This window comes from Arvicanthis niloticus, chromosome 16 (genome assembly GCF_011762505.2).
Source record: "Arvicanthis niloticus isolate mArvNil1 chromosome 16, mArvNil1.pat.X, whole genome shotgun sequence".
NCBI classification, from domain to species: domain Eukaryota; kingdom Metazoa; phylum Chordata; class Mammalia; order Rodentia; family Muridae; genus Arvicanthis; species Arvicanthis niloticus.
In genome coordinates this window covers 61,670,284-61,805,699 of record NC_047673.1, presented here as the reverse complement: position 1 = coordinate 61,805,699, position 135,416 = coordinate 61,670,284, and the positions used below count along the sequence as shown (strand labels likewise).

General features: G+C 46.5%; 11 protein-coding genes and 1 pseudogene across 31 annotated transcripts in view; 5 read left to right on the top strand and 7 right to left on the bottom strand.

The window, feature by feature from the left end:
• Usf1 (upstream transcription factor 1) overlaps positions 1–6,268 on the bottom strand; it is a 7,428-nt gene extending 1,160 nt beyond the window's left edge. The window contains exons 1-9 of one of the 6 annotated variants that reach the window (XM_034520343.2): positions 5,957–6,268; positions 3,120–3,280; positions 2,522–2,571; positions 2,274–2,358; positions 1,813–1,914; positions 798–993; positions 494–581; positions 302–360; positions 98–192 (exon numbers count right to left, since the gene is read on the bottom strand). In XM_034520343.2, coding sequence (XP_034376234.1) covers positions 98–192; positions 302–360; positions 494–581; positions 798–993; positions 1,813–1,911 — 537 coding nt within the window. In that variant the 5' untranslated portion in view covers positions 1,912–1,914; positions 2,274–2,358; positions 2,522–2,571; positions 3,120–3,280; positions 5,957–6,268. Of the gene's footprint in view, positions 1–97; positions 193–301; positions 361–493; positions 582–797; positions 994–1,812; positions 1,915–2,242; positions 2,359–2,521; positions 2,572–3,119; positions 3,281–5,315; positions 5,459–5,956 lie in introns of those variants that run through there. The other 5 variants (XM_034520342.2, XM_034520339.2, XM_034520338.2 and 2 more) reach the window with 5 other exon arrangements.
• A 667-nt stretch (positions 6,269–6,935) lies between these two features.
• On the bottom strand, positions 6,936–28,045 carry Arhgap30 (Rho GTPase activating protein 30). 2 transcript variants are annotated; one of them, XM_034520335.2, is made up of 12 exons: positions 27,659–28,045; positions 19,346–19,448; positions 16,272–16,416; positions 14,855–14,937; positions 14,636–14,743; positions 13,726–13,853; positions 13,081–13,255; positions 12,899–13,002; positions 12,744–12,821; positions 11,785–12,186; positions 9,760–10,037; positions 6,936–9,667 (listed from the first exon to the last, which is right to left on the bottom strand). In XM_034520335.2, the coding sequence occupies exons 1-12, from the start codon at positions 27,753–27,755 to the stop codon at positions 8,051–8,053; spliced, it is 3,318 nt and encodes a 1,105-aa protein (XP_034376226.1). In that variant the 5' UTR covers positions 27,756–28,045; the 3' UTR covers positions 6,936–8,050. The 2 variants fall into 2 exon arrangements, with proteins under 2 accessions (XP_034376226.1, XP_076770590.1); XM_076914475.1 differs by lacking the exons at positions 16,272–16,416; positions 27,659–28,045.
• Positions 28,046–28,742: 697 nt separating this feature from the next.
• On the bottom strand, positions 28,743–46,178 carry Nectin4 (nectin cell adhesion molecule 4). Of its 2 annotated transcripts, XM_034520843.2 has the most exons (9): positions 45,800–46,177; positions 36,426–36,785; positions 34,345–34,635; positions 33,258–33,378; positions 32,184–32,332; positions 31,784–31,937; positions 31,282–31,357; positions 30,792–30,866; positions 28,743–30,459 (listed from the first exon to the last, which is right to left on the bottom strand). In XM_034520843.2, exons 1-9 carry the CDS (start codon positions 45,873–45,875, stop codon positions 30,235–30,237), a joined length of 1,527 nt encoding a protein of 508 aa, XP_034376734.1. In that variant the 5' UTR covers positions 45,876–46,177; the 3' UTR covers positions 28,743–30,234. The 2 variants fall into 2 exon arrangements, with proteins under 2 accessions (XP_034376734.1, XP_034376735.1); XM_034520844.2 differs by lacking the exon at positions 30,792–30,866 and having other exon boundaries at positions 45,800–46,178.
• An 11,809-nt stretch (positions 46,179–57,987) lies between these two features.
• On the top strand, positions 57,988–60,150 carry Klhdc9 (kelch domain containing 9). The gene is made up of 4 exons (XM_034520396.2): positions 57,988–58,715; positions 58,957–59,116; positions 59,205–59,403; positions 59,869–60,150. The coding sequence occupies exons 1-4, from the start codon at positions 58,189–58,191 to the stop codon at positions 60,033–60,035; spliced, it is 1,053 nt and encodes a 350-aa protein (XP_034376287.1). The 5' UTR covers positions 57,988–58,188; the 3' UTR covers positions 60,036–60,150.
• Positions 60,151–60,896: 746 nt separating this feature from the next.
• Positions 60,897–73,348, bottom strand: Pfdn2 (prefoldin subunit 2). The gene is made up of 4 exons (XM_034520204.2): positions 73,130–73,348; positions 62,723–62,811; positions 62,511–62,634; positions 60,897–61,204 (listed from the first exon to the last, which is right to left on the bottom strand). The coding sequence occupies exons 1-4, from the start codon at positions 73,346–73,348 to the stop codon at positions 61,028–61,030; spliced, it is 609 nt and encodes a 202-aa protein (XP_034376095.2). The 3' UTR covers positions 60,897–61,027.
• On the top strand, positions 73,239–76,701 carry Nit1 (nitrilase 1). 3 transcript variants are annotated; one of them, XM_034520186.2, is made up of 7 exons: positions 73,239–73,348; positions 73,919–74,014; positions 74,432–74,689; positions 74,792–74,895; positions 75,090–75,223; positions 75,356–75,481; positions 76,142–76,701. In XM_034520186.2, coding segments are annotated over exons 1-7 (987 nt in total). In that variant the 5' UTR covers positions 73,239–73,346; the 3' UTR covers positions 76,409–76,701. The 3 variants fall into 3 exon arrangements, with proteins under 3 accessions (XP_034376077.1, XP_034376079.1, XP_034376080.1); XM_034520188.2 differs by having other exon boundaries at positions 73,253–73,380; XM_034520189.2 differs by lacking the exon at positions 73,239–73,348 and adding an exon at positions 73,454–73,724.
• On the bottom strand, positions 75,649–90,171 carry Dedd (death effector domain containing). 4 transcript variants are annotated; one of them, XM_034520190.2, is made up of 6 exons: positions 90,031–90,171; positions 88,270–88,302; positions 80,304–80,692; positions 80,018–80,125; positions 78,616–78,762; positions 75,649–78,117 (listed from the first exon to the last, which is right to left on the bottom strand). In XM_034520190.2, the coding sequence occupies exons 3-6, from the start codon at positions 80,626–80,628 to the stop codon at positions 77,741–77,743; spliced, it is 957 nt and encodes a 318-aa protein (XP_034376081.1). In that variant the 5' UTR covers positions 80,629–80,692; positions 88,270–88,302; positions 90,031–90,171; the 3' UTR covers positions 75,649–77,740. The 4 variants fall into 4 exon arrangements, with proteins under 4 accessions (XP_034376081.1, XP_076770587.1, XP_034376082.1 ...); XM_076914472.1 differs by having other exon boundaries at positions 88,270–88,321; positions 90,031–90,129; XM_034520191.2 differs by lacking the exon at positions 90,031–90,171 and adding an exon at positions 89,871–89,971.
• On the top strand, positions 90,151–116,385 carry Ufc1 (ubiquitin-fold modifier conjugating enzyme 1). Of its 4 annotated transcripts, XM_076914473.1 has the most exons (8): positions 90,404–90,470; positions 109,926–110,051; positions 112,385–112,578; positions 114,786–114,853; positions 114,997–115,060; positions 115,358–115,434; positions 115,681–115,771; positions 115,971–116,385. In XM_076914473.1, exons 3-8 carry the CDS (start codon positions 112,456–112,458, stop codon positions 116,049–116,051), a joined length of 504 nt encoding a protein of 167 aa, XP_076770588.1. In that variant the 5' UTR covers positions 90,404–90,470; positions 109,926–110,051; positions 112,385–112,455; the 3' UTR covers positions 116,052–116,385. The 4 variants fall into 4 exon arrangements, with proteins under 4 accessions (XP_034376089.1, XP_076770588.1, XP_034376090.1 ...); XM_034520198.1 differs by lacking the exons at positions 90,404–90,470; positions 109,926–110,051 and adding an exon at positions 90,151–90,275; XM_034520199.1 differs by lacking the exon at positions 109,926–110,051.
• LOC117722096 (small nucleolar RNA SNORA40) lies at positions 104,351–104,427 on the bottom strand (annotated as a pseudogene).
• Positions 116,386–116,513: 128 nt separating the features above from the next.
• On the top strand, positions 116,514–123,117 carry Usp21 (ubiquitin specific peptidase 21). The gene is made up of 13 exons (XM_076914474.1): positions 116,514–117,167; positions 118,028–118,650; positions 119,394–119,453; positions 119,620–119,740; positions 119,946–120,057; positions 120,244–120,399; positions 120,914–120,978; positions 121,245–121,348; positions 121,538–121,624; positions 121,952–122,023; positions 122,234–122,348; positions 122,435–122,549; positions 122,758–123,117. The coding sequence occupies exons 2-13, from the start codon at positions 118,051–118,053 to the stop codon at positions 122,846–122,848; spliced, it is 1,698 nt and encodes a 565-aa protein (XP_076770589.1). The 5' UTR covers positions 116,514–117,167; positions 118,028–118,050; the 3' UTR covers positions 122,849–123,117.
• A 719-nt stretch (positions 123,118–123,836) lies between these two features.
• Positions 123,837–128,047, top strand: Ppox (protoporphyrinogen oxidase). Of its 5 annotated transcripts, XM_034520174.2 has the most exons (13): positions 123,837–124,116; positions 124,284–124,378; positions 124,544–124,678; positions 124,811–124,926; positions 125,076–125,208; positions 125,502–125,646; positions 125,746–125,936; positions 126,871–126,931; positions 127,082–127,200; positions 127,280–127,390; positions 127,488–127,637; positions 127,755–127,797; positions 127,871–128,047. In XM_034520174.2, exons 2-13 carry the CDS (start codon positions 124,292–124,294, stop codon positions 128,029–128,031), a joined length of 1,452 nt encoding a protein of 483 aa, XP_034376065.1. In that variant the 5' UTR covers positions 123,837–124,116; positions 124,284–124,291; the 3' UTR covers positions 128,032–128,047. The 5 variants fall into 5 exon arrangements, with proteins under 5 accessions (XP_034376065.1, XP_034376067.1, XP_076770584.1 ...); XM_034520176.2 differs by lacking the exon at positions 127,755–127,797 and having other exon boundaries at positions 123,875–124,116; XM_076914469.1 differs by lacking the exon at positions 123,837–124,116 and having other exon boundaries at positions 124,128–124,378.
• A 95-nt stretch (positions 128,048–128,142) lies between these two features.
• Positions 128,143–134,817, bottom strand: B4galt3 (beta-1,4-galactosyltransferase 3). 2 transcript variants are annotated; one of them, XM_034520177.2, is made up of 8 exons: positions 134,672–134,817; positions 133,747–133,917; positions 133,134–133,428; positions 132,387–132,622; positions 130,907–131,097; positions 130,659–130,781; positions 129,010–129,114; positions 128,143–128,922 (listed from the first exon to the last, which is right to left on the bottom strand). In XM_034520177.2, the coding sequence occupies exons 3-8, from the start codon at positions 133,390–133,392 to the stop codon at positions 128,649–128,651; spliced, it is 1,188 nt and encodes a 395-aa protein (XP_034376068.1). In that variant the 5' UTR covers positions 133,393–133,428; positions 133,747–133,917; positions 134,672–134,817; the 3' UTR covers positions 128,143–128,648. The 2 variants fall into 2 exon arrangements, with proteins under 2 accessions (XP_034376068.1, XP_076770586.1); XM_076914471.1 differs by having other exon boundaries at positions 133,134–133,405.
• Positions 134,818–135,416: the final 599 nt, after the last annotated feature.

Below are 135,416 nucleotides of genomic sequence, written 5' to 3'. Positions count from 1 at the left end.
GAAGAGGGCTGCCATGGACGCTCTACTCCACACCACTTCTGGAAACAAAGCCTTCTGAACTCTAGCCTTCTGCCCGTTACCAGGGTCTCGCCAGGACCTGGCCAGACTTGGTGCTCTCCATGGAGCAGTCTGGGATGATTTTGGACAGCTGTACAATCCAGTTGTTGATCTTGTCCCGGCGGCGGCGCTCCACTGTAGGGCAGATTGAAGGACAGAGTGACTCACCAGCCTTCCTCTCCTCACACTACGGTTCCCAAAGCTACTTAGGCTGTTCCTGACTTCAGACCTGGGTACCACCTACCTTCGTTATGCTGAGCCCTCCGTTTCTCATCTCGAGTTGTCCTGGGAGCCTCTGACTTCCTGGTAATAGAGTCCAGGGTGGCCAGACCAAGGAAAAGAAGCAAATAAAACCAAGACTGGTGTTTAGGGTGAGGAATTACGTAAGACTTGGCAGGCACTGAAACCACTCATAGTAACAGATAAGGTCACTCACGGGGAATAAGGGTGGGTCCTGGGGGCAATTGATCGCTGGCTCCCTCCCTGCAATACTTCTTGTGGCGACATCATCACAAAGAATTGACCTATGAAGGTATGAGGTAGGTTTTATCAGAACCTGGGCTTAGGAACCTTACCTAGACCTTGGGACCCTTTTGAGAACATGCTCCCACCAGTTGGTAAAGCAGCCCAGACTCACTCTGTGTTCTGATCTTAATAATTACTAAGAGTCACATGCTAAAGCCCAGAGCCCCCAGCCACATCCCACAGCCTAGGGCTACTATCCTTATGCAATATCTCACCTGTGCTGGGCGGGGTTGCCTGCCCCAGTAGTGCCTCTGAGCCCTGGGTGGTAACAACAGCTGTTGTACTCCCAGATGTGGTACCCCCTGTCCCATCTCCCACTGCGGTGCTGGGGAAGTAAGTATAATGTGTTTCTGCAGCTGCTCCCTCTGTGTCAACGGCATCGTCACTGGTGAAAGCTCCCTGGATCACTGCCTGAGGAGGGAGATGAGAGCAGAGAGGGACTCTTTCGCCCTCAAGGTTCTATTGCTTAGCAGAAGGAAGGAGAATCACAGAAAGCCACGTGGCCAAAGATAGCTACGAATGCAACCCAACTCAAAACTAAAGTTACTTAAAATCTGAGGTGTTTTTTTTTTAAATTCAAGTGTGTATTTAAGATTTACTTTTGCCTGGCGGTGGTGGCGCACGCCTTTAATCCCAGCACTTGGGAGGCAGAGGCAGGCGGATTTCTGAGTTCGAGGCCAGCCTGGTCTACAGAGTGAGTTCCAGGACAGCCAGGGCTACACAGAGAAACCCTGTCTCGAAAAACAAAAACAACAACAACAAAAACAAAACAAAACAAAACAAAAAAACAAAACAAAACAAAAACAAAACAAAAAAAACAACAAAAAACCCAAACAAACAAAAAACAAAAAAAACAATTTACTTTTATGTGTATTTTTCCTGAATGTATGTATATGTTGTGTGTGTGTGTGTGTGTGTGTGTGATCTATGGAGGTTAAAGGAGAACATTCGATCCCCTAAAACCAGATGGCTGTGAGCCACCATGCAGTTATTAGGAACTGAACTCAGGTCTTCTGTAAGAGCAAGAAGTACTCTCCAGGTTAGGCATGACCTTTGTAGATGACTGGGTAATGTCTCAATGACAAAAGGTTGAACACATCTGGACCCGGTGCTTTGGGCTAAAGTGGCCTGAGATGCACCCCACTGTCCCAAATTCTACCCCTCCTTCCTGTTGGCTCCCCAGTTATTGCTAAAAACTCTCTAGTCCTCTCACAATCTCTCCCCCAGTACCTGGGTCATAGACTGAGTGGCAGGGTAGCCACTGATGGCACCAGAGCCCTCCGTCTGGCCATCCAGCTGCCCCTCAGACACCTGGATCACCCTGTACATCACCTAGAAGGAAGAGGAGGAGTAAGAGGGAGAAGACAAGAGTAAGTGTCCAGAACCACAGGCCCTCAGAACAGCCTCTTGTGTTTTTCTATGTAAAGTCCCAGGAGTCTTTCAGAGACAGACTCAACAACTGTCCCTTCTTCCCCACCAGACCCCCCTTTCCGGAGGCTTTTTAGCAACCCAGCTCACACCAGTCTCCAAGCTTCCAATGAGCATCCCAATAGTACAGCTTCATCTCGTTCTCCAAGCCACAGCCACCCAAACTCGTACATGCCCCTCCCTTACTCCCAACCCCAGGTGACATCTGCAGCCACCTGGCCCCCTCCCTTACCTGGCCCCCATTCTCAGTTCGGAAGACGTACTTGACGTTGGGGTCGGGGAAAGTGGCAGCTGACTGGATGCTGGCGATAGCTACACTAGTTGGGTCCTCTCCAGTAGCCACTGCACCTAAATTAAGAGGCAAAGAAAGATCTAGAAGTTAACTGCCTTCCTCCCTGCTCTACCTGCACGGCATTTAAAGGCACACAGTATGAAGGAGATGGACCAGTCATCTGAAGAAGACAGGGAGGCGAGGATGAGTTCGTAAGTCTTGATTTTCAACAACATTCACCTTCCTGAATCTGCACTGTCCCTTCTTCAGTGTCAGCTGTTTTCTGCTGCCTATTTGTGGTGAAACAGAAACAAGAAACAAATGGAAGATGTGAGAAGTCCACTGACCTAGTAACATGGCTCCCAAACTCACTGGCATCCACAACAGATGTTAGGCTAGGTTAGACCATGACAGTATTATTGCTGGATCATGGTGGCACATTCCTTTAATCTAGACAGATAGGTAGATTTCTGTGAGTTTGAGGCCAGCCTGGTCTACGTAGTGAGTTCCAGGGCAGCCAGGACTACATAGCCAGGACTGTGTAGAGACTATTATGTTTCAAAAAACAAGCAAAAATAAATAAATAAATAAATAAATAAATAAATTGCCTCCTCCTAAGCGCTGAGATTAAAGGCATGCACCAGCACCGCCCAGCATACTACCCTGATACTAATAACAGTAAATAGCACTACAGTTTTATAGACAGGGAAACTAAATTACATATCTGGTAAGTGCTGGACCTGGGAACCTGAACGCAGGTCTTCCCAAATCTAATGCTTTTAGCTATTCTGCATTCTCCCAGGCCACCCTCTCTTCCCAGACATTCCTCTTCACTTACCCCTTCATCTCTCTGTGAGGGGGCTCATTCGAGTCACTGCTCTTTTTTCAGAGGACTTCGCAGCTCCTTCCTCAAGGGCCTCAATGCTAAATCCTGGTGGAAACCATAGTTTGCAGTGAGGACAGGCAATGGAGCAGCTTTCCAGGCCTAGAACCCAGGCTCTAAAAAGACACAGCCAGGAAAACAAACCAATCATTGCACAGCGCAGTTAACTCCCCCAATTCTGATGGCAAGGGCTGGCCTGCAGTGACTGAAAAAGCAACTCTTCATGGGACATGGGGCTCGGTGGCTCACTCCTGGAATCCTAACACTCAGGGGAAAGAGACAGGAATGGTGCAAGTCTGAGACTGGACTTGGGTATAGAATGAGACTTTACAGAGAAAAAAGAACCAGGTGTGCTTGTCCATGCCTGTAATACTAATACTTAGGAAGTAGAGGCAAAAGAATTAGGAGTTTAAGGCCACCCTGGGATGCAAAGCTAGTCTCACACTAGGCTGGGCTACAAGAACTTGTCTCAAAACAAAACAAAAACTGGGAGACAGCTCGAGAAGCACTTGGAATGAAAGTCTAACAGCCAAGTCCTAAAACCTAGACAAGAAAGAGATGCAGTAGTGAGAGCATGTGTCATCACAGGACACCTGACGGAGAGCTGGAGACAGGAGAATCTCCAGGACTGGGGTGCCAACTGTAGCCTCGAAGAGTCCCTGTCTCCAACTATGTGGAAAGACAACAACTGACCCCCTAAGGCTTTCCTCTAACCAAAAGAAAGGCTGTTAAGATGGCTCAGCAAACGGTGTGGTGCCAACACCTAATCCCAGCACTTGGGAGACAGAGGCAAGTGGGTCTCTGAGTTCGAGATCAGCCTGGGCTACAGTTCTAGGTTGACCAGGACAACACAGAGAACTCAACCCCCCGCCCCCAAAAGAGGCAAAAAACAACTCGTGAAAGTTGTCTATCACAGGTGCCCAGGAGTTCCAGGACAGCCAAAGATATGGAGAGAGAGAGAGAGAGAGAGAGAGAGAGAGAGAGAGAGAGAGAGAGAGACAGACAGAGAGAGAGACAGAGAGAGAGACAGAGAGAGAGACAGAGAGAGAGAGAGAGAGACAGACACACACAGACTGAGACTGTTTTAAAATCAAATAAGAACAACAAAAAACAAATTTCAGTCCTCAAATCTAAGGGAAAAACTGAAATCTTTTTGCCATTAGGAAACCATCACTATGCATAAAACCTAGGTTTGGTTCTTGAGCACCATTCTGTCAGGGCTCTTGTTTTGGGAGTGTCCAGATTTACAGCATCTGTTACAAACACCAGTGCCCAAGTGCATGATATTCAAGGCTTCTTTATTTTATTCAGCAAGGCTTCCTGTAGAGCAACACAGTTGCTAAAAATGTTGCCATGACAACTCCAAATCAACTAAGCCTCAGGAGAAGGGGGGGAAAGAAAAATCTCCAGGCTCAGGGTTCTGAAGGAGAAAAGACAATGGGGGAGGAATGCATCTACAATGTTCCTACCGTAGGACTTTTGACAACCCGCCAGAGAACGGGAAAAACAAAGAATTGTACAGACAGATACCTCCAGACAGAAACGGCTGCATAATAAAAAGCAATAAAATAATCTCAACAAGGACAAGACTTTTTAAATGCTCTACCCTTAAGATCCTCCAAATCTTTCTTTCTTTCTTTTTTTTTTTTTTTGGTTTTTCGAGACAGGGTTTCTCTGTTTAGTCCTGGCTGTCCTGGAACTCACTCTGTAGACCAGGCTGGCCTCGAACTCAGAAACCCGCCTGCCTCTGCCTCCCAAGTGCTGGGATTAAAGGCGTGCGCCGCCACCACCGCCCGGCCCTCCAAATCTTTCTAATCCAAGGAAAATCTTAGTTTAGCGGATAATACGCCCTGGAAAGACCGTGTGCAAAGAAAACGGTAACAACGGTAACAACAACAACAACAACAAAAGGGAACTGAAAGTGAAACTGTCCGTACAAAGTAATGCAGCAAAGGGAGGCAGCGTCCGGGTTTACAGACCACCTAGGGTCTCCATCCTCACACCGGCGGAGGAAGAGCTCCTCCGAAGCTTGTGGCATGGACTGCAGGAGGAGGCAATGAAAGAGAGGGCAAGGCACGGGAGGCAACTGTATAGCCCACAGCTGTCAGCGCAACTTTTGAGGCCACCCAGCAACGGCGGTAGGCTACTTACTCAAATCTTGGTTGTACATCCGGAAGCGTTTCCTGAACATTAATAATATGTGACACGGAAATCAGCGTAGGATGTTGTGGTTTGCATGCTCAAAAGGAGAGCCCAGCAAGTACCCTCACCAAGCATAGACGCAAAGGCAGAACGAAAAAAAAAAAAAAAAAAGAGAAAAAAAAAACCAAAAAACCAGATCAAGTTCCCAAAGAATTCAGGCGCCAGGACCTTGCCTGAGAACGAGGCGTCTACCTCCAGGTCCACCAACTAGTAGTAGGCGCTTGGGGACCTCGGCACCCGCCAGGCGCGAGCCCCGCAGCCCGCGCGGTGGCCCCGCCGGCCCAGCCCCGCTCGCCCGCGCCCCAGCTACTCCGTGGAGGAGAGACGGGGAAGGACGCCGAGGACCTTCCCAGGCCTGCGGCTCGCAGCAGGACACCGCAAGCGGGTGGGACGTGCGCACTCCAGGGCAGGGAGCAAGCTCGGCCCACAAAGCAGGACAGGAGATAAAGAGCCAGGCACGGCCCCCTCCCCCAAAACAAAGGCTCGGTGCCCAGGCGTGGCCTTGCCTGAGAAACTCCAGCAAAATTAAAGGTGTCCCGCCTTGCCGATCCACCCCGACTCGGGACTCCGGCCGGCTCCAACGCACTCACCCGCCCAGGCCGCTCCAGTCGCCAATTTCCCCCGGCAGCGTTCTCCGTCTTTGGATCTAGGTCTCTCCATAGACAGCTGCTCATGCGCAGTCCCAGCCTGCGGCCATATTGGTGAGGGGCGGAAGTGTGTCCCCGACCCGCCCAGCCTACTGACAGCCCCAGAGCTGCCGCACTTCCGTTCGCTTCAAACTTGATGCCCGCCAGAGCCGACGTGGGTGTGTGAGTTGTTGCAGGCTCCGAAGAGAAACGGTATCCTTGGGGACCTCGCTAGAGTCTACTTGTTTTCGCCAGAACCAGGGGAAAAAACCGACTAAATTGTACTTCCATCTTTGTGGTAGGCGGAGCCTTTTTACTTCCAGTAAAAGGAAGTCGAGGGAGAAACCGCATTCTTAGGCGCCATCTTTCACAAGGGCAATTTGGGACGCCATCTTGGATCAGGGCATCATTTTGAAGAGTTTCCAAGTGGACTTTGGGACATTTCTGGGTGTACGTGGATTTATACTCCTTTGTATTACCTATTACCGTCAGCAATACTCCAAAGACCTCATAGTTTCCAGTTTTCCTCAAGCTGATAAATACGTGTGACAACAACAATTTTGATTACCATTTTCCTCATTCTGAAGCTATTGACCCTGATCTGACGCGTGTGTGTGTGTGTGTGTGTGTGTGTGTGTGTGTGTGTGTGTGTGAGAGAGAGAGAGAGAGAGAGAATGAATTTCTATGTAGTCCTGAACTGTCTTACACAAACCATGCCAGACTCGAATATCACACATAGATCTTCCCACCCCCAAGTGCTCAAGTGCTGGGATTAAAGATGTGCCATCACACCTAGAAACTGCCACTTCTTAACTCTGAGATCTTTGACAAGCATTTTTACTTAATTACAGCTCAATTTCTCTGTAAAATGGAAATACCAATACCAACTTCACCAAATTAAGTGGATCAAATCAATTCAAGAGCAAAGTTTTTATGCACACAAATCTAGCCCAATTCCTGGCATTAGATGAACATTATGTAAATACAGGTTTCTCTTCCCCATTAACTGACCACCATGAACCCAGTTCTACTTTCTAGCTACAGGTTTCCATAACAACTGAGGAAGAATATCTAAATAAGAGAATGAGATAGCCTGGTGGTGGTGGTGCACACCTTTAATCCCAGCACTTGGGAGGCAGAGGCAGGCGGATTTCTGAGTTCGAGGCCAGCCTGGTCTACAGAGTGAGTTCCAGAACAGCCAGGGCTACACAGAGAAACCCTGTCTCAAAAAACAAACAAAAAAAAAAAAAGAGAGAGAGAGAGAGATACATTTTGGCAACATCCAAATGTGATACCTTTCACCCCAAACTTTAATAAGAGTAAGTACATATACTATTTAAATGTAAAAAAAAAAAAAAATCAGCTTTTATTATCAAACAGCCACCATTGCTAAATGGGACCTGTAGCCCCAGCCTGTGCAGAGACAGTGCTAGAGCCAGAGTGTTGACATTCCCTGTTTCTAAAATGGGAGGAGGTTATTTTATTGGGAAAAAGAAAGACCAGAGTGATCTTACAGGACGTCTTCTGCAAAATAATTGAAGGCAGAGGATGTCATCCATTTCCTTCAGGAAACACTGAGGACTTTAAAGAGCTTCTTGGATATGTTTCTCCTACTCTGAAACTAAAGAGGGTCAGGAGATAGCCAAAGATCTGGGAACAAAACAGGGGTGAGCTATGCTATATCTGGTCCTATTTCTCCCACATCTATCCTAGGCTTCTGTGAAGAGAAGTTCACAGCCTCAGAAGAGGGCTGGAGTTTGACTGGAATTCCCCCTCTGTATTTAAATTTAAGGGAAAAAAAAAAGCTTCTACCTAACCTATGTTTTGGTTAATAATCACAACTCCATGGAAACGAGATTGCTCTATATTTCTTAAGACTCTGCTAAGACATAAGTGCTTTGTGTCTAACAAACTCAAGTAAACCCACCAAGGCAGTGCCTCCCATGGTCAAAAGAAGTAGCTGGAGGACCCAAGCCTATGGAATTAGACATCTCAGCTGCTGAGGCAAGTACTCCAGAGATTGGTGATGATTTCTTGGTCCCTCTTGTCCAGTTCTAATCATACACCTTCATCTTTCCCATGATTAGTCTGTGTTTCAAATGCATATGTCTGACGTTGCGGGGCCACAAGAGGGACAGCAAGGTGAAGCTCCCTAGGAGGCAGACTAAGCCGACTCCTGGGCTCAGACCCTTCTGTGCCTTCAGGTGGGAGTTCCAGACAGCTAAGGGGCCGGGAAGAATGGGCAGGGATCATACTACAAGGAGAGGTTCTGGAGCTGAAGCTATACTCTCCACCTCCAGTACAGGTCTGGGTCCGCCCAACTCCCTGAGCCTCTGTTCTCTGGCGTTCCCGGGCCAGAGCCACAGCAGCATCAAAAGAAAGACTACCCCCATTTCTCCAGGAAGCTCGAGAACCCCAAGCTTTTTCTCCAGGAGTCCCATCAAGCCTACCAGGCCTTGGACATGGGCTTGCAGGTGCTATATGAATCTTGCTACACATTGGACTGGGCATCTTGGCAAACTGTGGTTTGGGGGGCACTACAGGAACAGAGCGGACCTGTCGGACCTGAACTAGGGTAGAAGCCAGACGCATGCCCACACCACTAGCTGACCCACAGGGACAAGAATACAGGTCACATGTCTCAGGATTGAGCTGTCCCTCAGCCTCCATCCCCTCTGGTTCAGATGGCTGTAGTGGGGCTTGTTCTATCTCAGAGGACTGTTCATTGATTTCTTCTGTACTTTCAACCCTCAGTAACTGGACACCTGGCTCTTCAGAGAGAGCCCCCTCTTCGAAGTGGTCACCAGCGCCTCTCATGCCTTCAGTTTCTACATCTATACTTTTTTGTTCCTTGCTGACACTCCCTTCCTTCCCATCATCACCTTCTTCTGGACTTGTACTGTCTTCACTGTGTCCTTGGTCTTCTCTAGACTTATGGTCATTATTCCTCCTCGGTTCTTTGATCTCACCCTCTCTGCCTTTCTCAGCCTCATGTTTGTGAACAACTTCCAAGCTCTCCTTAGGAGCCAGGTATTCCTGGAGCACGTGCTCTGGATCCATTTCAGCTTCTACTGGGATGTCCTCTCCTTTCTCAGCTCCTTCTATTCTCCTGATCTCTCTCTCCTTCTCGTCTTTACCCTGCTCTCCTCTTGTTTTGCCCATATCCTTAGTCTCCTGTATACTTTCAACTTCTTGACCTTTGGAATTTTCTTCCTTGGCCTCTAGCTCCTCCCTACTCCCTTCTTCAAAACTACTCATCACCTTTTGGCTTCTTTCAGCCTCCCCTCCTTCCTCATCAGCTTTTCCAGCTTCAATCTCAGTCTCTGGAGTTGCTTCTGCTTCTTCCCTGTTATCTGATGTGCTTCCGGGCTCAGCCTCCTTGTCCTGCCCGGTTTCCGAGCACGCCTGTTCTTCTTCAGCCTGTGTCAGAGGTTGTTTCCCACATGCTGCTGCCTCTTCCTCCAGACTCCCTACACCTTCCCAGTTGATGGGTTTAGGTCCCAGAAGGGGACTCAGATCATCATAGGCACTCAAGAAGACTTCTTCCCCATAGTCCTCTTCTACATCAGGTGTGGAAACAGCAGAATCAAGGGAACAGCAGTTAGGAGCCAAGACGTACTGTGCATCATCCAGAGACAGATCATCTAGGGGTGGCTCCACAGAGAACTCTTCCACCTGCAGGCATAACATTGTGGCTAAGGACCAGGTAGCCCTATCCACTTTCTGGGATACACACTAGTCATATACCCAGTGTATCTCCTCCTTACCTGAGGCCCAACTCTCAGGAGTTCCTCCAGGTAGCCCATCCCAGGCTCGTCCTCCCCAAGGGAGAAAGATGCTGCTCCTGCTGCTCCTGCGGCTTCTGCCTTGGCCACCTCCCTGTCCTCCACCCCCACCCACTCAGGCTCTGAGCTGCTCAAATCCTCTAGGAAGGAGAAGGAATCTTGCACCTCCTGGGACAAGGAGTCCTCCAGGGCAGGAGTCATGTCTTCGGGGCTCAAGTCATCCAGGGGACCTGGGACTGATCTTGCCTCTGATTTCTCATCTGTTGAGAGAAAGATAGTTCCAGGAATCAAGAAGTCAAAGTCAGCCCAACCCTTTCCAATATGGTATTTCTCTCATTTACATGTTAGCGGCCAACACTCCCAGTACATAACAGATAGTCCACATGGCTCGTCCTCTCAGACCAGAATGACTAACAACTTACATAGCTCTCTCGGTTACTTCTCACGGAAGGAGCAAGCATTATGAGTTATTTGTGTATTTATTTATTTTTGAGGCAAGTGTCACTACATAGCACTTGTTGGACTGGTCTTGGCTAGGTAAACCGGATTGGCCTCAAACTGACAGAGATCAACCTATCTCTGCCTCCTAACTGTTGGGATTAAGCATATGCACCATCATGGCCAGCTCTAAGCATTGTGTTTTATATGTTTACAATGAATTTTCCTGTTTTCCCTGAAGAATAAAATATTACATGGAGGGGTTAGAGAGATGGTTCTGTTCATAAAGTGATGGTATACAAACATGAGGACCTGAGTTTGACCCCCAGAATTCATGTAAAATAAGTCTGGGTATAGTGGTGTGCTCTTGTGATCCCAGCACTAGGAGGAAGTGGGGAACAGGTGGGTTCAAGCAGTTAGTTGTCCAAACACTCTATCCTACTTGGAAACTTCCAGGCCAGTGAAATACTCTGTTGTATAAAAATGTTTAAAAAGCATGGACAGCATCTGAAGAACAACACCTAAAGTTGTCCTTTGGTCTCTCCATTCACGTGCACACAGGCATATGCGACTCTCCTCCCTATAGATACACTCAAAAAAGAAAAGAACTGTTACAGAGGATGTTATATAGCATACCCTTTGTTGGGACATGTCTCTTGTATCACAGGTTGATCTCAACCTACAGGGCTGGGGCTTGACCTCGAACTTCCCTTGTTCCCATCCCCATCTCCTAGGTGTTGGATTACAGATGTAAGCCTCCATATCAGATTTCTGTGGTGCCGGAGAGCACAGCCAGAGCTTTGTGCATCCCAGGCAAACGCTCTACCAACAGAGCACATCCTTGGCTCCCTATCCTTGTTTTTCGTGTAATAAAACAGAAGCTCAAAGCAATTTGTCCAAGGTCACACAGCTAATATGTGGTACAGAAAAAATCTCTGTGTACTTAACTGTCTCTCTTACGTCTGTACTATACAACCTCAGGTTTCTCATCAGTGACACTTTGGGATGAGGAATCGAAGCATGGGTCAGATCCCAGCTTTGCTTCATCCTACCTAACTCAGTAGTAAACTGTTTAAGATGACTTTCAGGCTCTATTGTAATAATGTGAGAATAACAATACTTATATCTTCATACTATGAAAAAAATGAAGTGAGCGAGTGCCTCTGGATGCTTATCACATGTTGGTAAGTGTTGGTTAGCTCTGTAACCCTGGCTGGCTGTCCTGGAACTCACCTGTAGACCAGGCTGGCCTCAAACTCAGAGATCTGCCTGCCTCTGCCCTCCAAGTGCTGAGACTAGAGGTGTCTTATTTACTTACGTGTCTGGCACACAATCCCTATTCTTTGAGTAAATCAGCAGACTTAGCCTACATAGATTCCCCTCTCTGTGAACTTTATATAACATGATAATATTACGGATTCCCAAACTTCAAATCTAGGCAGGTAATATCAGGCAACACAAAGTCTAAGGGCTGAGGCCTCTGACCTTCCAAGCCTACATCCTCAGCCCAGAACTTCAACCTAAATTTCTAGACCCCTTACCAGCCCTAGGCAATCTCCAAGTTCTCACCTGGGGGGCCAGGGCCAAGGCCTGGGCCTGGGCCAGGACCTAAGGCAGGGCTTGGCCTGGGTTGTAGGGCAGGGCACTCAAGGCCTCGGGTGAGCCTGACCAAGGAGATGTTAGAGATGATGTTTGGAGGAACGCTGAGGATAGAGGTTATGTGCAGAGGCAGGTTGACGTTGTAGGGGTCTGAGATGTGGACGCCAGCACAGCGCTCTGCTCGACTGCTCCCTAAGGCCCGAACAGCCGACCGCCCAGCTCGTGGAGTTCCTGGCTCAGAATCTGCACTGCCCTGGGCCTCTGCTTCTGGCTCTTGTTCACCTTCTGCTGCATCCATCGAATTATTCTCCAAGGTCTCAGTCATCAGTGAGCTTGGCTGAGAACTGCTGGACCCCACCAGCCCCTCTGGCTCTGTAGAAGAGAGAGAGGGTCAGGTAGTCATTAGCCTCAGCTTCAAGTGGTCTTGACAGCTCATGCAAGACCTCCTCGGCTCTGTTTTCTTAGATTCTATAGGCAGGATAAGTGGAAGGTACCAGACCCAGCTTCCTTTAGCCACTACTGCAACTTATTGACCCAGTCAGCAGGTCAAAGGTCACACCTACCTAATGGGTCTTCTTCCTGTCTGTAGATACAGTCACCAGGTACCACTACCACACACATGAGTGCTTGTGTTTATACCCTCCTATATACATACCCAGAGTCTCCTTCACATACAAATACTCATGAATGCACTCAGAGATCAGACAATAGGTTCATCACTGTAAAACTTGACATCTAGCTCCAAGACTGGTATATTAATAGGAACTCATTAACTTTTTTTTTTTAATTACTGGGCATAGTTGGCTACACTTGTAAACCCACAGGCCTTTGCTGCTGTTGTCACAGCACATACACATACATATACACATACACGTATACATACACATACACGTACACGTACACACATAGCCACTAAGGCCTATACTCACCATCACTGGCCCCAGCGGCAGCACTCAGTGAGTCCATGCTTTTAGCAGGCCGCAGTGTCCCCTTACTGGATTTTTCTTCTGAAAATATGGATGTACATAGCACCAGGGCCTTGCACATACTCAGAAGAGTCCTACCCCCACCATTCCAGACTTACCCCTGTCCTCAGCCCTCAGTGGAAGTTTACGTTTTGTCTCGTGTCCAGAGCGACCCAAATTGAAGATAGAGCGCCATTTCCTGACCTTCAGTGACCCCTTTCTCCTGCAGATAATGAAGATACCATCAGGAGCACAGCCTGGTGATGTGTCAAGGGAAGGAGTCCCAGGAAGGAGACCTTACTTGTGTTCTGCAATCTCAATGATAGTGTGGTAGGGTCGGATCTGTGGAGGTCCATCCCCAGCCTGCAAGACGCTAGGCAGGTGGTAGGGGAGAGACGTGGGCATGAGATCCTCCGAGCTGCCTGATGCCCGGGCTCCTGGAAGTGATTTCCATCCGCTCTCCAAATCTACACCAGCTAGGAAAACAAAAGAAATTGGCCAGTCAAAAACAGAGCCAAGAAAGGAACCTCAAGTCCCCAGTCCATCCCTACCTCACCAATTACCAAGCTAATGATAGATTCAGAGGCTTGTGGAAGTAGACCCTCTGTATCCATTTCAGACGGGCATTCTCACAACAAAGGGGACCAGGAGATCCCAAGAGGTGCTGCAGAAGCCAATCTGTATGCTACAATGACAGTAGAAAGCGCCTGCCCAGGCCCTAGCTGTATTAATATCTCTCCAGTGGTCTCTGTATATGACTATCATCAGCTACTTCTCTCTATGAGAGACACAGTCTTCCTACCCACAATATGAGAAAGCTGAATTAAATGACTTTGAGGCTCTCTACTCGATCTTAGTTAAAAGGCCACAAAACAACTAAAGCTCTCTCTAACATGATTCCCCTGGCAGAGAGTGGTGATATGTAATGGACAGAAAGGATACTAACCGGAGAGGGAATCACCCCTAAAGAGCTGGTCCACATGCGTGAGGATGAACTCCACAACAATGGACTGCACACGAACCTCCATGAACGCTGCTGTCCCATTGAAGCCCGAGGCCTCTATGTCCTTAGACCTGTAAAGATTTGGAGTTGGTCCCTCCCATGTCTCAAAACACTTTTCCTATTAAAACTCTTCCTGAAACATATATGTGTGTGTATATATATATATATATATATATATATATATATATATATATGTGACAGAATCTCATTATATTACTGTGGCCTGGGACTCTCTGTGTACACCAAGCTGGCCTTGAACTCACAAAGATCTACTTGCCTCCGTCTCCTGGGTGCTAGTGTTAAAGTCATGTTACAAAATGCCCAGCCTCTGAAATACCCCTCTCCCCTCCTTGTCCTTACCTCCAGTTCTACCTCTCAAGCCACATGTATGATTCAAGCTCAATTGTCACTTCTCCCAGGAAAGCCATCTTAGACACCCTCAAATAATATCTACTTTCCTTTCATACTCTTTGCACTGTAGCACAAAAGGCAGGCTATGAGAATTGCTATAATTAATAATGCTTTGTGCCATACTAATTATACAGGCCAGTTCTTAAATAGAGTGCAAGGATGTTTGCTCAACAAATGGTTGGCAAAGACCAACATTCTAATCCCTGAACTCCACAACACAGTGTAAGGAAACAGAGGCCTTGCTCTTAAAAACTTCACTTGGTCTCAAAGAAGGCCCAAGTCAGTGGACTTTATACTTCTTGGCTACTACTGAACTTTCCTGTCTTGATGGGTTTATGAGACACCCCAAATTCTTCTCCAGTGCACCCACACAACCACATCCATCTGGGTACATCTTGCTACAACAAGGTAAGTCTCCCAGAAGCTTCATCCACACACCCACCTCAGCAGGTTGGGGGCCCACACAATCGCCAAATTGCGAGCATGCATGTTGGTTTGGGCACTAAATGAGGCCATGTGGACCAAGTGACGCATAAGGAACTCCAGCGTCCTGCAGGAAGCAAGACAAAGATGCTGAGACTTGAAAGCAAGGCTTGGGCTGTAGAGTGAGTGAGGGGATGAGGAGGCGACTCTGGAGTACAGGGGGTGGAGCCTCACACACCTGTAGTTTTGGATAGGGAGTTCTTGAAGCACTTCTAGGATCTTGACCAAACGTTCTGGCTCTAGCTGCACAGCCACTGCCTCCTAATTGGGAACAAAGGTTGTTTGTTTGTTTTGTTTTGTTTTTATGTATTCACCATTGCTCTCTTCAGACACACCAAAAGAGGGCATCAGACTCCATTGCAGATGGTTGTGAGCCACCATGTGGTTGCTGGGAATTGAACTCAGGACCTCTGGAAGAGCAGTCAGTGCTCTTAACCACTGAGTCATCTCTCCAGCCCCGGGGGGAATAAAGGGATAAGTAGGAGACATTGACTCAGATTTGACCCCTGTGCTTCTCGGAGCTCCAAATTAAACTCTGTGCTATATTCCACAATGGTCCCACCTAGATCTTCAAGGCACCATAAAGTAGTAAAGTAAAAACACCTCTGGCTGAGTATGGTAGTGTATGCCTATGACCCCAGCACTCTAGAGGTAGATGCAGAAGCCAGAAAACAAGGGCATGGTAGAGTGCTTATCTTGCATGCCCAAGACCATTGGTTTGATCCCCAGAACCACAGAAAAAAAGCTTAGGACCTCTAGGACCACAAATGACTGCAGGATCTTTCGGATACACTTAATGGTCTCTCTTATGACTTTGAACTACTCACTGTCATCACCTTGCCTCAGCGTCTGCTTTGGTACAGCTCTGGAACTAGACTGCAGAGCTGTTTAAAGATATCTAGGGAGATGACCCGTCTAGGCTAGGCTGGACGGACTAAGCAGGATGGAGTCGTATTGTTGTGCTCAATAAAATGCAAGCCCCTTTGGCAAGTAGATAAGAGTCTGCTGTGTTGCCCAGCCTGGACTCAAAATCTATGCAATCCTTCTGCCTCAACCCCCCAAGTAGCCAGAACTTTATTTTAAAAAATAAAAAAATAAAATCCTCAAGTCAAGATACCATTTTTGCTGTATGTCTTCTCCTCCAAAGCTGTTTAACGGCTTTACAGTTGATGGAGGGACATTCCTGAAAATGTTTTTGCTATGTGAACGCTTTCTTGTTCTCTTAAGTGTGGGGAAACTCTGGTCTAGGTGCTTTCCAAGGCCTCTTGGCTCTGACAACCTGCCCTTTATCTCCCAAGTCTCACCACTGTCCTGTGTATGGTGTGAAGATGAGAAGGACTAGGAGATTGGGGAGCAGGGACCTACTTCCCAGACATGCTTTACCATCACTCACTATCACTAGTGTTGGAGCATCACACTATTAATACATATCCAGAATTCCAATGGAATTTTGCATCATCAGCTTCAACCCATAAAGGCATTTCCAAGATAGCCATTCCGCTAGGACTGTGGCTGGCATGGGGCACACTTGGGATGTCAAAATGGAAGTGGTGGCCCTTGAACCCTGTCTTCCACCCTTCTGCCTCTCAACTCACAGCAAATTTGTCATAGAGCCGGTAAGTGAGGAGAGGATCTGGTAGTTCTCTGAAATAGGCCTTGCACAAGGAGGAGACGCAGTGGATGTCCTGGAGGTAAACGTCCCGCCGCAGGTCTGGCTTCCTCTCAGCCTCAAACTCCTGCCTGGGGAGGTACAGGTGCTCAGGAGTAGTAAAGGTCAGACAGAGGATATGTAGGGAGAAGCAGGAGCTATAGAGGTCAGAGGTCAGACAGGGTCGTGGTACAACACGTGTGAAACTTGAAAGGGAGAATGTTGGAATGTACATAAACACATATGTATATACATTATATATATTAAAAACTGGCATATTTACATATATTTCCTATATATGTCAACAAATATTAGGAATTGCATATGTGGATATGTAGATTAAATCTAAGAATGGGTGTAAGTAAGTAGGTATGTGGATCTGTGCATGACCAACCAGGGATGTATGATTAGCAACAAAGGGGTATGTAGGAACCGGTAGACATGAGGGATGAATGGAAATCTGTCTTTCCTTTTCTCTTTCTTCCTTCCTTCCTTTCTTCCTCTCTCTTTCTCTCTTTCTCTCTCTCTCTCTTTCTTTCTTTCTTTCTTTCTTTCTTCCTTTTTTGAGAAAGAATCCTACTATATAACTCTGGGTGGCCTGGGACTCAATATATAAGCCAAGCTAACCTCTGACTCACAAAGATCCATCTGCCTCTGCCCCCTGACTGCTGGCATTCACGCTGTGTGCCAATATGCCTGGGTATAGTGCTTAAGACAAACATGTTAAGTCTTCATGGTTTTGATTAGATTAGCTGACAGTTGCTCAGTATGATACCCAACATACCAACAACCAAAAGAAAAAAATAGAGAAAATGATACCACAGATTCTCCTGAGAAAGGAGGGTTTCCTGAGTTCTAGGACAGTTTGAGTTACAAAGTAAGACTGAAGAATAAAAAAAAAAAAAAAAAAAAAAAAAGACAGAGATCAAGACAAGGGGCTAGGGCACTGTCTCAATTGATAAAGTGCTTACCACATAAGCATATGAATCTGAGTTCAGATTCCCAGCACCTATATAAAAAATCAGGCACGGCAACAGAAGCCTGGAAGCTCAGCACTGGGGAGACATGCTGGGGGATCCCAGGAGCTTGCAGGCAGTCTGTCTGCCAAATCAGCAAGTTTCAAGTTCAGCAAGATACCCTGTCTTTAAACAACAAAAATGATAACAATAATGTAGAGAGGCTGGAGAGACGCTCAGCGGTCAAGAGCACTGCTGCTCGCCCAGAAGACCAGGTTCCATTCCCAGTACCCACATGGTGCCTCACGGCCGTTTGTAACTCCACTTCTGGGCCTTATCTGACCTCTGTGGGTACCAGGCACACGCATGATGGATAGACATACAAGCAGGCAGAACACTCATAAAATAAAAAATACATGAGTTTAAGGGGATGGAGAGATGGCTCAGCGGTTAAGAGTACTGGCTACTCTTCCAGAGGTCCTGAGTTCAATCCCCATCAACCACATGGTGGCTCACAACCATCTGTAACGCAATCTGATGCCCTCTTCTGGAATGTGTAAAGACAGATCACTCATATGCATAAAAATAAATAAATATTAAAAATACATAAATTGAAAAATTAAAGTGAAAGCCGGGCAGTGGTGGCGCACGCCTTTAATCCCAGCACTTGGGAGGCAGAGACAGGCGGATTTTTGAGTTCAAGGCCAGCCTGGTCTACAGAGTGAGTTCCAGGACAGCCAGGGCTACACAGAGAAACCCTGTCTCAAATGACCTCTGACCTCCACACAAATATACACAACTACACCAGCATATATGTACATATAACACACACGAAAGAAGAAAGAAAAGAAACATTTATATGTCGGAGGACACTATCAATAAAATGAACCCTGGGTTCAAAATCTCCACCACCACAAAGAAGAAGAGAAGGAGGAAGAGGAAGAAGAGGAGGGGGAGGAGGAGGAGGACAACCCACAACCCACAGATGGGAGGGGAAATACTGCTCATCACACCTGATTAAAATCCAGTATTCAGAACATGTAAACAGTCTTGTCACAACTCAATGATTCAAAAAAAATCTAGGCACAAGCTTAAGATATCAGAAGAAGTACATGAAAGCTGTTCCGCCTCATCTGCAGCTGGGGAGACACATAAAGAAGTCACAATGACACATCTGTACACACCCACCATGATGACTACAACCAAAGACACAGTAACAAAAGTTGGCAGGGATGTGGAGAATTTGGAACCTTCATTCTTTGCTGGCAGGGATGTAAATGGCACAACTGTTAGGGAAACAGTTTGGTAGTTACTATTAAAAGTTCAATATGAAGTTACCATATGGCCCAGCAATTCCGCTCAGGTATACACTCATAATAACTATGTCCACAAAAACTTGCACATATTTGTAGTAGAATCATTCAGAATAACCAAAAGGTGAAAACCTGGACAGCCATCAACTGATGAATGAGTAAAAAAAAAAAAAAAAAAAATGTTATGTAGCTATGCCAGGGAATTGTATTTATCTATAGAAAGCAGTACAACACTAGTACAAGCCACAGCATGTGTGAACTTTGTGAGAACTCAGAGGGAAGAGCAGACTCAGGAACACACGTATTGTTTCAGTAGTTTATATGAGATGTTCAGGACAGACAGAAAGTCAGTTGGGGATAGGTGCAGGGGAAATGTAGAGTTTCTTTGAAGGGTGGTGACATGTTCTGGGTGTGCCATGGTGATGGCTGCAGAGTTGTGAATATACTGAAATGCCTGAGTCAGAAAATTTTAAATGGTGAATTTTATAGTATGCAAATCGTGTGTGTGTGTGTGTGTGTGTTAAAAGCAGACTGTGTATATGTGGGAATGGAGAGCGTATGTGTTGGGGGAGTGAACTTGGAGTCCCCACTTCACCTGACCAGACTTTAGATCCTCTCCATGGAATAGTACCTACCTAACATCTCTTCTTCCTTCTCCCGCTTCCCCTCACCCCTCCTTCAGCTCTCACAGCAGCTTTCCCATAGCTCCCCAGCCTTCTACCCACAGAGTCTGTCTGCGCTATCTGACTCACCGAAGCTTCTGGATGTTAGAGGAGACCCCTGAGAGGCGGTAGATTCCGTCCACCACTCCATACTCTTGCACAAACTCTGCACAGCTCCGTAGCACCTGCGGCACTGGGGACACAGAAGGCAGAGAAAAGAAAGAAAACGTTTCTAGCTTCTCAGCTAAGGAATCTGAGAAATGGAAGCATCATGAAAGAGGGTTTGCTAAGATTAAGGGCAAAGCTTAAAAACCCAACCCTCACTCGAAAGGTTCTTACAGGTGATCCTATCTTTGTATAATATTTCTATCCCTTGGTCCTGGAATGTCTGGGTACTGAGAAGGAACTCACTGCTCCTCAATATTAACCATCTCAGTTCTCTTTTTAAAACTTTTTTTTTTTCTGAGACAGGGTTTTTCTGTGTAGCCCAGGCTGTCCTGGAACTCTCTCTCTGTAGACCAGGCTTGCCTCAAACTTACAGAGATCCACCTGCCTCTGCCTCCCAGGAATGAGCTACCATTGCCTGGCTCATTTGTTTGCTTTTAAAACAGGGTCGCACAGATCTGGGGCTGGCCTTCCGAGTGATGTAGATGAGAATGACCTTGAGTTTCTGATCCTCCTGCCTCTACTTCCTGAGAATTGGGACTATAGGTGTGCACCATGGCATTCTGTTTGTTTTTCAGACTTTGACCTACCCCAGGATGACCTTGAACTTGTGACTTGGAATTCCTGATCCTACTCCTTCTGCTTCCTGAATGCTAAGTGTATAAGCATAGGCCCCGTATTTGGTGCATGTGATACTGGGGTCAGACCTAGGGTCTGTGTGCGCTAGGCAAGCCCTCTGCCAAACAAGTTACCAACGTCCCTTCGTTTGTGATTGTATACTCAGTAGTGTATCCTATTTATTATTTATGATTTAAAGAAAATGATGGGCTAGACTTGTAGAACAATAAGACCATTTTCTATAACTGTGCATTCTATTTTAACAGTTAATATATTTAACAGCTTATATATGAATTCAGACGACAAAACCATCAACATTAGTTAGCTTAAAGATAAATAATTAAGCTGGGTGTGGTGGCACATGCCTTTAATTCCAGTATTTGAGAGGCAGAGACAGGTGGATCTCTGAGTTTGAGGCCAGCCTTGTCTACAAAGCAAGTTCTAGGACAGTCAGGGCTATACAGAAAGGCCTTGTCTCAATAAAGGCAGTCATCACCACCATCATCATCACCAGCACCACCATCATCATCACCAGCACCACCACCATCATCATCACCAGCACCACCACCATCATCATCACCAGCACCACCACCATCATCACCAGCACCATCATCATCACTACCACCACCACCATCAGCAGCAGCAGCAGCACCAGCACCAGCACCACCAAACCAGTCTTATTTGACTTTTATCCTTTACAGAAACTCTGAATACACCAGGGAGACAACAAGGAAAAGCGAGGCCAGGGAGATATGGCTTTGCAGGTCATCCATTATAAAAAAGCTGGATGCAGTGACTTGAACCTAAAATCTCAGCATGCCTATAGCATATCGGGAGGCAGAGACAGAGGAGTCACCTGTATGTATGTTGGTGGCCAACTAGCCTGGAGTACACTGTGTAGTAGCAGAAACAAGAGAGACCCTCCTCACAAGATGGAAGGCAAGGACCAACTCTTGAAAGATGTCCAAATAAATAATAATTTTTGAAAAGCAAAAAGTATAGCAGGCATTTTGTATTCATCTTTCATCCTTCTGCATTTTTAGTTCTGTGTATGTATTCACGCACACAAGATTGCCCAGGAGGAGTGCTGGGAACTGAAGCCTGGTCCTCTGCAACAGTAGCGTGTTCTTAATTCCTGGGCCATCTCTCCGGCCTCGAATTCAGCTTTCACTATGGGAGGCATAGGAAGAGCAGGTCTGCAGCTTTGGAACTGAAACTTCTCATTGACAGCAGCTGTTACCCCAGAATGTTTAAAGGGGGCAGCAATCTTGTGCGGCAGGGGAGTCGAAGTAAAAGTCTAGTCCCCAAATTGCTTTTATGTAATGTTCTACCAGGCATGAAAAGATGAACACTGCTTATCCAACCGATAGGGAGGCCAGCCGGAGGCGGTTGCTGCGAGGTACTTTCTCTGGTAAGAAAGCTTGCAGTCATTCAGTTTGACATTGGAAAGTACCACGCCTGATCACATGCTCAAACGTAGGAGAAGACAAGTTGTCCTTTGCGCCCCACATGCCCTCATGTGCAGCCACACAAATACACGCAAAATAAATGAACATTTTTTAAAGTGCAAAAGAAATTATATTACCTTGTCTAACCCTGGGCCACTACTATGTTACCAGATTAATCTCCTTAAGGATAATACGTGGTATTCCTCATGTTATCTTGACATAGTATCAGCTGGGTTAGTCTCAAGAACAAGTTCTGAATCCTACTTAGAAAGCTAAGGATAGCTATGAATGCAACCCAACACAAAACTACATGGAGGTTCTCTCTGCCCTTGAAATCCTTGGCCACAGAAGCACCCAGCCGACTCCACCCAAGTAGCCATTGATTTTTTTTCTTTTCCGTTTGCTTTGTTCATCTGTTTGTTTGGGTTTTTTGTTTGTTTTGTTTTGTGTTTGTTCAGTTGGTTAGTTGGTTTTTTGTTTTTTGTTTATCTGTTCGTTTCCACACTGGGTTTCTCCGTGTAGCCCTGGCTGTCCTGGAACTCACTCTGTAGACCTTGAACTCAGAGATCCACCTGCCTCTGCCTCCCAAGTCCTGGAATTAAAGGAGTGTATCACCGCCAACACCTGGCCTCCTTGCTTATCTTAAAATAGGAAGCTGGGCGGAGGTGGTGCACGCCTTTAATCCCAGCACTTGGGAGGCAGAGGCAGGCGGATTTCTGAGTTTGAGGCCAGCCTGGTCTACAGAGTGAGTTCCAGGACAGCCAAGGCTATACAGAGAAACCCTGTCTTGAAAAACCAAAATAATAATAATAATAATAATAATAATAATAATAATAATAATAATAATAATTAATAATAAACAAAATAAAATAGGAGAACTGAGAATAAGGGATAAAATATGAGCTGCTCAGCCTGGGATATAAGACCTTCACAGACTAGGTCCTGACAAATTCCATGACTCAGCCCTAGCCCTTTCTTAGTTCATAAACAAGCCTAGGTACTATCCCTCACTGATGTGGTTTGGATCTGCTTTCTTCTCTCAAAGGTTCCTTTGCTAGATGCCTGGTTCCCGGTGTGGTGACGTCGAAATGGGGAGACAGTTCAGAAGATGGGACCTCGTGAATGATGATTGGGTCAGGGGCTCAGGCTGGCCTTCCAAGATGCTCCTATACTTTTCAAGTTCCGGGATTATAACTGTTTCAACAAGCCTCCTAGTGCTACCTCTTTGGGGTGGGGTGGGCTTTGTGTGACTGGACCAGAGAGTGGGTTGTCATAAGTAATCCCATTCTACGTTCCTGTTCTCTTCTATATACGGTCAGTTTTCTTTCCACCTCACCATACTGTGAGGGGTCCCTTGCCAGGATGCCAACATATGCTCTCTGAATCCCACAGCCACTGCAGTCATGAGCTGAATCAACCTCTTCGTAATTTCTCCATTTGAGGGGTTTTGCTGTAGGCACTTGTTTTATTCTCCAGTCTGGAAATACCTTCCCCTCCAATGGCCTGGCAAACTATTCCTGATCTCAAGCATCACCCCCACCCCCGCCCCAGCTGAGCAAAGTGGCACAAGTCTATAGTCTGAGCTCCTTGAGAGGCTGAGGCAGGAGAATCGCTTGAGGCCAGGAATTCAGGGCCAGCCTACAACATAATGAGACCACCTGAAAACAAAAAAGGAAACAAGGGCTAGGGAGGTGGCCAGGCAGTTAAGAGGGCTTGTCTGGAAATCCAGAGGGCTTGAGTTTATGTCCCCGGATCCATGTAAACAAGTTGCTAGTCCAGCTTCAGAAGATGGAGAGACGAGGATGCCCCAGAGCAATCAGGCTGGTAACATCAGCAAACTGTGGGTTTGACCGAGAGACCCTCCCGAAAGTAATATGGTGGAGAGTGGAGGAAGAGCCAAACACTAATCTCAAATCTCCACATATATGTGTACACACACATATACAAATGTAAATAAGTCAAAAATAAGTAAAAACACCACTGTGGATTCTGAACCTTTATTCCTATATATCCATAGTACAGTTCCCATAGTCCCTTGCTCATCTCAGTATTATGGTATTTTTTAAAAACTGTATTTAGTTTGTATGTGGACCCTATGCATGCAAGTACCTTCAGTGTACAGAAGAGGGTGTCAGTTTAAGATGGAACTGGTAGTTGGCAGCTACACTATGTGGGTGCTAGGAACTAAACCCAGGTCCTCTGCAAGAGCAGCAAATGCTCTTCATTGTTGAGCCATCTCTTTAGCCCAATGTACTTCCCATACTTCATTATAAGTGTATTGTATCTATACCTCCGCATAAAAGGTGCAACCTCATCAGAGAACCCTGTCTCTCACTGAGGTGAAACACCGAATGCTTGTTAGATTAAATAGTGAATGAATTCAGAATTTACATCAGAATCACTGCTGAGACTGGATAAAGGACATTGCTTTTGATGAAACACTGGGTCCTGTTCACTGGGACTCACCAGAGAAATTCCTTCACTATGTCACTGCCAGAGAAAGCTGTGTTTCTTCTAAGTCACCTGTGCTTTGTTCCCTGAAAGTAATTAAAGTCTCCTATGACTTTAATTACTAGGCAGTTCAAGGCCCACCCCTGGAAGCCGCACAGAACCATGTGCTGCACATTTCTGGCTGCGGCCCTTCTTCCTTTCCCTTCACTTCAGCTTCTTCAGGCTCAGTAATTCATGCTGTTCGGTGTGTAGGCTTCAGAAGCCACCCCAAGCTTTTTGTGGAACAAAGCATGGCAAAAAAAAAAAAAAGGGGAGAAGGATAGACCGACCATCAGCTTTCAGGGAGAAGGATAGACCGACTATCAGTTTTCAGTTTTCTTCCTGTGACCTGCTTTCAGATCCTTTCTCTTTTGCTCATAACCAGAACCTGGGTAAGCCAAGAGAAGAACTGTGCAGGGTAAAGGGCACTGAAGGAAGGAAGGAAGGCTTCGTTTTCGGGGCAGTGCCTATGCTAATGTGTACCATTTTTAGAATGAGGGACATTTGCCCCATGTCCCTAGAATGAGTGGCTCCTAAAATTTGGGGCCCTTGTCAGCTTTCCTCACCTCACTCCAGCCCCAGGCTTGTGGATTACTGTTCATACCTTCAAACCTTGTTTGCATTTCTACACGATCCTCCTGTTCCTACCTCTCTGCACTGAGATGAGGCCATCCCCAGTGTCGAAGTTACTGTTCTGCCATTGAGCGCCCAATGTTACATCAACTCTTTCAGCTACCACATTACTCTGCTGATCCATAAATAGTCTTCTGCCTGGGCCTGCTTAGTGCACACTAGTAATCCCAGCACCCAGAGCTGCATAGCAAGAGTGCATCTCAAAATAAACATATAAACATCGATAGCACACTCTCATCTACACTCCTAGTTCAATCTAAACTAGGCTTTCCTCTCCTACTCTTTTCTGTTGATTTTAAACCCCTGAAGGAGGTCTGTACAGAGATGGAAGGCCTCAAGGAGCCTGAGCCATAAAGAAAATGGACTAAGAGATAGTAGTACAGAGAGGTGGTGGAACTGCAGATATAAGTCAGAGGAATTAAGTCAGAGATATAGTCTAGAGACAAGACTGGGGGTGATGGAGTCAAAATGACTAGAAGGATGTGGGTGGAGTCAAGGAAGAAGGGCCTATATCGAATCAGAAACCTAAACAAGGTATCCAAGCTTAGGGGAAGAAAAAGATCCATTTAGGGGAAAGAGAAGAAGAGGTCTGAGGTTGAGCGAGGACGTAAAGAGAGAAAACCAGGATGATATCTCTGAGAATATCAATTCACCGGAAGCAGACGATCTCCGTGGTCTGAGCCTTCGTTCACTTACTGGGGCTTTGGCTAATGAGAGAAGCTGTTGTTAAGCAGCTTCATCCTCCAAACACTTTCTACCTCTCTGTACCAGGGATGCTGTGGTAAGGGGAGGGCTTCCATGATGCTCTAGCAGCCAAGAGTCATCTCTGGGGCCTTGGACCCATGAGGTTCTGGTGAGGGACAGAAGGTGTTCCTCTCACGCTCTGGGGTTGCCTTGTAATCAGGAGCCCGGCCACTTTTCATTGTCCCTGGATCTCTATAGAGAGAATTCCCTTCACCTGCTGGGAATGGTGGACCCGAGGATCACAGAAGTAGAGTCTGGCTGTCTGTGGGTCAACTCTGTTTCAAGACAGAGTTGGTGCTGGGAATCACAGGAAAGGAGAGAACCAGCATAAGGAGGGTGAACTGAGAACTCAGAGCTACAAGAATATCATACCCAGTTAAGTCATATGGTTCTCTGTCAAAAGTCATTATCTAGTGATGGCTAGATGGCTCGTCAATTAAGAGAACTGACTATTGTTTCAGAGGACCTGGGTTCAGTTCCCAACACCTACACAACAGCTAACAATTGTCTGTAACTCCAGTTCCAAAGAGAATCTGACATTCTCTCCTGTCCTCCATGGGCTTGTCACACGTGTGCAACAGAGACATTCGTGCAGGCAAAATATTCATACATATAAAATCAAAGTAAATAAATCTCAAAAAAAAGGATGCCTTCCATCAAGCTGGAAGACCTCAGTTCAATACCTGAGACACACAGGGTAGAAAGAGAAAACCAGCTTTGGAAAGGTGTCTTCTAACCTTCACACATGCACTGGGGTACATGCGGCCATACACTCACACAAGACAAAAAATAAATACCACCTGTGAGATGGTTCAGTGGGTAATGGAGCTTGCAATCAAACCTGATGACCTAAATTTGATCCTTGGGACCCACATGATAGGAGGAGAAAAGTGATCCCCTCAAGTTGCCCTCTGACCTCACACCTGCACTGGAACTAATGTGCCTCTCCCCAGTATATACACCAAATACTACCTAAATAAGTAGAGCAATAACTTGAAGGAGGAGAAGGGAGAGGAGGAGGGGGGGAGGAGGAGGAGGAGGAGGAGGAGGAGGAGGAGGAGGAGGAGGAGGAGGAGAAGAAGAAGAAGAAGAAGAAGAAGAAGAAGAAGAAGAAGAAGAAGAAGAAGAAGAAGAAGAAGAAGAAGAAGAAGAAGGAGTCTAGAATGGAAAGATTTCTTAGGGCCTGGACTTTCCCTTAATGGAGACTAGTAGGGATGGGGCCCTCTGTTGGAGGAGAAAAGGGGAAGAAGGTGTCTGGGGACACAAGGGCGGGGCTAAGAGCAGGAAATGAGCTGGGAACCACCACCACCCTCCCTTCACTGCAGGCACCACAACCAGAGAAGGGAACAAAGAGGAAATGACAGATTGGGGTGGAGTAGAGAGGGCAGAATCGTGCCCCTTTTTGTAAGCTGCCCAGCGTGCTGTAAACAAGCTGGGCAGTGTAGTCAGGACAGCACTGATCAATTTCAGATCAAATTAAGGCATGGTTCTGAATAGCTACTGCGTGCCCAGCACAGTGGTGAGCCCGCAGCTGTACCTGGGCCTGTTGGCTTCCAGGCACATTGTAGAGCAAGCTGGAGAAGGAACGGAGGGAGCTCCAAACAGGGTCTACACCTTTCTTTACTGCAGTTTTCACTTCCAACTTCAAACCAGGGCTGAAGCTGTCTGCTTCACTTTCCTCCATTCCCTGGAGCTTTTCCCTGAGCCCTCTACCGCCAACCAGTTTCTTCTTTGCAAGCAATTTAAAGAAGAGCGTCACTCCTCTCCGTCCCCCACCCTCCTGTGACCCAGCAAAGGTGCAGAAGGGCCAGGTTCTTGTCCCTTGGGTGCTGTTCTCCAGCTAGGATGCCTCCCTCTTCCTTTCCCAAGTTAAATGCCCAGACTCAATGGGCCCATTCCCACCTGTGTCTCCACTTATTATTCCATCAAGCATCCCTTCATCCACTCTCTCAACATACGACCTCCATTCCCCTGCCTGGCCCCGCCCCGTCCCCAGTCTCCATCCTCTCATCTGATTCATCCACCTCTCCAGATTTTCCAGATTTCATCCCCTACCCAACCCCTGACACGTTCCCTTGACGTTCCCATCCTCAGTTTCTCAGCGACCTAGTCCCTAACTATTACAGAGGAAGCCTCTCTACCTTCTCTGGGCCACACTTCCTGTGTTGCCTTTGCCTAGGTCTCATGGATGGTGATTCTGGGTCACTGTCCTTCCCTGCAAGCTGATTCTGCCCAACGGAGAAGACAAGCTTGGTGCTTGCATGGCAGTCCAGCCACCCAGCTGCCCCGTTGCAGTTGACCTTACCTTCCTGGCCCGAGTGCTGTAGATGCTCCCGTAGGTCACACCCAAACACCCTTTCCTTGGAGCTGCCCTTCTTCTTTCCTTTCTGCCGAGACTTCATGGCCAGAGTTCCTGGGACCTCTGTCCCCCAAGACCTTTGACCTACCAGTCCTCCATGGAATCCCAATCAGTAGTTGGGGTTGGCCCAGCCCCAGGGGGGCAGGGCTCCAAATTGGAGGTGGAGGGTGGCCTGGTCAAGGGACAGCCGCGCTTGCCTCTGGGGGCCCCTGGGGCCACACGGAAGTAGATATGGAAGAGGAAGCTACCAGAACCCCAGCGTGAAGCTGTGTCTCGTGGCCAAGCACAGCACTAGCCCTTCTCGTCCTGTGCAGCTCGAGGGGGGCAGGAAGCTGTGCAGCTCCTCAAACCCGCTTCCTGTTAGAGCATCTTTGCAACCACAGGCCTCGGGTGGGGGAGGTAGCTGACATTCACATCCTCATCATTGCTGGGACTTCATCCATTGGTCACAGAAGAAGGTGATGTCAGAACCCCGGGGTGGAGTAAGGGTGCCTGGGGTGTGAGCAGGTGGTTGGCATTTCTAGAGACCCAAATTCTTGGGTGGGACAGAGACCTGAGGCTTTGCCTGTGAGCACAGCAGGAAAGGACCATGCAGAACGTACACCCAGGGTGGGGGATGTCTTTGATGACCCTGTCATCTTGGTCAGGCCACATGATTTCACTGAGCCTCCGTTGCCGTACATTTGAAAATGAGGACACAGACCAGGTGACTTTTGAGTTTCAGTTTCTTTGTCTGTAGAAGAGTACACAGCCATCCACCCCACACAGCTGCGGGAAGTTTCCAGTACCATCAAATTAGAAACACTTCACAAACTAAGGCACTGGCTTCCCCAAAAGGGGTTATGTCCACACAGCCCTACCTGAAGGCTCTCAGAAATGGTTAAAATGTCTTTTGAAAGCCACTTGCTCCTTTCTTAGCTGTGCCTGGGTCCTTTCCCTGCCTGGGAGCAAAGGAGGGAATCACATAGAGACTCAGTACGTAGCACTCGTGACTTACCCAGTTCAAGGGGCAAGACAGGAATCAGACAAAAAGGTTTTATCTGTTTATTTAAAAACAGAATATCGTTTTATGTACAAATATACATATATTTACATGAAATATACATACTAAGACCCTAGATCCTTGGGGTCCATAAGTCCTGGGATGCTTGGGAATGAAATGAGAGCTTCTCCTTTAGACCAGCAGATTTCAGGCCACACAAGATTTGGATACTAAATCTCGGTATTCTGGCTGCGTAAATTTGGATAGGCTAAAGAAAAACAAACATCTAACCCAGGCCCCACACATACAAAGTGCCAGAGAGCCCCAAGTTAATGACTCAGAACCCCCTGGGGAAGGACCTGTTCTCACCCTCACCCACAACACCCCTTCCTCCTCACCTGAGCTTCCACCTTCCCTGCCCTCAACACAACTGAACCAGGAGCCCCTGACACCAAGCCCCAACTCTGTGGAAGGCACAAACCACTGTAGACACAGCTAGGACAAGATCTGAGGGGCCATGGAAGCCAAGTACCCCATCTGTAGCCTCCTATCCAATGTTTGTACCTCACACCCCAGTTTCCAGACGTCAGCAGCTGTCAGCTCCCTCCCCAGAACCTCTGTGGGTGAATGCATCCTAGGAAGAGAACTTTCCAGAACCACAGGCATTAATCCCTGCTGTGGTGTCTGCTAAACAGTTTTGTTGAATGCCTATGTGGACTGGCCTTGCTTAAACAAGCCCAGTAAAACCGATGCACATAAATCAATGAAGTTTTTCTTTGTTGTTTGTTTCTTACATTTCTTTCTCTCTTATTAAGGGAGTCTGAGCAGAACTCAGGAAGTTCCCTTGGAGTTTAATTTACAGAAGGTACGTACCACATGTAGCAGGCACACAGGCCACCAGAGGGCAGAGGGCTTCTGTAACAGTTCTGGCCTCTGGCAGACCCCTGGATGTCTGCTTCACACTTGCTCCCAAGGGGTGGGAACACAGCTCCCCCACTTTGGAGGTCAGATTCTAGCTCCAGCTATGCCCGCACACCTGGATCCTGCCAGAGTCTCCACCTCTCACTTCTAACCTCTGCATCGCTAATACTGCTCTGGGGTCTGAGGACAATCCCTGCCTCTGCAGGCAGAGGTCACACATAAGGCACACTATTCACAAACTACACCCTAGTGGTGCTCAGCCCACAGCCATAAATCCTGTGGCACACACATCATTCACTTGGACTCAACATGACAGCAGATACATAGCATGGACAGTCACCCCTTCATGCACATACAATCCATGAGTACACACACACACACACACACACACACACACACACACACACACGGAGTGACCTACACAAAATGGTGGGAGGCACTCAACCAGTGAAGCCCTCCTGATGAACAACAGAAGGATTGGAGGTAAAAGTGGAGCAGTCAGTAGGTTGGGAAGTACCTTCCTAAAGAAATGCAGGCATTTAAGGGGTTTTCCCCTAAGAGCTGAAGTTCCCCCATGGAAGCAGAAGAAGCCAGGCCTCGGGAGGGAGGCAGGCCTGGGTCAGACCAGGTGCCCTCGCCCATTGATGTAGATACCATTGCCTGTAGGTTTGGCCCTCAGGGTCCCATTTTCCTGAACAAAGTGGTTCATGGCCTGTTTGATGCCTTCATCCTGACCGTCCTCCTCCTCTGTCCGCCCAGAGCCTGGAGACAGCAGTTCAGTCTGTGTTTCAATCTCTCTCACTGTGGTTAACGTGGAGTAGCTGCGGCCTTCTGGCTCTTCACTCTGGAGACCAAGGGCAAAAGATAAGTCAGGAATCAAGATCAAACAGGCAGCGTCGGGGCTGGGTTGTGATAGGGTCAGAGGTCAGGTAAAGCACGGGTGATGGTTGTCCCAGAGGCATAGGGGTTTGGAAATCTGGGGACTGGGGAGGGCAATAACAAGTGTTATACATAATGATGGGGACACAGAGAACAAAGGCAGAGCAGAAATGGGGGTTGGGGTGGGTTCATGAGCCCAGGATGCAATGGGGGAGGGGGGGTTGTCACACCACATCTGGGGCCAGGAGAGGGGCCTGAGGAGAATGTTGGGACACTGGTGGGGCCGGGGGGCCTCACCATCACAGAGCAGCTACTGTTGTCCTTGAGACTATCAGGGTGGCCCTCCGCTCTCAGCCCTACACTCTCCTCCGGCTGCAGGAGCCCAGACATAGGGGAGGGGTTAGAAGAGAGCTCAGTCTCCTCTCCTCAGCCTCATCACCTCCCTCATCCTCTAGCAGTCTCCTCCCTGATCACATTTCCCCCACCCATAGGTCCATGTCTGACACAAGCATCCTTCACCCCTCACTCTCAAAACCCACCCTGGCATCAGCACCGGTGGTGGATTCCTAGAGCAGCCCCCAAACCAGGACTAAGAGGGCCTTGCAAGGGGAGTGCTAGCAGCCCCAGAGCATCAACCCACTCCCATCTCCCATCCCCAGCTAATATCCCAGCCTCAGCTCAGCTTCAGCTATGAGAAGGCAGCCATCCTGGTACAGAGGAGCCCAGACTCAACCAAACCTGTGTGCCCATGCCTCCCCCCCCACACACACCCAACCTTCGCACACACCTGGCTCCTCGGGTCTGAGTGGTGAGAGTGCAGCCTCCGGATGGAGTTCTCCCTGGTCAAAGTCAGCTCCTCCTCACTGGGAAAGACAACACCTCGTCAGGAATGGACAGCAGTGACTGAGTCTCCCATGGTGAATCTAGCCTGGCTGAGCCTGTGTGAGACTGCTGAAGGATATGATTGCCAAACTCCGCCCTCGGAGGTGAGCGTATGTGGCTACAGATGACAGTGTGGCTGGATAGCATGGGTGTGCTCCCCAGTGCTAAGGTGTGCGTGGTAGGTAATACCTGGGGAGTGTGCATTTGTGCTTCTCTCAGGCATGAGTCTCCTCATCCGGCTGTGCTTCACAGCCCAGACACCAGCACTTCCCCCAAAGACTCCGCCCACCTCTGATGTACAAGCTGTCCAGCTGTCACTAGGCCACACAGTCTCCTTTCTCCTCTGTGCTGGCTCACTCTCTTTGTTCTCAGCTCAGTGCTACCCACTCAGAGGAGCCAGGACTCACTATTTCTGGGTCATCTGCTGGGCTTTACGTCGATGATATCGGGACATGAGAACCACCACCACCACCAGGAGGCAGAACAGGAGAGCAGCAATCACACCCACTACGACCACCGAGGCAGACACCAGGTCCACCTGCTTTCCTGGATCCTCAGGGTCTGTTGGAGACAGGCCAGTGTCTGAGATGCATGCCCCAATCCTTCCGTAATCCACCCCAGACCCCGCTGCTACCCATGTATCGTCCTCACAGAACACATCCACAGCTATCCACTCAGCTTAATCCTCTCCAAAATCCATCATCTCCAAAGACATCCTTTCCCATCTCTCTCTGTCTTGCTTCCCATTGCCCGCCCCCAGCTCTGGACTCAGAATCCTTGTCTTTGTTCTCCAACCACTGTGCTTACCAAGAACTTCCACAGTGACCTGAGAGTCCCTCGAAGAAAATTCATTGCTGACGTGGCAGATGTACACTCCACTGTGCTCAGTAGTCAGTGGGGGAAAGCCCAGAGTGTCCCCTTTCACTTGCACCCCACTAGGCAGAGGTCCATCCAGCCTGAAGGACAGGGAAGCTGAAGGGTGCTGGCTGGGGCAGGCTAAGGCTGCCGCCACCCAACGTGCCCAGGCAGCTCTTCATCCCTCTCCCCCATGACATCACCCAAAGCCTCAGGCTGTTCCCACGGTGCCCCTCCCTACCCTAGACAGGTCTAGGCAGAGGCCCTTTCTCCCTGCCGCCCAGCCTGACCTGGGCACCCGCACACATACTTGGGGAAGATCCACACGCACGACATCCCACATGCTCTCACAGGTATCCTGTCATCCAGTACCAGGTAACAGGCATACATGCTAAGTCCACACAACAGGACCCTCCACTCCTAGCTGGGCTCAGAGGTACTGGGAACCTGTGACTGCAGGCTCCAACACCTATGATACTGCATGGTGGAGTAAACAAACCTAGTCCCAGACACAAGGCCATAGGTATCATTCATGTGTCCACATGTAAGAACATGCCTATACATACATAGGCTCATACCCGTGAATATCTTATCCCTTTCTGAAAAAAAAAAGCCAAGGATTCTTGAAGGAGCTGGTGGAAGTGGGTCTGTGTTTCTGAGGTGCTGGCAACATTACGGTTATAAGGGGTGGGGGTGTAACAGCAGTTGTAGTCAGCTTTCTTTGTGTCACATGTACTTTTAGTCCTCACAAATACATAAAAGATTAATATTTAATATAGTTATATTTCATCATTTAAAGTTAGGGCAGAAAGCCAAGAAGATACCTTCATATTCCCAATGGGTCATAACCACATACTTCCTGGAACAAACCAGTAACATCTGCTGATTATGCATATTTTTATATTGGTCTGAATCTATGTCCTGACTTATCTAGGGTTCGGACTCTGTGGTTCTTGCTCATACCGAGTTCATCCTGGCTCTGAAAAGGCAAGAATGCTAGGTCCTCCTCCAGGCACAGGCCCTTACCTTGTCCAGTTGTATTTGGGAGGGGGCTGTCCTTCACTCAAGCATTTGAGTGTGGCTCCTTCTCGGCCAACATGCCACAAGTTTTGGTCCTCAAGGCCCCTCACAGAGGCCTCCGCAAGGACTGGAGTGGGAGATGGGAAGAGGAAGAACAGGAAGACTCCTTACTCCATGATTCTTTTAAACCCATCTTCTTCCCCTGCTGGGACAGACTCCCTCTACCCTCGTTCACAGCTCCTGGCAACACTGATTCCTATCCTAGCCTGTGCCCTGAGCCCATAAGACCCCTGGGGATGGAGTTTCACACTCTGGACCTCCTGTGGTCCAGTGCTAGCACAGTGCTGCTCACAAAGCAGGGACTCAGCAGCTGCCTAACAACCCACCAGCCTGTTCATTTTCTCAGCAAGCATTTGCTGATTTCCTACTTTGTGTCAAATGATAGTGTAATTTGGGTGTGAAGTCTATCGCTGGGAACACACTATCGTTTACTGAAACCTTGTAGGATTTAAGATCTGCGAGATGCTTTCCATTTACAGATGCTAATTCTCATCAGAATCCCATAAAGTTGGTATAATTACACTCATTTGCTGGTGAAGGAAATGAAATCTAACCAGATTAAATAAGTGCTGGTATCCCAAGTCGCCTCCAAACCCTAAACTGTATATTTTGCAAACACATTCAATTGCATATTTATATTTTATACTCCCGTCTACACTGTAGAAACAAGGCAGTCTCTCCTATAAAGTTCACAGAAATGTCGGGTAGTGGTGGCGCACACCTTCCATCCCAGCACTCAGGAGGCAGAGGCAGGTAGATTTCTGAGTTTTAGGTCAGCCTGGTCTACAGAGTGAGTTCCAAGACAGCCAGGGATACAAGGAGAGACCCTCCTTCAAAAACAAAACAAACAAGGCTCTCACAAAGATCACAGTGATTTTCCCAGGACATCTATCTTGATCTCCAAGTCTTCTACCTCTGGATTAGACTTAGACTCCAGACTCAGGCTGACCTTCCCGCCATGGTGCAGGATCAGAGTATTCTAGGATTATTTTCAAAAAATAAGGATATCTTCCCCGCACGTCTCAATACTCACAGGCCACTTGGAGGTTGTGGGTGATTCTTTGGTCTTGGAGCAGGCCGGGGTGAGATACCACACAGGTCAGTGACTGCCCATTCATGCTTCGGCTGGGAACCAGGTGAAACTCTGAAGTGACAGCCGCTGAGCGGGAGTGTGTGAAAGAGCGGCTGGACTGTGTGCCTTTGACCTCTGTGTCCCAGGTCACACTGGGAGCTGGGCTGCCCTCAGCAGTGCAAGAGGCTGCCAACGTCAGCCCCTGGCCCTCTTCTAGTGGTGGACCGGGATTCAGTGAAGGCAGGGGAGGCACTGTGGAGAGGGGGAGGAGGGGAGTGTGAAAGATCTGCATTGTCATCACTGTCAACCATTCTATCAGTTTTACTCAGCTGCAAACTTCAGTCCCCCCCCCCACCTTTTTTTAAAAAGAAGATTTATTTATTTATTTATTTTAGGCTTATGAGTACACTGTTGCTGTCTTCAGACACACCAGAAGAGGGCATCAGACCCCATTACAGATGGTTGTGAGCCACCGTGTGGTTGCTGGGGATTGAACTCAGGACCTCTGGGAGAGCAGACAGTGCTCTAAACCACTGAGCCATCTCTCCAGCCCCTAGTCCTCTTTTTCTCATCTCACAAATAAATGTGTCAGATAGTGGTATAATTTCAAGTGGCTTTACATCTTTCTTCACTACTAGATTTTTTTTTCAATGTGTGTAGGTAATTTTTTTTTCTTTTCTTTTCCAAGACAGAGTTTCTCTGTGTATGTAGTCCTGGCTGTTCTGGAATCCCTCTGTAAACTAGGCTGGCCTCAAACATAGGGCATTTTCTAAAAAAAATAAAAATAATTTTAAAACTAATTAGATACTATCTATGTAATAATAACAATAATAACCACTACTAACTATGTGCCAACTATTATGTTATAACTTTACATACATTATCTCATTTAATTTTGCTAACAAACTAGTGAGGTGGGTATTATCATGCCTGTTCTTCAGGTGAGGAAACCAAAGCTCAGGGAGGTTCAGTGGTTTGTTGCTTGTCATCACTTCTTATGTGACAAAGCCTAGGGTCACAAATTTTGTTTTAAAGTATGTGTATGCCTCAAATTCTCCATCCTCCTGACTCAGCTTCTGGAACAGTGTAAGTATAGATATGTACCACTATGCCTGTGCCCAGCCTCCTCCTCCTCTTCCTTCTCCTCCTCTTCCTCCTTCTTCTTTTTCTCTTTCTTTTAAAATCAAACTTTGTTTTGTTTTATTTTTCCCTCTAAAATTTATGTTGCTAACTTCCACTTAAAGCAAAACCACTTTTATTTCTAGCTTCAAAATAGTCCAAGCATAAAATTGAAAAGACAACTTGATCACAGATTGAGGTTGACCAGCACAAGCACCCATGGTTCAAGTTAGTGGTTTGAAAAGTGATTTTGGTCTTACAGCACAATCACTGAAGGCCCAATCAAGAACTGTATCCCCTTCCCCAGTCACATATAACATCATAGCTAGGACTCATATCCACATCTGGGACTCTTGCTTTCATAGGTTTTAAAATGGCCTATGTTTGAGACCACCCTGGTTTACAGAGGGATTCCAGAACAGCCAGGGCTACATACACAAAGCTGTCTTGAAAAAGAAGAGAAAAAAAAAAAAAACAAAAAAAAACCCTACACACAGTTAAAACTACCCTGTCTCGAAGAAAGAGAGAGAGAGAGAGAGAGAGAGAGAGAGAGAGAGAGAGAGAGAGAGACTTAAGTGGAGTCTGGCAGAGGTCCTCAGCTCTTTGAAAAGCTGTGCAGAAGACAAAATAAGCCAATGCTATATGCCGCTCCAGATGGACAAAGGTACACAGAGGGAAATGTGGGCCATTGGAAGGACAAACTTCCTAATATGTGAATTTCTCTCCAGCTTTGGTGGCTTTTGGAGAGAATTTCTGGATTGGGTGGGAGGGGCTGGGTAATCCTCCCTCCCTCCTCACTCCTATAGAACCTTATCTTTTATATCTGCTTGTACTGCCTCTGTCTCAGCCATCTCTGCAGTCCCGTTTGTCTCCGTCTTCCACCCACTCAGCAATACGGATGATGCCCAGCTGGCCCCACTCACCCAGAACACGAAGCCGCATCCGTGCCTGAAAGCTGCCGGCTGGGAAGGTGCTGACTCTGCATTCGTACTCGCCCTCATCTGCTTGCACAGCATTGCGCAGGAGGACGGAGCCGTCTAGAGGGTCTCGTGGGGGCGGTGGTTGCTCCACGCGGTCCTCATAAGCAGGGCTCACATGAAGCCCGTATTTGGAGTGCAGTAGGGCCAGCTCCCGGGTGCCCTCGTTTGGGTCCACTCGAGCCCATGCCACCTGCCCCACCTGCTCATCCGGATCCCCTCTGTAGAAGCAGGGCAGTTTTGCGTCCTGGCCCAGCACCACTGTCACTATGTCCAAGGTCTCCAGCTCACCGGCGGAGTATCGGCCTGCAGGGGGCAGACAGAAGCAGTCAGGCTGAGGGGGACAATCACATCCAGAATGATATGTACAGCAAAGGCAGCCAGAACTCCTGGAGCCGTTTGTGCTTGCAAAGCGCATTCAGTTCATTACCTCATTAGAACCACACTGCATTCCCAAGAGGTAGGCGTTATTATCGCCATTTAACAGAGGAGGAAACTGAGGTCCAGAGAGGGGAAGTGACTTGCCTAAGGCCACACAAATGATTTAGGGAAGACTCACTCTTTTGCAGCCTAGGATGCTATTTGAGCAAACAGAGTGAGAAACTATGTTGGACCAGGAACGGAAGGAGCTCACAGGCTTCAAGGAAATGGAATCTGTGTACAGAACCTAGAAACCAAGGTCAAATTTCACAGGAGGTCCAACCTACCAAAGGGCTACAAGTGAATGCTTTCGGAAGGTACAGCAAAGAGTTGTGGAAAAGGTTCAGAACACTTGGTGCCTGGAATGAAGCATGTTGGGAGGGTAAGGTCCATCCTTGGGAACATTTTTCACATGACTTGAAGATGAGAGACCTGGATTCCCAGAGAGAAGGAGGTATTCCATGTGGGAGGAGTGGCATGAACTGAAGTCTGGGGCCAGGAACCAGCAAGTCACAAAGACAGAAAGAGCCCCCAGGTCAGGGGCCTGGAGAGGTGAGGTCAGGGCAGGCACAGCAAGTGTGTCATTATGTTGACACATAAAGTGAGCCAGAATCAGCGGACCAGGGAGGAAGGACTGGTGTGTTGAACTGTGAGCAGCTGTGTGGAGCATTTGAAGATTTCGAAAGTAGATGTATTCATATATAACCTTATTGGCAAATAAAGATCCATTTCCTGCCCTCATGGAACCTGAAGTTTGTTTAGGAGGAAAAAAAATACAAATGACAGACAGATTAGATAGACAGACAGACAGAAATATGTATGAAATCAACCAGTGATTATTTCTTTCTCCTCTTCCTCTTTAAGACCAAGCCTAACTATGTAGCCTGCTGGACTGGCTTCAAACATACTATTCTCCTGCCTCAGCCTGCAGAATACTTGGATTATAGAATATACCACCCACCACACATGACTTGCAATGGTGGCGTCTGACTTTGTGTTTGGTGGTTAGTGTGTTGAGGGATGTGGGAGTCATGAGGGAAGGCTTCATTCATGCGTTCATCCAGGAGACCTTTTTTAATATAATTAATTATTTATATGAGTACACTGTCGCTATCTTCAGCCACACAAGAAGGCATTGGATCTCATTAAAGAGAGATGGTTGTGAGCCACCATGTGGGTGCTGGGAATTGAACTCAGGACCTTTGGAAGAGCAGTCAGTGCTCTTAACCACTGAGCCATCTCTCCAGCCTGGCCCAGGAGACCTAAAAAGGCACTGAAGATACAGCATCAAGGTAAGCAAACACTAGGAGGTAGAGAGGCTGGCTGCTGGTTCAGGAAGCAAAGAGAAGAGGACCCAACCTAAGGTAGGGTGTGTGTGTTGAGCAGCTGTGGAAAATATAGCTGGGGTAGGGTGGGTCCAAATAGCCTAAGACCGCCCATGCCAGGAAAAGGAATTCAGATTTGGTTAAGAGGAAATGGAGAGTCACCAGAGCTTTCCAAGCCAACAAGTGCTATGAAGCAGATGACAAAGTGCAGTCTGACCAGAAAACAGGTCATGAAAGGAGACTGAGGCAGACCTATAAAGGGGGACATTTGGTCACTGACTGGAAAGAGCCGAGGAACAGGGAAGGCCGAAAGATAACTGGATGTTCGGGCTGAGTAACCGATGGAGGAGCTTGGCCTGGGAATGCCTATGGTTATGAAAAAACAAACAAAACCCAGGGCCGGGGTTGGGCCAGTGCTCTGAGACAGCAAGAGATCCTTCCCTTTATTCTTCTAATTGTTTATAGTCCCCACCTCTAGCAGGCACCCCACACCTTGTTGTCTGTCACCCTTACTCACCATGTACCCCTGCCTGGAATGCTCTCCTCCCTGAGTCTGGTCGCTCCTACTCATCGCTGTCTGGAGAACTCCTACTCATGCCTTAGGACTCTGCTTGGGCATCATCTCCTGAGGCCTCCCTCCCTTCCCCCACCTCAGGCAGCTTCAGGTGCTCTACCCCTGTGCTTTCCCAGTGCTCTGTTTCAACCCCAGTCATAGCACTTTAACCTGTACTTTAGACTCTATTTTCTTCTTCTCCTTCCCCAAGACATTGTGCTCAAAAGAGTCAAACAGGGTCATCTATCACATATTAAACACATGGTTTTTTATTTCATGCTCAGTCAGTGGTATGTGGCCTCCCTCCTGTGACATAAGAGGAACTTGATGAATGTCTAGTGACTGGATGGATGGATGGATGGATGGATGGATGGATGGAGCCATACATGGTAGCCCATACCTGTAATCCTAATACTTGGAGAGGGTCAAGCAAGAAGATCCAGTTCAAGGTCACCCTGGGCAACAGGGAGACAATGTCTCAATCCCCACCCCTCAAAAACAAAACGGATATACAAATGAATGAGCAAACTCACGAAAGAGATAAGAAGCAAAAAGAAAGTAGCATCAAGAGGACTGCCCAGTCCCTTAGTTGGACTAGGCAGGGAAAGTGTTGTCATGGCAACTCTGGGGTGGAGGCAAGAGAGCCTGGCTATCTGAGTTCACTACCAAAGAAAACATCTCAGGACTAGATGAAGGAAGAGGGGACAGAGACAGACACGCATCAAAGACTGGAGCATGGAGTAGGGCAGAGGGTTTCTGTGAGACAAATGAATGAGTCTTGTGGCTCTGATAGAAGGGAGGAGGATGCTGTTGGGAGTTGGGAGGGCCCCAGATTGGACGGGACAGACCTGTGGGGCCAGATACCTGGGCCCTGACCTGCCTAAACTGACACTGGCCCCACCCAGCCCAGCCTGGGAGTCCAGCTAACCACCTGCACCTCCCAGTACCTCCTCCTAGCACTGAAGGGAGTAAGTGTCAGACTGGGGGTGGGGATGGGATTGAGGCTGTAGAGATCACTGCTGCAAAACACTCATGTGGATTTAAGTCACAATAATGTGGGTGCAGGGCACAGGGACTCCAAGCCCTGTGCCACTAGAAGGCTCAAATTCTTCCAAAGACTGTTTCTGTAACACTGTCAGATCCAATATTTCCATCCTTAAATATTTATTTATTTATTTATTTATTTATTTATATGTGTACAGATGCTTCCCCTGCATATATGTATACCATGTGCCTGGTGCCCCTCCCTGTAGGTCAGAGAGCACCAGATGTCCTGGAACTGGAGTTACAGACAGCTATTAACTGCCATGTGGATTGGGGGAAACTGTACCCAGGTCCTCTGCAAGAACAAATGCTCTTAACTGCTGATCCATCTCTCCAGCCTGTGTATTTCTATTCTTATCCCAGCTCTGGCCCCACTCTCACCACAAACCACCCATATTCTGCCCCCTTATACCTCTTTAGGCCACAGCAAGAATTAGGTACCCATCACATGCCTGAATCTTCATCCTGAATGTCCTTAACCTGTGAATCCAAGATCCTCATCCCTAAGGTACAAGCCCCAGTTTTGCAGACCAAGAAACCCAGTGCAACAGGAAAGTTCCTTTGCAATTGCTCCTAAAAAACTCACACTGTCCTAAAGCCGCTGATAAGCGGAAGAAGCATCTCAGTCTGAGGCGCGCTCATCTTCTGAATCAAAAGATACAAATTAAGACAACTTGAGCCCAAGTATCCTTGTCCTGGGCTAAATGGACCAGAAGTCCAACTTCCAAGCCAGAGTAGGCCAGAACTGCCTCCTCCTTTCCCCCACCCAGTGCTTGCCTGGCGTCAGCATGATGATGTCACCAGACTGAAGGAGACACACTGCCTGCCTGGTGAGGTCACCTTATGGGCATGTAGTAGCCAGGCCAGGCCAAGCCCACAGACCCTTCTGTTGCATGTTGCTTGCTGAGGCTGGTGGCCTCTGGCTTCTTGGGCATTCCTCCTCCTCCTGACTCTCCCCACCCTTCCTCTCAAGGAGCACCAGGATGCTGGTCAGGAGCCTTAGTGACTCAGGAGCTACCACACAGCAGCAGGCCTAGCCACAGCCATCACTACCTTGCGCAAGGGAGAGAACAGGCCCAACTGGCCAGACAGGATCCCTGCCCTCAGCCTCCCCCACCCCTGGCCAGGTCCCCTGAGGCCTCTTTGGGGCCCTGCCCTTTGTGTACCCCGCCCACTCCCAGACAGGTCCTCCATTCCTGGCTTAGGCTAGCTGGCTACACCCTACCCTTTTCCTTGGCTCCAACTTTCCTATCTGTGTAGGGCTTGGCCTCTGAACTCAAAAGGGGAAACTGAGGCTGGCCCTTGCAGCTATTCAGTCAGCCATAGCAACATTTTGGGAAGAAGATCTTTTCTTTTGAGGGACTTCTACCCATCAGAATCTTCTGCTGGTTCATAAAAGGATAAGGATACATACATATACACACATACACATATATACACACATATACATATATACACATATACATATATATGTATAACACACAGATGGGGTCTTTGGGGTCTTTGAGGTTCATCTGTGTGTCAAAGGGAATAACTGTCTTTTGTGTCTGAATGTAGTATCTTTGGCTGAGGGTTAGGCCAGTTTTTCTAGTTCATTTGCATATGAAGCTATTTTCTTGCAAGAACTTGGGGATGTTTCACATATATATATGTTTACATCTCTCTTCAGGGAAATATACATCCTACCTTTCCTATACCCAGAGGAAAGAGCTACATGTTAGCATATAGACATATACGCATACACCATTACATGTACAGTTCGCCCTCTGAATGCATGGCACACATTCCTGTCCTGCACAACTCTGTGCACATAGTAAATATTTTGGTGTCGTTTATCTTGGCTTCTGCATGTGTAGCTCAGCCGAATTTGGTCAGCGTGTGGCTCTGGGCTTCTGCCCATTCTAATGTTGCCCCTGGCATCCCTCCCCATGTCACCCCAAGACTTCAGGACAGATTCATCTCAGGCCCAAGGTGGCCAGAGATGAGGTCACTGTCCCTCCAGGTGATGGGAAATTGCCACCAAGCTTCCCTGACAACAAAACAAAGGTTCCCTCTCTTGCTCTTTGGGTTTCTACAAAAGGACTCTCAACTTTTTTACTCCCTATGCCACACCCCAAGCCCCCCCACCCAGTACTTCTGGCCCCCCAAGCAGAGTTTCTTCTCTGGGAATCTCTGTCAGGGCTTTGCTGCTTGCCACCACCACCAGAAAAACCAGCTCTAAGCCTGGGGTAAGAGCTGCCTGGAGCTGCCTGGTGCAGGTTTGGTGGGAAGCAGGGGGGGGGGGGATTGTCTGCCTGAGGCTAGGGGGAGGGGTCCAAGTTGTCTAGGGTCTCTTTCTTTTTTGTTAACTCTTGCCTCCCTTCACTAGCCTCACCAGAGAAGATTGACGTAGGTGTGTTAGAATGAGGTAAGAAAAGACATGAGAGAGAAACATCTAGACCCCTCAATCACCCAAGATGCCATAAACAAAGAGAAGCCACTTTGTCCCTTCCCCTGCCCGTAACCTCAGCCTTAGAATTGAGGAACTCTGAAAACCAAAAACTTTCCCTTCGCCTTTACCCACCTCCCTCCCATACCCCCCACTTTTCCTAAGCCCCCAAGCTTAGCAAGAGCTTCCCAAGCGAGGCAAAGTGCCCACCCACAGATTAATGTGTGTGTGGGGGGGCACATAAGTAACCAAGGGGAAAAAAAAGAACGATGAGAGAGGCAGTCAGCTCTGCCTTAGACACAGCCCTCAGCCCAGATAAGTCCCCTAAACCCCTCGGAGCCAGAGTCTGAGCCCTGCTGAGTCACCACTGTGGGTGGGAGTCCCAGAATTCAAGTTCTCTCAAACTCCCGAGACCTAGCCTCCCCTCCGAATTCAGACCACCCCCTCCTCCACTGTGGCCAGCTCTGTCTCAAGCCACACCACAACCTCAATCTTAGCCTTCAGAACAGTTTTAGAGACCTGGGGGGAGGGGCGCAGGAACAAGGCAGCAGGTACCATGCTTGTTTCTGTTCTAGTCCAAGAGTAGAGTATGGTACCCCAAGTATCCTCCAGAAAACAGGAGCGTGGCTCACTTAGAACTTAAATGCTTAGATTCTAGAGCCTAGACTACCAGATCTAGACCCCAGAGTTTCTCTACTCTCTGTGCTCCTGACTCAGTTTCTCATTTTTCATTCCCAGACCTTCTTTGCATCAGTGATGCAAGTTTTGGAGGCTGGATTATACAGGCACTCTCTTCTTGCAGGGCTTCTCCACTCAGTGGTTAACATCCATTCACTTTCCTTGAGGACCCCTGTATCCTGAGCCCATGCTCTAGAAGATGGAGCTGTGTACCCTAAACTCCTCACTGGCATCTCTGTAGCTGGGGTCTTTCTCCCCAGTCCCATCACTACAAAAACATCAGGATACTGCCAGGGTCACTGGGGCCAAAGGTTTCCCTGGGATTCTCCTCATTCTCCTCACTTGGGCGGGGAAGCAAACCTCCCTTTCTGGCTTCTCTGGGTTTGGGTAGATCCTACAGGAAAGGGCCTGCCCACCTCTATCATCAGGAGTAGAAAAGCAGGGATGGGGCCCCTCCCTTTCTAGGAAATAAATCTCCACAGAAAGTTGATCCTAACCCTCAGAAGACAGAATTCAAAATTCATAGAAGAGCTCACTCCCAGGTCATACAGGACCAAAAGAGCTAGGGGCTAGGCTCTTATTGGGAAGAAGTTTGCAGATTCAGACCCCTCAGCCCCAGGGCAAGAGATGGAGGAGGGAGGAGGAATGGGACCTCACCCGGAAACTCATCCCATTAAGGAGAAACAAAGAGCTGTGGTGTTGGAGGCACCTCCCAAGCCTGGGCTCCCTGACAGGGGTGGGGCAGGGCCCTAGGGCTCAGAGCTCTAATGGCCCTGGAGTTGGGGGTAAGCGTCACTTTGCAATAGAGCCCAGGAAGGGTGAGTCCTTAGGAAGGGTCCGCTCAGCCATTGGAAGACTGATCAATTCTTCAAACACCACAAAGGCTCCACTTCAAGCCAGGAGCTGGACAGTCACAGAAGTCTAGCATTTCAGAGTCAAAAGGTCTGCAGAGACCATCCGGTCCTTCTTGTTCTCCCGAAGAAGAGTCTCTTAGCTGTTTAAAAACACCTAACAAATTAATAGAACAAATGGGATCAGAACTCAAAGCTGCTCCTGATTTCCAAATTTGAGAGGTGTTCAGAGACATAAAATTAGTCTAGGCTCCTAGGGCTATTAAAGACATGCCCACACAGAGGGGAGCCAGGATGGAGATGATGGGACTCTCCAACTTTCCAGGATTCCTGGGAATGGCCTTCATCTCTGTGCAGGTCATTTCAGCAGGAGCACAGTGATGTGTGATTAGTCACTAGCTTCCTGGGCAATCCGGGAGCCAGCCCTTCTCTTCCAAATAGCTTCTCTCAGATCTGGGTGAAGTCTGGGGTAATTTTCTAGCCAGGAGTTCTTTTCTTTCCCTCTCTGCTGAGCTTCTTCTATTAGAAAGAAAGCATGGAAGGGGAAGGGGAAGGCTTGGATAGTATCCCATTGTTCCAGTGCCAGCATCTAGTATCCTGGCTGGCCCCAGGACACTCTTGACTGTGCTGGGGTGTTTACACTGAGTAATCTTGCAGATCTCACCTGCCTATCTGTTTCTCTTGGTTTTCCCATCTGTAAGATGAAGGAGTTGAAGTGCTGATCTCTTTGATCCCACCCAAGTCCTGGAGACAGCAGGACTCCATTCTTCAAGTGTGGGTAGATTCTACAGCAAAGTGACTGTTAGGCTCTCCTTGGCCCAGCAGGAGGCCCCACCCTCTGGCCTTAAACAAGTGAAAAGAGCTATCTGGAAAATGGGAATTCAGAGCAGGGGTTAGGGGTAAGAGCAGGTGGCAAAGGTGGAGAGCGTATAATCCTGAGATTAGAGAGTGGACCTTCTGTTAAAAGAACAGAATGCCAGTCCAGGCATCTATGCCTTGTTTTCTTGAGCTGCTGGACAATTGACATTCCCTCGCTGCTGCTTCTTCTTGGGCTGAGGACCCTACTGTCCTCTGCAGACAGAGCCCTGTCTTTCTAAGGAGAAAGAGTTCTCCGCTACTCAGGCCCCAGAAACAGCCGATGGCATCCTATACTATGCTCCCCTGGGTACACACACACTCTCTCTGAAAAGAATACATTCCTACAATTTATATATTTTCTCTGTATATTAGACAGGCAGAAAGTATGATTTCAGGCATCCAACAGAGGAAACGGTGAGATAACGAAGTGATAAAAGCGGAGATATTCCATTTAGAAGGCCTTTTACCTTCTAACATCCCAGAACCATATAAGAAACCCATATCATTCTGCACCTGTTAGTGTGTGTGCCAGGGAAGGAGTAAGAGAAGTCTCTCGGCTTTCTTGTAGTTGTTCAACAGGCACCCCAATCTTGGTGCTCAGACTACTGTCACAAGAGAAGGAGGACACAGAGATATCCACCCACTTCTAGACATCAGGTTGCCTGCACCTGGTGAGTGGTGGGTAGGCCACAAAGCCTCCAGGAAGCCCTAGGGTGAGCAGGGTCCTTTGCTTCAGCCCACCTGCTCCGGATAGATATACATATACATGTGCATGCATGCATATATGTGTGTGTGCATATGCATGTATGTATGTACATCTCCACAGAGGCCTTGGCAAGCAAGGCTTTGACAGAGATAGTTAGGGACTGCAGACATTAAGTGGCCTGGCTTTGGGGCTCAGACAGGACCTGTGAAGGGAAAGCTACACTGGTTCTTCCTGGGGCACTGCTGACTAGTGGAGTGGTACAAAGAGATGGTCCCCTTCACCCAGAGTCCAAGGGAAGGAAGTATTTGTGTATGTGGTATGTGTATGTGTGAGTTTGTGTGCATACATGTGAGTGTGTGTATGTGTGTGTGTGTATGTATGTATGTACGTGTTGTGTGTCTGTCTCTGCCAGCTACGGCTCAGAAGCAAGAGTCCTGACGGATCAGACAAGTCCTACCTGTAAATGATGCCAGGAACAACAGCAGCAGCTGAGCTTCAGGCCCCCACATCTCGGCTCCCAGGGACAGGGGCATTGGCTGAAAGGTAGACCTGCCCAGTGATTCTGGAGTTCCACGGAGTTCTCCCTGGGAGCCGGTTCTGGAGCTGTGTAAGGCTCTGACCCAGGAGGCAGGAAGTCAGGGAGTCCCAGGCACTGACGCACCTGTCTATCCCACTTGGGTCTCCACTAGGGGACCCAGGCCCCAGTTCTACCCACCCTGCCGTGGCTACCCCCAAGAAGCCGTGATCGGGAGCCCTGAGCTCCCCCAGAGCTGCTTCCCACGCCGTGGCCAACAACGAAGGCAGAAACCTGGGAACCTGCTAAGCAGGTCAGAACAGGTGCGTCTCCGGGGGCCGGGCCTGGCACAGAGAGGAGACTCCACAGCCACCGCCCCCACGGCCTGGGCTAGCTAATGGGCGCCAGGGAGGGAGGGAAGAAGGAAAGGATCTGGGTGAGAGCAGTGGGATTTCTCCTCAACAGGGGCTTTACCTGTGAGAGTATGGAACAGTTTGTGAGGGGAAGACTCTAGTTGGGGGCAGGGGGTGCAACAAGGAAGGCTGAGTGTCTTAAAGAGAAAGGCACAAGATGTGAAAAGGAAACCAACAACGTCTTATATGCCAGCCTGGTCAGCGGTTTCCTGGGGTCCTTGACAAGTTCCTCAAACTCCTGAAGGGCTCAGCTTTGGTGCCCCAGAATCAGAGAAGAACTGAGGATGTCCCTTGGCTTGCTGGTCCCTCATCCTTCAGAAGGCCCAAGTCGGAGACTGGACTTTCCAGAGGATGATCAAGCTTAGTCTGGTGGTTTTCTAGAAGCAGGAAGGCAGAGTTCAGAGACTCCTGATAAAGGACTTCACTCCATTCTTCTGGCCGACCCTCTGCATGGGAGAGATGGAGGGGTTGACCAAGGAATTCGCTCTGTGGATTCTTGGTTTCTTCTCAGAACCTTCTCTCCACAACTTGACACCTGCCCGGAGTTTTAAAAGGAAGAGGGCTGCAGAGCAGTGGTGGCGGATTTCTGAGCTCAAGGCCAGCCTGGTCTACAGCCTGAGTTCCAAGACAGTCCCGGCTATACAGAGAAACCCTGTCTCGAAAAACAAACAATAACAAACAAACAAGCAAACAAGCAAACAAAACAAAGGGAAGAGGGCCTTTTCTCTTTCTCTATGTCATGTCCCTCCATGGACATGTCTGAACTTTGCAAGGACGATATTAATTTCACTCCATCCCTGCACTCTAGTAACACTTAGACCCATCTGATCACATAGTTCCAGTTTGACTGAATAAAAGTAACAACAAAGCAACAGCTAGAGACTCAGAAGAAGGGGAGAATCTTTACCTCCTGGAAGAGATAGGCAAGATGTCTGGCACACTGGAATTTCAAAGACAGGTAAAAGCCAGGCATGCTGGTGCAGACCTGCAGTCCCAGCACTTGGGAGGTGAAGGCATGAAGATCAAGATTTCTCCCGTAGCTTTGGCTACATAAGAGTTTTAGGCTATCCTGAGCTATATGAGGCTCTCTACCTCAAACAACAAGAACAACTATATATATATATATATATATATATATATATATATATATATTTTTTTTTTTTTTTTTTTTTTTTTTTTTTTTTTTTTTTTTGAGACAGGATTTTTGTGTAGCCTTAGCTGTCCTGGAGCTTGCTCTGTAGACCAGGCTGGCCTCAAACTCCGAACTCAGAGATCCACCTGCCTCTGTCTCCCAAGCGCTGGGATTAATGACATGTGCCACCACTCCAGTTGTGAACAAAATAATTTTTAAAACACACACAAATAAGGAGAGACAGGCAGAGAAAGAAAAGATATGTTAGGTAGGTTTCATGTCTAGAAACAGAAAGGAAGAATGAATTATCAATAAGCTGCTTCCTCAGCTCTACCTGGTCAGGTTTTTGTTTGTTTGTTTTATAGGTGGAGGCTTTGAACCAGGGCTTTGTGCATGCAAGCTCCCTGCCACTGGTCCACTTCCTCAGCACCTTCACGCGCAAATCTCACTCATCCCTCAGAACTGACCCCAAATACCACATCTCCCACGAAGCCTTCCCAGCTCCTCCCCCTGGAGGTTACTCTTTCTCTCTTCTGTTCTTCCTCAGCTTCTGCCAGTCTCTTTATTACAGCTTATATACCCGTAATTTGTGCTCCTCTTATCTCCTTAACTAAATTGTAAGCTTTAATGCCAGGGCCATTGATTGAGGCCTGATGTACGGCAGAGATTCAGTAAATGTGTTAGGTAAATGTGGGGAAGGATGACACACGTCCTCTGCGAAGCCCTTCAAAGCTGAGCTTGCTTTGTAATTGTGTCCAGTCAACCATGCCAGGGCAGTTCACAACCCCCAGTGGGAACTGAGTGCATTTTTGACGAAGGCCTTCGTTTCTGAATAAACCAGTGTCAATTTGGAAGAAGGTGGTGGGTGGAGCCAGCCGAGATCTCAAATGACCATAAATTGCCATTACTAAACCTGGGTTGTAATCTGGACTCCAACACGGCCCTTAGAGCAGACCTGTCTCTGGACCCCACGCCTCAACACTGGCCATGATAGTGACATTTTTCCCTGGCGGCTACTCCCTGCAGGTCAGAGGCAGATTCAAGGGTCAGGCTGGGTGCCAGAACTCCTTAGTTTCTGTCCACCTCCACCTTGGCAAACCCCTTCCCCTCTTCAGGACTCAGGTCCCCACCTATGCCAGGGGAACAGCCCCACCCCGATGCTGCTTTGAGATCCAGTGTGGCAGGGGTGGGGTAGGACCAGGGGGGATGGGAGGGGGAGCATCATGTGTTATAATTATAATTATCACACCTTGGATCCTATCACCGGTTCTCAGAGGAGCTCTTTCCTTCCCACGGACTCATCCCTCTAGGTACAGGAGATCACCAGAGAAACTGAGGCATAAGGGTGGGGAAGCAGCTAGATCACAGACTGAATGTCCAGTCTGCTTTGACTTTTCCGTTTACAATATACTCTTCCTCCCAAAGCACTTCCAGCCAGAACATCTCTGAGCCTGTAGATGGTGGAACCCTACATTACTCACCCCAACTTTAGGCAGAGGGAACATGGAAAGGAAACAGAACTTCTCTGAGGTGGTTATTAAGGGAGCAAACACACCCACATCTCCATGGATATGGCCAGGCCCTAGTAAAAGACCTTAAAATGGGGGCTGCAGGCGCCACTGGCCAGCGAGAATCAGGCAATGCCTCTGAGGTAGGAATCTTTCTTTCCTCATCTAACAAATATTTATCTTCAAGTCCTCTTTCTTCCCTTAATCCTGTGATGTCTCACATGGACCACAGTCCTGAGGAATATGCTCTACACTCAGGCCTTTTCTGTCCTCTTCTGGGATGAATCTGGGAAGCCATACTTCAGGTCAGGGGCTATTTGACAATAATGGTTACGGGTGCCATTCAAGACTGATGTCTGCACTCAGAGCTCAGTCTCTTCTACAGTGACTCCCCATTCTCCTCGTGCCTCACTACCTACCCTCTTCCCGCCTACGTTCCAAGCTCTAAGAATGGGAACAATTCAAACCATGATGGATAATGGCATCCTTAGCACATGCATTTGTCTGTGTGGCATCAGTGTGCATGCCTGCGAGAGCACATTCATTCAACAGACACGGAATGAAAATCACTGTGTCAGACTCAAGGGAGGTGACAGACACGTAGGACACATGATCCCTGCCCTCAAGGGCCCCTCAATCAGGAGAAGACAGGCACATAGATATCTGCAACAAATCACATCCCATTTTCACGGATTTGCTTTGTGTGTCTGTGAGTGCCACTAACATACACCGGGCTGCCTCTGTCCATATCCATGTGGATGCTATCCGCATGTGTCCAAGCATTCACTTAAACTGATCTCAGTCCCTTCGGAAGGCTGCACACCTAAGCCAAACCGGTTGGAGAGGGCTGTGCTGAAATTTTTTGTTTGTGACAATGGGACCTGAGGTGAGTCAGGGAGGGACAAGACTGGGTGGAGTGGTGTGGGGGAAGAAGAGTGAGAGTGAGGGTCAGATTGAGAGATCAGGGGTGGGAGGGGGTGGGTCCAAGTGGGAAGGGATGGGGGTGGAGTACCAGAAGAACGGGCCTGAGGTAGGACTAAAGAGGAGAGCACCTTAGTGAGTGACATCCTGTTTGTCTGCAATGAGATTCCAGGTCAGGGAACAGACAGAAGCTTAAAGGGGACTCTGACATTGAGAGAGGGGAGGCTGAAAAATAAATCTGAGTGCAACTAGGCAGAAGCCTGGGTGTGGGTGAAAAGGTGGTGCTCTGTTTCTACGAAGCTTTGGTAAGCATTTCTTCATCTGTTCATCCTGCTTCTCGCAGTTTGCATGGAAAGCTGGGGCCTGCTGACTGACAAGGTAGAAGATTGCTGATAGCTGGGCTTGGTTACATCCCCAAGGACTGAGGCTACGGAAGGGAAGGTAGCTCTGTGTCTACTTCTACTGTTCCTCCATAGGATGCCTCACCATTTATGGAGACTCCCCCCATACACAACGTAGGGTCTCCAGAAGTCCTTCCTACACTGAAAAATCCCCTTGCTCCCTGCCTCCCCAGTTTAAACCTCACTGTGCCCACCACTGGGACACTGGTGTCTTATATTCCAAGAGACCTCATCTAAATGCTGCTGTGTGCTGAGCTGTTATCTGCCAATCATGCAGTCTCAATACCCAGCCCATGTCTTAATGACAATCCAGTTTCCTGGTTGCCTAAGAGCATCCCCTAGAGCTCAGGGGGCTGGGCCTGCTTGTTCCTCAAGGGTTCTGAAGCTGGAGCAAGCCACTCAGGAGAAGAGAGGGCCGAACATGAGGCATATTTTGGGTCCCGTTTCTCCACAGGCCCTGTTGAGTGGAGAGCCCCTCCTCTTTGCTCACTCAGCCTCTATAAACACACTTCCAAAACACTGGCAACTAGAACTTGGTTTAAGAGACAAAAGTATTATTTTACCCCCGTGTTTATGGATGGGTTTGACACTTTTAGAAGGCTGTTGGGATAGGTCCTAGCTGGCACTGGATGAGAACAGGAACTCTCTGGAAGCCAGTCTTCTGAATGGAGACAATGGCAGCAGAAAATGTACCCTGGTTCAGGGAACAAGAGCTAGGGTAAGGGGGGAACCTGAGAATTTGGTGGGAAAATGGATTCTAGTGAGGACACTGGCTGTGTTTCTTCTTGCCCTTATTATCAATCATAAAAAGAGCTGGCTTCCTCCCAGGGAGCCCACCTGTATATAAAGACAGCTGCCAGAAGTGAGACTATCCTTCCAGCCTTATCTTGAAGTCTTCCTGAATTTGTTTCTCTTTCAGTTATAGAATCAGCATAAAAGTAAAAGGGTTAGGCATCAAGATTGTCCACTGCCACTGACAACCAGCAAGGTCAGGGGCCTCAGTCTATGGGCTCTGAGGAAAGGGTAGAGAACAAGGACTGGTATCTAACTTACCCTGCCAATGTCTCCCTCCCTGAACCTAGGTTTACACACTCACTGAGGTCTTCTCTGGGGAAACACCTGGAGAAGTCTACAGGGCGCTTCCTTAAGTTACCAAGGCTTTATGACTGTGCCCAGGGGTTCCACACCGAGGTGTGGTTCTAAGGTACAGCTAAAAGGAAGGTGTCTAGTCATTCCTGGATAAGTCAGGTGGTGTCTCGATTCAGCAGAGAGGAAAGGGCAGAATCCTAAAAGGAAAACAAGTGAAAACAGAGACAGATGCAAACTATCAGAAAAACAGTTACACAAGGAAGAAAAAGAAAGTAAGCAGGTGTTACTATCCATGACAGGTGGCTGAGGCTTTTTTTTCCCCCCAGTGGAAAGGAAGCCTTCCGGAGTGCCTGTATTCTATATGGGAGACCCAAACTCAAGATCGATTCCTGTCTCAAAATACTTTTCTACCGGGCAGTTCTTTAGTCCCAGCATTCAGGAGGCAGAGGCAGGTGGATCTCTATGAGTTTGAGGCCAGCCTGGTCTACACGTCTTGTTTCACAACAGCCAGGGCCACATATAAACAACACTAATAATTTTTAAAGGGCTGGCACAGGCCAAGAATGGTGGCACATGCCTGTAATCTTAATAAAGGCAGGAAAATACTATAAGTTCAAGGCCACCTTGGTCTACACATGAGTTTCCAGCCAGCCAGCTACAATGCTAGAACCTCTGGCAGTGGGAAGAAGTTTCTAGCAATGGAGCCCAAGAAGTAGAGTGCTTGTCTAAGACCTAGAGTCTATTCCTAGTATTTTAAAAAATTTTTTCTAACTTAGTGAAAAGAGAGGGGTGTATGTATACACAACTGTGTGTGGAGAGGCTAAAGGACATCTTTCAAGACCAGTTCCCTCTCTCCTTCCCTTCATGAATGTCCAGGGGATTAAACTCAGCTGTCAGGTTTAGTGGCAGGCCTCTTTATCTGATGAGCCAACTTGACAGACTTTTCCCCCAAAAGAATTTTTAAAACCAGGCATGGTGGCACACACCTTTAATCCCAGCACTTGGGAGGCAGAGGCAGGTGGATCTCTGTGAGTCTGAGGCCAGGCTGGTCTACAAAGGGAGTTCCAGGAGAGCCAGGACTACACAGAGAAACTCTGCCTCAAGAAAACATAAACAATAGCCGGGCAGTGGTGGCGCACACCTTTAATCCCAGCACTTGGGAGGCAGAGGCAGGTTTCTCAAAAAAAACAAAAAACAAAACAAACAAAAAAAAAACAAAAAACAAAAAAAACCCAAAAAAACCCATAAACAAAAACAAACAAAAAAGCAAAAGATAGACAAATAATCCCTAAAGAACATAAGTAGCACTTACTCATGGTGAGGATTGTGGTGGGTGGGTGGGTATAGTACATACAACAACCCTCATGCGCAGGTCAAAGGACAATTTGCAGAAGTAAATTCTCTCCTTTTATCATGTTGGTCTGGTCTTTGGGTGAAGGCCAGAAGCCTGATGATCTCAGGCCTTTTAACTCTAACTGTACTGGATGCTAGAAGCTGACAGCACCGGGAAACAACACTCTCTTACTTATTCTGTGGCTGAAAACCATTGGCTTCTTTTCTCTTTAACTCTCTGCACTTCGTTTTTAATTTTAACTCTCTGTGCTTCATTAAACTGCATAATTCTGTGCTTTTTTTATTAAAAAAATATTTTCTTATTTTATGTATATAAGTACACTGTAGCCGTCTTCTGACACACCAGAAGAGGGCATCGGATCCCATTACAGACGGTTGTGAGCCACCGTGTGGCTGCTGAGAATTGAACTCTGGACTCTGTGCTTTATTTAACACTGGAAACTTAACCCTCTTACTGTTCTGTGCTTTAATAAGTGCTGAAAACTTGACCCTTTATTACCTCTTTATTACCATCTGTGCTTCAATAAGCACTAAAATTTAATTGTTTTGTTTTCAGTTCTGCAACTTTATTTGACACTTAGGTGAGTTCTCATCTGCATTGACCATCTGCAGACTTTTGAATGTGGTAACAGGCACGGGAGTTACCAGTGTGTAGAGCTTGTTGTTTTCTGGACAAACGTACTTAGATACAATACAGAACATTCCTTATTCCCTTGGCCCAGACGGCTTTATTGAGCCTGGTGTCAATGCACACATCTGAAGTCCCATCTCCTTCATGGCAAACTTCCGGATTTCTTTGAGTGCCGAGGAGCGCGCTTCTTGAAGCCCACTCCATGGGACTCTCGGATCACCACCTCATTGGTGTCCAAACAACCCTTCTTCTTCTTCTTGCCACCTTCTTTGTAGGAGCCATTCTACCAGCCTAAGTTTGAAAAGCTAAAATTTAATTCTTTATTGACTCTTTATTATTGTTCTGTGCTTAAATAAGCACGAAAAGCTTAAGTCTTTATTCTTCCCCCCACTTCCCCCCCGAGACAGGGTTTCTCTGTGTAGCCCCTGTCTGTCCTGGAACTCTGGAACTCTGGAACTCACTCTGTAGACCAGGCTGGCCTCGAACTCAGAAATCTGCCTGCCTCTGCCTCCCAAGTGCCAGGATTAAAGGCATGTGCCACCGCTGACCTGCAAGTCTTTATTATTATATTAAACAAGCGCTAAGGAAACTTAACTCTTTATCTCATTATTTGTGCTTAAATAAGCACAAATGTCTGATGGTTAATGCATGCTGTCTAGCTGCAGGGAATTAAGTGAAAACATTTATGCTTGAGCCTCTTTCTCTGTGGAGTCAGCCAGGAGCCCCACTGGCTAGGTGAGAGGCTTGGAGCTTATTGACTCCCTTTGAACCAGAGAGAAAAGGAAGGAAGGAAGTCACTCACACAGACAGCACACACATTGGGTGAGGTGGAAAACAGCTACACCACTTTCCCTTATTGCTTTCAGCTTTCTTACAGGTTAAAATGTTCTCCATGTAAGAAAGAATTACCTCTTAGATAAAAATGTTAAAGGGGGAGTTACAGAAGAGTATTAATAACAAGTTCAAAGCAGCGTTTCACAAGCTCATTATAAGTTCAAAGCAAGAGTTTTTACATGGCCTTACCTTATCGTGGTGTACACCTGCGGCTTCATCCTTGAACCTGAATGTTTTTCCTTGAACACAAATTTGTCCTAAGCCTCTATTTCTCTTTTTAATGTAATTGTGAAAGCTCATTATATTTCTTAGTATGCAGCCTTCACTTACTAGTATGAGTGAGCACATTCTATTCTTGATTCTAACTTTATTATAAAGCCATCTCTTAAAGCTTTCTTCCTAAAATTATTTAAACCAAATCAGGAATTCTATAAAAAATCATTAATTCATCTAAAGAGCATTAATTCATAAAAGTTCATTTTCATGTTGATCTGAAGGAAATTTGCCTAGTAGGGTGGGCTGATGCCCAGAGATTGTTAGATTATATAATATCGATAGGAAAGGCATATCAATAGCAAGAAGTAATCCTGGGATGAAGTCTCTTGGTGCCTTGCCTGTCACAGCTCACCCATCACATTCCATGCAAAACCAAAACCAAACCAAACCAAACCAAAAGCAAGAAAACAAAAAATGGTGGGGCATCTCCAAGAAAGTCATCTGCTAACCTTTAGTCTATTCTAGATGGCTCCTGATAGGTCTGCCTGGGGTCCTTACCAATGCCCTGTGTCAGAAAAGAATGTGACGGTAAGGCTGGGAGAAGATAAGAAAGAACATTGTGAAGATTTAAGTCAAGGCATAGTTTTGAGGCTAGGACAAAGACATCTCAGATTGGGGTGCAAAGACCACTTTGGATGCCGTTCTCAGGCATAAAGTACATATAAGACAAATGCAGATTGGCTGGCTTGTGCCCACTCCCTCCTGCCAGCCAGTCCCTTTTTAAGTCTTTTTTCCTGCTTCCTCCAAGATATAAACCTGGTTTAGAATAACTGGGAGAAGTAGGAGTCCTAGGCATTTTCTCTCTTGGGTCTCTAGTTATTATTAGGTGGAAATGAAGGAGGTACAGAACTGGACCAGATGCAGCTCAGAGTATAATGAGGCTCCGGCTACATATCCAGGTATCTTACTGCAAAGGATGCAGTATTACAGTCTAACCAGGAGAAAAAGAAACAAAGCTGAGAGAAACTGGAGAGGACCCTTGCATGGGTAGTTACTATTCATCATAAGACCTGCAGCTCAGCCAAAGACAGGCAAAAGCAAGAGCCTAAAATGGTTAGCAGACCAATGAGGTTTAAGCAAAATGATCCCACCCTCTCTAGTCAGCATCTTGTCTAATCCAAGGAGTGTATTAGATCCGTGTCCAGTTGTTGGGAAGTGAGCCCGTGAGAAGCCTTGGGGAGATTAGCTTTTAGCTACAGATACAAGAATTTTGGGGGAAAGTCTTTTTGTTGGGGTTATTATTTAACTTTTTTTTTAATTTTTTTTTTTTTTGGTTTTTCGAGACAGGGTTTCTCTGTGTAGCCTTGGCTGTCCTGGAACTCACTCTGTAGACCAGGCTGGCCTCGAACTCAGAAATCCGCCTGCCTCTGCCTCCCAAGTGCTGGGATTAAAGGCGTGTGCCACCACTGCCCGGCATTATTTAACTTTAAAAGTTAAGATGGTTGGCTTTGACCTGGGCAGCATAGACTAGCCATTCTCCTGCATCGGGGTCCCAGGTGGTGAAATCAAAGGTGCCGTGTATTCATGCTCACGCTCATGTGTGTGTGTGTATACATGTAGAAGTTAGAGGACAGCCTCAGCTATTGTTTCTCTGATGTCCACTCAGTACTTTGAGACAGCATCTCTCACTGACCTGGAGCTCACCTAATAGGCTAGGGTGGCTGGCCACCAAGTCCTAGGGATTTACTGTCTCTTCTATGCCAGCACCAAGATGCTGTGTCCAGCTATTTTCATGTAGGTTCTGGAGATAGAGCTCAGGTCCAGGGACTTGCATCACTGAGATGATGCCCAAGCCTTAGGTGCGGATTTTTTTATTTAATTTATTTTATGTACATTGGTATGAGGGTGTTGGATTCCCTGGAACTAGAGTTACAGACAGTTGGGAGCTACTGTGCTGGGAATTGAAGCTGGACCCTTTGGAAGAGCAGCCAGTGCTCTTAACTGATGAACCATCCCTCTAGCCCCAGGTGTTTGTTTTAGGAGAGAATTTTACCATAACCTTGGAAAACTGAGGATCTTGTCAGACACAGGAAAAGATTGTTGGATGAGGTTTTCAAAGACACAAAGCTATTGTTAGATCTCTGTTTAACATACAGGTGGGGACGGGCCTGGTGGGCAGGCCTGTAATGTTAGCTACTCAGGAAGCTGAGGTAAAGACTGCCTGAGCTATAGAATGAGTTCAAGGCCATCCTGAGTAACTCACTTATCAAGACAAAAAAGGGGGTAAGGGGTTGGAGATACAGTGCCATAGTAAAGTGTCACTGGCATGTGCTCTAGGCTCAGTCCTTTACTCCATGCCAGTGCATACCCTCCCCACGTAGTTCTCTCTCAAGATCTAATTGGGATCAGGAGGGAAAAGGCCCACTATGCTCCTGGTCCTGAGAACCACACAATATTCCCACTGAAACCTTGGACATTATCCGTGGTCTGGTTGGGAGAAAGTTCATGTTTAGAAACCAAAGGCCAAAGTCACAGCCATCCTTCTCACTCAAAGCCCAGCCTGGGGAATAAAGATCCTGTTTCTGCTCCACCCTAGCTGGGGCTACAAGTAGAAATCTGTCTGTATTTCCTCCTACAGCAGAAACCAGTCAGCCTGCCTTGATCTGGGCCTCTTCATTCTGCATTGGGTCTTGTGAGGAGAGTTAGACCTTCAGTAGCCAGCTTGACTAAAAGGAAGAGAGCAGGGAGGGGCAGGAGTCAGAGTCTCTCTCCTTCCCATCTCATCCCCACCCACCTTCTAAGGTTGGGCAGCTTCTGCCTAGGATCTTATCAAGGGAACTCCCTGCCCTTAATCCCGAGTTCCGAGGTTAATTTAATGTGTTATATTATTCTAATGAGTCAAGATGAAACAATTATTCTTCCTAGGACTAAGTGGTGAAAAATTGTCCAAGATATGCCTAACCTATTTACCTTCCCCACTTCATCCCCTCTAACACATCTTTCTCCGTCTCTTCTTACCACCACCTTTCTCTCCTGTCGCTTCTCTCACTGAGACTGGATTCTACTGCCCTCCAGTGGCCAGAGCAGAGAGACCTCTTCCCGTCCGTCCATTCAGCACCTTCAAGGATCTTTACCACTAACAGCCCCTTTCATAAACGGGAACGCTGAGTAAGTCTACTCAAATTTCTGAATCCCAACCAACTTACTCCACGTTCACTCCCTCAACCTCTGACCTGTGACTTGTTTCCTTCCTGCCTCATCCCTAGAGAAGATTCCATGTTGGAAAACCTACAGTGAAAAAGAAAGAAAAAGACACGGTCTCCACGCATCCTGCCCTCAACACCTCAAATGTCATAATCACAGGCTAGTTTTGAGGCCAGCCTGGCCTACAGAGTGAGTTCCAGGACAGCCAGGGCTACACAGAGAAACCCTGTCTCGAAAAACAAAAACAATAAACGAAAGACAGGCTAGTTAGCAGCTGCTGGGTTCTTCTAATGAACTGTCGGCTTCTAGCCTTTTGGATCCCAAATCTTTCAGGATATTTACTGGCTTCCTCACATCTCGTTCCCTTGACGACATCACTGTAAGATCGCGGTAACTAACCAGGTCTCTTGTTTCCAAGGTAACAGGCGCTTTGCGACCTTCAGTTTGCAGCGGTCGCACTGCAGTCCCTGCAGTGGTTGCTGGGCGACGGCGATGGAGAGAAGGGGTGGTTTGAGTGAGGACCTGGACTGGCTTTGGAAAGGAAGCTAGCCTATGCTTGTTGGAAGTGCTGGGACCCTCGTGAAGGGGAGCGACCCAAGTGACCGAGCTGCTCTCCTCTTCTCCTAGCCCATGGCTGGCGTGCAGTCCCTTGGTGGAGCAAGAGGCTCGGCCTGGACCTGGAGGCCAGTGGCACGAGACATGCTTCTGGCTCGTGCCTTCCATTCATGCACGGAACTGGAAGGACGGTTCTATCTGGTAGGGGGTCTCCTAGAAGGCGGTGCAAGAGTGCCCAGCAACGACACTGTGATCTTTGACCCAGCTGGGGGTCAAGCGGTGCGACTGCCAGCCCGAGGTAGTCCCCTTCGCAGCCACCACGACGCGGCACTGGTGGGAGGACGTTGGCTCTGCGTGGTGGGTGGCTGGGATGGGTCACGTCGCTTATCCACGGTGGCTGCGCTGGACACCGAGAGAGGAGTGTGGGAAGTATGGACTGCGAACCCTGGCAACTGCCCTCCTGCTGGCCTCAGCAGTCACACCTGCACTCGCCTCTCAGACCGGGAGCTGCGGGTGTCTGGCAGAGAGGGTGGTACCCACACTCAGCGACGCTACGGAAGCATCTACACGTTAAAGTTGGACCACAGGACCCGATCTTATTGGTACTAAAACCTTTGTCCCAAATGTTCGTTTGTTTTCTCTATACTCTAGAAAAAAAAAAAAAAAAACAAACCTAAACAAACTTACTGGTAATTTATCCACAGCACCTTCTGTCTTGGAATTTACAATTTCCAAGATGGCTTAACTCTATCTGTCCCAAGCCTGATTTTCTCTCTCACTAGGGCTCTCTGGCAAATCTTTTCAGAAAACCAAACTCAGGCCCGAATTTCTGTGTACCAACAGCTACAAAGAAGAAGGCTGCCACACAGCCTCACGATCAGGTCACTGTGCGGCCCTGCTGCCAACTGCTGGACCGCACCCGGGTCATCAGCTTTTGCTCTTTGGGGGTTGCAACTCAGTGGGTCCAGAAGTAGCAGGGCAATGGAGCCCTGGGAAAATTAAGGTATCAGCTACTCACATAAAGTAGAAAAAGACTAAAACTCTGATAAGCAAACCCTTCAGGCAATCTCTTCTTATTTTTCTCCCCATAGGAGGAACCGCCTGCTGCCCCTCATTTGAGGGAACAGCTTGCAAAGCTTGTGAGCAGTGGACAGGGGTTGCAGCAAGGACCCCAGAGCCTGCGGCATCATTCCTGTTCAGTGGTGGGACCCTTCGCTGTACTATTTGGTGGAGAAACTCTGACCAGAGCTAGAGACACGATCTGCAATGATCTCTACATCTACGACACCCGTGAGAGCCAAATTAACATTTGAAAGGGAGGGAAGTACACAAGAAGCTAAAAATTACCAAAAAAAGGATTGGTGGGATAGAAGGAGGAAAAATCAGTTGACAAGAGTTAAAGAAATGCAGCCCGGTTGTGGTGGTGCGTGCCATTCAGGAGGCAGAAGTGGGTGGACCACTGTTCCAGGCCAGCCAAGGCTACACAGAGAAACCTTGTTTTGAAAAAAACAAGCAGGCAGATCTCCAGGAGTTTTTGAAGCTAGCCAGCCTAATCTAGAGTATGAGACTAGCCAGGGTGACAGACTTGAGACCCTGTTTCAAAAACAAAACAAAATACAATAGACAATAGAATATTAAACATTTGAAAAAGCTGACAAATCAAATGGGAAAAATAACAGGCATGCATATTGTATAACATTGGAGCAGAGTAAGTATCCATGCCTCAGTAACCACCTTCTGCTCTCAACCCAACAGGCAAGTCTCCACCTCTGTGGTTCCACTTCCCCTGTACAGACCGTGGACTGAAGCGTGTGGGCCATCGCACTTGCCTTTGGAATGACCAGCTTTATTTGGTTGGGGGTTTTGGTGAGGACGGCAGGACAGCTAGCCCACAGGTTTGCATCCTGGAATTCTTCATCTGAAGAACAGCAGAGAGGCACATGGCCAAGCCTCTGTCTTGTGGCAACACTACAAAGCAGTCTCATCAGAGCTATTGCCCTATTTCAAATACCTATTAAATTTCAATCTGAGAATCAACATTTTGTTTCTGAATCATTTAAAAGATTTATATATTTTACTTATATAAATACTCTAGCCAGGCAGTGGTGGCACATGCCTTTAATCCCAGCACTTGGGAGGCAGAGGCAGGCGGATTTCTGAGTTCAAGGCCAGCCTGGTCTACAGAGCGAGTTCTAGGACAGTCAGGGCTACACAGAGAAACCTTGTCTTGAAAAAAACCAAAAATAAATAAATAAATAAATAACCTAAAAAAAAAAAGTACTCTATCTGCATGTACACCTTTGTGCCAGAAGAGGGCATCAGACCCCATTCCCATTATAGATGGTTGTGAGCCACCCTGTGGTTGCTGGAGATAATAAAACAGATGCCCTCTGGAACAGCAGCCAGAGCTCTTCACTGCTGAGCTATCTCTCTAGCCCTCTGCATCCCTGTCAGAAGAGCATCAAATAAGCTCAAATAAGCAGATGTCTTTATTTGCAAGGGAAAGGCCAAACTGAGGGTCCTTTCTGATAGTGTGAGCTACTGACCTGGTAGAAAGAACACAAATCATACACTATTTTTTGTTTTGTTTGAGACAGGGTCTCACTATATATATAGCCTTGGATGAGCAGGAACTCGCTTTGTAGACCAGGCTGGCCTGGAACTCAGAGATCTGCCTCCTGTTGTCTCCCAAGCACTGAGACTACTAAAGGCATGCATGCCACCATGCCCAGCTGTCTGCTGTCAGTATAGCCGTTAAATGAGAGAATGTTTGAGGCTATGGCTGAATATTTGACCAAAACATTTAATCAACAACAAAATATTACAACAGCAGAGAAAATAATAATAAAAACAATAAAAAGAAATTACAAGTGGGAATCAGGGTTAAAAAACAAAACCGCAGAGGCCTTAGTTCCTAAGAGACCAGCACCCCTGCTGAGCTGGACTTAGCCCCAGTCCCTTCTGAGTTTTCCTTGGCTGCTGGCTTCTCATCTTCCCCCATAAGACGAATGTTGTGCTTTTCCCGGAATTCATTGAGTTCTTTCCCCTTTGCCTGAAGCTGCTGTGACAGTGTCTCAATGATCTTCTGTATCTAAAAGGTAAAAAAAAAAAAAAAAAAAAAAAAAAAAGAAAGAAAGAAAGAAAGAAAGAAAAAAAGGTTACAGAAGAATTACAGGGCCCCTCCTCTGACCTGGATGGTCTATGGTTCGAGGCAGTGAAACAAGAACACACGAAGCCCAGACGTTCAAGTGATTTCTTTTCAAATGCAGTGCCTTATAATAGGGAACCATTTGGACTACTTACTTTCATTATTCTTTTGTTTGTTTGTTTGTTGTTGTTGTTGTTTTGAGACAGGGTTTCTCTGTGTAGCCCTGGCTGTCCTGGAACTCACTCTGTAGACCAGGCTGGCCTCAAACTCAGAAACCTGCCTGCCCCTGCCTCCCAAGTGCTGGGATTAAAGGCATGCGCCACCACTGCCCAGCTCATTATTCTTTGATAATGTTATAAAAGCATATAATATATGCTAATAAAATTCAAACCCACTCTTATCACTGGCACCAACCCACCCCATCTCATAATCACATTTCTGTTTTGTGACCCATGGGTCTAACTAGGAACACCCTTGTGGGCATGGGTCTGGAGCTACTACCCACAGGAGCATAAGCAGCTTGCCAGCGGCTACATCACTTAAGATACTTACTGTTCCCTCTCCAGTAACTGTCACTCCTGAGTAACTCCCCAGGTAGCGTGGGCTGCTTGTTTTTAAGAGAGCATTTGTCATGCTATGGTTTCTTCTCTTTGGTCACATTTATTTATTTTTATTGATTGATTTATAGTTAGCCCAGGCAGGCTTCAAACCAAAGATTCCCCTGCCTCATCATCCCAGCAAGTTAATCACCAATGTATGCCACCCCAGTCAGGACTTCTCCCTTTAAAAGGTCACTTATGGTTTCTTCAAAAGTCTGGTTCCGTGGACCCAGAGAGATCCTACGAAGTTGTATTGTAAACTGGTTGTTGGCTGGAGGTGAGGCTCAATGATAGAGTATTTAGCCCACTGTGCGTAAGGCTCTGGGTTTGCTGCCTAACACTGCTAAACAAGTTCTTCAGGAGATTCTGACTCAGGAATCCACAGACTATGTTGTGAGACACACTGCTCTACCCATTCCCCTCCCAACGCAACCACATCAAAGAGTCCACGGAAAGGGCACACAGCCAACGACTCCTCACTTAAGGAGTTGGACTTCAACCTTGTAAGAGCATAAAGGGCACAGTATACAGCTAACAGGCTGGATGCTGCCAACAACATGGATTTCTGCTTGGACTTTCTCCCCTAAATCCCTGGTCACCATTTTTAAACCCTTGGTTGCCCAAACGCCTGTTGAGGAACCTGTGCTCACCTGCTCCTTGTTCCCTTCCAGGGCAGGCAGCACCTCTTTGACGGTCCGCTCCACCAGTACGCCCCCAACCATGCGGTAGCACTTGCGGGTCTCATCCACCTCCTTCAGGGTATCGATCACCAGGCTAGGGCGGAGAACAAGAGCAGACCTCAGAATTCCCCGGCTCCCCCGCAGGCCTCCCTGCGATCGATCCTGCTCTGCGACCTTCCTACCTGTGCTCATTCAGTTCCATCTCCAGCTCAGCTGCTTTGGATGCCAAGCCCCTTTGTTCCTGCCGGAGGCGATTGAAGCCAGCAATTACCTAGGAGATGAGAGATGAGACAGTGAAAATACCAGAAAATAAAGGCAGCCACAGGACGGCAAGTTACAAAGGTGCAGCAGTGGATACCTGTCTTGGGAATGGGTAGAATACATTCCTACTGAGTGCCTATCCGGTGTCTGAGATGTTTACTTGGCAGAGGATTTAACAATACATTTGATATGTGAGATGTGGACGGGGTGAGGAGCTGCTGGCACACCTACAGGACACAGAGAGCCTTACGCCAGGGCTTTACGCCTCCCTCCCCGACTTACTATCTTTATTACATGTTCATGAGTGCTGTCATACCGAAGCATGTGCACATGTACACCGCGTGTGTGGCTGGTGCCCAGAGGCCAGAAGAGGGCGTCAGATTCCCTGAAACTGGAGTAACAAATGGTTGTGTGCACTGGAAACTGAACCTGGGCCCTATGCAAAATGTTTTAACTATTTTTCTTTTAAGTTCTTTTAACCACTGAGCTAGCTTGCCAGTTTGTCACCCAACCCCAGATTTTTTTTTTTTATTTTTAATTATATGGATAATTGTATGTTTGTACATGTGAGTGCAGTTCATCAGAGACCAGAAGAGGGTGATGGGAGTCACAGGCCTGATATGGGTGCTGGAAATCAAACCTGGGTCTTCTAGAAGAGTACTGTGCACTTTTATTTTTAAAGAATTATTTAATTATTTTATGTATATGAGTGCACTGTCGCTGTCTTCAGGCACACCAGAAGAGTAAATCAGATCCCATTACAGATGGTTGTGAGCCACCATGTGGTTGCTGGGAATTGAACTCAGGACCTCTGGAAGAGCAGCAGTCAGTTGTTAACCACTGAGCATCTCTGCAGCCCACAGTGTGGACTCTTCATCTTCATACTCTTAGTCATTACATCATTATCTTTGCAGTCCTTGCTTTTCTTTTTTCTTTTTTTTTCTAAGATTTAAAGGTTTTTTTTTTTTTTTAAATATATGTATGTGTGTATGCCTGTGTGTATATAAACAAGTGTAGAGGTCAGAAGAGGGTGTCAGATTCACCTGGAGCTTCAGTAGTTAGTGGCTGTGAGTTTCTGGGTCTGGGTGTTGAACTCCAGAAAGGACAACTCTGAGTTTTCAGGATCAGGCTCAGGTGGCCACGCTTGTGCAGCAAGTGCTTTCCCCACTAAGCCACACAAGCTTCAGCTCAGGGTTGGAGATACAACTCAGTGAGAATGGCCTCAGCAGGCCAGAGGCACTGGGGTTCAACTCCCAGCACTACTACCAACAACAAATCTAGAGAGAACATCTTGTTTTTGTATGGATGTGGCACCTGTCCATAAAAATCTGATGGCCTATAGGTTAAGCAACAAATAGGAGATGAGACACCCAGGAGGAGAAAGGATTCTGGGATAGAGCCAGGCATAAGAGATTCACCCCAGAAGATGTGAGGAGATGGATGCATGGTACCTGAGCACAGGTAACCAGCCATGTGGCAGAATGTAGGCTAGAATAAATGGGATATTGTAAGTTATGTCTAGTCAGAGAAGAGCCTAGCTATATTGCCAAGGTATTGTAAACATATTTTGAGTCTGGGTCTTATTTCTGGGAGCATGGGGCTGGGAGGAAGAACCAGAAAAATAGTTACTAATGGTACCACACACCGGGTGCCAAAATGTTGTAAAAATTTATTGGAGGCTTATACCCCCACCTTTGATCATTCAGTTCCCAAATAAAAGACATAAAACCTTTATATTTATAATTACCTTTAATAGCACTAGAGCTGAGCAGTTATCAACCCTCTATATTAATTTGTCTACTTCCCAGTCACTAACCCTGACATATAACCTGCCATGTTCTGCCTGGGCTGTTCTTCTCCAACTGGCTGGCCCTCACAGACATCTTCTTGTGATCCACCTTTCCCATGGTGTCTTCTTCCTTCCTCTTTTCTCTCCTCTTGTGGTTCTTGCTCCAGGACCCCAAACCTGGAAACCAAAGCCCCACCTACCTCTCTGCTGCCCAGCTACAGGCTGTATGCATCTTTATTCAACCAATAGTTTTATATTAAGGAACAAGGTTACATGGCATCATTTAGTGTACGTGAGGATCTCCTCGTCATTCCTGAGGGCAGCCAGGCCTTGGGGCCAGTATTTAGTACTGCAATACACAGCAACAGACCAAACCTCAACAGTCATGTGTCAACAGGGAGACTAGTCAATGTGGAGTCTCTTTACCCTATTAAATCATATTGTATGTAAATATCCCCACTGAAATAGTCCCGTTTAATTAAAATACTATGTATTCTTTTCTAAATCAGCAGCACCTCTCATGACTACATAGAGCTCTTTACATTCTTATTACTTATACATATAAGACCTTTCGAAAACTTATTTTTATATACCAAGACTTTTCCCCCTAGGATTTATTTTTATGTTCCCTACCTGCACGTGTGTGTCCACTATGTGCATGCCTAGGGCCCAAAGAGGCCAGAAGAAGGCATCAGATCCCCCAAAGCCCGAGCTACCATATGGGTGCTGAGCTGAAAATTAAATCCAGGTCTCTAGAAGATCTTAACCACTGAGCAATTTCTCTAGCCCCAGCTTTCTTTTTAAGTGTGATATAGAATTTGTTCTCTGTTGATATATATGTTGTGAGAGGTGTGTGTTTGTGTGCATGATTTGTTTTGAGGCAGGGTCTCTGCATACAAATTACCAGTCTGGCTTTCAATCTGAGATTGTGGAGAGCTTTTGAGGCTGCTTCTAGAGATCTGGCAAGCACTTATCACTGGGCTCCAGGAAGTAGGCACAGAACGAGTACTCACATTTGGACTGACACAAAGCTCAATGTGTGATGTTTCTTTTATCTTGGTCACCCTGATAAGACCCTAGAAACAGTGACCAGGCGGCTTGGCTTTGTTTATTGCTTTGTCTGATTACTTTGCCTTTGATCTAAGAACTGACCCTATTCTCTGCAAGTACCTAGAATGGTATAAAAGCTGACTGGGGAAAAAAAAAATAAACCTGCTTCAGCCTCAGCACTGGCTGGCGTCGTGTTATAATGTTGTCTAACTGTCTTCACTCCCTCCCTTGAGACCCTGCTGCTTGGCTGAGCTGGCTTGGTCATTGAGATTTTCCTGCCTCTGTCCCCAGAATACAACCAAAATTCCTCACCACAGTGAAAATCTGTAAGACCTGGCTGGTACTGCTTACTCCCACACAGAGGCCTTCTCTGCATCTTAACTTGAAACCTCTTGCTGTCTTATGCCACTAGTAGTGTCCCAGATATTATAGACTCTCCACCCTGCCTGGTAAGCTTCTGCAAACCTCTCTCACTCCTTATTTCTCTGATGGAACCTAAATTCTCTTTTCTGGTTTCAATTCAAATTCTCTTGCAAGATATATCAAATATTTTAGGTTGGTATGGATCTGTCATCTTCTGGTCTCTATAGGTATCAGCACCAATGCTCAGTTCAGTTACCAGCACCCAGCTCACAGCCTCTGTAACTCCAGTCCCAAGGTCTCCTCTGGACTACTCAGACACCAAGCAAACAAGGGGGAGAGGAGTGGAAAGATGGTTCAAATGGTTAAGGACACTTCCCAGTACCTACGTGGTGACTTACAACCATGTGTAACTCCAGTCCCAAGGATCCAATTCCCCCACCCCCGCTTCTGACCTCCGATGGCACCAGGCACACCTAGAGTGCACATGCATACAAAACACTCATACACATAAGGTAACTAAATTGTTTTTAAAAGCTTTTTAAAAAGGAACCCAAGGAACATTCCCCTTTTTAGTTAAACTTATGAACTAGCACTTAAGAGGCAGAGGCAGACAGATCTATGAGTTCCAGGACAGCCGGGGCTATAAGCAGAGAAACCCCATCTGAAACAACAACAAAAATTATGAGGGTGGGGGGAGGCAGACAAACATGTAGGAAGACAACTTGTAGAATTTAGTTTTATCCTTCTATCTTGTGGGTCTTTCTGACTGAATGGAAGGTGTCAGACCTGGTAACAACAACAACAACAACCTCTGCACCCACTAAGCCATCTCTGTTCTCACCCATTATTACCCTCCCCCCCCAAATATTCTTTGGCTATGATACATGCCATTAATTCTTAATTGACTACTTGGGAGAACAGGACAGGTGGAGACTTCTGCCTGAATACATCCAAAGTGCATTTCCTGAGAAACTGCTTCATTAATCACCTCCTTTCCCTTTCAGCATCCATTCTCCCCTGGTTTTGACTGGTTTTGAGACAAAGCCTCAGGTGCCCAAGTTGGCACAGATTGAAAAGATGACCTGAACTCCTGATCCTCTCACCTCCATGTCCCAGGTGTTGGGCTCACTTGGTCTCAGTGGCCTCTAACCATTCTTGACCTTACTGCTCTATTACAGAAGGGTGCCTACCCTTCTCTTCAAACTGTGAGATGCAGACTAGGGCCACTGCCCCTAATTTACTTTAAATTTCCTTCTGTCTTCTCTGTGGTATGATCACTGCTTACCCAACTATCCTCTCAAAGATCTTGACTCACCTCCTGTATAACTGACTGAATAATCCAACTGCCTTTACTCCAGTTCCAGAGGATCCGACACCCTCTTCTGGCCTCTGTGGCACCAGGAATGCATGTGGTACCGGAGTACATGTAGGCATTCATACACATACATGCCTTTAGTTCTACACTGCTACATGACTCATAACTAAGCGACTTGTCTTTTTTCCTTTGTTTCTGTAAGATATAAATAATACACCATAGGACAGTTTCTCAGCACTAGTGCTATTGATGCCATGAACCACAGTTTCCTTACCCTGGCAACCTTGTACAGTTTACAGTACTCAGCAACATCACTGCACACTACCCAATAAAACCAAATGCTTCGGGCCGGAGAGGTGGCTCAGAGGTTAAGAGCACTGACTGCTCTTCCAGAGGTCCTGAGTTCAATTCCCAGCAACCACATGGTGGCTCACAACCATCTTTAATGGGATCCAATGCCCTCTTCTGGTGTGTCTGAGGACAGTGACAATGTACACATAAACATAAAATAAATAAATCTTTAAAAAAAAAAAACCAAACCCAAAATGCTTCAGGCACTACCAACTGTTTCTTAGGGACAAGTCACTAGGCTGAGACCCAACACCACAGGACAACAGAGAGGTTGACATCTACTCTCCTCTTTCTTTCTTCTTTTAGAAAGTCGTTACCCCCTCATTTCTACAGTGGGAATATGGTTTAAAAGTCCATTCATACTATTTCTTCATTTTATTTACCACAAATGACCAGGTCATAAAACAAGATCCAAATCTGTTGTTTCCCAAGAAACACGCCCCCCAGCTTAAAGACAGAATTCATAATTAAAAGAAAATAAGAAAGATGGCTCAGCAGTTAAGAGCACTGACTGTTCTTCCAAAGGTCCTGAGTTCAATTCCCAGCAACCACAGCTCTGTAATGGGATCTGATGCCCTCTCTTCTGGGTGTCTGAAGATAGCAACAGTGTACTCACATACATAAAATAAATAAATCTAAAAAAAAAAAAATGAAAAGAAAAGAAAAGAAAGGAAAAGAAAGGAAGGGCTGAAGAGGTGGCTAAACAGTTAAGAGCACTGGCTGATCTCCCAGAGAACCCAGGTTCAATTCCCAGCACCCACATGGCAGCTCACAACTGTCTGTAACACCTGTTCCAGGGGATCTGACACCCTCATACATGCATACATGCAAGCAAAACACTAATATAAACAAAATAATAAAAAATTCACAGGCTGACTATGTACAACTAGGTCAAGACAGTGGCCAGGCCAGTAAGATGACTCAGCGGGTAAAGGGACCTTGCAGCCAATGCTGGCTACATGAGTTTGACCCCAGGACAGACACAAAAAAGAACAGTGAAAAAAGAGAACAGTTGTTGCAGTGTAGATTGTCATCTGGCCACAACGTAAGCATTGTGGCATTTCCACAAACACAAAATCAACACCTCTCTCGCTCTCGCTCACTCTCACTCTCAAAGAGGGTTACCAAGCAAGTGCAGAAATTAGCACTGTGTTATTATTTACCATACAATGACAAAAAAAAGTTCTGAAAGCATTTGAGATCTTGGCTGTCCTTCCAATCATGGAACCAAAAGCTCAGGTCTTAAGAGCAGAAAGAACTCATAGCTCAGTCTACCTAGCCTCTGCTCCTCACATCCCAGCATGCTCCCACTGGTTATCCGAGTAAGCTTGAACTGCGGCCTGAGAGGGAGCACTATTAGCAGTGACCTGTGGTAACCTATGCCTCATGGTGCTAATTCTGGAGGCATGCAGAATGCAAGAGCTGTGGGGAAATGGCTGCCTCTACCAAAACTTCAAAAGATGCATGGACTGTGGGAGGTAAAATGGGGGTGCAAGGAGAAACCTGATGTAGGAATGGAAGCTGTCATGGTGACTCCTCACTGGAACAAGCCCTAGTGAAGGCCAGGCAGCTACCACGATCTCTAATAGTACAGCAACTGTCAGTGTACACTGCCTGACTGGGCAAGCTGCAGGCATTGGTATGCCCCCAAGCCCAAAAGCATGAAGCATGGACTGAGCCCTGCAAACACACAGATGTGGAGCTGCCTGATATTTTAGAGGCCCAATTCCTGCCCCAGAGTTTCCATATGACATATATAGAGAAAAATTATTATAGATTTGTAAGAACCTAGCAGTTCAAATCCCAGCAACCACATGGTGGGTCACAGCCATCTGTAATGGGATCCGATGCCCTCTTCTGAAGGCAGCTACAGTGTACTCCTATACATAAAATAAAATAATTCTTTAAAAATTCAGACTTATGACTTTAATAAGGAAAGCTTCCTCTTTTAGAGTGAAATGCCTACCCTTTGCCTGCCTTTGCAGTGCATGCTAGAAGAAAATAGGCTACTTTTCATTACACAGGCTCACAACCAACCCTGGGATTTTGAGTTAGTACTGGAACAAAGTAAGACTCTGGGGACTATCGGAACAGATATAAAGTCATGAGTTTTGGGGGTAAGGGGTATAAAGTTGTGTTTGAGTAGGCTTTGTCCTCTCCAAAACACAGTGAGCTTTGACAAATGACAGGAGTTTTTCTTGTCTTTTTGAGACTCACACTGAGGATGACCTTGAACTCCTAATCTTGCCTATCCACCTCTCCCCAAATACAGAGGATCTATTATAGACTTGGACATCACAACCTACTTTGCAGCAGGGCTTTAAATTTGTTTAGTTCTTATTATATGTGTGTACATAATGTATAGGTGTCTCAATTTTGGGGAGCTAGAGAGATGGCTCAGCAGCACTTGCCACTCTTGCAAAAACAAACAAACAAAGAAAAACCAAACAAACAGGGTTCAGTTTCCAGCACCTGCATGGAGGCTCATAACTGGCTCTAACCCCCGGTTCCAGGAAATCTGATGCTCTGATCTCCACAGTCCAAAGTCACCAGGCATGCCTCTGGTGTTCGCGCTCTCGCACACACGTGCACACGCACGCAACCATGAGCACGCACACACACATACTCTTCCAAGTGCTATGGTGCACCTGGGAGGCCAAAGCAGGAAGAATGCCACAAGCCCTATACTAGCATGGTCTACACAGCAAGTTCCAGGCTAGCCAGGGCTACAGAGGAAGAGCTTATCTCAGACAAAACAACAACAATAGTAAACCAGTAAATGATAAATAACAGAAAATGAAACAAGCACCTAATACAAAGTATTACCTGCTCCTATTCTCCTTGTGTGAGAGAGAGAGACACATGAGGCTTGGTCTGCATCAGTGACAAACACTTACATTGGGAAGAAAATTCCACAGGGAAAGAGCCAAAGAACCCAAGTGTGGTCCAAAGAACTCACCTTAAATGAAAAAGAAGAAAGAAAAAAGAAAAGAGAAAAACAGGCAGGCATGTATTGAGGCCTGGCCTGCCTGGCAATCGAATGCTAGTGAACTTAACTTCTGAGGCTTGTTACCCCAGGACGATCTATGGACTCTCCGGCTAGTCAGCCGAGCCTGCCTGGTGAGTGCTAGGCCACATGAAAAAAACCTGTGTCAAAGAACAACAAACTCGACTGTGCCTCTTCAGGTCTGCGTAGATCTCTTTAAATCCTCCAGCATTTCCAATGCCATGCGTTCATGGCTCAATGCTTTTGAGCACATTACTTCTAACGAAAAAAATCTTCACATGACTAACTTTTCTCAGCCTTTAGAATTCAGCCAAAGAATCCTCTAGAAAATAAAAGCAAATTGCAAATTAGCATTTAGAAAGACTGTTCAGATTGTGTGTGAGAGAGAGCGAGAGAAAGAGAGAGAGAGATCGATCAGGTGCTGAAGTGCAGAAGCCATGTCTCCAGCTCTAACTAGTATTTATTAAACACACTCTGTAGTCTCTGTATTTTAATCACCGTGGGCAAAAAGAAAACCAAATGGATTTTCTTGCCTAGTACTCTAAATAGTTATGAAATGGAACTACTGTGTTTTTACAGATAGAGGGTAAAAAATAATAAAAGAAAGCATATATAAATAAGAAATACAATTCAAACACAGTCTATCCGACTCTAGGCCAGAAGACTATCAGAACCATCCCACTATCCACCACTCCCTCCTACTTACCTGCCATATCCTAAATCTACACTACTTTGGACTCTCTTCAAACTGTGCAAGAAAGTTCATTATGTGCAGACGTTTTTAGTGTAAGGACTGGAGAAATGGCTCGGTGGAAGAATGCTTACTTCTATAGCAGAGGACCTGGGTTTGGTTCTCAGGACCCACGTGGTAGGTCCTGATTATCAGGGGCTTTGACCACTCTTCTGGCCTCCAAGGGCTCCTACACATGTGATACATACACATACTCAGACACCCAAACACACATACAAAATATTTTTAAAGTCTCATTGTTTTGTTTTTATTTGTCTTTCTGTCTGTCTTGTTTGTTTTTGAGACTGTGTTTCACTCTGTAACCCAGGCTAGCCTGGAACTGACAGTGTAATCTAGGGGGATTATGGGTATGAACCACCATCCTTGGCTGTGACCAAGTTTAAGACAACGTCTATTTCATTACAGACTCTCAAAAGCATTACTTTTTCCCCTTCCCACTATGTCAAGAGGCCACCTCTTCCATCCCCAGAATTTCACTGTACTTTACTTCTCTTGGAACACTTATCTTCCAACTCATAGTAGAACTGTAAACCTCCCCTCCCAACAGGCTATGCTCTTGGATAGCGTTTTAAACTCTTTATGCTGATACTTCTACCTGTAGTAATTGTTCAATAACCAACTGACAAAATGTACCTATGATTAAAATAAATCTTCAATACACAAATCGTATAAATTTGTGTACACAATTCAGTACACCTGGGCCTCCATCCCAGGTGGGAACAGACACCTTCCCAGATCCCACCAAACTACACCCCTAGCTTCAACTATTTTCATTTCAATTGTGTGATTCTTCTAATATAAATTAAACACTAGTCCCACGATTAAGGAATCATGGTCCCCATACCACAAAGGGCTTTCTGATTAATCTGTCAGATGAAGAGCAGAAGCAAACTTGGATTAGAAAATGGTTTTTGGCCTCTTCTGAAAGTCAGTTTCTGCAGAAGAGAGTAAAGGGAGCAAGCTCAAGGCCAGCCTAGGCCACTTAGTGAGACCGTGTCTCAGAAGACGGAACAACCCGAGCTAGGAACAGTGGCGCATGCCTTTAATCCCAGTATATGGGAGGCAGAGGCAAGTGAATCTCTGTGAGTTCCAGGCCAGCTTGGTCTACATAGTGAATTCCAGAAAAGCCAAGGCTACATAGAGCTATCCGATCCGACCCCGTAGCAACCCTCATCCCCACCTCCAGACAAAACAAACAAATAAACAAATAAACCACAGACTCCTTAGTCAAAACAGTTGCAAAACACTAAACCGTTCAGAGCTTAAGTCACGTGGCTCTGTAGCTTGTTGGTGATAGTGAACACGGTTTTAGAGTCATAGACTAAATAACCCACTCACCGACTAAGAACCGCCTGGGATTCATTACTAGATGCCACCCCAAACACCATACCCTCTTTAGGGTACCTCGGAGAGGAGGGAAACGACGATCCATCTCCTCAGGGACCTGGACAACCCTCCCAGATCCCGTACCTCAAGGCTTTCTCCCTCGACTACCAGCCCACACCGCGGGCGTGCCTCTCACCTACCTACCCACCTACTCACGCCCTAGAAAGCATCGTGATCATCTCCAAAAGACCCCTTTTCCTCTATGCGTGACCAAGGCGAACGTGGAAAGGACTAAAGGCCCCTCCGAGCCACAAATCCTATTTCTAGCACGAACTCGACACCCACCCAAGTGCCTTCTGCGCTCGCGGCTCCTCACCTGTTCCGCCGACACCGCCCCCTTCCCCGTGCCACTCCCGCCGCTCTTGCCCACACGACCACTGCTGTCCGCCATCTTCCTCACCTGCAAGCTCTCTGGCCTGCGCACTCTCACTACGTCACATCCGGCCTGGTGGTTACCGCCCACTTGCCCCTGCGCTTCTGGCTCCTGGAAGCTCTTCTGATCCGACCCTGCGAATGGTTTTGGCTGTGTCTTCATGTAGGACCTACTCCCCAACCCTGCCCGCTGCGGTGAATTCCACCTGCGATGCTTTATCTTGTGCAACAGAGATTCTTGCGCGGGGGAGAGGCGGGGAAGGACGCGCTAATCAGAGGGCGGGGGCTCGGGTTGGGGTCTGGTCCTGAACCCATCTACCCACCACGAGATGGTGGAGATCTAGGGAGGGTTCACTTTCCTTCTGAGATTCTGGTATAAGGGGAAAGAGACGTGTTGAGTCTATAAAGCTGTGCAGGTGGCACAGCCGAGAAGAGAGAATTGGGGAAACGAGGAAGGTTCCATGAGATGACTTGAACTACGGAAACGTTTGGCAGAGGAAAAGGGCTTCAGTTTTAATGTGAGATCACTGGAAGTTGAGGTATTAAGGCACCGATCATAGTCTCCTCTCCCATTTTCCCATTTTAGGATCTCTTTTCATAACTACTAGTAGTAAAAAGTATTTTCGAAGCCTTGGGGGGAGGGGATTACAGGTTAGGCCTGGAAATGGCAGAGAACTCTAGAAACTTACGGCTTGAAGGAGGGGTAGGTGTCCTGATTTCTCACCTTCTTCAGGCTGGGCTTCATCACCAGACCTCCTCGCCAACTCCTATCCCTTCTGTGTACCGGATACCAATTACCTCGAATTCCAGTACTTTGTACTCAGCCCAGGTAACATATTTTGTTATGTTCTCTGTCTGGCACATAGCTGCTTGGTCCATGTTTATTGACTGCATAGTGGGAGACAAAGATATCTGCCATCCACTCATTAATTGAAGTTAATGAGTGAACTCCAATAGCTCTAGAGTTATTATGCTCTGTAAGAATGAAAACAAGTCGCTTGGGATGGCGGGACACACCTGTAATCCTAGCACTCGAGATACAGGCAGGAGGATCAACCAGGAGTTTAAGGTCATCCTCAGCTACATAGAAAAGCCTGCCTGGGCTGCAAAAGACCCGGTCCCAAAAAAAGAAAAAAAAAAAAAAATCAAAGGGAAAAAAAATTTAAGTTTCTAGCTCCACCCCCACTTGAGTCTCTGAGTTTCTCCGCGATAGAAAATCTGAGGAAACTGCCTGTGTCATTTACAGGCCCAGAGCCATGGCGGTGTCCTCATCAACTTCCTGGGAGCTGCCCCTGGTAGCTGTGTGCCAGGTAACATCAACACCAAACAAGCAAGAGAACTTTAAAACATGTGCTGAGCTGGTTAAAGAGGCTGCCAGACTGGGTGCTTGCCTGGCCTTTCTGCCTGAGGCATTTGACTTTATTGCACGAAATCCTGCCGAGACATTACTCCTGTCGGAACCACTGAATGGTGACCTATTGGGACAATATAGCCAGCTTGCCAGGTATAAGGGTAGGGTTTGGGGGTGGAGGGTAGGACCCCTGTTGGGCAGTGTTCCTGGATTGCCACATAGAGGGGATAGAGTTGTCAGTGTCCCTCCCCCCAGGGAATGTGGAATCTGGCTGTCCTTGGGTGGTTTCCATGAGCGTGGCCAAGACTGGGAGCAGAATCAGAAAATCTACAATTGTCATGTGCTTCTGAACAGCAAGGGTGAGACTTCATAGTCCTTTAGCTTGCCTCTTAGGCCTTTCTACCTTCCTGCAACTCAGGTCTTCACCATTTTTTTCTCAACTGCTTGGCTTTAGGGGTTTTATGCTTCTGTTCTTAGCCTACAAATCACTCTTTGAGAGAAGAGCTAAGCTGGACTTCCAGAGTGTCTATTTTCTCTCTCTCTCTTACTCTAGGATCAGTAGTGGCCAGTTACAGGAAGACACATCTCTGCGACGTAGAGATCCCAGGTCAGGGGCCTATGAGAGAAAGCAACTATACCATGCCTGGACACACTCTTGAACTACCTGTCAGAACACCGGCAGGCAAGGTGGGAGTTGGAAAAGGAAATAGGAGTTATGTTGAAAAAGTGGTACCATCCCACTTTGGTGTAGGACAACGAAGGTACTCAATGTTTTGTTGAATGGGACAGGGAAGATGAATGGATTGCTTCTCATTTCAGGTTGGTCTGGCAATCTGTTATGACATGCGGTTCCCTGAACTTTCTCTGAAATTGGCTCAAGCTGGGGCAGAAATACTTACTTATCCTTCAGCGTTTGGATCTGTTACGGGCCCAGCCCACTGGGAGGTAGGAGAATGCCTCTTCATAACATACAGGCCTCCTTCAACCTTATGTTTAGCAGTAGGAGCAGAGTGGTACAAACCTAAATCTTAACACTTCAGCTACAGGTTCAAAGCCAGCATGTTCTACACAGTGATGCCTTGACTAAAAAAGAAAACAAAATAGAAGTTGGGCAGTGGGGGGTGCACACCTTTAATCCCAGCACTCTGGAGGCAGAAGCAAGTGGATCTCAGAGTGGGTTCCAGGACAGCCAGGGCTACACAGAGAAACCCCGAACCCCGTCTCAAGAACAAAACAAAAGCAACCCATACCACCCAAAAGAGCAAGGCGTGGTGGTGCATGCCTTGTATCTTGGTGCTTGTGAGGAAGAGGCAGAGGCAGGCAGATCTCTGTGGGTCCAGGTCAGCCAGGGTTACAAGGGGAGACCTTATCTCAAAAAATAGAAAACACAAACACACTCCCCTTTCTACTTGAAGGACTTTCTTCCCTTCCCATCTGGTGAGGAAACTCGTTTCTTAGACAGGTGTGAGTCATGACAGAGTCAATGTAGTTACTAACTCTAGTTGACCAATGGTCAGTGAGTGGGTTGGGCCCACAGTGCCAGAGTCTTGTCACTTGCCTAGTAAATGCTGCATGTTCTTGGGTCAACACACGTCTCATCCTCAGGTGTTGCTGCGGGCTCGTGCCATTGAATCTCAGTGCTATGTAATAGCAGCAGCGCAATGTGGACGCCACCACGAGACAAGAGCAAGTTATGGCCACAGCATGGTGGTTGACCCTTGGGGCACAGTGGTGGCCCGCTGCTCAGAGGGACCAGGCCTCTGCCTTGCTCGAATTGATCTCCACTTTCTGCAGCAGATGCGCCAACACCTGCCTGTGTTCCAGCATCGCAGACCTGACCTCTATGGCAGTCTGGGTCATCCACTCTCTTAATGCTTTTAACTTCTGTTGGTTCAGACACACAAACACGTGCCAACTGTGAGGTGATGCTACTGTGACTTGTAGGCAGGACCCAAGCACGGTTCCCTTCACTTGCAGAACTTTAAACACTTTTAATGGAACACAGGCTCAATCAAGTCCAAGGGAAAGAAGAGACTTTGACCTGACCTCAGATTTCAGTTTCAGAAGAGTGGAATTTCATATAGTCACTGTTTATTTCATGAAAACTGAAGTTATGCTGAGGGCTGAGCAGCACTGGCATTGAAAAAAATATATAATAATCATAATGTCTGGACATCTCTCTTGGGGGCTGGATGGGGAGGTGGAATTGTACCTGCTTGATTGAGTAGGCTTCTCTTGTAAGCTTCCTGGCTCAAACATGCCTCCGTACCTAAGAAAGTGCGATGCTTAGTGTGTGTACCGGCCCTGTTCTCCAGTGTGGGAGAAGGGAGGATAGAGGAACAGGAGGAGCTGATACTAAATACCCCACTTTCTCTCAAGCCAGAAGGAAGCAAAGGGAAAATTCCTACCCCTTGGGGTGGGGTAAGAATTTATTTTCACTGGAAGAGGGAAGGAAAATGTCACACCCCCAGCCCCTCCTCTTCAGAGAAAGTGTGCACTAACTAGCAACCTCTACTCCACCCATCCGTGTATTGGTGTTCACTACACAGCATAGTTGGGAGGGTAATTAGGCTGGCCCAATCCTCTGAAGTCTGCTGAAGATCTGACAAGGGGAAAAGGAGGGATCCATACCATACCAGGCAGCAGTTTCAAGCTATGGAATGAAGGGAAGGCAGAGGAGCAGCACCTGAGGCAGGAGAGAGTGCAAAGGGCCACAGCTTATTTGTTTTTTAAAAATTCTATAATTTGGAAGAAGGTGGTAATTAATTTCCAAAATACACTTCAGAGTCCCACCTTCCACAAGCTCCTTTACTCACAGCCCTTTGGTTTTTCAGACAAAATTTAAGAGCCCTCATAAAGCCATAAGTATTGATTACCCCTCAATGCACCTGGAAGCAGTGTTCAATCCCTTACAAAGGCTATGTTCCAGAGACTCTGTCCCTATACACTTGTCTTACGGCTCAGTGGTAAGGTGGCTGAAGACACACATTAGGGTAAGTGGCAACAGGAAATGGGGAAGCCCAGGCACATGGGTGCAGGGAGGGCAGGGACACCACTTCCACCTTCCTTTGTCTTTTCCTTTAAAAAAAAAAAAAAAAAAGGCGGTGTGATTGGTTGGAAAGGGTAGAGAACAAACCCCAGAACAGTATGTCAGCTCCAGAGGTAACAGAACAAACAGTCCCCAGAAAGTTGAGAAGGGGGAGGTCAGGGCAATGCTTGCAGCATCAAGTTCCTCAGGAGTTTCTGTCGGCCCAGCTCATAGTCCTCCTCATCCACGTTCACCAGCAGCTTGATGGCTTCATGGCCCACAGCTTGCTTGAGAGAGTCTGTGATGAAGACGCCTTTCAGTGCCTCTAATAATGACCCATTAATGTAGTCTCGCCAGAATGCGTCGAGGTAGGTGAGCTCAGAGAACTTGATGTCACAGATGATGGAGCCCAGGTCCCGGGACTTGAGGATAGTGTTGGCCTGGTTAAAGCGCTCAAACTGGCGCTCAAGTGGGTCCTGCTTATTGGAGAAGACATTGCCTTGCAGAGCAGTCTCGTGCTGGCAGTATTCCGCCCGAACTCGAAGCCTGATGTCTGGGAGATTTAAGGAGCATGGTTTATAATAGGGATTGTGTTTACAACCAAAGCTAGAAAAGCAAGCAAGACCAGCAGAGACCCTCTTCTTGCAGCTTTACCTCCCCAGAACTAGTTCTTCACTGTGTCCTTGAAGCCCTGGCTGGAGCTTCTAATGCTGGAGCTGTCTACAGTGAATATGCTCTGTAGCTCTGAGGTCACTCACAAGCAGCACCTTGCTTAGAAGACTTGTTTTACTAAAAACTTGCCCAAGTTTACTTTAATTCTGTCTTGACTTGGTTCATCCTATATAAGATGACGTTGGCATTCCTTTGATTTAATAGTAACTAAAAAGAATTGTAATATACCATTACCAAAAACAATAGTTCTCATGAAAACTAAACCCAACCGGAAAACAGCAAAGATTGCCTTGCACTGAATTACAGACTGCCTGTTATCCCAGGAGTTCTTTGTATTTTCCCTCAAGTCTACATCTCTAAAATCCTTGAATTTCCTCACCACATGTCTGCTTTTCCTTCGGGTCTGGTGTCACTGACTTCCGGCGTTTTCGCTGACTCCCAAGTGTGGTTCTCCCTCGGGCTGGTCGCTTACTACACATTTGAGAACCCGAAGTGGGGCAGCACACCACCGGATAGTGGGGAGGCACTGACAAGAAAATAAATGGAAAACACAAGGTTGTAAAAGCAGAACTTCAAATCCTTCATTTGGAATATACAAAGGAATCCTTTCAACTTGAGAATAAAAGCAGTATTGGTAATGTAACCTGAAGGCTGAGGGGTATAGCTCAGTGGTCAATGTCTGCCAAGCATGAAGATCTGGATTCAGCCCGTGATGGGGTGGCAGGAGGCACACAGTAAGTATGGTGAAAAATCTATCATTCGGAGCTCTTAAAGGTGAAGGAAGGAAGCCAGGTGGAGGTAGCACATAACTTTAATCCCAGCACTTGGGAGGCAGAGGCAATCGAATCTCTGAGTTCAAAGCCAGCCTGGTCTACAGAATAAGTTCCAGGACAGCCAGGGCTTCACAAAGAAACCCTGTCTCAAAAAAAAACAAAACAAAACCAATCAAAGAAACAAACAAAACTTGGTGAAGGAAGTAAGGTTCTACACCTACCCAAGCTAAATAGGAAGTCTTACAAACAAACAAACAAGTTGGGGCTGCAGAGATGGCTCAGTGGTTAAGACCACCTGCAGTTCTTGCAGAGGACCCAGGTTCACCTCCATGGCTGCTAAGGATCATGGTGAGGGGATCTGACCTCTACAGGCAGCAAGCACATACATTGCACACATGCAAATATGCAGGCAAACACTCATACAGAGAATTGTTTTTTAAAAACTGACCTAGGGTCTAGAGAGATGGCTCAACATACATGCAGACAATATACTCAGACACATAAACTGACATTTAAAAAGTGACGTAAAAGAGCAAACACTAGCCATAGACAAAGTATACTTCACTTGATTTGCATGTGTACATGTTCACATAAATGTGTTCATATGTGAGTGTGCCTGCATGTGAAGACCAAAGGCCAGCATTAGCTGTCTTCCTCAGTCCTCTTCCCACCTTTCTTTAGACAAGGGTTTTCACTGAGCCTTGAGTTCACCAGTGTGCTGAGGTGGGCTGCCAATGTGAGCTCCAGGGGTCCATCTGTGTCTGCCCTCCAACACTGAGATTACAGACATTTTATTACCCAGCTTTTCTATGTAGGTGCTGGGAATCTGAACTCAGGTCTTCATGCTTATGCAGCGGGCACTTTACCAAGTGAGCCATTTCCACAGCATCTGATTTTTTTTAATGGGGTAGGTGTAGAGGGACTATATCCTTTCATTGATGTTGGCCCAGCCACGCCTGTGATGGGATCAATGTTCTCTTATGAAAATTACAAGTGATCTCTTCTCACCTGTTTTAGAGGGCTGGGGAGGCCTCGGCTCTGGATCACTGAGGGCTCTGGGGGTCACATAGCGAACTGATGTCTCCTCCAGATACTTGTCCACAAGATCAGGGCACACTGCAGGAGGACGAGAAGTCACTCAGGAAAAATACGTATCTGTCTTCTCCCAAAGGCTCTCTCCACTCTCCTAGGTACTCCCCAGGTCAGGACCACCCCCTTGTAGACTCCTGCACAGCTCACTCCTGGCCTCCCACAAAGCTCTTATCCAATGCTCCCAGACCCCAGAAGCCCTCACCAGCCCGTCTCTTCTTGAGAGTGACGTAGGGCAGCAAGTCATGGCGCGTGATGATACGCAGCAGCTGCAGCACCTGGCGGAAGTTACTCTCGTCACAGCGGCCCTGACGCTCCAGTGCCAGTAAGAAGTCACGTCCATTTCGGATGAGTCCACGTTCATGGTCATCAATAACATCAACAAAAAGGAAGGAAAGCACGCGGACGTCTCTGTGTGTTAGGTGGGTGCCCACGATGTCAAACATGCGGTGCAGGCTGTAGAGCCCGTGTTCCTGCTCACCACGCTCTTCCGGCCACACCTGGCTTGCCCGCCTCTTTAGGCTCGCCATGCTAGGGGCTCAGAAACAGAGTGCTTTCCAGAATCTCTGCTCAGCAGCTGCAATCTCCAGTGATCTGTAAGACAGGACAGGATCCCATGAGCCAATGCACTGGTAGCAACCAATTTTATTTATCTGTATTGTCTTAACATGCTACTAATGGAGCACAATGCTTAATCTGTTAATTAAATATCATAAAGTGTTTATGTTAGGTGTGGTGGTATATACCTTTCATCTCAGCACTCAGGAGGCAGAGGCAAGCAGATCACAGAGTTCCAGGACAGTCATGGCTACAGAGACCCTGTCTCAAAAAAGCAAAAGAACAACAACGCTAAAGCTCTTCACACTCAACAGGCCCTACACGGGATGCAGTTAGCTCCTGGAATGAGAGGCTCTGTATGATTTTAGTACTGCATAGGTCAGAAGTTTCTGTTGCAGCTACGCACAGGAGTATACACCTATAATTAGAGCACTCAGGAGCCACAGGCAGGAGGATTACCGTAAGTTTGAAGCCATTCTGGTCTGCACAGCAGGTTGTATCCAGCCAGAGATATATAGGTAGACCCTATCTCAAAACCAAAACAAGCCAGTCTGGTAAAACCCCAGCACTGGAGAGGTGGAAGCAAGGAGGATCATGAGTTTAAGGTTATCTTCGGCTACAGGGCAAGATCAAGGCCAGCCTGAGCTACAGGAAACTCTGTCTCAAAGTTGGTTTGTTGGTTGGTTGGTTTTTTAATGTTGTCCAAATGTTCCCCTTGTCTCCAAAACACTGCTTTTAGTCCCTTGAAACACTGACTTGCTGGGCATGGAGATACATGCCTATAACTAGCATTGAGGAGACTAAGGCAGGAGGATCTGATTCCAGGCCAATCTGGTCTATATACTGAAACTGTCTTACAGAAAACAACAACAACAAAATATATATAATAACAGAATAATATCTAGTTATAGCAGTGTACCCCTTTGATCCTAGAACTCAGGTGGACCTCTGTGAGTATGAAACCAATCTAGTGTTCCACAGACAGAATTTTAGACCAGCCAGGGTTAAATAACAACCCCGTCTCAAAAGGGGTTAGGGGTGTTAATGGTTCAGAGCGCCAGCTGTTCCTCCAGAAGACCTAAGTTCAATTCCCAGCATCCACAGGGACAGGCTTCATCTACCTATAACTCCAGCTCTGAGGGGATCTGATGCCACTGGCCTGAGACTGGCACCTTCAGCCACACACATAACTAAATTAAAAAAAAATTTTTTTTTTTTTTTGGAGTGGTGATATACAGCTTTAATCCCAGTAAACAGAGGAAGGCAGATCTCTATGAGCTCCAGGCCAGCCAAAGCTACACAGGGGGAGACCCTGTCTCAAATCATTTTAAATCTTTTTTTAAAAACTAACAAGAGAAAACTACGTTTTCCCTTTCCTAAGCACTTCATTTATTTCTATTTTCTTTTTCTCTTTATTTTTATTTTATTTTTTAAGACATGATCTCACTATGTAAAACTGGCTCTCCTAGAACTATGTCTAGGCTGGCCTCAAACTCAAAAGATCTGCTTGCTTCTGCCTTCTGAGTGCTGTGATTAAAGGCATACACCATCACACCTACCTGGCTGGCTGGCTTTCCTTCTTTCCTTGTTTGTTTGTTTGTTTTGCTTTTCAATCTGTGTTTCTCTGTGTAGCTCTGGCTGTCCTGGAACTCGCTCTGCAGACCAGGCTGGCCTTGAACTCACAGAGATCCACTTGTCTCTGCCTTCTGAGTGCTGGGATTAAAAGTCTGTGCTACCCCCTTCCAGATTAATTTCTTAAATATAGGAAAAACTGAAAAGTAGACAATTCAATTTTTGCTATAGATTATATAGAAGATGCTATAGAAGACATTCTGATTGTGCCATTACAGACATTAGCTATGTGACTTTAAGCATGTCCCTTAACTTCAAAAGGCTTCAGTGGCAAGTGACTATAGTGGCACATGCTATAATCTCAGTTCATGAAACAGAAAGGTTGGGAGTCTGAGTCCAGTCTGGGCCTTAGGGTTTCAAAAGCAGAATATAAACACAAAACAAAACCTAGTACTCCCTTACAGATGGCATTTAACAAACTTTTGTCAACGACCAATCACAGCTCTGTGTTCGATTCACAAATCCCCACTGTGTAATGTCACCAACTAATCATCTAGAGCTAACAGTTTTCACCTCCACTTCAGTCATTCATACCTACTGTCTTTCAGTACCGTTACACCCTGACCACAACCCCAGCCATTCAGTCAGGTCTTAATTCCTACTGTAGCATACACAACATTTCTTAAATATGCCCTTCCTTTCATGCTACTGTCACTGCCATTACTGGCTCAGATTCTAATCATTGTCTCAACTGCACTACTGCAACTGGTGCTCTCTATTTTTTACATTTTTATTACATTTACTTACTTTGTGTATGTATATGTGTATATGTATGTATGTGTGTGTGCATATATATTCACATATATATATATATGAATGAGTATATGTACCACAGTACACATGTGGAGGTCAGAGGACACCTTTCAGGGGTCAATAGTTCTCTCTTCCCACTGAATGGGTCCCAGGGATGGAAGTCAGGTTATCAGGCTTGGTAACAAGTGCCTAAGCCTGCTGAGCCATCTCACCAGCTCCTGAAAATGACTCTTTCAAGAAGTCTTTGTTCTCCAAAACTTTTAACTTTTCATATTGACACAAGATCTCAAAATGAAGCCCAGACTGGCCTTAAACTTGTTATAGGCACTGAACTTTCTTTTTTTTTTTTTTTTTTTTGTTTTTCGAGACAGGGTTTCTCTGTGTAGCTCTGGCTGTCCTGGAACTCACTCTGTAGACCAGGCTGGCCTCGAACTCAGAAATCCGCCTGCCTCTGCCTCCCAAGTGCTGGGATTACAGGCGTGCGCCACCACTGCCTGGCGGCACTGAACTTTCAGTCACCCTACCTGAGCCTCCTGAATGACAGGATTACAGGCATGCACTACCACCATCAATACTTTTGGGGAAGCAGGGTTTTTTGACAGGGTTTCTCTATGTATCCCTGGCTATCCTGGAACTCTCTATGTAAATTAGGCTGGCTCCAACTCATAAAGTTCTGCCTGCTCGCTCTGTATCACCATCACACCTAGCCTGTCACCATCGGTCTTTACCTACAGAAATCTATTCCCATATTTAACTGCGAACATCTAAAATGAAAAACGGAGCTGAGGATACAAGGGAGGAGGAATCCCCCTCTTCACCTGGAAGGAGACTTCTATGCACTGTTTCTTCCACCTTCCAGAACAGATCTGCTTGTCTTCCTCATCTACCACCCATCTTAGCTTTTATTAACGATTAGTTTTCCAACATTGTCCATTTGGTTAGAATTTACATATATTATGTAATTCGTTCATTCCTCTACACTTTTCTCCAGGCTATTTCCCTTTCTCATCTGTCTACTTCACATCCCTATAAGGCCCTCTTTTTCAGATGACTAACTCAGAAGACCCAACTCACACTAGGTGGTGGTAGCACATGCCTTTAATCCCAGCTCTGTGAGTTCAAGGCCAATCTAGTCTACGGAGAGTTCTAGAACAGCCAAGACTATACAAAGAAACCCTGTCTCAAACAAACACAAAAACCAAACATCAACAATTTAGTTAGGTATGATGGCTTCTTGCCTTTTATCCCAACAATGCAAAAGCAGAGGCAAGCATATCTCAATGAGTTTGAGGCCAGCTACTAAGACTACCTTAGAAAGCAAAACAAAACAAAAAAAGAGTCAACTCACATACAATCTTTGTATCTCCAAGGCTGACTTAAATGGTCGTCTTCTGAGCTCTTATGGAAAACTGAACATTTCTTTTATATCAGTGTACTAAAATTATCATGGAGTAGTACTAAATCAAAGTCAACTTTATATCATAATTCTTAGTAGTAGGCAGCTATAGCAGCAGCCTGTTGTTGAGAACTGACCTTAATTTCCAGGAGGTCAACACCAGTTGAAAACCAAACCTAACAGAGCCCAAGAGTGAGAGAGATCCCCACCCAAAAGACACATGTAAACCAGGCATGGTGGTGCACGCACATGCCTATAATCCCAGAATTAGGAAAGCTGAGGCAGACAACGAAAGGCCAGTCTGAGTTATATAGTGAAACCTGTCTCAGAATGGGGCAGGTGGGAAGTGCACACAGAAACACACTCATATTCAGTAACCATGCACTAGCTCTGGCTAGTCAGAGTTGTCTCCACACCACAGAAAACTACTCACACCAAACCACCCTATTTAACAAGATAGTGTTCTGACTACTTTATATGTGAAGATACTGGCTAAGCTACAAAACAAAAAATGAAGAACTTTGGAAATAACAGTGGTAGAGCGATGCTCACCACCGTGAGGCCCTGGACTCCATCTCTAGCACCAAAGGAGAAGAAGGACAGAATGGTAAGCTCCTTCAGAAGAGCCATGATGGTGAGTTAGCAGAGAAGCAATAGATCCTAGTCTTTTCTCCCACAGTAAGCCAACAAGGACAGCGCAGACAGACTCTTTAATTCTCCTTTGGGTTCAGGGAGGAGAATACCAAGTAAAAATTAAATATGAACCACATGTAGTTTTTAAAGCCCAGGTACCTCAGCCAAAGTATGGGAAACAGCTGAGAAAATCATTATTCAAACACTGGTTTTCCTTGTCTCATTTCACCTGCTGTCACTCGGCACAAATGGGGTTGCTGAGGAAAAATACCTTCTTACTCAAGCAGGCAGCAGGAGAAAACTTAGCTCCCTTAGAATCCCTGTAACTTTTCCATCGTCCCTACCCCACCTGTGCCCTTTGGCCAGCTGCTGGTTATAAGGATCCCAGAGAAAACAGATGAGCAGGTTTCACATCCAACCAATCAGAAAAGCAGATTGTTGCTTGGTTTCCCTAATTCAAAGTGTCCTTAAAACCCAAGCAATTGGCCGGGCAGTGGTAGCACAGGCCTTTAATCCCAGCACTTGGGAGGCAGAGGCAGGTGAATTTCTGACTTCAAGGCCAGCCTGGTCTGGAGTGAGTTCCAGGACAGCCAGAGCTACACAGAGAAACCCTGTCTTGAAAAACAAACAAACAAACAAAAAACCAAGCAATTAAGAAAAACCACCCCCACATATACATATTCTGTCCCTAGAAAATGAGGCAAAATAAAGCAAAACACTATAGTCCTAATTATATAGTCGATGTAATTCTGCAATAGGTCTCAGTCTCTGACAGGGAGAGAAAGAGTCGCCGTTAGGTCCCAGATGACAGGCCAGATCATCCAAGGCACTAGGCACCATCAGAGCTCTAGGTCAGTGGTTCTCCACCTGGAGCAATCTGCTCTGCCAGGGGACATTTGGCAATGACTGGAGACAATTTTGATTGTCAACATTTGTGGAAAGGGAGTTACACTACCAGCACAGAGTAAGGCCAAGATACTGTGACACATCAAATAACGCATGAGATAATTACTAACAACAAAGATATCTGGACCAAAATGTCTACAGTAGTTAAGGTTGAGGAATCCTATTTTAAGTGAAACAAGATGAAGGCTTAAAAGGGCGCAAGTCACTTTCCTTATTAGATCTACAAAGGAAGCTGTGAGGTTTCTTTACCCCGAAACAATCCAATCTTATTCTAGAAGCAAAGGAGGGTCAGTCAGACACAGGCTCAGTTAACTCGTGAATCCAACTATCACAAAGACAATTATCTCACCCCAGCAGTGCCTCCTCCATCACCTGCCAGTTGCCATTCAGGTGAACAGCAAGTGGCAGACATACTCCCTCCTGTCCATCCCAGGTCGACTTTGACCCAGTTCAATCTGAAGTTTTGTGGGAATAAGAAAAATGCCAACTTCAGGAAAAACACATATGATCCTCAGCGCCATTTATAAAGTCCCAAGACAAGACTGGACAGCAGGCCCTGCCTGGTCAGGTCACTGATAAGACTTACACTATTCAATGAAGCAAAACACAGAGCAAGCATTTCTCTAGGCACATCTCCCAGAATAATGTCAAGAGGCTGGCATGCAGGGAGAGGCAGTCTCCCCACTTAATTATCATCCAGGATTGTGAGTTAACTCAGCAACCAGCCAGGGTGTCTAAGAATCTAACTTCAGGATGAAAAGAGCATCATCAACTTCCTCTTGAAGCACATTATACTCCGCTTTCAGTGGCCAGGACCTCAGCCTGGACACAGAGCACCTAGACCAAAGACACCATCTCGAAGAGAATGCCTTCTTCCAAACAGATTAGAAAGAACTCATGTGTTGCTCATCTCAAATACTGCTAAATACCAAGAGACAAAACCGGCAGTGAGCAGGGAAGGGTGGCACAGGCCTTTAAATCCCAGCACCTGGGAGGCAGAGGCAGGTGGATATCTGTGAGTTTGAGGCCAGCCTGGTCTACACGGTGAGACCCTACGAACAAACAAAACAACCCCCCTCCACAACTATAAACAAAAGTACTGATCCACTGAATGTCCTTGCTATAGTTCAAATACTAATGTGCTTTTTTTTTTTTTAAACTAGAGATCAAACATAAGGTCCTTGGGTTTCAGTAGGTAAGTGCTCTACCACTGAACTACATCCTTAGCACAGAATAATTCTAGATTATTCTGTGAATTGCTGAATTTCCTGGAGGTGTAGTTTGGTTTCCTTTAGTGAGGTCTGAAGTAGTAAGAGCCAGTAAGAGTCTATATGTACCTAGACAGTTTCTTCTTGATAGGTTACTCTCTACTGCGTTTCTGTGCCTAAGCAGTCTAGACTCTTCCATCCAGAAAAGACAATCCTGACTTTTTAAAGTACTTTGACTTATTGAAGAAAGAATGTGTAGAATTATCTTGGAATAAAAATGGCAGTCTAGCTTCTAACAGAAATAACATCTATATTTTTACAAGAAAAAAAGAAAAGAAATATTTGACTCTCTTAGAAACCCTTACCAGAAAATTATGGGGAAGAACTTTTTTTTTTTTTTTTAAATGACAAAAGCCAGGTGTATTGGCATATCCCTTTCATCCCCACACTTGGAAGGCAGAGGCAAATGGATCTCTGTGAGTTTAAGGCCAGCCTGGTCTACATAGCAAATTATAGACTAGCAAGGACTACACAGTGAGAACCTGTCTTACAGAAAGGACTACAGCTTGAACCTTGAAGTGAAAACGACTTGGGTAATCTCTAGAGCTAAGAGCTCACGAAGCGCTGTCATGCTGGTGGGACCAGGAAAACATGACCACATCTGCGTGGAGGGCAGAACTACACAGTATGTTTTCAAGAAATCCCAAGAACTCTCAACAGCTGGAAGAGACAGTAAACTAGAAAGAAAAAAAAAAAAAAAGCCTTCTCAAAGGGAAATACTTCATAGGTACTGTACAAGAACACAGCTTCCCTTATGTTAAACATGTTTCACTCAGAGCTGACCAGAAAGCTAGACAATAGCATACCAGAGCGGGGACCTTGTCCCAGAACACTTAATATCCCCTCTTTTCCCTCCTCCTATCTTCTTCTAGTTACTTGAGCAGTGACTGCAACAAACCCTAATGAGAGAGTGAAACTCCTTCCCCCCCGCCCCCACCTACCTGGTTAAGTAGGCTCTACCCCAATCTCAGACCGTTTTCCATTCCCTCCCATTGTGTGCAAACAAGAAAAGGTTCCAGACTTACCTTTGCAAGAAACTTAACTTCCCAGGGCTCTTCCTAGCACAAGTTTCAAAGCCAGCAGAAAAACAGAAACAAAAACAAATAAGGGGGTGGGAAGAGCAAAACATCAAGCTTTATTTTGAAACTTCAAAGGTTCCAAGTTAGTGTCAGTGCCAAAAAAAAAAAAAAAATAAGTCATCTAAACCTAAAGTCATTTCACTGACTTAACTATTCCAAAACTAAAGAGAACTCAAACATACCAAAGTCCCCTTCTCTGATCCACAACTCACAATATAGTATCAGCCCCCCAAATTTCTAGTCTCAGTGGCTCATAGCAAGAAAGGCCTCAAATCAACCACTTCTGGGAATAAACCATCACCCTGATACCGTCTCGCCTTCCTCAATTCCTTTATTCCATCTAGTTTCTTACATCATGAGTGGTAAGGGGGAAGTGGAAGGGAAAAAGATGCAGCCAAAGCAGGCGCTTCATTCTCATCACCTCACTCACCAGGCCAGAATCAAACTCGAGCTTCACCTCTTTCCCTCAGCACACAATGAGAACAAAATGACTACTGAGGCAGCATCCACTCACTTCTACACTCCGGTAGGAAACGGTTTTTTTTTTTTTTTTCTAAATATGCACATGGACACCCTCTCCCCTCCTAGAACTTGAGGAGCAAACGAAGGGTCTGTAAAGGTAAGCATATTTACTGGCCTGATTACCTAAATGCCAGTCTGTCTCTTCTATTTTCTCCTCAGGCTTCCAGAGCCTCCACCTTGGTATACAAGGCTCCAGAAAAGTCTCTTTCCCCATTCTTGTAATGCTAATTGAAACACACACACACAAACCTAGGAAAGTGCTTTACTAATCTCCCTATTTGTAATCATGAAAAACAAGGAAGCAGTAAGCAAGAGAGTGTTTTGGAAAGCAAATCCGGTTGAACCCTCATTCAACCCCAATTCTCCAAACCCACATGACCATTCCTTTCTGCTCTTCCCACCCTATTAAAAGCTAAGCGCCTGGCAATTAAAATTGGCTGCAACTGATACTGCTTAACTCTGCTGCCTTTCCACAGGGGAAAGGGAAACCCCCAAACCCTCTAGCATCCGTGCAGCTCCACTGCCCTATCTCCCCCTTCCTTCCAAACTTTCCTCCGGGTCTCTCACTTTCTACGTTACCCCGTCACATCTCCACTCTCTCCATTCCCCAAGCCCTCCTTCTTCTCTTCTCTTCCACCCAAATTCTCCCCTAGGCCCTTCCGCTTCCAATTTGAACACTTTAAAAACCTCCCTCCAGCAAACGTCTCAAGTCCAATTCAACGCGCCCCCCCCCCCTTCCCACGTCCTCACAACAGCGCTCACGGGAGTCCAGTCCCCCCTGCAACCACATGCCACAAGCCCCTTTCCCCTCCACACCCTCAGCCTCTCCCTCCTGCTCCTACCCCTCTCGAGCGCTGGCTCGCCGCCCCACTCCCCACCTCGGCCTCTTTAATGCCCCTGGCCTGGCCCAGCCTGGGCCCTTGTTTACGCCCCTCCCATGCTCACACTCCTGCGCCCCGACCCCTGCCCTCTCCCACAGTTGCCATCTCCCCTGCACGCCCCCCTCGGCTGCTCCCCTCCCCCACCTCGTAGCGTCCCGTCACCTCCCTCTCTGGAGGTTCTCTGGCTGGACGTCGCCACCACCTCCCCCTTCACTTTCCTTCCCCAAGCCCTTCGCCGCCCCGCCCGGCCCCGCCCCGTCCCGCTCGACTCCCCCTCCCCACGCCGGCCGCCCCGCCGCCTCACTCTCGGCTCAGGTTCGGCGCCGCCATGTTGGATCCATCCGCGCTGCTCTCCCGGGCCTGTCTCACGGCGCGGCATCCGGGCTCCAGCCGCCGCCGCCTCCGCCGCCGCCGCCGCCGCCGCCGCGGGCGTGGGGGAGGGGAGGGCCGGGCGGGGGTGGCTGCATCCTGCACAGCGCCTCCCGGAACCTGGCCGGTTAGTGTCGGCTTCGAGACCATAACGAGGCATGAGCGGAGCAGCCATACTAGGTGAGGGCAGCCTGGCAGCGGCATTAAGCGGGGTGTGGGTAGCTTCACGTCGGGAAGAGAGACTGGAGACCGGCAGCCATCTTGCTTAGGGGCAAGCTGGCAACGCCGGGTTTTCTTAACGGCAGCGTCGGGGAGGTTCTAAGAAGTGGAGAGATAACGTATTTGAATGTGGAAGCCTTGGTGGCGCCAGACCTGGTTGGTATCGAACTTCAAGGCCCTTGGGAGAGTGGGACTGGCAGCCATGATACGTAAGGGCGGAATAGTACCGGAGTCGGACTGCCCGGTGAACTTAGGTGAAAGTTCAAGATCTGTATTTAACCTTTGCTTTGAACTTCCTGTCACCCAGAGGGTCTGAAACCTGGACCTTACAGCAGCACTTCCCAAATTCCCTCGGAATTCATCCCTTCAGTATTTTCCTTTTGAACCCCCATTTCCGGTCGAAAGTCGCCTCAGCTGACTCGTGAAGGACTGTTGAGAATTGAATTGGGTGGTTGAGGTGGGGTAGGCGCAAGTATGTTCTGGGGCTGCCGACAGCCTGATGTGGCTTAAGGAAAAGGTAATACAAAGGTCTATGAGATAGGGAGGGACCCGATGACGCAAGACCTTGCAAATTTATTTTATCCTAAGGGCAGTTGAAGAGGCTTTGAAGGGTCTAAATAGAGTTGTGAACAATTATATTTGTATTGTAGAGATCACAGCTTGCCAGCCCTGAGCGTGTTAGTGCTGGTCTGGAGCCTGAGGCAGGAGGATTACTTGAGCCCTGGAGATGGAGACCAATGTGGGCTTAATTTAAGGGAAGAAGCCCGCTAGGGTGTAGTACTGTGTTAGAATGTGTTCTTAGCACGGTTAGGCCTGGCGTTCAATCCCTGGGGAGTGGGGCTGGGTAGGAAGAGAGATCAATCATGAAGCTAAGGAAGAGACGGTGGTGATGTGTAGGTAGGAAACATGCGTTGGATAAGGAGATATGAATGTTCTGATTTGAATAACTGGGTTACATTATTTTTAGTTTTAAGAGAGATCTGCGGGATGTCTTTTAGGCAAGTAAATATGAATTAGTGTGGTTTCAAACCAAGAAAGTTTAAAGTGTACTTGTGTGCGTATGGATAGTTCTTGGAGCCGTAAGTGAGAACAGTGGCCTAGAGAGGAGGATGCAGGCATTCGAGGGGTGAGATGAGGGAAGGAAGCAGAAAATAGGACAGTGAGAAGGCAGAGGGGAGACAAGTATCAAGGAAAGTTGTTAAAAGTATCAAATGTAACAGTTCAGGTAAGATGTGGACTAAAATGTGTGGTTACAATCGTGGAAGAAAGGTCACTAGGTAAACTTGGAGAAAGCTGTTACATAGGTGTTTAGGGTAACAAGCAGATCCAAATAGAAAGATACAATGTATGAAAACATTTTGTGGGCAGGTACGCTAACTCGGGTTTGTAATCCCAGCATTCAGAGGCGTAAGGATGCGGTTCGAGGCAAACCTGGACCTATTTAATGAGCAACAGACCAGCCAGACCCAGTCATAAAAAGTCAAAAGTAAAGCCCTTTCCTCACTGTTAGTTGTTGTTGTGTGGAGGAGAATTTAAAAGAAAGAGGAAGTTTTTCACCAGTTAGTGGTGGTGCATACCTTTGATCTCAATATTTAGGAAGCAGAAACAGGTGGATCTCTGTGTTGAGGACAGCCTGGTCTACAGAGTGAGTTCCAGGACAGCCAGGGCTACATGGAAAACCCTTGTCTCAAACGAGGAAAGAAAGAAAGAGGAAAGGAAAAGAATGAATTGTCGGTAACTTGATCCTCCCAGGTGACTGGGCTGCACACTAGCAAGGCCTTTTTCAATAGCTTATCCAAGATAGACTGATCTGGGAAAAAATGCTCAGGGCAGCCAGAGCTACACAGACAAACCATGGTTTTGGGTGCTCGTGTTTTGATTTTTGTTTGTGTCTTATTTTTTAAAACCCTAATGTTGTAGTTTAAAGAGAATACTCATGGCGATTAGGGTGGGAGAGACCTTTGTCTTAAAAGGAAAAAAAAAATCAGTATACAGGATTTTTTGTTGTTGTTTGGTTTGTTTTGATTTTTTTGTTTTTGTTTTTTGAGAATCAACCAGATTCTCTATCTGCCTCAGCCTCCTGAGTTCTAGGACTAAAGGCGTGTGTCACCGTGTGTGTGTGTGTGTGTGTGTGTGTGTGTGTGTGTGTTACTGTCTTATGAGGAAATGAAGAGATGGCTCAGCAGTTGAGGGCACTTTTGACACCAGTTCCAGAGCCCACATGGGGTAGCTCACAGCTGAGGATCTGGCACACACTGCTGGCCTCTGAGGGCCCTGCATACATGTGCACAGACAGACAAACATAAATATTTTTAAAAAGATACATAATCTATGATCTAGCTAGATGGTTCCTGATCTCTAAAGGAGTCTAAGTCAGCACAGTAGGGAACCTGCACATCCATGTTCATTTGTTGTAGCACTCGGCACAATATTCAAGTTTTGGTCTTAGCCTAATGTCCATCAACGGATGAATGGCTAAAGGGAATGGAGTTTGATTCAGTCAAAAAGAATGAAATCCCCTCATTTGCAGGAAGATGAATGGCACTGGAGATTATTGTGTTTTGTAAAAGACAAATTCAAACAAGTATTTTTTTTTCTCTTGTGCTGAGTCTAGATTTGAATATAATAAAGCAAAACAGTAGAACTTTGGTGTACAAGAAAGGAGAGAAGGAAAAAGGGAGTCAAGGGAAGTAGAGAAAATGACTATGAACAAAATATACAGTATGACCGGATGATGACAGCCTGCTAAAACCCATCTCTCTCTCGTTCTCGCTCTCTCTCTCTTTTTTTTTTAAATTAACTCAGAAACTCACTCTGTAATCTTAGCTGTCCTGTAATTCACTGTGTAACCAGGCTGGCCTTGAACTAAAGAGATCAGCCTGCCTCTGCCTGTTGAGTCTTGGGATTAAGGGTGGGACACACCACAACCAGCAGAAACCCATTGCTTTTTTTTTTTTTTTTTTTTTTTTTTGGTTTTTCAAGACAGGTTTTCTCTGTGTAGCCCTGGCTGTCCTGGAACTCACTCTGTAGACCAGGCTGGTCTCGAACTCAGAAATCCGCCTGCCTCTGCCTCCCAAGTGCTGGGATCAAAGGCGTGCGCCACCACCGCCCGGCAGAAACCCATTGCTTTATTTGATGAATCTGGCTCACACACACTCCAGTGTTGTAGTCTCTCATATATGGTTCTAGAATTTAAGTGTCTCTATCCTTCTCTCCAATAGTAAGTTTTACCAGTTTTCAAGAGGGTTTTTTTTTTCTCATTGACACTCTTCTGGCCCCATGGCGAAGACTTTGCTTACTTTAGTTGTTTTAATTCTTTTTAATTATTTTTATTTTGTGTACATGGCAAAGATAAAATATTTGCCTGCATTTGTGTATGTATAGCACATGTGTGCCTGGTGCCTGCAGAGACAAGATGTTAGATTCCCTAAAACTGGAGTTGCAGAAGGTCATAAACTGCTACAGCAGTGAGTGAGATGACACACACCTTTAATCCCAGCACTCCAGAGACTGAGGGCAGGCTGATGCCAGTCAGGGACACACAGTGAGACCTTGTCTAGGAGCCATCAGTAGCAAAGATATAGGGGCTGTCAAGATGACATGGGCAAAGGCACTTGCTGCCAAACCTAATGACCTGAGATTGGTGCTCTGAACCAATAGCTTCTGAAAATTGTCCTCTAATCTCCACATGCATAGCATGGTACATACACACTCACACATATGCACATATATAGGCTTATATCAAAATATAATAAAAAAAAAATCAGTAACATAGTGTTAGTGGCTTTTCCTCTTAACCAGCTAGCTTCCAAATAATTGAGACTGGACTATTATATTTATCAAGATTTAATGGGAGGCAGAGGTAGGCAGGTTTCTGAGTTCGAGGCTAGCCTGGTCTACAGAGTGAGTTCCAGGACAGCCAAGGGTATACAGAGAAACCCTGTCTCAAAAAAAAAAAAAAAAAAAAAAAAAAAAAAAAAAAAGATTTCATGGCACAACAACTGAGCAGTATTGCTCTGTTTTAATCCTCTAAGGTAATCTTGCTGCCTCCCAGCCAAAATCTCAGAGATACATCTTGCATTTTATGGCTTTCTCTGCTCAAGCAGTTTTCTTATCCTTCCTCTTAGAATCTCTCACTGTCCCACCCCCTGTCCTGGCCAGGAGGAAGTTCAATGTAGAGGGACTCTCTAAGAATCACCTGTCACCAGGCGCTGGTGGCGCACACCTTTAATCCCAGCACTTGGGAGGCAGAGGCAGGCAGATTTCTGAGCCAGCCTGGTCTACAGAATGAGTTCCAGGATAGCCAGGACTACACAGAGAAACCCTGTCTCGAAAAAACAAACAAACAAACAAATAAAAGAATCACCTGTCAATAAAAAAGCCAATGGCCAATGAGCTGAGACAGAAAATACAAGGTGGGACACTGGCAGGAAGAGAGAAGATTCTGGAAAAATAGAGAATAAAAGGAGACACGAAGATATTCGAGAGATTTGAGGGGGATACTCAGGAGACTGGAAGAAAAGCAGGCCAGGACTGAAGAGAGGTTACAAGTGGTACACATAGAATAGAAGAGAGGTTACAAGTGGTACACATAGAATAGTTTAAATGGATTAAATAAGTTACAAGCTAATCAGGGAATGAGCCCAAGCTTTTGACCTAGGCATTTATTAATAAAAGTTTCAGAGTCATCATTCTGGGAACAGGGACTGAAAGGAAAAACAGATTTTTTTTATAGTCCAGCCCTATTCTCTCCCCTTCTCAATCACTGGCCGATCAGCTTTTTTATTGACCAGTGAGGGAATAATTGGGCAGCAATATTTACATTCACAACATTAAAACAAGATATTCTCAGAATAAGGATTGCAACCTGATATGGGGGTCACAGTAATCAGCATTGAGTAATGCAGGACTAATCTTTACACAGTGTATCATAACATTATTCCTACAACATAGGGCATTTAAAATTTTTCTTGTTTAAAAGTAAAATGACAGCCGGGCAGTGGTGGCTCACACCTTTAATCCCAGCACTTGGGAGGCAGAGGCAGGAGGATTTCTGAATTCGTAGGCCAGCCTGGTCTACAGAGTGAGTTCCAGAACAGCCAGGGCGACACAGAGAAAGCCTGTCTCGAAAAAACCAAAAAAAAAAAAAAAAAAGAGAGAGAGAGAGAGAGTTAAATAATATTAAGAAGAATTCTCCAGAATAAAGAGCTTAGGGAAAATTAAATATAAAAGTATTAAGTTTAGAAAGTGGTAAGAGAGAAATAAGTGCACATAAAAAAAGAGTCTCCAAAAGAAGGAGAAAGAAAATTAAAGTCTCTAAAGGAAAAAAAAGGTAAAATAGAAATGTTTTAAAAGGTGCAGAGATGCTAAAAAAAGAAAGAAAACTGAACATAGTCATAGAAATACTGAATTTAAATATAAAAACAAAATGTCTGAAGGAAGGAGACAAAGAGAAAGCATCTAAAGAGAGGAGAGAGAAATAAAAAGGGAGTCTCCAAAAATGGAGAGAATTAAAGAGATTTACAAAAAAAAAGTTTCCACAGTAAAAATGAAGAAACACAATAGAAGACGGCACATGGATGCCATATAACTTTGACTGTCAACACAGAAATAATTGTATGTGCAGTAATGACTGCAATTTTATACATCCTCTTAAAGACAGATCAAAATAAAGCAGACTTGGAGAAAGAAAATACTGAAACTTGAATGCTAGAATTGAGGCAACAGAAAAGAAATTAGAGGATTCTTTAAATCAGAATAAAGAATCTTTGGAAAAATCCAAATAGGAACCTACAATGACAGCAAAAAAAAAAAAAAAAAAAAAAAAAAAAAAAAAAAAAGGCAGTTAGGCAGTTCTAGATGAGAAAAATCCACAAAGGCTTGCTTGAGGGATTAGAATTTTAATGGACAGATACAATATACTGAGTTAAAAAAGGGCAGATTTTGCCTAATGAAGTTACCTTAGCACAATGTCATACAATAGCTTCTATGTTTCATTTTGTAGAGTTTGAAAATTTAAAATATGTACCTGTGTTACTACATCATATAATTGATATTTAAGATTTCAATGGGTTTTTGCCTTGAGTTCTGAAAAGGCTGATTGTGAGATTAGAGGTGATGGTTATCTTGGAAATGCCTTTACAGACTGAAGTAGATAATGCTTCAGCACGAGTCCATTAGAACACAACAATATTTTAGACACTGACATAAAATGTGTTACGGGTATATCTCCCAATCCTACAGGTGAAACAATTGTAGTGAGATCTTACAGAACTTTAAAGGAAATATTCATAGACCAGAAGGGGGTATGGGATCTCCCAGAGATAGGTTAAATAAAATTTTATTGACTTTAAATTTTTTTCATCTTTTTTTTGTAAGACAGGGTTTCTCTGTGTAGCCCTGGCTGTCCTGGAACTCACTCTGTAGACCAGGCTGGCCTTGAACTCAGAAATCCGCCTGCCTCTGCCTCCCAAGTGCTAGGATTAAAGGTATGCACCACCACGGGCCCGGCCAACTTTAAATTTTTTAAATGTCACTAAGACAGATATCACAGTTGCTGAAAAACACTGGATTTTAGAAAGTACTGATGAATTAAATCAGTCTATCAGTCTAATCAGTTGATTAAGTAGGTTTATAGCTGAAGCCTCTTTGTCTAGCATTTGAATAGGCTGCCATTCTGCAGTCTTGTCACAAGATAGTGCCATAGGCTTTAGATTGAATTCTTTTGAAGATCCTTTATTTTGAATCAAAGGATTCTCCAATCACTTTTCTATTGCCTCCACACTAACATTTATGTTTTACTGTCTATTCCTTCTTTAAGTCTGTTATATCCTGATCTCTCTTTAAAAAGGATAAACAAAATTGTAATCATTACTGAAAATATAATTATTTGTATGCTGATAATTGAAACAAAATTATACAGGGTCCAAGTACTCTCTTCTACATTGTTTTCCATATTTAAAATTTATTTACTTAATGTATATGAGTATACTGTAGCTGTCTTCAGCCACACCAGAAGAAGCTATTGGATCCCACTACAGATGGTTGTGAGCCACCATGTGGTTGCTGGGAATTAAGCTCAGGACCTCTGGAAGAGCAGTCAATGTTCTTAACCACTGAGCCATCTCTCCAGCCCCATTTTGTGTTTTAACATGGAAAATATTTTCTTTTTAATCTCCCTAACTCTCTCCTTTACAGAGACTTTATTATGCACATTTATAGAACATTTTAACTTATTTTTCTTTTCCTTCGGAGATCCTATTTTATTTCTCGTCCACTTCCAAACTTAATATTTATCTCTGTATGCAAGCTTATATAAATGATTACATTTTGGGATTGCTAGTTACTGTTCTACACCAGAGGCTCCTCTGTGTTTGGGACTTCTGGATCTCATTTTCCTGTACTCTGTCGCTCAGCATCAGTGGGCACCACACAGCCCCATCCTCTGATTCAGGCATGGCAGTTGGTGGCAGCTTCTGCTGTTCTCACCAGCCTCATACTCCACCTGGCTCCAGGGCTGCACTTGCTGCATTTAGCCTGCTGGCATTGGCTGGCAGCTCTGAGAAGTTTCTGGACCCACAGAAGGCATTCCTTGGGCTGGCATGTGCTTTCCTGTGCCAGGCTGCCAGCCATACTGCACCATGGGGAGGTCTCTTAAAGGAGCCATGGGCACTGGACCTTCATGAGAAACTGCGGTTGTTAGGGAAACATATTTCCTGCCTTCCACCTTGGACTTTTTCTAATACATGAATCTTTTGTGTAAGCTTGGATTCTGTGCCAAATGTTGAGCGGTAAATGTAATGGTGGACTGTTGGGCGTTGGCCTGGAGCTGCTATGTATTCAAATGTTAGACAATGGCCCTCAAGATCTGGTTGCCCCTGACAAGCAGATCCTTACATACACCAAGTGATGCTACTTAAAACTATTGATTAAAATAAAGTGGCTAGTCGATTACTGGAGAAAATAGAAATGGATGGTATTTCATTTACTGGGCTGAAAGTTGAAGGTAGGGACCATGAGTAGAGGAGGAGAGTGGATGAGAGTGAAGAGGGTAAAGGGTTAAAGAAGGTGGAGAAAACAGGTCACCATTAGATATGATAATTATTGACTGTTCTTCCAGAGGTCGTGAATTAATTTCCGGCTACCACATGGTGGCTCACAACCATCTGTAATGGGATCCGATGCCCTCTTCTTGTGTGTTTCTGAAGACAGCTGCAGTGTATAATAAATATACACTCATATAAATAAAAAAATAAATAAATCTTTAAAATAAATAAAATGGAATCCAAGTGCCCTGTCATGGTAGTCTCTGTTTCTCACAACAGAATATGTTTTCTCCTTCTTTCAGGGATTTCACTTTATTATTTTCAAACTTATATACATTGATTGTTCAGAAGTGAGGGGCTTCTTAGTCCCACTGTGGCTCTGTAAAAATGTTCCATCTGCCCCTTTGTGCATCTGCAGGCTCCTCAGGCCAATGGATGGCAGCTGTCTCCTCTTGACTTGGTCTAGCAGGCTGCCCTTGCTAGTTTTCCTGGACAACAGTTCGGAGCCACATCCACCTGCCCCAGTTCTGGGTCACAGTTTGTATGCTGAGGTTCACCAACAGGCATAGGACAGTTCTGGGGGCTCTGCCCCAGCTCTGGGGAGTTGCTCACCTGAGAGGTCAAGCACTGAGACTCTGGTTCCCCATTTGTTACATCCTGCTCACAGGCCTCCACTAGTTCCATCTTAAAGGGAATTAGCACCCGCCCTCCACCCCCTTCAGGAAACTGCATCCAGCTCTGGGAAGTGCTTGTTCCCCATCTTTCCTCCAGAATTCTCAGGCTCTAAGCTTGGGTTTCTATCCCTGCATTCACTGCACCAGATTGTCTTGAACCACCAGCTTCCAATAATGACACAGAGAATTATTTTTATTTATGAAAACTTAGGCCTTATAGCTTAGGCTTGTTCCCACTTAGGTTGTACAACTTAGCCCGTTTATACTAACCCACTTTTGCCATGTGGCTCATTACCTCTGTCTGGGCAACTGTTCATTCTTCCATGTCTGGCTGGCAAAACCTACCACACCTGATTCTTTCCTAATTCCCCTTCTGCCCAGAAGTCCCACCTTTCGTCTCCTGCCTCAGCTATAGTAAGATCTTTATTAAACCTATCTATAAGAAGATGCTTTAGGCAGGAAAGAAAGGACAGAGACACACCTTTCTACAATGTACAAAAAGATTATCCCAACAACTACTGGGAATGCTGTTGACTTTGTGACTGAGGAATGCCTGTTCTCAAAAGGTGCTGTGGCTTTAACTCCGATTATCCTCCTGCTGTTTCGTTTTTCTTTCTTTTCTTAATTTCCTTCCTTCCCTCTTTCTTTTTCTTCCTTTTTGACTTGACTGCCCTTTGATACAGTTCCTTTCCCTCCTTCTACCTGGGGGAAACTCCCTCTCTCTGGTTCAGTCACTGGGAATGAATCTTTAATTCTACCTGCATTTTTTTCAGTTGCTCAGCCAGTCTTTTATAAACAAAATACCCCAAAATGAGGAAAAACAGCAGCAGAAGGAGAAGACCTAAAAACCACAGGAAGCTCCTCCCAGCAACAGCCTCAGCAAACACCCTGTTGGCTTTTACAACAAAGTATCCATTCCTCCCTTCCCACCTGTTGCTCTACTGTACTTGAAACCAAGGCTCCCATGCTACCCTGCCACATTGGTGGCTACTTGTCTTTTAATGTTTCTTTTTCCTACAAATTGCCCCACTTTAGGCACCAACTGTAGCTTTTATTGTTACTTTTTCTTACTACTTCGTGGGTTCTTCTTCTAATTGTCTCCTAACAAAATCTTCTCTGGCTCAATCACCTTCTCCTGTCTCAGCTGTAGTCAATTGACTTCTTTTCTAACCCTACTCTCTGACCCTGACCCTATTCTTTTGTCTCCTGAAACCTCCTCAGTCCCACTCCTGAATCTCGCTCCTTCTGCCAACCTCTGCAGTTTTTTTTTTTTTTTGTTTGTTTTGTTTTTGTTTTTTTTTTTTTAATCCCCTCCTGTTCCAAGAATTCAAGATGCAACCAACACTGAAGGCCATAGTGTCCTTTAAAGGGCCAGACAAATAAAACATGCTACAAGATTGGGCATGACTCACAGATCTTCAATCCAGCACTCAGTTGAAGGCAGACAGTAAGGCCAGACTAATTTAAATAGTTAATTCAAGGTGAGCCAGGGTTACATATTGAGACCCTGTCTCAAGGGAAAAAGTACTTTTGAGTAATACATGCCAGATTAAAATTTAAAAGGTATAAAGAGAAGCACAGCAAACCACATGGCCCCCTCCTCCATTTCTTGGCAACCCAGATCAGGTCCTTAGCATTGTTTTGTTTTGGTTTGGTTTTTGGTTTTTCGAGACAGGGTTTCTCTGTGTAGCCCTGGCTGTCTTGGAACTCACTCTGTAGACCAGGCTGACCTCGAACTCAGAAATCCACCTGCCTCTGCCTCTCGAGTGCTGGGATTAAAGGCATGCGCCACCACCGCCCAGCCTGAATAGGTCTCTTACCTTGAGATTCTCTCATCTCAGCTTCTTGAGTATGGGGGATTATTAGCCTATTCCATCAGGACCTGCACAGTAGTTATTTTATTGAGACAAGGTGTTTGTCTTGTACCTTAGCTTGCCTCAAACTATGTACAAAAGAAGAACTTGAACTTCGGATCCTCTCTCCCCAACCTCCCAAGTGCCAAGACAATGTGCCTTTATTTCTTCTGTTTCATTTATTTTTGATTCAAGGTAACTATATCTAATACTAATTTTCTTTTGGTTTATCTAGGTGGCACATACCCTTTACTCTCAGAAACAGGGAGCCAGAGTCAGGCAGAACTCTTGAGTTTAGTGTCAACCTGGTATACATAGTGAGTTCCAGACTAGCTAGGGATACATAGAAAGACCTTGTCTCAAAACTTACAAATAACATTAACACTTTCTTTGGTTTGTTTCATAGTGTCTCTTTTCTCATACTGGGTGTTGAAATCAGGGTCTTGTTGATACCAGAGAAATGTTCCAGCAACTGAGCTATGCTATGTCCTCTGTCCTGTCATTTTATTTTATTTTTTATTTATTTATTTATTTATTTTTGGTTTTTTGGTTTTTTTTCGAGACAGGGTTTCTCTGTGTAGTCCTGGCTGTCCTGGAACTCACTCTGTAGACCAGGCTGGCCTCGAACTCAGAAATCTGCCTGTCTCTGCCTCCCAAGTGCTGGGATTAAAGGCGTGCGCCGCCGCCGCCACCACCCGGCCTATTTAACTCTCTTTGTGCACTTTTGTTTTATTAATTTCAAACTATATCATCCTGTGATGTTTTATACCCAGTCTTTTTCTTTCCTTATCATTTAATCACAAATTCAAACATTTTTACCTGAGCAGAAGTTTGGATGAGATTTCTTCTGCATGTTCTCTCTGTGTGTGCCTCACTTCTGCTTCCTGTGACGCTGCCTTTCACTCACGGAAGAGGCCGTCTAGCCCTGCATCCAACTCTGGCTAAGACTGGCCTGCCTGTGTTCCCCTGGTCCCTGGGCTGGGCTGCTGTTTACCAGCTCATGCCAGATCTCTCCTACTGCTGCATAGTCTTTTACTGTAGCTCTGGCTAGCCCCATGTTGGGTGTCACACTTGGGGGGTTGGGGAGGAAGGCAGTGGGGAAGTTTGCCCCATATCGGGCATCAAATATAAAATTAATTCAGGATTTTCTAGTTCCCAAATAAAGATAAAGACCTTATATTTATTAAAAGACGTCTTGCCCTAGAGCTGGGCATATATTCATCAATTACAATTCATCTATGACTGCCTACCTAGCCACATGTACCATTACCTGCCAACTTAGTCTTGCCCTGGTTGCTCTTGCTCTATTGATATCCTCATGACAACCCCTCTGGTGACCTCCTCATGGGGAATGCTCATGGTGAATCTCCTTCTCTGGTCTCCCTCAGAGACGCTCTCACTGGGATAGAAGTCCCGCCCCTTCTACTCCTGCCCAGCTATTGGCTGATCAGCTCTCAATTAACCAATCAGAGATGATTGAAAAACAATTTTTACACAGCATTGAGACAGGAGTTGCATGACAATGCCAATGTCCAGACAAAAACTAGATCTTGGGCACAGTAATCAACATCTGAATTCACAGTGCACAAAACTGTCCCCCAACATATCAAAGGCAAAGCTGCTCTTTTGGGGGTTGGTCTGGTGCTGCTACATATTCATATGCTAAATTCTGTACCCCAAGATCTGGTTGCCCCTGAGGAGGAGATCTTCACATATACCAAGTGATGCTATGTAAACCCTGCTCCCCAATTTAAATTAACTGGTTAATAAAGAGTTAGAACTTGTAATTGGGTTGTAGGGAGAGAAAGACAGGACTTGAGGATCGAGTGAGGGGGTCTCTGAAGAGATGAGAAGGAGAAAGGAGATGGATGGAGGAGAAGGCTGTCATGAGAGGAGATGGGTCATGAGCTGGTGGCCAGGAGAAACAGCAAGTAAGGGTCATTTGGCTGGGATATAATAGCTCCAAACCTGCCCAATCTAGGCTTACAGCCTGTAAATAAAATACTAGGACTGAGTGTCTTTCATGCAGGATAGCAAGAATTTATAATTCATTTAATACTGCTCCAGTAAAAAGAACAGAAAGGTTTGAAAGAACTGGAAAACATGTTCTGGCAAACAGTTGTTACAGATCAGAGGCCAAAATTAAAGTTGCAAGTGAATGACATTGAAATAGGTTTGGTGGATACAGGAGCTGATGTAACTACTATTTCACAACAATCTTGGCATTCAGAATGAACACTTTAAAGGGTTTATACAAAACAAATGGAAGAAAATGTAGTATGATTTATGTGTCTGGCCCTTTAAAGGACACTATGCCTTTCAATGCCTGTTGCCTCTTGGAATTCTGGGAACAGGAAAAGGATATTTAAAAAGACAGCAGAAGCTGGCAAAGAGTAGGAATGAGGTTAAACAGAAGAGTAGTATCAGAGAGGAGAGTTAGAAAAGAAGGCGGTTGGTGACAATTTAGCCTGGAGAAGCTGTCCTGAGCCAGAAAAGACATTGTTAGGAGAAGAACCCATGAAGAGCCCACAAAGAAAGTAGTAAAAAGAGAAAAAAAAAAATCAAACAGAAAATGTGAACAACCTAAAAGCAATTTTTGTCAATAAATTTTTATTTATTGAATATTTATTTATATTGATATATTAAACTATAAATTATATAAATTATAAATATAAAATAATATATAAATGTTTATAAATATATTTATATTATAAACATTACGAGGTGGTGGTGTAGCTGGGCGGTGGTGGCCTTTAATTCCAGCACTTGGGAGGCAGAGGCAGGTGGATTTCTGAGTTCGAGGCCAGCCTGATCTACAGCGTGAGTTCCAGGACAGCCAGGGCTACACAGAGAAACCCTGTCTCAAAAAAAATAAATAAAAAAAAATAAAATAAAAAAAATCAGTCACATACAAGATTTCTGGAAATAAACTGGGGTAATCTCAGCTCTTGGGAGGCAGAAGCAGTCAGATCTCTGAGGTGAAGGCCAGCCTGGTCTACAGAGAAAGTTCCCGAACAGCCAGGGCTATACAGAAAAACCCTGACTCAAAAAACAAAAAAACAAAACAAAAAAAAGATTCCTGAAAGCAACCCTTTCTCAAATAAAGATAATTTAATTAAGTTGTCTTATCAACCCTTTATTATTTTATCTCTCTTTGCAATAAAAACATACTTATGACAACTTTGAGTCTCCCCATTGAAGAATCTCTGGCTCTTTTTTTTTTTTTTTTTTTTCCAATTTACTCTAGGAATCATTTTAAAGTAAATCTTCTTGATTTCTTCTACCCCACATCTCTTAACAGTTCAGCTCATACTCTTTCCTAATTCACTCAGAATTCTAATCTGTAGGTAGAACATGCCAGTGTTACACTGAAGCGAACATCCATTCACAGGCATCTTCAACTATGACCTCATCTTCAAGACAAGCATCATCAATCCATCATCCCACTGAGCTGTCTTGTATGCCATAGTTTTTCTTGAATGTATCAAAACTCATATTGAGCAATGAGTTCTGAGTTGCAAAACAAAATTTATTTTTGTACCTGTGTAGCTTACTTGATTTTTACTTTTTGCCACTTTGTGTGGGTTATTCTCCTAACTGTCTTCTAAAAATATCTTCTCTGGCCCAGCTTAGCTTCTCATGGCTTAATGGATACCAACTGTCTTCTCACTGCTAGCTTAATCCACTTTCAACTGTTTTCTCAATCTCTTCTCTTCTCTAGCCCTATATCATCTTCCTTCTTCCTGTATCAACTATTTCCTTAACCCTACTCTCTGACCCTGCCCTTATGCCACCTGGACTCTACTAAATCCTAATACCCTCTCAGCCGCTGCTGGATTTTAAATATCCTCTCCTGTTCCCAGAAAAACAAGAGGGAATAGGCACTGAAGGTCATAGAGTCAAGCAGTTCTAATGGCTAAGCATTCCCAGAGAGTCAGCTGGCCAGCCACTGGGAATCCTTTAAAGGGACAGGTACACAAATCACACTGTAGACCTGTCTTCTCTGTTTTTGTCCACTGGTTGAACAAAAATGTAAGTGCTATAAACGTAAATAGTTTTAGCTGAATAGTGATGTCACATGCCTTTAAAGCCAGCACCCAAGAGGCAGAGGCACATGAATCCTTGTGAGTTTGAGGATAACCTGGTCTACACTAAGTTCCAGGACAAGGCTGCACAGAGAAACTCTGCCTTAAAAACAAAACAGTAAATGGACTTTAAAAGAATACATATGTAAACGTTTGTATTCTAACTTTATCATATTTCTCTTAGAAATATTTTTCTATTAAGTCATATTTCATAAATTAGCTGGATATAGTGGCATATGTTAATTGTAGCTTTTGGGAGGTAAAGGCAGGAATTGAAGCCCAGCAGCCTGGTCTCTGTATTGAGATCCAGGATAGCCAGTACTACATAATAAGGGAGACCTGTCTCAGACAAACAACAAAAAGACCTGATATACTGTCGGGGATCACAAAATAATAAATCAGAGATGGATAACGCTTTGTTATTCCGAGAGGTTTTATAATCTTCCACAGAGTCAAAGTCCCTTTGACCTCTTTTCTTCCTGTATTGGGCACAAATAGAAGCTTTGTACAAAATTCTTATCCGTCTTACTGGATTCAGGGAGAGAGGAAGACAGATGTAGCTAGATTTTGCTACTTTGTAGTGTGATTTATTTTATGTTCCTGGCCCTTTAAAGAATCCTATGCCCTTGAAATTCTTGGAATTCTGGGAACAGGAGAGGATTTTAAAAAAAAAAAAAGATTTATTTTTATTTTTTATTTATATGAGTACACACTGCAGCTGTCTTCAGACACACACTAGAAGAGGGCATCGAATCCCATTACAGATGGTTGTGAGCCACCATGTGGTTGCTGGGAATTGAACTCAGGACCTCTGACAGCAGTAAAAAAAAACAGCAGAAGCTGAGAGCTAGACTAGAATTGGGGAATAGGTAGGAGAAGTCAAGTGGAAACTTGAGAGTTCTTTAGAAAGTCAGTTGGATGGGGTTTTGCTGGGGCAGATGTGAACTTTTCATTAAAATGGATACAGGTGTGAAAGGCTAAGGCAGACTCACGAAGGAATGTTTCACTGAAGGCGACACCGGAGAGAAGACATGTGACGACGAAGGATTCTTCGCTAACGTATTGGTCTGCCCTACAGAGCTGCATAGTTGCGTTACTTGAGCTGCATTTGTCGGAACTTCCTAGAGAGAAATGCACCAAAAAACTTCTGTTGGTGTACTACAGTTTCTTGCTGCTTCCAGGCAAGATTGGGTGCTCTGGCTGATTGGATGCATGTGCTGAGGCAAGAAAGACACACGATGGAAGACACACGATGTTTGGAGCATATAAATAGGACTCAGTGAACAGAGACAGAGCTTGGCTTGCTGATGATACAGCTAGCTGTGAGATGCCTATGAATCTTTTGTCTTCGCTGATCCCTCTGACCCAGTTCCTTCCCCCTCTTTCTACCTAGAGGAAACTTCCCTCTCTCTCTGGTTCCTGGGAATGGACTTACTTGTTTTCCCTTTTCTTGCTTTGACATTTTCCAAGTTTGTCTATCTCTACTCAGTTTCTCTAACTGCACAGCCAATCTCTTTTTCAAAAAGAAGTGAGGGCAATGATCCCTCTTGTGTTTCCATTTCCTCCCTTTTTTGATTCCCAGGCTTTTCCATTTCCACTCATATTTTTTTCCTACTTGCTCAGCCAATCTTTCAGCCTTTTTATAAACAAAAAAGCTCAGAATGAAGAAAAGGAGGAGGAAAAATATCTGCTGCTGAAAACCACGCAGGTCATGTACCAACAACAACCTGAGCAAACACCCTGTCAACGTTTTGAAACAAAATATCCATCTCCTTTTCCTGCCTTTTGCTCTACAGTACTTGAAATCAACCCTCCCATTCTACCGCCTTGCCACATATTCGGCACCACTTGTAAGAAGGTGCCTAGCTATTTTAGAATAGTATCCAGTTCTCTTAACTCCCTGCCAGCCCTCCTCCCAATTTCTAGCCCAGCCCCTTCAAATGGTTCTCCCAATGGTTCCTCCCTCAGCTCCCCAACAGTCTGCTCAAACAGTGCCTTCTCCCAGTTTCCCCAATACTAAGAACTTCAAGCTATTACAACTGTTCTAGCCTATCTGCTCAGCTCAAATTCTCCTGGTTCAACTGTTTCCTAACAATACCTTCACCAACTGTCTACTCATCTTCTGCTAGCTCAGTCCTCTTTCTCAGCCTTAGCTGGCCTTTTTGTAACTTGCCTTGTTCACAAAAATCCAAAAGGCAACCAACACTAATGGTCATTGGGTCAAGCCATTCTAACAGCTAAAAATTTTTTAAAGGGCCAGTTGACTAGCAACTGGGAATCCTCTAAAGGGCCACATGTACAAGATAAATCACACTACAAGTCTTCCTGTACAATAATGTCTAGATCAATGCCTTAAAGATCAGAGAGACCTGTCTGGTTTTTTTGTTTGTTGTTTTTTATTTCTCCTTCCCATCCCAAATCCAATGTTTCTTTCCCTGATATAATAGTCGTTTTTCCTTCTATCCCACAAATTTGCCTTCAGGAGCTTTCCCACTTGTGAGCTGACTACTGTGTAGCCCTGGCTGTCCTGAAACTCCATCTTTAGACCAGGCTGGCCTCAAACTCAGAGCTCCACCTGCCTCTGCCTCCCAAATTCTGAGATTAAATGCATGCACAACCATGGCCCAGCTGTCAATTTTTTTGTTGTTTTAGACATTATTTTTTAGGACTGAATTATTTAACCAGGCTTGCTCTGCCACTTTGCTTAGCTGTGTTAGAATAATTTCCATGAGTCCCTTTTGTACTACTTTATTTCCAAAACCTGTAGTAGAGTAGGCATTCTATCAATATTTGCTTATAAATTAATGCTTCTTCTGAAACTAGGTGAACTTGAGGCCTTCCTCTAATCCTTTTTAATTTAACTCTAATATCCTGTAAGAATACTTGAAACAAGAATAAACTAAATTTGTACATAATAGACTATCTGAAAAACTAAATTTCTTAGTCCATTTTCTGTTTTACTCTGGTTTTCACTCTGAAATTATGAAAATCTTTGTCCTGCTGAGAGGGTTCTTTGTATATTGTGTACTGATTAATGGTCTTGAGTATTTGTCTATAGACTGCTCTTAATTCTGGCTCCAGGTCAGAACATCTTACATGAATGAGCCAGACTCCAAGAAATCAGGCAGGATTCTGCCCACAGCACAAACTTGTCCCTAGATATAACTTATAAGCTGTAAGGATCCTGCCTAACTTCTTGGAGTGTGCCCTTAGGAAATACTTTACAGAATTGAGGCATGCATATTGAGAGTTTAATCACATCTAGATCAGTCATTTTATTGTCATCATCATTATTTTTTGTGTACAAACAATATGCATGCCACAGCATCATATGTGAAAGGCAGAACAACCTTGTGGAGTCAGTCCCTTAATTTTATTTGGGTTCTGAAAATCAAATTCAGGCTTGGGTGGCAACTACTTTTGCCCTCTGAGCCATCTCAGCAGCCCTGGACCAGCGATTTTTAAAAATATCAATAGTTATGTCCCAATATGTTCAAAGAAAGTTTATTAATTTTTTAAGTTATTTTTAAGTGTGTATGAGTGTTTTGACTGCATGGTATGTGAAGTGGAAACTTAAGGGTTCTCTGTTAAATGAGTGTGTTGAATGGTGTTTTGCTGGGGCAAACACATGAAGGAGTGTTTTCCTGAAGTGGGCACAGGAGAAAGACTAAGGCAGTCTCATGAAGGAATGAACATTTTGCTGAAGCATACACAGGAGAAAGGATGTTCTACTAAAGCAAGCATATGAAAGGGCATGTGATGAAGGATTCTTTGCTAACAACACACATGTATTGGTCTGCCTCACACTGCGTAGTTGACCTCCATTTGTTGGGACTCTATAGGGAAAAATGCACCAAAAATTTCTGGTAGTGTGCTGAAATTTCTTGCTGCTTCCTTGGACTCGGGCTGATTGGCAGGGACGTTAGCTAAGACAGACACATGTGCTGAGGCAAGACCTGTGGTAGACACGTGATGATTAGAGGTTACAAATAGGACTCGACAGAGAGTGACGGAGGCTAAGCTTGGCTTGCTTATAGAGCTAGCTGTGCAAAGTTTGTGGGTCTCAGGGCATGGCTGAGAACTTCTCCTGGCATTCCTCCTGGTCCCACTGATTCGTGCCAAGGCTGAAGTCTGACTGTCTCTGCTAGGTAGTGCTGATCGTGTTTGCTGTCCCAACTCTACCAACCTAGACGGCTGCTGCTGTATCCCTGAAGTATTTGTGAGTGGATCAGGCTGCCTCTGCTGACCTGTGAGCTGAACTGCTGATTTCTAGACAACAGAGACAAGAGTTTCTCCAAAGAACCTTTCTTTCCTTCTTTCCTTCCTTCCTTCCTTCCTTTTTTTTATAAATTTATTTATTTTATGTATATGAGTACATTGTAGTTCTCTTCAGACACACCAGAAGAGGGTACCAGATCTCAATACAGATGGTTGTGAGCCACCATGTGGTTGCTGGGAATTGAACTCAAGACCTCTGGAAGAGCAGTCAGTGCTCTTAACCACTGATCCATCTCTCCAGCCCCCAAAGAACCTTTCTAAACAGGTCCACTTCCCCCCTATCCTTTCTTTTCCACTAGCTCTGTTGGGTGGAGGGTTACAAGGGAGGTTAAAACATTAAAGAGCCATCATTAAAAATAAGCTTTGAAAAAAATTAAAGTTACAGGTATGAATGTGCAACACATTGTAAAGGTATTATTTGGGGATTTTCTATGCCTCCCTTATTCAAGAGTAACGACCAGAGACCTTTATATGTATATATACGCTTCTTGCATTATAGCTGGGCAGATACTCTTCTATTCTAACCCAACTATGCTGGCTATTTCCCAGCCATGTGCCCCATTACCAGTATTCTAGGTCTTGCCCTGGCTGCTTCTGCTCTGTGTCCTCATGGTGACTATCTCTACCTGGGACTCCCTCACTGGGATTACAAGTTCTGCTTAACTCTCCTGCCCAGCTATAGGCTGATCAGCTCTTCATTAACCAATCAGAGATGATAAAGAACAATTTTCATACATCAAGATGGGAGATGCTCCAGTAATAATGACCATGTCAATGTCCAGACTGCAACCAGATCTCTAAGGTAAAGAAGTCAGCATCTGAATACACAGTGCACAAAGCCATATGTGTGCCTGGTGTCCTTGAATTCCAGAATAAGGTATCATATCCTCTGGAATTGAAATTATGGCAAGTGGAAGATGGCAGCTTATAACATAAAATAGTATACAAGCTGCAGGAAGTGCTGTTGGGTGGTCGGTTCAGATTCAAGCTTATTATGGGTAACTATACAAAACTGACTTCTATTGTTTCAAAAGGCATAGAACATAACAGAATATGTAATCAATCTTGCAATTGATTACAAAGAAAGTGTCCTAGTCACAGCAGAAACATATGAGAAAGTTTCCTTATAATGGCAGGCTAGCCAGGTAACATTTTACTTAGGCCTTAATAGTTTACCTAGGCCCTAATATCATCACTGCCTGACAAGTAATAATTTGTTGTTGTTAAGAGTTATTTATTTTATATATATTCGTACACTGCCACTGTCTTCAGACACACCAGAAGAGGGCATCTGATCCCATGACAGATGGTTGTGAGCCACCATGTGGTTGCTGGGAATTGAACTCAGGACCTCTAGAAGAGCAGTGCTCTTAACTACTACACCCTCAGCTCTTAAAACTATTTGTCCCAGCACTTGGGAGGCAGAGGCAGGCGGATTTCTGAGTTCAAGGCCAGCCTGGTCTACAGAGTGAGTTCCAGGACAGCCAGGACTACACAGAGAAACCCTGTCTTGAAAAACAAAAACAACAAAAAAAGACTGTTTGTGTGTGTTTGTTTCTTCAGCTAGAAACTGGAGAGACAGTTCAACAGTTAAACACACTTGCAGAGGACCAGTCTTCAGTTCTCAGAACCCATATGGAAGTAATGTCTGTAATTCTGGTTCCAGGGTATTTGCTGCCCTTTACTGGCCTCTACTGGCACTGCATGCACATGGTACCTTACATACATGCTGGCAAAACACTCACATAAAATACAAATATTTAAATTTAAGTTGAAGGGGTACACATGCCACATCACATAACATAGGTCAGAGGACAACTTTGTGAACTCAGTTCTCTCCTTCCATCTTTATGTGGTAGCCAGGCTGTTGCTAAATGTACCCACTTGATCCATTTCACGTTTTTCTACTTCTTGTCTTGTCTTGTTTTGTCTTGACTTTCTTTCAGTAGGAGGTTGTTTTGGGTTTTGTTTTGGTTTTTGTATTTTTTTTGAGACAGGGTTTCTCTGTGTCTCTGTGTAGCCCTGGCTGTCCTGGAATTCTCTCTGTAGACCAGGCTGGCTCTCAAACTCAGAGATCAGCCGGCCTCTGCCTCCTGAGATTAAAGATGTGTGACACCACCACCCTGGAGCTTGTTCTCTTTGAAACAGGATCTCATTGTCAAAGTAGACTCACCAAGGTTACCTCTGGAAGCCTCTGCCTCCCAAATGCTGGGATTGAAGATGCAACCACAGCACCTGCCATATATGGGGTTTGTTCATTTTAGACTGAGTTGCAGCAATCTTCTGACCTTGACCCTCAAGTTTTGGGATAACAGATGTGGGGCATCATGCTTACTGAGGTTTCTTGGTTTCAAACGAATTTAGAAATTACCTGACCAGCATTTGGGAGACAGAGGCAGGCAGATCTCTCTGTGAATAGGAGGCCAGCCTGGTCTAATTAAAAAAAAAAAAAAAAAAAACCAACAACAACAACAAAGAATTACCAGAAGACTTGTCATAGGCTTAGATAGGCATTCAGTGACTGTCCTCTAGCCATTTGGGTAATTCATCTAAGAAGAAATCGTTTCTATATACTTAATGTATAGCACACAAAAGATATTCAGTAACTCTTTGGAAAAAAGTTTAGGTCGGTTTTAAAACCTAAACACATTAATTTTGGCATAAGCAATAGCTCCGGGCCATCCTGTATGTGTTTGAGGCAAGTCTGGGATATACAGGACCCAGTGTCCTTTAAAAACAAACAAGCTCATGGGCTTCCTAAATCAGTTGTGTTAATTATTCAGGGCAGCGAATGAAACTAAGAAAGTCACTCTGAAGCACAAACACGTAAATTGCGCATTTTAGTTAGGAGATGGTACTTTGAAAAGTGTCTAGAAAACCTGAAATTCAAACAACTTTCCTGGTTTGGGAAGATCTTAAGAGTTTTCCCAAGATTGCTTCTGAGCATGAACGGAAGTCGTTCTCTGAGCCGTCTCCGGTGATTTAATGATAGGTGCCATAGTCTGGACAGAGTAACCCACCTTCGTTCTGCTCTTCTGGACGCTGACACCAATGGGTCAATTTTATTTTCTTACAAATAATAAAATAAAAATCGAGTGCATTTAGAGACCGCTTTAAGGCCTCATCTTCCCACAGTAAAGATGGCGACGCCGTGAGTAAGTTACAAGCAACTCCACTTCCGCAATTTTCTTGCGCCCTGGTCCAAGATGGCGGACGAGGCCACCCGGCGGGTCGTGTCTGAGATCCCGGTGCTGAAGACTAACGCCGGACCCCGAGATCGGGAGTTGTGGGTGCAGCGACTAAAGGAGGAATATCAGTCCCTTATCCGGGTCAGTTTTACTCCTATGGTTGACAGAGTAGCAGAGGGGTGGAGGGTAATCAGGTGTCCTAGGGAATTGGCTCCGGGTGGAAGCCGCTTCCGGTTTTTAAGTTTAAAATCTAAATTCATATAAATGCGAATGTTTGGGGGCAATGGGGGTGTTACGGGTGGCGGGAGGGAGGATGCAGAAGAGATTCCGGTTAGGGGCACAGTAGGGCTAGATCTTGAAGGAAAAAAAAAAAAAAAGCAGTATTCTGGGAAGGTGACGTGTGTTTCTCTCTGCCAGGTGTTTGCTCTGCTGGCTGTAGGAATAGAGGGTCAAAAGTATTTCTTAGAGCCCGAAGAAATCTCGGTGCATCACCACTCTTCTTTCATTCTTAGTGATGAAATGAGTGGAATAAATGTCAGAACTGAAAACCTAAAGTGTTTAGGGGTAGAGATTTAGATGTTTTTAGTTATAAATTAGTCACCCTTTCAGCCAATTCCTCTGTTATGGGAAGATAAAGATGCCCTCCTTTTGGTGCGTTCTATCTGCTTCAAAAACCAATAGATGGCTTGCATTATATATCGCCTCAGTGAGAAATTGGCTGAGTGCTTGCTTAGCATGCAAGATGTCCTGGGTTCTATCTCTAGCACCTCATAAATTGATGTCGCTCATTCATTCTCAGTACCCAGGATGTGGAGGCAGGAGGATTGAAAGCTCAGGTCATTTTAGACTGCATAATGAATTCAAAGCCAGTCTGGACTATATGAGACCCTAACTCAATCACAACAACAATAAAGCGTATTATTGTGTTAAAGAAACAGAAGCATAAGAATATGTTTTTGTTTAATCCCATGTGTGGGGAATATGGGGCTGCTTCAAAGCAGCTAGCTATGACTTGACTTGTGCTCTAGCAGAGGCTTGGTTTTGCTAGCTGCAGATAGTTTCCGTGTTGCATGACAATTGGGATTCTGGGAAAATTTTCAGAAGGTATTTAAAGGCTAGAGCTCTGTTACCTTTGGTGCTTGTCGGTCACTCAGCTGTGGTTTGTTAGTAGTCTTTCTCAAAGAAGAAGCAAGAAAGAACTTAGATTCAGGTAATCCCCCCATCTCCTACCTCCCCATTTCTCCCTCCTCCTGTATTTTTCTTTCTCTCCTATCTCGTGATAGGGGATGAAGCCGGTGGAGAAAGTGAGAAATCATAAAGTAGCTAAAATGCCAGCTATAGTAAGGCTTCTTAGAAGTGGTAAAACTTGAAGTATGAACACAGGGCTAGAGGGAGTTGTCTCAGTTTGTAAAGCACCTTCTACTAAGCCTAAACAACCTTAGGTTGATCCTGGAAACCCACAGTAGAAGACAACTGGCTCCTTCAGGTTGTCCTCTAATTACCATAGGCAACACCTTGGCATGGCTACACACACACACACACACACACACACACACACACACACATTAGCATATAAAACATAAGGGTAGGAAAACAAGGCGGAAGGGTACTTCTTTTAATTTCTTTCTTTCTTTTTTTTATTTATTCATTTTATGTATATGAGTACACACACCATTGCTCTCTTCAGACACCCCAGAAGAGGGCATCAGATCCCATTACAGTTGGTTGTGAACCACCATGTGGTTGCTGGGAATTGAACTCAGGACTTCTGGAGGAGCAGTCGGTGCTCTTAACCACTGAGCCATCTCTCCAGCCCCCGGAAGGGTGCTTCTTAATAAAAAATAATGGGAGCTACAACCAGTTGTTAAAAATCAGGCTGTAAGAGATAGCTCAGCGGTTAAGAGCACTGACTGCTCTTCCAGAGGTCCTGAGTTCAATTCCCAGCAGCCACTTGGTGGCTCACAACCATCTGTAATGGGATCAGGTGCCCTCTTCTGATGTGTCTGACAGCTACAGTGTGCTCATATAAATAAAATAAAAATAAGTAAAATTGTTCAAAATCATACTAAAGAGGAAGTAACCATTTTCTTTCTTTCTTTCTTTCTTTCTTTCTTTCTTTCTTTTTTTTGACAAGAGGGCTGCCCTTGGCTCCAGTGCCCGTGCATTTGTTGTGTGTGTATGTGTGTGTTGTTTGCTTTTTGTTTTTTATGTCAGGGTTTCTCTGTGTAGCCCAGGCTGGCCTCCAACTGAGAGATCTGCTTGCATCCTGGGTGCTAGGACTAAAGATGTTCACCACTACTACCTGGCTACAGCTCCCTTTTCTCCAAGATCTCATTTTCTGTTTTCAGTATGTGGAGAACAACAAGAATTCAGACAATGATTGGTTCCGACTGGAGTCCAACAAGGAAGGAACCCGGTAAGCAGGCCCTTGGGAGGGATGGGTCAGAGCCTCACCTAGAGTTCCTAATTCCTGACATGTGCGTCTTCCAGTTTAGTGACCTAAGCAGAGATGTCATTTGCATATTCTGGGAATGGTCTGAGGTTTGGTCTCTGTTGCAGGTGGTTTGGGAAATGCTGGTACATCCATGACCTCCTCAAATACGAGTTTGACATCGAGTTTGAAGTGAGTGTGGTAGAATGGGAGGTGTGAAGGTTAGTAGAAAAGGGTTGTGAGCTGACTGTTGACAAGCTAACCTTTCATGGAGGGACCAAATAAAGCTTTTAAAGTGGGAGGGGAAAACTGAGGTTTGAAGCAGCCGTGTAACAGTTACTAATCTCTGTGTCTAGCATCCTCGTATGTACATGCTGCTTGGGGAATCTGCGGAACAAGCCGTTCAGCCAAGAGATACACGTGTTTGATTAGATTAGTTCATTTTCCCTCTTACTTCTCTGTTTTATTATGGCTTTGTAATTTCTTCAGATTCCTATCACGTATCCCACTACTGCTCCAGAAATTGCAGTCCCTGAGCTGGATGGGAAGACAGCAAAGATGTACAGGTAGGACTGACTGGGAGGTGAGAAAGAGCAAAGGTAGCCTTGGGGAAAGCTCAGGAGATGAGTGGCTTCCCCAGAGCTGCTGCTCCAGAGTCCAGAGGGAGTGCGGGTCTCCTATGTCAAGCCTGTGCAAAGTACTTAGCTGACATTGCTCCATTCTGAGCACAATAGTCTTCCTGTGTTCCCAAGGGGCTGCTATACATAAAGCCAGTTTTGTGTGTCATCACCTTCCTCTTGTCCTTCTCACAGGGGTGGCAAAATATGTCTGACTGATCATTTCAAACCTTTGTGGGCCAGGAATGTGCCCAAGTTTGGACTAGCTCATCTTATGGCCCTGGGGGTAAGTTTGTTATTCTTGGTGTATGAGAGGAAGAGGGAGGGTTCAGGGATAAGCAATATCACACACATAGCCGAGACTAAACATCCCTTGGGCATGTCCTCCTAGACGCTAGGACCTAGAGTCTCTAGGAAGGAGGCTTAGGTGGAACAAGAGGCATGGACTGTGGCAGTAACCTCACAGGGTTTCCCTTGCATTGCAGCTGGGTCCTTGGCTGGCAGTGGAAGTCCCTGATCTGATTCAGAAGGGTGTGATCCAGCACAAAGAAAAATGCAACCAATGAAGGATGAAGCCTCCAAGGCAGGACAGAGGGACTGTTGCTAGGCTCTATTCCTGTTTTCTCCTTTCTCATGATTCCATCAAGGGGTTATCTCTCTCTGGCTGTTACAAAGTAGCTGGAGGGACAACTAACAAAATCCAACAATAGGACAAGGTCACAACTGTTTCTGAATTAAGCTGTACAGAGAGGTGGAAGATTTGGGCCTTGAAATAGGCAATTTGTATTCCTTCTCCAAGTAGAGCCCTGGAGGCATTTTGGAGGCATGAGGTGTAACTGACAGCATATAGCTTTTTGGTTTCTGGAGACAACCTGTCAATAAAAGCTGCTTTCCACGGTGGTTCTTGTTGATGGCTGTTAACAAGGTAAACAAGCAAAATATGGAGGTACACTAGGTTGGGAGGAGGGTGCGAGTGGAAGAAAATCTGGTTTCTTTCCCTGCTGTTGGGGTTTACTTTTCCCCTTTAGCAGTGGAGCATGCTTTACCTCCTGCCTGAGCCTACAGAGAAGCTTGAAGAATGGGTTTCACCGATCCAGCGTTCTCTGCCCACTAGGGATCTCCCCATCCTTAGGTGGAGTTGCTAAATGCTTCTCTATTGGTTTGCTGCCAGACCTGGACCTGCATGCTGCTTTCTCATTGCATCCCTCTTGTTTGGGAAGAATCTGTGTTGCAAGCCCTTTCTGTTACTCTTCGACTTTTTGTCTTTTCATCCCTATGGACCATATATGACTGGGCGAGGAGCCTTGGCCTCAGAGGCTTGCAGCAATGGTTGAAAGACCACCACTAGGCAGGGCCTGAAACTAGTGGTTCTAAAGTTGGCTGCGTTTCCATGGTGTCGGTCGGGGAGCCGTGGGGGCGGGCTCACGCAAGCGCCGAGGAGGTAGGTGGGAGGATTCCGAGTGTGGGCGCGCAGGCGCTTAAGAGACTGTGAAGCCGGTGGCCGGTGGCCGGGCGGCACCAACAAAGATGGCGGCGGCCCTTGCGGCGGGAGCAAGCTGGGCAATAGCTGCAGCTAAAACTGCAGCCCGGCCTGCGGGGAGGCTGTTCTGGGGTAGGAGGGGGTGGCCTTGAGCTGGAGCTGGACCCCGGCTGGCCTCCCCCGCCGCCTCACCGGGGGACAGGTATGGGCCGGGACGTTAATGGCGGGGTGGGGTGGGAGAGCCGAGGGAAGATGGATCCAGACCCCAAAGGACGTTCACCACAAAGGGAAAGGCTCACGGTGCCCAGCGGGGCCTGGGAGCACTGGGCTGGAAGAACAGCATTCTCGGACCGCGGGGAATGTGCCGCCGGACCCCACAGCCAATCAGCAACCTCGGCCTTTCTGCCCTCGAGGGGGGCGGACCCGGGTAAAACCCTGCTGTGGTGGGAGAGGTGCACAAATTAGGGGTCAAGTAGTTTGTCCTCCATCTCAAACCATTGCCCCCCTGGGCCCAAATACCAAGTAGGATCCCAGAATTGGAGGAGGGAGTGGATTGCAGATCACCCGTTTAATCGGCTTCATTTGCAACCTAGAGGAGCAGGGGTTGAGATTGGAATGCTGTCTTTTGGAATGATTCCTGCATCCATAGTCCCAGGTCTATGGCACATCCCACTTGACTAGCCACGTATGAGGCTTTTTAGGAGTTTGCAGATTATAAAAACAGCTGAGATGAGATTACCATTGGCTTTTAAATAAATCTGTATTCTATAGAGAGAGGGGGTGGGGCATAGAAAGGTCAAATTATGGTCTACAATCCAGTCATTTGTTTACTCAAAGAGTACTAAGTTTTTGTTTTTTGTTTTGTGTGTGTGTGTGTTTGTGTGTGTGTGTTTGCGTGTGTATGCGCGCGTGCGTGCGCCAAACATTGTCAGGTCCTGGAGATGCAAGAACTGATTTTATAAACGTTATTCGTGCCCTCGGTACATGAAGAAGCCAGCTTGCATGGTAGCCTGTATCTTATCTCCCTTCCTAATTCAAATGTTGACCCTCTGTTCTCCTCAGGTCCAGCCTGCGGGGTGCCCACAATGCCCCAGGCTTCTGAGCACCGCCTGGGCCGTACTCGAGAGCCACCTGTCAATGTACAGCCCCGAGTGGGAGCCAAGATACCATTTCCTCCCCGGGCCCGCAGCAAGGAGTGCCGAAACCCAGTTCCTGGGCCAAACTCTATATTACGACCTTTGCCTCCCAGGCCAGGTCCCCCAGACGAAAGGCTCAAGAAACTGGAGCTGGGTCGGGGTCGGACCTCAGGCTCTCATCCTAGAGGTCCCCTTCGAGCAGATCATGGGGTTCCCTTGCCTGGCTCACCGCCCCCAACTGTGGCTCTGCCTCTCCCATCCCGGACCAACTTAGCCCGTTCCAAGTCTGTGAGCAGTGGGGACTTGCGTCCATTGGGGATTGCCTTGGGAGGGCACCGTGGCGCTGCTGAGCTAGGGTCTGCACTGAGCCGCTTGGCACTCCGGCCTGAGCCACCCACTTTGAGACGTAGTACTTCTCTCCGGCGTCTTGGGGGCTTCCCTGGCCCCCCTACCCTGCTCAGCATACGGACAGAGCCCCCTACTTCCCATGGCTCCTTCCACATGATAGCTGCCCGGCCTTCTGAGCCTTTCTACTCTGATGACAAGATGGTGAGGACTTGGCAGCACATGTGGTCTTCCATGCTCATGTTTCTCTTGCCTCCAACTGTCATACTATGGCTTTCCTGTGTTCCCTTCTTCAAGTCCCTTTGTCAACCCCTCATTACACCAGTGGATTCTTGTCTTTTCTGAGACTTTCTGGATCTTATTTTGGGTTGTATGTGATTCTCCAACTTGGTGTGCCATTCTAGTCCCTAGGGAATTAACCCGACTATTTAGAATTCTTCTTTGGGTCCTTAGGCCCTCTCTTTTAAGGCAGCTTTTCTCCTAGGACTGGACCTAGACCTAATTAATCCCTGGAGCTGAGAAGGGGTGGAGTTAAGAGCACCTCTACTGGTGTGGTTACCCATTTCCTGAGCTAACTGAGCTAGGCTGCTTGCAGTTGGAGCCAGCAGGAGAGGGTGCAAGAAGGGGCCACGGGGGCAGGAGGGGGATTTGGGGGCAGTAAAGTGGGTGTGGGGAGCAGCTGGGCAACCATGCCAGTGCTTGGGGAGTTGCCTCAGGAGCTGCAGCGCCGGCTAGCTTGGCAGCGGAGTAAATGGGGACTAGGTGTGACAGCTATGGCTGAATCTGTGGTACACTCAGCTGTAATGGGTTTACTACTCATGACCAGTGAGGTAAGATGACCAGTGTGGGAAGCAGGGTAGAGCTGGGGCACGAATGGGGTTGGGGAGACATTTGGCAGCATGCTATTGAAAACACCACGAGAATATGACTGTCCTCTGACTTTCTAGGCTCACCACACACTGCTTCTGGGCTCTGGTCATGTTGGCCTCCGAAATCTAGGAAATACAGTAAGAGCCATTTTCCTGTCCTTCTCTGTAAAAGCAATGTGAGATGGTGTTGGGGGTGCAGACAAGTGCAGACCTAGGCAAGGCATGCAGGAGTGCACTGAAGCTCTCTTAGTCCTGCCGGCACCTGTCTGGAAAGGTCACAGCAGTGTTCCCACTGCCTCCCCAGTGCTTCCTGAACGCCGTTCTACAGTGTCTGAGCAGCACAAGGCCTCTTCGAGACTTTTGTCTGCGAAGGGACTTCCGGCAAGAGGTGCCTAGAGGAGGCAGAGCCCAGGAACTCACAGAAGGTGGGCAACTACTGATACTTCTGTTCTCTCTCCCCCAATCCCTTCAGTTATATCCTCCCAATACTCATGGTTTCCAGCCCTTCAAGCTGGCGGTTACATCCATTTTCCCCAGTTTCTTCCTAGAGATTTTCTAGCCCCTGAATCTCCTTCCGCCTGCTCTTCTAGACATTAACTTTGAGTCCCTTCCCCACTGTCAAACCAACAGCCTTTGCAGATGTGATTGGTGCCCTCTGGCACCCTGACTCCTGTGAAGCTGTGAATCCTACCCGATTCCGGGCTGTCTTCCAGAAATACGTCCCTTCCTTCTCTGGATACAGGTGGGGAAACTGAGTGAATGGGATTTCTCTCTGGCTGCGTCTGGGGTTGGAGCTAAGCAGAAGCTCTAGCAGCAGTGTTCTGAGCCTTGAGATTTCCTACACTGAGGGAAGAGGGACCCACATTTGGGCAGGGGATTCTGTGTGGACCACGAGAGGATCAGTTGCCCATATTCTGTCTGGCTGTAGCCAGCAGGATGCCCAAGAGTTCCTGAAGCTCCTCATGGAGCGGTTGCACCTTGAAATCAACCGGCGAGGCCACCGGGCACCACCAATCCTGGCCAGTGGTCCAGTTCCTTCTCCACCTCGCCGAGGAGGGGCTTTGCATGAAGAACCCGAATTGAGGTAAGGGTTGTTCCCCTTGCTCCTCGTCCCAGTAGTTCCATCAGCATTCAGTCGTCATACAACTGGGCTAATTGAAACTGGAAATGTAGGGCCTAGGGGACACCCTTTAGCACAGGAAAAAAAAAAAAAAAAACAAGAGGAAGGGAGGGAGAGGGAAGCTGAAAAGTACTTATAGAGGCAGAAAATAGTGTCAGGGATGCCATTAAACTGGGGAAGGAGAGAACTTTTCCAGTCAACTGTATCAAAAGAGCTTGTAGAGGGAGATCGATCGATCAATTTATCTATCATCTATCTATCTATCTATCTATCTACCTACCTACCTACCTACCTACCTATTTCATCGTGGATTTCCCTAGAAAGTTCCCGGAAGCATTACTTACTCCTTTGACTAGAAATTTAGGGAAGGAGCTGGTATGTGGACAGGGAACAGGGTTCTGTGGATAATTTCTGTGGCTTGGGGTGCCCAGTATTACAGCTGTCTCACAGGTTGCCCCCTTTCCTTGTTCTACGGTAGTGATGACGACCGAGCCAACTTAATGTGGAAGCGCTACCTGGAGCGAGAAGACAGCAAGATTGTGGGTATGCAGTGGGACAGCACATCAGTGGGTCAGTACAGCAGTGGGTCAGCACAGCAATGGGACAGCACAGCAGTGGGTGTTAGGGCTCGGGAGGAAGAAGTATGGGAGCACGGCCAAATGCTGAGGATGTGAAATGGTGTGTGGAGCTGAGTGGCCAAGTTGTAGTTAGAAAGGCAGATCAAAAGCACAGGAAGAGACAGGATTCTAGGAGAGCATTTTAGGCGTCCGACGGTGACGACTTCTCCTGCCTTTTTTACTTCTACCTAGACCTGTTTGTGGGCCAGTTGAAAAGCTGCCTCAAGTGCCAGGCCTGTGGGTATCGCTCCACGACCTTCGAGGTTTTTTGTGACCTGTCCCTGCCCATCCCCAAGGTGGGATTCCAGTAGCTTCCAGGAGTGATGGAACAGGGGCTCTATGATCCACCCTTCCCTGTCCCTAAGTGTGGGTGGGAACTGTGTGGGTCTAAAGCAGAATTAAAGCCTGGATTTTAAAAAAAAATTTTTTAAAGGGGGGGAGGAAGGACTCGGAATATGCTGACCCTCACTTCCCCTTTCCCCCAGAAAGGATTTGCTGGGGGCAAAGTGTCTTTGCGGGATTGCTTCAGCCTTTTCACCAAGGAGGAAGAGCTAGAGTCGGAGAATGCCCCAGTATGTGGGACTTTAATGGGGGAGACCTGGGTGGGTCTGTCTGGATAAAAGGGATGCATGTCTCTTTGACTTGGGAATAACAGTGACATATCTGGGTGTGTGTTGGGGGTCTCAGGTATGTCCTAGCATGCCTAGGTTAAAGGAGGAGGGGCAAAGCAATGAGAAACATACTAAATTTACTAAACATACTAAATACTAACATAGAAACATACTAAATTTAAAGGCAAAGCAACGAGAAACATACTAAATTTACATGTGAGTTGGGGTGTCAGAAAGACCAATCTAGGTGAGAGCACACTGACCTAACACTATTTGCTGTTTATTTAGGTGTGTGACCGATGTCGGCAGAAAACTCGAAGTACCAAAAAGTTGACAGTACAAAGATTCCCCCGAATCCTCGTGCTCCATATCCTAATCTTCAAGTTCTTATTTCTCTTAGGGTATCTCCCATACAGTGTTTCCTCACCTTACTGAGTTTCCCTTAGGGAAAACCTGCCACCCCAACTTTCTCTGCCACCTTTCAGGACATGTTGGGGGAATGGAGGGTACTGAATTTATTACTGCAGTCCCTGTTAGAGACCCCCAGCCTCCCCAATGCTCCTTAACCAGGGCTTAGATCTGAACCGATTTTCCACCTCCCGAGGCTCCATCAAGAAAAGTTCAGTAGGTGTAGACTTCCCACTGCAGCGACTAAGCCTAGGGGACTTTGCCAGTGACAAAGCGGGTGAGTCTGGCAGGGAACGTCCTAAGGAACCTTCAGAAGGGAGACAAAACTTGTGGTTGTAGAAACTGATGTTATCTAACCCGCAGGAAGCCCTGTCTACCAGCTGTATGCCCTTTGCAACCACTCGGGTAGTGTCCACTATGGCCACTACACAGCCCTGTGCCGGTGCCAGACTGGTTGGCATGTCTACAATGACTCCCGGTGAGAACAGCCTCTTATTCAACTCCTGCCCTACCCCACTGTAGCCCTGGCACCACCCCCTCCTATGAGGTCTGAAAAGATAAGTTTCTGACAAAGGATAGGTGGAGAGTCTCTCTTGATCTCCACCTGGCTATTCCATATTGAGTCTTGTAGGACAGAGCGGGGATCTACCGGGATGACCACAGCCATTTCCCATTTCTCTTCTCAGCGTCTCCCCTGTCAGTGAAAATCAGGTGGCATCCAGTGAGGGCTACGTGCTGTTCTACCAGTTGATGCAGGAACCACTTCGGTGCCTGTGACACCATCTTGAAGCCCTGGCACCTGTGAAAATCTTCTTAACATCCTTAAGCCCCCAGGCTCCCCACTTACCTCACAGACGTCTATTTTTGTGTCTTTTTAATCGGGGAGGGAGGAGGGTTGGCTGTAGCTCCCGTTATTTTTTATTAAGAAGTACCCTTCCGCCTCGTTTTCCTGTCCCATGTACAGAAACCACCAGGCCCTTGACCATGTACAGCCCCCAGAACCTCTGCAGTCTCACTTTTTTTGTGAATAAATTTATTAAGAAAAAGTGATGTTCATTTTGTATTGTGGGTAAGAGGAAATGAGTATCTAGAACTTTGGTTCGGTTGGAGCCTTTCTGGGCCCCAATTCTGTCTCTGGACAGGTGGGGGCGCTCTCACAACAGAAGGAAAAGAACAGGGATTGAGGTGGCCTCAGACTTGGACCCAAACACTCAGAGATTAGTAGTACTAGGCAAACAAACCTTGAAATCTGTGAGGTTGCGGGAAAGCCTGAAACTAAAGTGCAGGCATTGGCACGCCGGTTTTGCCTGAGGGGGCACTGCCCCTCGAGGGCAAGGCACCCAAGAACCCCTGTTGACAAACAGTGGCTTCGTTGCCCGGCGGCCCTTGCTCCCGTAGGCCCGGTCTGTTGTTAACATCAAGGAGCTGTTTATGGTGCCTTCTCCCCACGGACTGGCCTCCAAGAGTCTCTCTCTTTCTCCCTAACTAAAGCTCATGGGGCCCTCCCACCCTCCAGGGTTCTCACCACAGACCTGGGAAGCTTGAGCTGGGGAATGCTACTCCCGGCTTCAGCTTTTCGCTGCCCTGTCCCTGGGGAAGGCAGTGCTGGTTACTGCAACTAAGTCTGATCAGGAAACGAACAGGTTAACCTGCTCCACTGAACTGACTCTGAAAGCGGCTGTTGCTCCGCTGCTGGCGTCACTGCCATTATGGTGTTTTCATTGGTGGATGGATCCGGAGCTCACCAATCCAGAACCTGCATTCCAAGACTCACCAATCCAGAAGCAGGAATGTGAAACGCGGCCGCCAGAATGGAGTCGACGGAAAGCCGGAGGGACCCTAAAAGTTAGGGGCGGGGATACCAGCCTTGAACCTGTTCACCAGCTGAGGCTGGGAAAACCGAGTGCTGCAGAATTCTGGCCTGCCGAGGGCTTGAGCTGGAGAGATAGGGCGGGTGTGGCCCTTATCTGCACACCAACCGGATGGCCTGGTCCTAGGGCCTCTATATCACTCACTCACTTTCTCGGGTTCCCCCTATCTCGTGGGTAAGCCCTGGCCTCAGAACAAAGTCCTCTCTCTTCCACCAGAACGTACACGCACGCCTTGCATTAATTGCTCATAAATCAGCAAGTGCCCAGAGGTGGGTTACGGGACCAGTGAGGTTTTCTACAGTTGTAAACCAGTGTGCCTCCCGGTCTCCACCGTTCCCTAGGCCTTGCGATGGGCCGGACTGTGATGGTGCTTGGCGGAGGTATCAGCGGATTGGCCGCAAGTTATCATCTGATCCGAGGGCGCAGTCCTCCTAAGGTGAGTCCCCGCTAGTACCAGAGAAAGACTCATTTAATACTCTTAACATTTCCAGCAAAAGCTGGATAGATTTTTTTTTTTTTTTTTTTGTCGCGTGAAATATGCACTTCCCCCGATCCCCAGTCCCTTTGCCCTGCACTGACAGTGTCTCACTTTTGGCGCCAGGTGATTTTAGTGGAGGGCGGCAAACGTTTGGGAGGCTGGATCCGCTCAGTCCGAGGATCAGATGGTGCGATCTTTGAACTTGGACCGCGAGGAATTAGGCCGGCTGGAGCCCTGGGAGCCCGGACCCTGCTCCTGGTGAGCGTCTTGTGGAATGTGTAGGACAGATAGTGGAGGAGACGTCTTGAAAGGGACAGAATTGCAGAGAGGAAGAACGTTGGGTCAGTTTTTCCTTAGTTTCTCCTCTTTCTGAGGGCTTGTGGAGAGCAGGTTTCTGAACTTGGCTTGGAGTCCGAAGTCTTGCCTGTGCGAGGGGATCATCCAGCTGCCCGGAACAGGTTCCTGTATGTAGGCGGTACCCTGCACCCCCTACCCTCTGGCCTCAGGTAACACCTCATCTCACTATTACATCCCTCCTCCTTTCGCTCCTTGTCATGCTTCCCAGCCACAGGGGGTCAAATGGATGAGAACAAGTCCCCGGAGCTGGAAAGGTGAATCTGGGAGTTTTCTTTTCACCATGCCTTCCTCCATGCAGGGGGCTACTCCGTCCTTCACCGCCCTTCTCAAAACCTCTGTTTTGGGCTGGGCTGAAGGAGTTGATGAAGCCCAGGGGCAAAGAGCCTGATGAGACTGTGCACAGTTTTGCCCAGCGCCGCCTTGGACCTGAGGTGACATTGCTCAGAGGTGATCTCAAACCTCTCCCCTTCTGCTGCTGTGTCTCTAACTCAGACTTAACCCCGGGGACTCTTGTATCATTTAAGGAGGTTCTCTATCTATTGCTGGAATCTCCAAAACTCAGTGTTGGGAATAAACGCCTTCCTTTCCTTCCCATCCTTTTGTTACAGTGGGAACATTTCCAACCCAAACTCTAGCCTTTCCTTATTCCCTTGCAAGTAGGGCCAGTGGAAATGAGTCAGGATGGCTTATTCCGTGACCCCTTAGTCCCAGTCTTACCCTTAAGGTGGCGTCTTTTGCCATGGACAGTCTTTGCCGAGGAGTGTTTGCTGGCAACAGCCGTGAACTCAGCATCCGGTCCTGCTTTCCCAGCCTCTTCCAAGCTGAACAAACCCACCGGTCCATATTACTGGGGCTGCTGCTGGGGGCAGGTGAGGTGGGGCATTGGTTCAGAGGGTGAAAATGTAAAGCCTGACGACAAACTGAGGTATAAGGGGCACTGTTTTAATCTTTTCCCCCCCTCCTTTAAGGGCAGAGTCCACAGCCGGATTCCTCATTAATTCGTCAGGCCCGGGCTGAGCGATGGAGCCAGTGGTCACTTCGTGGAGGGATGGAGTTACTGCCCCAGACCCTTCACAATTACCTAACAAGTAAAGGGGTCACTGTCCTCAGTGGGCAGCCAGTCTGCGGGCTCAGCCTCCAGCCAGAAGGGAGCTGGAAAGTAAGAGAACCCTCTAGAGTATAGTGAACCTGTGTCAGTGTTACTAGTTTTGTTGTTGTTGTTGTTATATTGAGTATTGCAAAATTTCACTTGGCAAAAAGTTTCATATGTAAATGTGCATGACCCAATTTTATACCATAGCAAAATAGCCCCTCTGGGGAGAGATGTGAACTTCTCTGCTCAACATCCATTTCTTTAAATTTGGTCCAGACCTTTAAAACATGATAATACCATTTCCTCATATGGCCTAATATTCTGTTGCCTACAAGTTGCCATTGCTACACACACATCAGTCACAAGATTCATAAAGGCATCAAAGCCCTGCAGTATTCCTTGGATATGTCTGTCACCTTTTAAAGTCAGTGATAACTTTTTGTCCATACATTTCTTCATCTGGGAAGAGAAAAGCTAAAGAAAAAAAGCCCAGCATTAAGAGCACGCACTGCCTTTGCAGAAGACCTGAGCTGCACAGGTGCCCACCTGTACGTGCACATATACACAAATTGTTATCATCTTTGCAAAGTGGTTAACTAGGTCAAGTTAAACCACTTAGCACTGGACTTATGTTTTCTTGTCTGAGAGAAGCTATGTAGATACTGGCTACCTCAGGCTGCTAGGCTTTATTTGTGAACCTTCCTCAGAATGCCCTTAGGTAGAAGCCTGTGAATGGAAGTGGTGCTTTTGAGTGTCTGGGGACAAGGGAAGAACCACCCACTTTCACTGAACATTTCAGAGCAGCTACACTTGCCCACTTTCTGGATTATACAGAGGGTTTCTTGGTTGTTGTTGAGATGATCTTGTCACTCATATTCTTCATCCTGGGTCAGCACCCAGTCTTTCCTACTTCTAGAGTACCTGAAAAACTGAGACAGCAAATCTCACCTTACCCATAAAGTCCTCATAACACCATCTTCCAAATGTTCTTGTCACTCAGGTATCTCTAGGGGACAGCAGTCTGGAGGCTGACCACATTATAAGCGCCATTCCAGCTTCAGGTAATGGAACAGCCCTTCCCTTTCCCTAGCCATCAGGGGGCAATAGTGTGCCTTCATATGCCAGCAGGACCACACCAGGCTCCTGAGCTGGCCATTCCCAAGGGACTCTGGTAAGACAGAGCTAGCCTAGTATGAATGCCTGATCTTCAGAGCTCAGCAAGCTGCTCCCTGCCGAGGCTGCACCTCTTGCTCGAGTCCTGAGTACCATCAAGGCTGTGTCTGTCGCTGTGGTGAACCTGCAGTACCGCGGAGCTTGTCTGCCTGTCCAGGTATAATAGGAAGAAACGTGGCGACCCGGGCTCAGTGAGAGCCATTCCCTTGTGACTCACAAGACATCTTCTGTTCCAGGGATTTGGACATTTGGTGCCATCATCAGAAGATCCGACTGTCCTGGGGATTGTGTATGACTCCATTGCTTTTCCTGAGCAGGATGGGGACCCCCCAGGCCTCAGAGTGACTGTGAGAGGACACGTGGCTTAGGGTGGGGTTTCCAAAGGGCTTCTCTGTGCTGCAGTATAGGCAAGAGCAGACTGGTCAGTGCTGTGTTTCCTCATAGGTGATGTTGGGAGGTTACTGGTTACAGAAGCTAGAAGCCAATGGCCATCAACTGTCTCCAGAGCTGTTCCAACAACAAGCACAGAAAGCAGCTGCTACACAGTTAGGACTGAAAGAACCACCAAGCCACTGCTTGGTCCATCTACACAAGGTGAGTTGAGAGAAATTCGTATTCATTCCCCCACTGAAAGCCTTGAAAGTAAAGACTTTCAAGCCAAGACCTTGGAAATCACTAATAAACTTTCCCTTGCATCTTCTCTCTCCTTAGAACTGTATCCCTCAATATACACTAGGCCACTGGCAAAAGCTAGGTAAGCCGGGAAAGCAGCCGGGCTGAGGGAGTCAGACCTCAGCTCTAACATTCCTCTCATCTTTACCTTTCAGACTCAGCTAAGCAATTCCTGACGGCCCAGAGGTTGCCCCTAACTTTGGCTGGAGCCTCCTATGAGGGAGTCGCTGTCAATGAGTGTATAGAGAGCGGGCGCCAGGCAGCAGCTGCTGTCCTGGGCACAGATCTAACAGCTGACCCCACGTTCCTCTCATAAAAGTTGGTGGAGCTCGGCTTGGTCTTACTGTTCTGTCACCCTATACACTTGTCAAGGTGGGGTGCTGGGGGAGGATTAAATGGCCTGGGATGCAGAAATCACAAGCAAAAGTGAGACAAAGTCCTTTATTAGAAAAGATATCAAAATCTCAGCCCCCAGTCTCTGGGCCAAGACTAGAGGAGCCATTCCAGCACTCGCAGGAAATGCCCGGCTAGGGGTTTCCTCCACCAGACAGCTTCTTAGGAACCATAAATAGAATAAATATTCACAGAGGTCCCAGGAGAAGCCAGGTCACTCTTGGAAAAGAGTAATGTCCATGGACGAGGAAGGGACTTGGGATCCAGCCCTGCTCCTACCCCAGGGGCAGAGGACTCCCAGGATTCGTCACATAAAATGACATCAAAGATTCACAGTCATAAGCCCTGACAGGTAGGCCCTAGAAAGAGGAACCTCCAGGTCTAGAGGAGCCCAGCTCCAATCTAGCGGTGAGGAGAGGTCCCTGCCCCAGCACAGCACTAGGGTTAACTCCCTCACATTCCTCCAAAAGCCGTGGGCAGAGGGTGTGGGGAACACAATCCCTCCAATTCAGTTTCATGATTAAAGTGGGCAAAGAAAAGTCAGTGTGAACCATGGGGAGCTGTGTGGTTGGCAGTAGGAAGAGGGCCAGGCCTAACTGGGGGCCGGCGTTGCAGCATCTCGTGACGGAAGGCCTGGGAGGAACCTGGTGGGTATCGGGGCCCAGAGGGAGACCGGGGGCCCCGAGGGTCAGTCCCAATGTCTGCAGTGATGTTGGTATAGAGAGGACCCAGCTCTCTTGCCAGCAATCGGTATGTTAGTGAGTTCATTCCATCTTGTGTCCAAGAATTCTGGGTACGGACCAGGAGGTCAAATCTGAGGGTGATAAGTTTTAAGACTTAGATCTAAAAGGAAGAAACCAGAATTTAGAGACATTTAAGAGTATCTGAATTCCCTCCCTACCTGTGGGGATTCTCCTCATTTCCTTTATCCCCTCTGTGCTTCACCATCTTGTAGTGTCCCACAGAGGTGGGTGGTCGAGAGATCTTCATCCCAGCCAGGCGCACCCTGTTGGAACAGTGAGAGTCTTGGACGAGCTCCAGTGGAAAACTGCTGACGTTGGGTGAATGAGAAGAGTAGACTCACTAAGGAAGTGATGGCCTGGGCCGGGCACAGAGAGCGATGGCATAGGCTGTCACATAGAAAGTGGTGGCCTGGGCCAGGACACACAGAGTGTGATGGCCTGGGCAAGCACACAGAGAGTGGTGGCATAAGCTGGCATGTAGAGAACTATGGCATAGGCCAGGGCACACGGGGAGCGGTGGCATAGGCTGCCACACAAGGAACAATTTTACCTGTCTGGCAAGGAAGAGTAAATAAATAAATAAATACTGCCAAGCAATACAAGGTGGGACAAAAGCAAACAGAAAGAAGGTAAGGTTGGCAGTATCTAAGTCTGCAGGGCCTGGTGCCAGGTGCCCTGGGGCCTTACAACAACTGGCAAAGGTAGATATGTAATTCTTGCATCTGCTTTCTAAATGGCTCCTAGAAGCTGCCTGTGGAGAACAGAGAAAGGGGCCCTTTTGTCTAAAGTATGGAAGTGACAGACCCAAACTCAGCCATCTTGGTCTCTTACCCTTTGGTGCTGGGCATTAAAAGTGGGGCTTACATATGCTAAACACACTTGACCACCAAGCTGCCTCCCTAGACCAGCAATTCTTATTAAGAAACAGTGTCTAAACTACCCAGCTGCTGTGTGGGAAAGAGCAGAAGCAGACAGATGATCAGGACCTTAAAACAAGCCTGAATTCTGAAACACAGAAGCAAGAGGTAAGGGTGGTTTGACAAAGAAATGAAAAAATACATCTAGGATTTTTGGAGTGTGAAGTACACACACGGAGATGAGAATTCCAATAAAGATGTCATTTCCTGGGGACACAAGGGTAGGGGAGGGAGTGAGCTCAAATGCACTGCATATGAAAACGGTTCACTGGAGGCCAAAGGTAAGAAATGTTTCGCATGCTAAGAAATGAGCTGGCGTTAGGCAAATTAGCCCCTCCCCCTAAAAACAAAACAAAAAGATGGGCTGGGCAGTGCTGGTGCACACCTTTAATCCCAGTACTGGCAGAGGCAGAGGCAGGTGGATTCTGTGAGTTCAAGGCCAGCCTGGTCTACAGAGTGAGTTTCAGGATAACCAGGGCTACACAGAGAAACCTTGTCTCATAAAATCAGACAATCAAGAAAACAAAACAAAAACCAACCCACAACCAAAACCAAACAAGGGTGATTTGGGGCCATATGGAGCAGAACCCTTTTCCCCATTCTCACAGAAGTAGTTTCTATGGAAACCTAGCAAAACAAAGAACTAATTTGTCTTTTAGGCCCCTTCCTGAGATCTAGAATTCCATATTTCCAATTAATCTTACCACCCTTTCCCAAGAATACCATCAACCAGATCTACCTCGAAAACTGGAATTTGACAGAATGGGCTAAGCCTGTCCCAAGAGACTAGGTCAAAGGGAAAATGATGGGCTCACTGCGGAACCAAGAGGCTCAGGATCTGTGTTGAAAACTGTGGTCAGGGTTTGAGGAGATGTGGCAAGATGTCTGACCTGGTAGCAATGTCGTCATCCTCGCCACCCCAGCCCCAGTATTCGTTGGGGAAGCCATTCATCTTCAGGTACTGGTCAGGCGTTAGCGCTGAAACTCCACCAAAGTACTGGGGGTATGGGAGGCTAAGGACAAAAACATCCGTGTGGTTCACAAGTTTGAACAGTCATCCCTACCCACAATCCCCTTTGCTCTCCTCATACTACAAAGTTGGTTTCCCTATTTTCTAATGCTCTTCCATGCTCTCTACCTGTATCCAAACTTGTTCATGGCAACAGCAACGTGGCGGGGTCCCCGGGGGTCGCACACATACAGGTTATGGTCGTTTTCTGGAAGGAGGTCCACATCATGTAAGAACAAGCAGTCCCACTCTTCATCGCGAAGGGCTTCCCTCACCCCTACGTTCAGCAGCTTTGCCCTGTTAAACGTTCCATTCCCAGCCTAGAACATAACAAAGGGGGAGTGGGCTATACACAGAGAAAGCAGGTTGCATGTGTGCCAAAGTGCAAAGGGCATCTAAGTGGGATACGGGGCCCAGGGAAGGAAGACCAAGCTGCTGAGCATGGTGGGACCTGACTAATTCTAGCACTCAGGAGGCTGAGACAGGAAGACTCTGAATAGACTAAAAACAAAACAAGGGCTGGAGAAGGGGCTCATTTGGTACAGTGTTATCTGGCATTCATTAAGCCGTCAGCACCATGTAAAACCAAGTATGGTAGCATGTGCCTGTCATCCCGGCAGTGGGGCGGTACATACAGGAGGAGCAGAAGTTAAAGGTCAGCCTTAGCCACACGAGACCCAATTTCAGAAAACAAAACAAAACCCATTTTTTTGATTTAGTTATTCAGATTAATTAAAACTTTTCTTACATATCAGTATGTGCCTGACATTCTGTTTTTTTGATTGCTAACAATCATATGCAATACTTGTTAACTGGCTTTTGCTTTTGTCTCATGTCAAAGGGACATCTTCCTCAAGACAATATATGTCAGCAGTTGTGGAACTTGGGGGCTGCAGAGATGGCTCAGCCGTTAAAACATTTGTTGTTCTTGTGGAGGACAGGACCCAGGTTCAATTCCTAGCACTCACGCAGCTCACATGGTTCACAAACATCAGCAACCCCAGTTTCAGGAAACTGACGTCTTTTTCTGACCTCCCCAGGCACCAAATATACATGTGGCACACATACATACATGCAAGTAAAATGCGCACACACAAAATAAACCTAATAATTTTTTTAAATTAAAGAACAAGTATTGGGCTGGAGAGATAGCTCAGTGGTTAAGAGAATTGACTGCTCTTCCAGAGGTCCTGAGTTCAACTCCCAGCAACCACATGGTGGCTCACAACCATCTGTAATGGGATCTGATGCCCTCTTCTGGTGTGTCTGACGACAGCTCCAGTGTACTCATCATATAAATAAAAATTAAAAAAAAAATGTATTTAAAGATTAAAAAAAAAAAAAGAACAAATATTTAAGCTTGTCCTTGACCAATTCCAAATTTGTATAAGACACTCAACACAGAAAAAAAAAATCACAGAAAAAGAAAGGAAAGTAGGAATACCCTAACAGAATAAGTATGGGTCTATCAATGTAAGGTGAAAAAGGCGGGGTGCTTCTCCGTTATCTATTGTCCACCGCCTTAAGGTTACCCCACAGACCCACGAGATGAAAGAAGAGGCATTTGAGGCTCCTTTAACATTAAGGAAAGAGGCGGGGAAGGGGATACCTGGTGGATGACGTAGATGCCATATGCAAGCTGCTGGCGCTGCAGGAAAGGGTGCAGGTGATAAAGCAGCAGGCGAAGGTGGTGCTCCCTGGCACGATGGGGCACAATTATGGCTGTGCGGGATCGAGGCTCACACCCTGCAGGACGGTACCGGCCCCCAGATTCCACCCGGGGATTCCGCTCCACAATCTCTGCTAGTGATGGCACCGGGCTAAAGGATACCGACACAGGACCCACTGTTGGTAGGGAAAGGCAAGTTCAGAAATCGGAGGCACACAGACAAAATGGGTATTAGAATCTGACAACGGCTTTGGAGAAAACAGTCTGATTCTGACCTCAGTTCCCCAATGGCTCACTCAAAAATCGAACAAGCTTTGGATTTCCTTTCACAAAGACTGTTCCTGGAAGCCTAAAGCTGCAGGCAGGCACTACCTTGGACTAATCACATTCTTATTTTAGGGATCTATATAACTTTCTCTTGTCCCACATTGAAGCTACAGGAGAAGATCAAAAAGAACTACCTAATTAAGCCAAGACTCACCTACAAAGGAAATAATTCCCATCCTAGGACATGAAGTGCCCATAAAATGGGCAAGCCGTGGGAAGCGTGTGACCCAAGAGCCTGCTTCTAAATTCACAATATTGGCCCACCTTAGAGTTCATTAGTCTAAGTCTCACTTCATGCCGGCCCAAGACTTCTACCCCCCAACCTTGTTCTCTTCTTCACCTTCTTTCCTTTGTACTCACCTAAGAAAGGCGATCTTTCTGGACAGTAGGGCAGGGCCTGAGCTGGAGGAGCCCCCGCAGGTCCAGGGGCTCCAGGCAGGTGACTGAGGTTACTATAGACATCATGGGGATGAGAATAGTCGAAGGTTGGGCCTGGATCTCGACCGAATAGGGCACTAAGACTTCGGAAGCCCCCTAGTGACAGATACATCATAACTGCCAGTTGGGAGCCCACAAGCAGGGCCAATGTGCAGGGCCTCTCCAGCAGCCTCCGCAACATTCTGACTTGAGAGCTACGTAAGGAGGGAAGGGATTTCTGGAAGCAAACAGGAAGACAGCAAGCCAGAGGAGACACCATCAGGTAGAGATGAAAGCGAAGCCAGGGAAAGAAAGAAAAAACAGGCAGGGAACAAAGTCACAGAAAGGAACGGTGGTGTGATCAATCAAAAATAAATAACAATAAAAAAAAAAAAAAGAAGGTAACCAGCTACCAGCAAGTTTCACCCACTTCCCCCAAACCACTCCCACCGGCTACTCTGTCTCCACCCTCAAGAAAGCTTCCAAGTTCATTCCACTCAAGTTCCAAGTCCATTTCAGAAGTTCAGGCTTTACAAGAGAAAAGACAGACACGCACCTGTGTTCAAGCTGTCTTTTTCCGGATTGTGGGGGCTCCAGGAGGTGCCCCGGGAGCAGAGATATGAGGCATTATCTCAAATTGGAACTGTCACAGAGGACAGAAAAAAAGCATTCCAACAGCCAATCTGGGACCAGCGGGAACCAGAAACGATCAAGGGTAACCAGTCACCTGTACAACAGAGTTCGGAAAGAAACAACTTTGCCATCATGGGAAGTGAGGGAAAGTGATTGGAAAAAAAAAAGATCCTAGGTTCTCAGGTTACCCTGTAGTGGAGTAGTGTCAGGTCTGTAACTAACCCTCTATACTCCAACAAAACGAGCTTGTTTGGGAGTGAGGACAGGGAAATGAATGAAGGCAAAACAAAAAACCCTCAACTATTAGAGGCAAGACATACGTAAAGGGACCTTGGAGTGGCCAGAAAACACAGCAAAATAGGGAACAGGTTATTTCTGTTCCAGTACCAGGGAGCGCCTCCATAGGTGCAGGATGCTTGGTCACCTGGGAGCCGCACGGAGAAAGGTGGGGGTGGCGTCCTCTACCCTTTCCACCTTTCTCCATCACTAATGGGGGTGGGGAGGAGCCTTCCAGATGAAGGAACTAGAGAGAGAGGGCTGGGGCAGGATCTGCCGGCCCAGGACTCCTGGGCCAGCTCACCTGGAAGGGCGTGGTCGGTCAGAGCTTTGCGCGCGGAAGGAATGGGATTAGAACCCCGTTCTCCTCGAACACGCCCATCCCACCCCAGTCTCTTGCGCTTGCCCCTACAGTGCAATGTGAAGGCAACCGGCCCGCGTCCACATTTCCACTCGAGACCCTGTCCGTGGTCAATCTGATTTTTTTAGCCTTGACTCAGAACTTCTTCTCCCTCCGACCTCCCAAATCTCTCTCCGAGGACTCTCTCTCCATGGTCCTCAGCCCACCATACCTGGTCTGCTTCCCGTCGTCACCGCCACCCGGACAACCGGGCAGGTATCGCTGCCGCCATCTTGGAAGCGGGCGCCGGGGCGGGGCCTGACGTCACGGGGCGGAGACAGGCGCAGAGCTCCCCCCGCCCCTACAAACCTGCCAGTCCTTAGTTGGAGGTGCACGTGGGTCATGTGAGGGAGTCTCAGATCCCGGTGTTTCCTCTCGACTTTACAGTCTCCTAACGGGGTTCCATAGCTCACCTCAGTTTTTAAAACATAGCAGCTCAAAGCCCTTGTTTTTCAGTAAAGCTGAGAGACACTTTCAAATGTTTCGGACTACCTCACCCGGGGATCCGCTGAGCCCTTACCCCAGTGTGTTAATGGCGTCCCCTGTAGCCTAGTGATACTTAATATCGAAGTTGTTCCTCCCTAAAGCTACTGTAACATGCATTTTGTATCCCCCATGGTATCTCACAGGCCTTGGAATGGAAGTTAGCAAACAGCAAAACATATACCGTGCAGGGAAAGGCAGCATCTGCTCTGATGTAATATGTTTTCCTAGATAGTAGACTAAAATGGACACTACAACGATGTACTTAATCCTGTAGCTTCCTCCAGCTTCTAGCTTACTGTTTCTTAGAAACAAATATTTATTGCTGAGGAAACGATAAAACCAATTACTTGTGATGTCTGCATCAAACAGAGCTCCAACCCCTGCGGTTGTCGGGTGGCAGAAGGTGCGGAGGGGCTACATACGAACAATAC

What these genes read in the sequence shown, in the direction of transcription:
- Nit1 (XM_034520186.2), top strand. An exon ending in CAATATAGCCAGCTTGCCAG is followed by an intron (nt 74,690 to 74,791) that starts GTATAAGGGTAG and finishes CCCTCCCCCCAG; the next exon opens with GGAATGTGGAATCTGGCTGT. An exon ending in TCAGAACACCGGCAGGCAAG is followed by an intron (nt 75,224 to 75,355) that starts GTGGGAGTTGGA and finishes TTCTCATTTCAG; the next exon opens with GTTGGTCTGGCAATCTGTTA.
- Arhgap30 (XM_034520335.2), bottom strand. Translation starts at nt 27,755, where the DNA reads ATGAAGTCTCGGCAGAAAGGAAAGAAGAAGGGCAGCTCCAAGGAAAGG. An exon ending in CTCCCTATCCAAAACTACAG is followed by an intron (nt 14,744 to 14,854) that starts GTGTGTGAGGCT and finishes TGCTTCCTGCAG; the next exon opens with GACGCTGGAGTTCCTTATGC. An exon ending in ACTGAGGGCTGAGGACAGGG is followed by an intron (nt 12,822 to 12,898) that starts GTAAGTCTGGAA and finishes CCATATTTTCAG; the next exon opens with AAGAAAAATCCAGTAAGGGG.
- Usp21 (XM_076914474.1), top strand. Translation starts at nt 118,051, where the DNA reads ATGCCCCAGGCTTCTGAGCACCGCCTGGGCCGTACTCGAGAGCCACCT. An exon ending in CATGAAGAACCCGAATTGAG is followed by an intron (nt 120,400 to 120,913) that starts GTAAGGGTTGTT and finishes GTTCTACGGTAG; the next exon opens with TGATGACGACCGAGCCAACT. An exon ending in AAAGATTCCCCCGAATCCTC is followed by an intron (nt 122,024 to 122,233) that starts GTGCTCCATATC and finishes CTCCTTAACCAG; the next exon opens with GGCTTAGATCTGAACCGATT.
- Nectin4 (XM_034520843.2), bottom strand. Translation starts at nt 45,875, where the DNA reads ATGCCCCTGTCCCTGGGAGCCGAGATGTGGGGGCCTGAAGCTCAGCTG. An exon ending in GATGCGGCTTCGTGTTCTGG is followed by an intron (nt 34,636 to 36,425) that starts GTGAGTGGGGCC and finishes CCCTCTCCACAG; the next exon opens with TGCCTCCCCTGCCTTCACTG. An exon ending in GGTCACTGTGGAAGTTCTTG is followed by an intron (nt 31,938 to 32,183) that starts GTAAGCACAGTG and finishes TGTCTCCAACAG; the next exon opens with ACCCTGAGGATCCAGGAAAG.
- Ppox (XM_034520174.2), top strand. Translation starts at nt 124,292, where the DNA reads ATGGGCCGGACTGTGATGGTGCTTGGCGGAGGTATCAGCGGATTGGCC. An exon ending in AGCGCCGCCTTGGACCTGAG is followed by an intron (nt 125,209 to 125,501) that starts GTGACATTGCTC and finishes CTTACCCTTAAG; the next exon opens with GTGGCGTCTTTTGCCATGGA. An exon ending in GCTTGGTCCATCTACACAAG is followed by an intron (nt 127,638 to 127,754) that starts GTGAGTTGAGAG and finishes CTCTCTCCTTAG; the next exon opens with AACTGTATCCCTCAATATAC.
- Dedd (XM_034520190.2), bottom strand. Translation starts at nt 80,628, where the DNA reads ATGGCGAGCCTAAAGAGGCGGGCAAGCCAGGTGTGGCCGGAAGAGCGT. An exon ending in TCCCCAGCCCTCTAAAACAG is followed by an intron (nt 78,763 to 80,017) that starts GTGAGAAGAGAT and finishes TTTTCTTGTCAG; the next exon opens with TGCCTCCCCACTATCCGGTG. An exon ending in GAAGGAAAAGCAGACATGTG is followed by an intron (nt 78,118 to 78,615) that starts GTGAGGAAATTC and finishes TAAATCTCCCAG; the next exon opens with ACATCAGGCTTCGAGTTCGG.
- Klhdc9 (XM_034520396.2), top strand. Translation starts at nt 58,189, where the DNA reads ATGGCTGGCGTGCAGTCCCTTGGTGGAGCAAGAGGCTCGGCCTGGACC. An exon ending in GGAGCCCTGGGAAAATTAAG is followed by an intron (nt 59,117 to 59,204) that starts GTATCAGCTACT and finishes TTCTCCCCATAG; the next exon opens with GAGGAACCGCCTGCTGCCCC. An exon ending in TCTCTACATCTACGACACCC is followed by an intron (nt 59,404 to 59,868) that starts GTGAGAGCCAAA and finishes TCAACCCAACAG; the next exon opens with GCAAGTCTCCACCTCTGTGG.
- Ufc1 (XM_034520198.1), top strand. Translation starts at nt 112,456, where the DNA reads ATGGCGGACGAGGCCACCCGGCGGGTCGTGTCTGAGATCCCGGTGCTG. An exon ending in AATATCAGTCCCTTATCCGG is followed by an intron (nt 112,579 to 114,785) that starts GTCAGTTTTACT and finishes TTCTGTTTTCAG; the next exon opens with TATGTGGAGAACAACAAGAA. An exon ending in TCCAACAAGGAAGGAACCCG is followed by an intron (nt 114,854 to 114,996) that starts GTAAGCAGGCCC and finishes TCTCTGTTGCAG; the next exon opens with GTGGTTTGGGAAATGCTGGT.
- B4galt3 (XM_034520177.2), bottom strand. Translation starts at nt 133,392, where the DNA reads ATGTTGCGGAGGCTGCTGGAGAGGCCCTGCACATTGGCCCTGCTTGTG. An exon ending in AGAAAGATCGCCTTTCTTAG is followed by an intron (nt 132,623 to 133,133) that starts GTGAGTACAAAG and finishes CCCTACCAACAG; the next exon opens with TGGGTCCTGTGTCGGTATCC. An exon ending in GCATCTACGTCATCCACCAG is followed by an intron (nt 131,098 to 132,386) that starts GTATCCCCTTCC and finishes GTTATGTTCTAG; the next exon opens with GCTGGGAATGGAACGTTTAA.
- Pfdn2 (XM_034520204.2), bottom strand. Translation starts at nt 73,348, where the DNA reads ATGAAGACACAGCCAAAACCATTCGCAGGGTCGGATCAGAAGAGCTTC. An exon ending in GGGCGGTGTCGGCGGAACAG is followed by an intron (nt 62,812 to 73,129) that starts GTGAGGAGCCGC and finishes CTCATCTCCTAG; the next exon opens with GTAATTGCTGGCTTCAATCG. An exon ending in ATGGAACTGAATGAGCACAG is followed by an intron (nt 62,635 to 62,722) that starts GTAGGAAGGTCG and finishes TCTCCGCCCTAG; the next exon opens with CCTGGTGATCGATACCCTGA.